The 144,179-nt window shown below is 34.3% G+C and overlaps 7 protein-coding genes, 2 long non-coding RNA genes, 1 other non-coding gene and 1 pseudogene across 11 annotated transcripts; 9 read left to right on the forward strand and 2 right to left on the reverse strand.

Annotated features, from left to right (window-relative positions):
* Positions 1 to 1,618: 1,618 nt before the first annotated feature.
* Positions 1,619 to 50,936, forward strand: LOC146954600 (glycerol-3-phosphate acyltransferase RAM2). Of its 2 annotated transcripts, none has more exons than XM_085717234.1 (2): positions 1,619 to 2,359; positions 49,921 to 50,936. In XM_085717234.1, exons 1-2 carry the CDS (start codon positions 1,748 to 1,750, stop codon positions 50,815 to 50,817), a joined length of 1,509 nt encoding a protein of 502 aa, XP_085573360.1. In that variant the 5' UTR covers positions 1,619 to 1,747; the 3' UTR covers positions 50,818 to 50,936. The 2 variants fall into 2 exon arrangements, with proteins under 2 accessions (XP_085573360.1, XP_085573355.1); XM_085717229.1 differs by lacking the exon at positions 49,921 to 50,936 and adding an exon at positions 3,127 to 4,204 and having other exon boundaries at positions 1,652 to 2,359.
* An 826-nt stretch (positions 50,937 to 51,762) lies between these two features.
* LOC146954601 (uncharacterized) lies at positions 51,763 to 55,338 on the forward strand. The gene is made up of 2 exons (XR_015014147.1): positions 51,763 to 53,167; positions 55,037 to 55,338. It is a non-coding gene; the product is annotated as an uncharacterized LOC146954601 (long non-coding RNA).
* A 4,432-nt stretch (positions 55,339 to 59,770) lies between these two features.
* Positions 59,771 to 60,578, forward strand: LOC146954602 (uncharacterized). The gene is made up of 3 exons (XM_085745237.1): positions 59,771 to 60,042; positions 60,125 to 60,411; positions 60,568 to 60,578. Exons 1-3 carry the CDS (start codon positions 59,771 to 59,773, stop codon positions 60,576 to 60,578), a joined length of 570 nt encoding a protein of 189 aa, XP_085601363.1.
* A 235-nt stretch (positions 60,579 to 60,813) lies between these two features.
* Positions 60,814 to 67,109, forward strand: LOC146954603 (alpha/beta-Hydrolases superfamily protein). Its single transcript, XM_085717243.1, has 11 exons — positions 60,814 to 61,207; positions 61,356 to 61,423; positions 62,018 to 62,088; positions 62,658 to 62,900; positions 64,549 to 64,712; positions 64,795 to 64,850; positions 64,950 to 65,002; positions 65,088 to 65,202; positions 66,409 to 66,506; positions 66,628 to 66,756; positions 66,839 to 67,109. Exons 1-10 carry the CDS (start codon positions 61,083 to 61,085, stop codon positions 66,697 to 66,699), a joined length of 1,065 nt encoding a protein of 354 aa, XP_085573369.1. The 5' UTR covers positions 60,814 to 61,082; the 3' UTR covers positions 66,700 to 66,756; positions 66,839 to 67,109.
* Positions 67,110 to 68,570: 1,461 nt separating this feature from the next.
* LOC146954604 (uncharacterized) lies at positions 68,571 to 68,897 on the forward strand. The gene has a single exon (XM_085745248.1). It carries the CDS (start codon positions 68,571 to 68,573, stop codon positions 68,895 to 68,897), a length of 327 nt encoding a protein of 108 aa, XP_085601374.1.
* Positions 68,898 to 83,309: 14,412 nt separating this feature from the next.
* LOC146954605 (ethylene-responsive transcription factor ERF107-like) lies at positions 83,310 to 84,214 on the forward strand. The gene has a single exon (XM_085717270.1). It carries the CDS (start codon positions 83,359 to 83,361, stop codon positions 83,956 to 83,958), a length of 600 nt encoding a protein of 199 aa, XP_085573396.1. The 5' UTR covers positions 83,310 to 83,358; the 3' UTR covers positions 83,959 to 84,214.
* Positions 84,215 to 107,046: 22,832 nt separating this feature from the next.
* LOC146954606 (uncharacterized) lies at positions 107,047 to 107,476 on the forward strand. The gene is made up of 2 exons (XR_015014183.1): positions 107,047 to 107,178; positions 107,281 to 107,476. It is a non-coding gene; the product is annotated as an uncharacterized LOC146954606 (long non-coding RNA).
* Positions 107,477 to 112,667: 5,191 nt separating this feature from the next.
* LOC146954607 (small nucleolar RNA R71) lies at positions 112,668 to 112,774 on the reverse strand. The gene has a single exon (XR_015025222.1). It is a non-coding gene; the product is annotated as a small nucleolar RNA R71 (small nucleolar RNA).
* A 662-nt stretch (positions 112,775 to 113,436) lies between these two features.
* On the forward strand, positions 113,437 to 114,429 carry LOC146954608 (uncharacterized; annotated as a pseudogene).
* Positions 114,430 to 119,106: 4,677 nt separating this feature from the next.
* LOC146954609 (ethylene-responsive transcription factor 5-like) lies at positions 119,107 to 120,356 on the reverse strand. Its single transcript, XM_085717254.1, has one exon. It carries the CDS (start codon positions 120,098 to 120,100, stop codon positions 119,405 to 119,407), a length of 696 nt encoding a protein of 231 aa, XP_085573380.1. The 5' UTR covers positions 120,101 to 120,356; the 3' UTR covers positions 119,107 to 119,404.
* Positions 120,357 to 128,725: 8,369 nt separating this feature from the next.
* Positions 128,726 to 143,321, forward strand: FU (kinase family with ARM repeat domain-containing protein). The gene is made up of 22 exons (XM_085717263.1): positions 128,726 to 128,910; positions 129,022 to 129,096; positions 130,234 to 130,326; positions 130,511 to 130,585; positions 130,673 to 130,765; positions 131,333 to 131,396; positions 131,510 to 131,594; positions 132,026 to 132,098; positions 132,172 to 132,240; positions 132,339 to 132,419; positions 132,537 to 132,618; positions 132,746 to 132,898; positions 134,730 to 134,868; positions 135,711 to 135,882; positions 137,290 to 137,388; positions 137,614 to 138,141; positions 138,362 to 139,519; positions 139,892 to 140,125; positions 140,776 to 140,919; positions 141,262 to 141,342; positions 141,620 to 141,808; positions 142,889 to 143,321. Exons 1-22 carry the CDS (start codon positions 128,818 to 128,820, stop codon positions 143,132 to 143,134), a joined length of 4,026 nt encoding a protein of 1,341 aa, XP_085573389.1. The 5' UTR covers positions 128,726 to 128,817; the 3' UTR covers positions 143,135 to 143,321.
* Positions 143,322 to 144,179: the final 858 nt, after the last annotated feature.

Raw genomic sequence — 144,179 nt, forward strand, 5'->3', positions numbered from 1 at the left:
GAAAAATAGCATAGCACAAGAAATAAATAGTACAATAACAATAATAACCAAGATCTTAGAAGTACATACATACATGGGAAGACAAATTTTGACGGATAATACTAATGCTTAGCACATTTTCTAAAAACACAACAAACAGCATCGGTTACATCGTAGGGTATGTATATGTCAATTCCTTTTGGAAATCACCGAGCCACCATGCATTAATGTCATCGTACACTTATACCAAACCCAAATTTGTCTTGTACATGAACCGTGTTTTCCCAAGTCAAAATAAGAGGCTTAAAATAAATAATGAGACAATAATTAGTAAAGTGGCCATTTTAGGAGAGGCAGCCCTAAAAACTGTGTTAATCAAAGCGATCTAACATGAGAAAACGTGTTCTGATAATCAACATGTGTTTTATACTATTTGCTTTTGATATTTTCGACTTCTTAGCGTCAGAGGTTGTTGACCTCCTATATATAGTTCAAAGGGTCACACATATCAATATTATGTCACATAGGTCCATTAATGTTGTGTTTACGAAAATTGATTTTACCATCTAAAGAGGCCTAACGACACAACTTGTTACTCACTTTTCTTCTATTCATGTGTAAGTAATCCTTGATATATATATATATATATATATATATATATATATATATATATATATATATATATATATATATATATATATATATATATAAGACTAATCCCTATCTTGCTTTTATGTAAAGAAGGAGACATATAAAATAAAAGAATGATATAATTACATCAATTTTATGTGACAAGTTTTAAATACATATAAATATATTTTAATGATTATAGGTTGTACCTAAAATTTAAATTTAGATTTTCTCCATTACACAATTTGCAATTCGACGTCGCCCGATAAGTAATCGGACGACTCAATTATAAGCGAGTAATTAAAATTTTAAAGCATGTTTTTTTTTTTTTAAAGTTCGGTTTGATCTGTGCCACTGTGCCATAATGATCGTACGAGTGTACAATGTGAATGCAAGAGACACCTAACTACAAAAAATTGCAGTCACGATCTCTCATTGGGTCAATGTCAAATACACCTAATGTACTCCTGAAATACTAGGATGATATAGCAAGAGTTGCAATTTAATGAAATTTTTGGTTTTGAATTCAATTTTGAAATTAAATCTCTTTGAATAAGAATTTTGATATGTATTGTGGTCCTCCCTAGTTCGAGTGATTAGTCTATATCATTGGCTCAACTGTTAGGGTATGTTTCGTTTGTAGGGGTGTAGTTTGGTGTTGATGTTGATTTAGTTTCGGAGGTTTGTTTTTTATTGGTGTTTAAGATGTACGTTATATACATTTCTTTTGGAATATTCCGTCTATATACAACACATTTTGCTTTGTAGTTTCTGTCTTATTGTTCCGTGTTCGTCATATGCAAGGCTTTAGTTATTAATAAATTTTGCCGTTAAAACAAAACATAGGACGTTCAATCGAAAACAAAACATAGTTGCTTAGGTAACTGTCGCGGAGATATCTCAAACTTGGATGTATCAAAATAATTCTTTTTTGTTTTTTTTTTTTAAATTACGTCTTATTTATACCTATTTAATTTCAATGAAAAAGAAATAAACAAAAATATATTCCACCTACACAATTCTTCTTGCATGTGTATGTATATATAAACACAACAACTTCACACAAAAACATGCACCCATGTTCTTGTAAAAAGAGAGAGTGTATCTTTGTTACAAAGAAGAAATCACCATCATCACCATGGCATCTTCAACCTTTCCAACAGTGAACAAATGCACCTCAATTGGTAGAGAAAAACACACAGTAGTAGCAGACATGGATGGAACCTTACTAATAGGTCGTAGTTCCTTTCCATATTTTGCTCTTATAGCCTTTGAAGTTGGTGGTGTTCTTAGACTTCTCATCTATCTCCTAGCTTCCCCAATCGCCGCGATTCTCTACTATTTCATCTCGGAATCAGCCGGAATTCAAGTCCTTGTCTTCGCGTCGATGGCAGGAATGAAACTTTCAAGCATAGAATCAGTTGCAAGAGCTGTTCTTCCAAAATTCTATTCATCTGACCTTCACCCTGAGACATGGCGCGTGTTTTCGTCGTGTGGGAAACGTTGTGTTCTCACTGCGAATCCGAGGATCATGGTGGAGCCGTTTTTGAAAGAATTTTTGGGAGCTGATATGGTTTTGGGAACTGAGATTGCTAGTTATAAGGGAAGGGCTACTGGGTTGATTTGTAAACCTGGAATACTTGTTGGAGATAAGAAAGCTCAAGTTCTTAAGAAAACTTTTGGTGATGAAAAGCCTGATATTGGACTTGGTGATAGAGTCACTGATGCTCCTTTCATGGCTTTGTGCAAGGTAATATTAATAAAACTATTATTTTTTTTTGAACAATATTAATAAAACTATATTTCCATCCTTAAAAAAAAATAAATAATCAAACTATATTCTTTTTGTTAATCAATAAAACAAGGTTTTTTCTAAATCAACAAAATCATCCTTTTGGTTTTACGATTGAATTCTTCTTTATTAATATCTGTAAATAAGAAAATTTATCAAGAGAATTCTTTAGTATGTGAACTTTGATTGGGGTTCGGTATAGGCAAAGCTAATTCAAAATTAAAATTTCTTTTAAAATGATTAAATATAAAAAAAATATCGATTAAAGATGAAATTTGTTTTTAATTTTGTCACTATTTTTAATCGTTATAAGACATATAATTTATGCTTTTTCTATCTAATTTTTGTCTCCAATTAAATATTTTGCTCTAGTGTATATAATTTATATTTTCTCACAGTTTTCTTTTTCAAATTTAATGCAATATTTGCTATTGATTTGTCAAAACTACCCTTACATATTTATCATAGAGAAAAAAAATAGATTGAATAAGAAAATAAATAGTCAACTGTATTGTAGGGGAAAAAAACAAATAGTCTCATCAAATATAACAATATTTTTGGTGTTCTTTGTAGACGCCAAAAAAAAGGAACTAAGGGAGAAAGTATATTCCAAAGATACAATTAAAAACTAAGCACATCAAATCAAAAATATACATCTCTCAAAAAAAAAAATTCAAAAATATACATAGTTGTGGCTAATTAGTTTAATTTGTTTACTCATGCAGGAGGGTTACATAGTACCAGCAAAGCCAAAAGTAACAACAGTGACAAGTGACAAACTTCCAAAACCCATAATCTTCCATGATGGAAGGCTAGTTCAAAAACCAACACCTTTAATGGCTTTACTCATAATTCTATGGATCCCTATTGGTTTCCCTTTAGCATGTTTAAGAATAGCTGCAGGTTCACTCCTACCAATGAAAATGGTCTATTGTGCCTTCAAAGCACTTGGTGTTCGTGTCATTGTTAAGGGTACACCACCACCTCCAGTTGAAACATCCAAAACGAATCACCAATCTGGAGTTCTCTTCATTTGCTCCCACAGAACCCTACTTGACCCTATCTTCCTATCCACCGCCCTCGGCCGCGCTATTCCAGCCGTTACCTACTCGGTTTCCCGTCTCTCGGAGATCATTTCACCGATTAAAACTGTTAGGCTTAGCCGTGACCGCGCCACAGATGCTGCCATGATCAAGAAACTCTTGCAAGAAGGTGACTTGGCTATATGCCCTGAAGGAACAACTTGTAGAGAACCTTTTCTTCTTAGGTTTTCAGCTTTGTTTGCCGAGTTAACCGATGAGCTTGTACCGGTGGCTATGGTTAATAGAATGAGTATGTTTCATGGAACCACAGCTAGAGGGTGGAAAGGAATGGATCCTTTTTACTTTTTTATGAACCCTAGTCCTGTTTATGAAGTTACATTCTTGAATAAGTTGCCTAAAGAGTTGACTTGTGGTTCGGGAAAGACAAGTCATGAAGTGGCAAATTATATACAAAGGGTGGTAGCTTCAACTTTGTCTTATGAATGTACTAGCTTTACTAGGAGGGATAAGTATAGAGCACTTGCTGGTAATGATGGAACTGTGGTGGAGAAAACTAATAAAGCCAACAAAGTAATGGGTTGCTAATTAAGTTTCATTTCTTGCAAATTTTAATTTCATATTTCAAAATATAAAAGTAGGGATCAAGTTCAATTTATATACGCACGCATTGAATGAATATGAAGTTACATGGATGTTTTGAATAATGGAATGGGTTTGGTGTATCTCTTTATATTAATGAGAAATTTTATTATTATTATTATATTATTATTATTATTATTATTATTATTATTATTATTATTATTATTATTATTATTATTATTATTATTATTATTATTATTATTATTATTATTATTATTATTATTATCATCAGCAAGCAAAAAGACGGACAGTCACGTGTCTGTCTTTCCGTTCTTTTTATTGCGCTAATGTTTGAAAATTATGAACGATGTTTTTTATGAAATTTGATTTCGATGAAAAGTATAAATATAAATGCTTGTTACTTTCAAATTATAACAAACCAAACTAATTATGTTTATCTATTTGATTGACATCGACAATATAACAAAAAATATAGTATAAATTTTTATCTTCTTAATTGCACCAACAATAATAATAATAATAATAATAATAATTATTATTATAGGAAAGATGTTAAAGGGTATAATCGTGATAATGAAAAAGTCAGTCCAAAATCTCCTATTTTCTTTATATGTAGTATATATATACTTGATCTAGTTTGTTACACTATTTTTTAAGGATAAAGGAAAAAAATTGACATATACTCATATCGTGTTTGTTAGGCGATATATTTTGCGTGGTAACCAAAAAATAAATATTTTGTTTGTTACACTTTTTTAATATTTGAATTTACTCTTATCCATTATCTTTTTAAAATGATAAGAAAAAACATCGGACATATACATTTTGTTATATTTTGTTTTAATACTTGAGGAAACCGTCTTTGGCTTGGATTTGAATCTTCCCGCTTCAATTGCTTTTGCTTGACTTCTACGACATCGTGCCTCTGACCAGATCCTGTCGAACCCTGAACCCTTCACGCTAGGCTTGTGTCTCGTCGAAACCCTCGATTTGAAATGAGGCGACCTTCGATTCCTCCAAAGATAAAAGTCAACTAGATGTTGACCATATTAAATGAGCCTGTCGAAATTGCAGGCTAACAAAATGCCCCCAAAAAATGCCATTTTCGACTAAAAAACTCACAGAAAAGGAGAAGATCGGCATTTTTGAAAATACTCGAATACTTCAGAGCATAACAACACACTAACGGCAAACACACTCTCTGAGTCTTAGTGGGCCCCTTTTTCCAGGCATATGCTAACGCATCGACGAGCCTTCACTCAAAACTCCTAGGTGGCATTTTAACGCGCCATTAAGGTACCATTTTTCAAGTAGTCCATGGACATTGAGGTACTGTTTTAGAAACTACCTCTTCCCTCAATCTCATGACGGTTTGTTTCCTTCTATAAAACCCTTTTGCTCTGTTTATAGAGCGTCTTTCCATCTCTGCTTTACGACATTCACGCTCGTTTTTCATAAAGCTTTCTTTTCTCTAAAAAATGGAAAAACTCCCAAACGACCTCCTCATGGTTATTACCAAAAAAGTTGCTGCTTTTGGAGTCCATGATCTTTTAAGTTTCAGTGCAACATCTAAACTCCATCGCCAAATTGCCAATAAAAAAGCAGCATTTAGGGCGCTGAACAGAAACTGTTTGTGGTACATCGTTGATCCCATGTCCTGTGCAGGAAAACACTGGTTTGTGCGACGACTATCTAGCAGTGGACATGAGTTCTTTAGTGTGGCATTAGCTGCTTTCATGCTTCACCAAATTCGTCCTGATTTGGACAAAATGAAACAAATTTTGGCGAAGGCAATGAAACATGGTTCTGATGGGGCTACATATTTTAACCTCATGCTGGAAATCCTGGCCAGAGACAAACTTCCCGACTATCATATCTCTTCGACATTCTAGGACCTTTTCATCTGCTGAGTGCTGACAACTTGCGAACTGCAGAAATGTTATCTTGAATACGGCGGATCCGCATTTTGCTTGGAATTCTCTCTGTTTTCGGTTGATGCTCCCGGGTTTGGAAATACCAATTCTCTTGCCCTCCTCACCAGATTTGTGACGGGATCAGAAGGATTTGCAACACCGTTTCACCTCTTCCAGGTTTAGATGAGGACTATCCCACAACGGGTTTCTGTCTTACATGTCGCCTCGACCTCGAACTCGCTTGGTTTCTTCGACATTTCCGCTTTCTGGATCTTGACTTTCTATGGTAGTAGGTATATAGGGTTGTACATAGTTTGCTTTTCAAACATTGTACTTTGGCTCATTAGATGGCTTTTTCCCCGGGAAAACCTTTGTTTTCAGCGTTTTCATGTGGCCAAACTCTTGTTTATCTAAAACCATGCCAATTTTATTTATATTCCTCTCGTTTGGTGTTGTTATGCATTATCTTGTAACATAACAATGTCCAATTTTGTACCATTTCGGCAATGTTTGCATTGCTTTTCTATAACAAAGCCGTATGTTTCTTTCTGTCGAAATTGAATCTTTGTGCTAGTTTTGTTTTCACACGACATGCTTATATTTTCCAATATGTGCCTTTTATTTCGAACACATTATAAAAACAAAACTAGTTCTCTTGACAAATGGTAAATGCCAAAAAAAAATTAAGATAAACTTTTAAGATAGTAAAATGTGCAATAGAGATTGAAAACATACCAAAATTCGTAACAAAAATCTAAAAATATAGTTCCTTACCCCCACAGGTTTTGTCATTGACAATTTTGTCGAAAGGTCTTGAATAAGAAGTACATCAATATTGATTTCTATTACTCCTTTTGGTTCCTATCCCAAAACTTTGGATCTCACGACAACTAATGCCGAATTTCACCATTTGAATTACAATAAGGAACAATATAACCTCCTTAACAAAGATACATTCAAATTTATGGCCAATCAACCATTATTTTCTCAGGCTTTTCTCTAAGTGTTTCGATAGTATATTTCCTAAATGGTTTTTTTAACCATCTTTTGCTACAACCGAGCCTCTAGGGCTTTCTTGATTTCATTTTCAGCCAAGTAAGCCGTAATTTTATTCCAAGCACTTTGATTAGATGTTACCTTCATCATTCCCTAAGGTTAGAGAATTCAAATCCTCCACATTAGGTTCTGTGTCGGGGGTCTCCCTTTCCCATATGAAGCCATGAGTCGGGTGAAGCCTTACAGAACTTGCATCTGATTGGTCAGCGCGAACAGACTCTGCAGATGAACATGGAGCTATATTCACTAAACTCTTGTCGAAAGTGTTCCTTGTAATTTGATTGACTTCAGCAAGAAAATAGCTTTTGTCAGCATCAATGTTTTCGACTGTACCATCATGTCTCCATATCGAGATTCTTTGATGCATGGTTGAAGGAACAACACCTATCCCATGAATCCATTCTCTTCCCAATAGAAAGTTGAAGTTTGCCTTCGACGGGACTACCATGAACAAAGTTGATCTGACCACAGTTCCTACAGTTAGATTCACTTGGAGAGAGCCAAGGGAATGACCAGCTTTACCTTCATAATTCGATAGAATTATATTGTGAGGCTTAAGCTCTTTGTCGGATTTACCAATCCTCTTAAGTAAGGATAAGGCATCAAATTCACAGCAACACCACCATCAACAAATACTTTGTTGATATTAACCTCATCAACTTTGGCTTGAATGAACAAAGGTTTAAGATGGTTTTTCATAGAGCTATCAGGCTTCTCAGATGTGGCTTTTCGTTCACTTTCACAGCCATCATTAGTTACATAGTAACACATGGGTTGGTATTTCTGCATATCTTCGAGGTTGAAATCATCCTCCGAAGCTTCAACTTCCGATACCATATCATATTCTGCTGGCAAAATAGAAACCACATTGCATATGACATCGAAGTCCGGATCGGAATCCATGAACTCTGAATCAATTCATTATCTTCGTTAGGATTCTCTTTGATGGGAGGGAGAGACAACCTCCCTTTCACTGCTCTCCTAAATGGTTCAACCATTTCCTGCTTACCCTTTGGGTTGACAGTTTCACCTTCGAAGCTTGCAACAATACCTTTCTTGGATCTCCGGTACCTTCTCCATTGAGTCCTTGTCATAGGGTTCTTCCCTTTGCAATTATTGTTGTAAGCGTACTTTCCTGATCCTTTCGAATCAGAGTTAGCACCATTTTTGTTAACAACGGTACTGGTGCTTCCTTTCACTACATTGTTCTTTCCATGCTTCACATTTTTATGAGTCGAACGAACCCATTTTTGAGTAGGTGCATTAGCATGGGGACCAAAAAAATTTCCCTTACCATTTTTGTTGACATAATTTGTGGTTGAAGAGTTATTGCTGAAAGGAATATAACTCTTAGTAAAAGAGAACTTTGGTCTATGATCACCGGACCATTTTCCTCTTTTCTTAGGTTTTGGAATGACACTTTCAAGGCTTTTAGTAGCCTCTTTGTCGAATACAACACTACATCTGGGGCATAACATTACCTTAGAATTCTTCAGCTTGCATCGATTGAGGAAATTAATCAATTCTTCTTCAGCTGTAGGATAGGCTGTCTTCATTTACTTGTAGAATAGAGGCTCGATGATAGTCTCTTCAACGCTTTGTGGATCCTTGGTAATGTCCACCTTTTGACATTCTGCAACATCAACTTTTGCTTCTACCTCTGCTTCGACAGCTAACTTTTTGACAACATCAACAATAGATTCGACCATGTTGCAACCTTCAATTTCAGTGTACATCATATCCATGTCTTTCAAAGGATCAGAGTCTACTTGTATCTGAGGCTTTGGCTTGTCTCAAAACTTTAGCCTGCCTTCATTGAGACCTTTCTGAACCAAATCCCAGAAAAGGGAACAACGTGGGGTGTTATGTCCCAAATAATTATGGTATTTGCGAAAACCTCTTTTCTTACGTTGCTTTAATGTTGCGATTTTTAAATCCTTAAGAACTACCACTTGACCGTCATCGACTAAAACATCGAAGATCTCGTCACATTTGGTTACGTCTAACGTATAGGTTTTAGGAACATATTTTTCATTGCTCAATTCGACAGGATTTCTCCCATCTGAGGGCCTAAACGATTTGCACGTATAAGGAGGCCCTAGTTTTAATTCGGCAATGTTAACCTCGCCTCTTTCGACATCACCAAAGGCTATGTCGAATTCTTGGTCGCTTTCGTTTGACTCAACATAAGCAACATTTTCTTTTTTGTGACATTTCTGAGTTCTGGCTTTTTCAGCCCTGAGTCTTTCCACATGTCGAAGTCTATCGGCCAATTGAGCCATATCTCTCAAGTGTTGAGTGTCTAACTTTTTCCTGATGGAATAATCTAGGCAACCAGCGGCCATTTCGACTAACTCATGTTCAGGCACTTGAGTGAAACATCTTTCCTTTAACATTCTGAATCTCTTGAGATAATCATCAATTGATTCAGAAAGTTTTCTCATGACACTCGCCAATTCTTTTAGACTTATATTAGATTGGCCCATGTAAAATTGTTCATGGAATAGCCTTTCTAATTGAGTCCAATGTTGAATCGAATGTGGTGCAAGTGTGGTAAACCACGTAAAGGCATTCTTTGTTAGAGAATTTGGAAAGTATTTCAACCTTAAATTCTCATCATTTGCTAGATATCCTGTCTCTGTCAAATATCGCGCAATATGTTCGATAGTGGACTCACTGGTATCTCTTACAAACTTAGTGAACTTAGGAATCTTGTAACCCCTAGGAAGTTCAGATTGCAATACCAAATCCGACAAAGGAGAAACAAGATTTGGCATATGTAGGCCAATATTCAAACCATTTTGAGTCATTATGTTTTCGACCAAATTGGCTATATTGTTGTGTGCTCCTATGTTCTGTTGTTGGACATTTCTAACAACTTCATATGCATTATGATTCCTATTTACTAAGACCACTTCAAGTTGGACTTGAGCAACTGGTTCGACCGAATTAAGTTGAGGCAAAGGTTGTGGCCTATGAACCATTGGTTCGATCAACCGTAATGGTTGTAAGTTTTGCACTTGTGGAATCAGTTGACGAATAGGTTGTGGAGGAGCAAAAATATCTGTTATTCTCCTCATTTGTGTGGCTAGGGCTTGGTAACTACGGTTTGTGTCCTGTATCAAAGGATTAAACATTGTACCAATTTGTTGTGTTAATAAATTAACCATTTCGTGATTACTCTCATCAATTTGTTGCCTTAAAGATCTCATCGAATCAGTAGTTAAGGCTGGTAGAGAGTTTTGACCAAAAACGCTAGAATTTGAAGGTCTATGTGCGTTGTGAATTGTGAAAGGATTTGTTTGGCCTGCAAATGTGGGCGCACTATTTTGTATGTTCGCCATCATCGAAGTTGGCATACCATACGGTTGTTCCCTAGAAAGGTTCTGCATACTTACATTTCTATCATCAAGCCTGAGCCTGACTGAAGGAAGAGGAGAACTTGGGACACAGGTGGACAAAGGAATAACAGCAGTTAGTGGGGGCACAAAGGTTCCCATTTCTCTTCGTGTCATTGGTGTGGATGTGGAAACAGTTGAGGGAGCGGTTACTCCCGTTTCCCACGGCGGTTGACACGTTTAAATCTCCTGACGGAGAAATCGCTTGTAAAGATGGTGCTTGTGAAGATAATTGTGAAGAGGTAGAATTGGCACGAGCCATAGATTTACCATTTCTCAAATGCATACACAAACAACTTGGTGTTTTTAGCAATCAAGTTACCCGAAAATAGTAACAAAATCATAAAAACAGATCTCTCAAGGAGATGAGTTTTGAAAAAGATTTTTGAAAACAAGTTTTTTTTTTTTAGAAAAGTTTTGAAAATCAATTGCACAAAGAGGGTCCCACTGGGCGTGCCAATTTGTTTATCGATGTTTTTGGCAAACAACGGGCTAGTTCTGATTATTACAAGCGGGGACCGAACTAGAAATCACAGGACATGTTGTGCAAAGGTTTTGAGAAAAGCAGTTTGAAAAAGGCCACGAAATGCACTCAAGTTACTTAGAGAGCAAGATGGGTTTTAGAGTTTAAAAAAGAGCACTGTCTCTCGACATATTTGTAAAGACATGCATAAAGGTAAAAGTTTAAACGCATAAACTTAAAGGAGAGGTAAAATGAATGGCATAAAAGTAAAATGGTCCGACAAATCAATTTACATACATTCTGTAGAACTCGTTTCCCTATGCGCTGGTAGTTTGAGTGTTGTAGAATTTCTATAAATGATTTGCAACCTGTTTTCCGATTTGGAAACTCCTATTTATACATAAAAAAAATATCTGGTAAAAGCCTAGTCCCATGATCAGCACTTTTTCCATCTTGGACAACCGCTTGTCTCCATGTTCCCACTTGAGGAAACCATCTTTGGCTTGGATTTGAATCATCCCGCTTCGATTGCTTTTGCTTGACTTCGAGGGCATCGCGCCCCTGACCTAGTCTTGTCGAACCCTGAACCCTTCACGCAAGGCTTGTTTCTCGTTGAAACCCTCAATTTGAAATGAGGCGGACTTCAATTCCTGCAAAGATAAAAGTCAACTAGATGTTGACCATATTAAATGAACATGTCGAAATTGCAGGCTAACACTCTTATCTATTTGTTATATGTGTTATTTGTATTGAAAGTTGACGATAATTTTGGAAGGAGAAAAAGTCCGTCCAAAAGAGTCGAAAGAGGCTATTTTCTTTATATATAGTATAGATTATTATTATTATTATTATTATTATTACTACTACTACTACTACTACTACTACTACTACTACTACTAGCGAAAAGAATAATACTCACGTGTCCGTCTTTCCGCTCTTTTTATTGCGCTAACATGTGTAGATTATCTACGATATTTTATAGAACTTTGCGTGTAAATTACAAACGATATTATATATATATATATATATATATATATATATATATATATATATATATATATATTAAAGTTATAAGTATAAATATAGATAATTGTGACTTTCAAATGTAACAAACTCAACAAACCATATTTATCTCTTTCAATGACAACAATAATATAATAAATGTTATTATCTTTTTTAATAACACCAACAATATAACATTGTTATAAGAAAATTTGTTTAAGCGTAAAATTGGAATAACAAAAAAGCCAGCCCAAAATCCTCCCGAAAGGGACTATTTTTATTGCACTAATATGCGTAAATTATGAACAGTAATTTTTGAAAAAATTTTGGTTAAAATTATTTTGATTTTGATTTATTTAAAAAAAAACTGGAATTTTATTAATTCAAATATCTTTAAATTTAAGTGGGCTTGGAACCTCTTCAATCCAAATAAAATTGCTTTTCTCACTTGCTTAAAAGCACAATGAAATGACGCAATTACCCCAACGGTCGTTAATTACCATTCGATCTTTCCAACGGTAGTTAACCAACGCTGGTACAACGGTAGTTAACTGCAGTTGGATCAACTGAAGCTAACTACTGTTATTCTTTGGCTTCTTAAAACCACCTTAACTCTCAAACTTATACAAATCAACCAATCTAACCATACATGATAAAGATTTTCGAAGATAGTGTTTTTGAGCTAGATCATGTTGGCCTCTCAACTAACATATTTTTATATTAGTAATGGTAGACTAGCAAAATCTAGCTCATAAGAACCTCTTCGTGTTTAGATCTAGCGCATAACTTTTTCACGGTTGTTTGTTAAGTTTTTAAGATAAGTGGTGATAAAAAGGATGGTGTTCATAACAATGATGTTGGGATATCTTCCCTCCATTACCACAAATCTTATAACCAACATCGTGGTTAGATCCGCCCAAGAAATTTTTGTAGTTGTATGTTGAGTTCACGGAAAATGAAATGAGAAACAACAACCACTGCCTATTTATAGATATTTTTGTGGATTGTGGACAACATAAACTATTGGTGGACCAAAATCCACACAAATTAGCCCCCAACTGCAGTTAACTACTACTGGCACAACTGCAGTTGCGCCCTGAAGGTAGAGGCATGAGCTGAATCAATTTCACAAACATGCATTTTTCTTATATAGATTCAAATATACATTCTTTCAATCATTTTCTCATCAAACATACATTCATTCAATTAAATTATAAAACCAAGACATTAAAGTTAACATAATAAATCAGATAAATACCAAATGTCATTAAATTAGATCTAAGTCAAAATGCATAAGTACCAAAATGTTATAAGGTTACATCCAAGTCAATAAGTCCTAAAAAGAAATAAAAATAATCAACGGCCACCCCTCAGCATCTGCCTCCGTGTCTTGCTGATATAATATGTCAAGGCTGGCTGCCTCGTACCACTAATTTGTATCAAGGCCTCCATTATCTCTTCCCTTGTCAAATCCTGGGCCAATGCCTCATCTGCAATGTGAACGCAGTACCTAATAATCTCTAATGAGTTTGGCATATATATGGTATGCTACTGTATAATAATCTGCTCTTGATTCGCTGGCCTAGGAGGAGATCCATCAATAGGTGGCATAATATTGGGGTGAGACACTCGATCATACCATACCACATATCCAGGTGTGTACTACCATATATCATCTGCCACCTCGCCCACTGATCCTAAGAAATGGCATGCACACGGAAGTCTAGGAATGCATGTACAACCTGGTCTGGAGGAATAACCTGCACATATGCTGGATCTCTAACGATGTTCTACACAAACTCGTACTTCCTTTTAACCCACCCAGGCAAGTGATTCTATACCCTCCGCTTTCCGCAGAGCACCCATCCATAATAATAATAGATCTCCTCAAGTGGATGGACCTCACTATAGTCTTCGTACGACATCATCAACCTCTAGACGATCAAGTGCCAACCGGTATATTTGCACACTAGAATGCCCCCTGGTACGAAGTCTTCTGTCGCCGCATGACATATGTGGGGCCCACAATGCATTAGGCTTGCTTGGTAAATGTAACAGCCCGATTTTTCACTAGATTTATTTTACTATTTATTTATGTGTGTTATATGTGCTCTTATGTGACTATTTGCCACTGTGTGTATTTTTGTTTGGGATTTGTAGAATTCGGTGTTAGAAGGGTATTTTGGTCATTTTGAGAATAGGAATAATTTTGTAATTTTGCTGAGAATTATATTGTGAGGCTTAAGCTCTTTGTCGGATTTACCAATCCTCTTAAGTAAGGATAAGGCATCAAATTCACAACAACACCACCATCAACCAATACTTTGTTGATATTAACCTCATCAACTTTGGCTTGAATGAACAAAGGTTTAAGATGGTTTTTCATAGAGCTATCAGGCTTCTAAGATGTGGCTTTTCGTTCACTTTCACAGCCATCATTCGTTACATAGTAACACATGGGTTGGTATTTCTGCATGTCTTCGGGGTTGAAATCATCCTCCGAATCTTTGACTTTCGATACCATATTCATATTCTGCTGGCAAATTAGAAACCACGTTGCATATGACATCGAAGTCCGGATCGGAATCCATGAACTCTGAATCCATTCATTATCTTCGTTAGGATTCTCTTTGATGGGAGGGAGAGACAACCTCTCTTTCACTGCTCTCCTAAATGGTTCAACCATTTCCTGCTTACCCTTTGGGTCGACAGTTTCACCTTCGAAGCTTGCAACAATTGTTGGAGTAAGCCCTAATAGCCAATCTATATTGATTGGGTTTGGCTTTGTATCATGATATTGATATAAATATATATATATATATATATATATATATATATATATATTGTGAAAATATAAATTATAAGGCGTTTCTTTATTGATTTTGTTTTGTTTCAAAATAATAAAGTCCCTAGAATAGTTAGTCCGTTTAATGGAACATTAAGTATAACTTAATTGTGAGACCCCGTTAAACATAAGGAAACTATTCTAAAAGAATCTGTAGTCAAGCTTTATTGAGAAGTGGGATATCATTAAAGCATAGAGACTATTATGTGGGTAGACTGATGATCACATCTCACAGATCATGGATAAAGAGTTATCAAGTCTTCACATAGATATAAATATTAGGAGTAATATTTATATTGGATTGACCCGCCGTGAGAATACTACATAGTAAGTTATGCAATTGTCATAAGATATTCTCACAATGATAATAGTGTATATCGCTCTTAGACCTGAAACCACTATGATCCCTAGATGTGGACTCAAGTGCTTTGTTGCCATTCTAACGTTGTTTGTAAAAGGATAACCATAACGTTGGTTGATGGGTACTTGATGAAGCATGCTGAGGGACATGAGTGTCCTAGATGGGATTTGTCCCTCCTCATAAACGGGAGATATATCTTTAGGCCTCTTGATGAAATATGACTGTAAAATTGCATGGCCATGCCGAACTAAGTCAATATAAGATATTGGACTTATTCGTTATTCAGTATATTTTGGAATCAAGAAATATAAATATTGATCTATACAAGGGTGACAATAACTATGCCTTGGGATCAATGAAGATATCGAGACAAAGGAGTAAATATACACATGAGTGTTATCATGGAAAGGTTTCGTCAGATCACTTGACATTCTTGTCACTTGGGTAGCAATGATGTGTTGCTAGATACCGCTCATTGTTTATAATATTAAATATTAGATTTAATATTATTGCCAACGTGACTAGAACCTATTGGGTCACATACAAAGAACAGTCAAAAGAGAAATATATAAGTATGACTTATATAAGGGGTGCGTTTAGTAAATAACGCTAATTAGTTAGCAAAATTACTAAACTCGTTGTTGGGCTTACTGAAGCCCAATAGTGACTTATGACTTGCAGAGCACACTAGAAGTTCTATAAATAGAACTCTGGTGCTGAAGTTTTAGGTTACACGTTTTGAAGCAACCCCTTTCTTCTCTGCACCCAATTCATTGGCTAGCACCGAGTTTTGGAGGAGCACTGTTCGTGTGGACTTGCTAGAGGCTTTGCTGCTTGCTGCTTGCTTGGCTGTGATCGAGATTCCAGTTTCCAGTTCCAGCTTTCAGATTCCACAGTTCAAGGTAACAATCAAATCACTGATTCATGTTTGAATTTCGTAATGATCCAAGGAATGAAAATCGAAATTCTTCTTCTTCTTCTTCTTCTTCCGCTGTGTATGATATCTTTCGATTTTCCTTCAGTGGTATCAGAGCCAATTACGAAACCATGAATCGGATTGCTTTGTTACTGCTTTATGTTTTAATATGATTAAACATTTTGAATCGGAATTAAATAATAAAGAGAATTAAAATTGGCATCGTATCATGTTTTCTGTGCATGGCTTTTCGATTTGTTTGATGTTTTAGAAACCGTTTCTGGTGAAGTATCGACATATCGATTATACATATCGACGGGAACATGATTGGAAACAAATCAAATTAGATTATCTTTTAAAATTGTTTTAAGAGATAATAATATTTTCGCAAATATTTGATTTGCTAATATTTTGATATTCTATAAGGAATTAATTTGGAATGCAAATCCGTTAATAAAATAGAATATTAAGTGTTAATATTTTATTATTTAAATTTAAATATTAATTAAAATTGATTGATCAATATCATATATGTGATATATGATTTTAATACAACATCATTATATGTGATATATTGATGATATCATTCGTTCAATAGGTTTTATATAATTGATTGTGAATTTGTAGTCAACTCGTGAGATTGAGCTTCGAATACCGATTCTGGTGAAGCATCAAAGATCCGGTTGTCCATACTGAACAAACAATTGTTAAAACTATTGATGTTTGATTGTTGTATTAGGATACCTAACTATACAAGCGTTGTATTATTATGGTTGTATCATTCGATCAATTGTTTTCAAAGAGATTGTTGTGAATTTGAACAATTCGTGAGAGTGAGCTTCAATATCCGAATCTGGTGAAGCATCATAGATCCGGTTGTTCATGCTAAACAAACAATCCTTGAAAATATTTATGTTTAATTAATTTATTCAATTTGAGTAAGGTAGTAAATTTAAAATATATGATTTTGAAAGAGTTTCAATATCAAATATGATTCTTTGAATTTGGTAATAAAATATTTGCTTAACTTTAGCACCATAATTTGTTTTGGAAACAAAGTGGTCACCCAAATAAAGCAGATTTAATTATAATAATTATTGAGTGTCAATATTACTATAATTAAGTAAATAAAAATTCTACCTTTTGGATTGTCTTTCAAAAGTAGTTTGAAAAGGTAATAAACGATCCTAATTTGTTTCTAATTTAAAAGAATCATGATTTTGAAAAGGTTTCAATATGAGATATGATCTTTTAGATTTGGTCCTGAAATTTGCATAATTTAATTTTATTTATGACCCGATTGATTTTGAAAATAGTTTCAAAAAGAATATATACTTATATATGAATCAATTTTATTTGACATATATCTCGGTCAAAATATTATTTCCAAATCTTGATTGATTCTAAAATTGTTTAAAATAATAATAAATAGTTATTATTATTTATTATATGGTAATCAATCATAAAACGCAGTTAATAATAATATCAATCATGTTTATGTCCATGGCTTTTCGATTTGCTTTGATGGTTCAGAAACCGTTTCTGGTGAAACGTCAAACCTTTCGATTATACATATCGACAGAAGCATGATTGGTAAATTTTGTATAACAACGATATATGTGATATACTGGATTTGATTGTATTTTAAATAAGTCAGATGATATTTGTTCATATTAATTGGTCTGACGTATGGAGCTTCGTAACCGATTCTGTGTACTCTGGTGAAGCATCCTAGACTCGATCATGATATGTGAATAAACAATCAGAGTACTTGTTTAATAAGATCAGATTGTTATGACAGAATTAGGGTTTGCCGAAACGGTTAGGGTAACCAGAAACGCGTCAAGTGTTGATGCAAAATACAGTGCTAATTCAAAGTGAATCGTTCATATGTGGAATTTTAATTTAATTTATTTAATTATAAGGTATAATTAATAATAATAAAAGTGTGTTTGTTATTATTATCATGTGAATGATTATGGCCTTAGTCCTTTTATTTTATTTCTTTTGGATATTAAAATACGGCCTGCGTGTCGTGCCTCTCTCTTATATCTCTATTGTACATTCTCTTCTCATCCACTCCCTCGTATGTAAAACGAGTTTCTTTCATATGTAATGTAAATAGAATGCAAAGAAGTAATAGGGCTCATTACGTTAGGATAGTCCTGGAGGTCAAGCTTGGAGAAGCAAGGTCGTTTCTAGGATTAGTTTAGATTCTCTCATTGGCTTGAGAGAGTCATAGCGTTAGGATGGCCATAATCATGTCACTTTTATTATTGTATAATCGTTATGCATGTTATGATTGGAGTGCGAATATATATGATATATAAGCCGTGGTGAGGTGAGATCAAACTTAATAAAAATCCTTCAATTCAAAATATTAAGTTTAATGCTTTCCAAAAGTTTAACACCCTTCAAGACTAATATCGAAATGTGTAGGTTTCGCCTCCGCGAGGTGCACTTTCTATACTAGTAAGTTGCGGTGCGGTAATCCAATTTACCCAAGTGTTATTCTTTTGGGTTTAACTTAACTAAATTAATTTTAATAAGATTAAAATAAATTTAGAAGCAATGTTTGGGAACATCTATATGATAGATTAGAGTAAGGAGTTATTCACTCAAATGATTTGAAAGTTGTATGAGATACAATTGGAAGGAGTTCCTACCTAAATAACTGAGTTTTGAGTACAGCCCCCGTTGACTAAAAGCAAGGTGAAATATGGATTTCAACCCACTAGAAAATCTTCCAACGGGATTTTCCGAATCAAGTGTTTTGAATGTCATTTGATTTGAGTAAAATAGTGGGAGCGTATTTAATTAAAGACCTATTTAAATATGTTTTAAATCATGATACATTTATTTTATTTATTTTCTGTATTTAGAATTTCTTTAGCATATATAATTTTATTATACTGTTAAATGTTCTTATGAAGAACAAAATCTTCAGAAAGGAGTTTCTGAATTGGTACAAAATTAAGAATTGTTCTTAAGAATGAGAAAAACCGTTAATGTTTTGAAAGAGTCAAAATAGAAGTAAGACTTCTTATCTACCCATATAGTTATAGAAAGTTAAATTTCTGCTTCTACATCATAAGTATATGATATTTGATGATGAGTCTCATATTTGTTGAAATATAGAGAGTTCTAAATTAGCGGGAGATTAACTATAAGTGAAGTCCACTTACGTCTAGAATGAAACAAATTGTTTCATTGACTATATGAGCTTATGCTTGGACTTAAACTTAACTTGATATGGAACCAAATAATTGTTATTAAATTCCATATAAAATAGAAACATTAAATCATAAATCTTGTATTGACAAGAGAAGGATTATGTAGTTGAATGATAGACAAATATTGTCCTATTTTCCTAATAATGTTTTCTATACAATGCGCTGATCAAATAATGGATTTGAGTTCCATGATCTTGATAAGCTGGTCTATAACTTATGCGAAAAGAGGATCAAATGAGATTTGAAACTTTTGTAGATTATTGGCATCAACGTTTAGTACAAACAAGTGTGATTCACATTTCCAAAATCCATGGATATGGACTATTGGACTCATTTGATTTTATATCATTTGAAGGATGTGAGCCCCACTTTTCAAAATAGATTAGTACACCGGTCACCAACAAAGGTGAAAGGGCACGTAATTTATTTGAGTTTATATACATATGAGATGTATATGGAGAACTAAACATAATTTGCTAGATATTGTTTCTATTATTTCATCTAACATTACTAAATCATTTAGTAGAGAAGAAAAGTGTATTTGACACGATTCAAGAAGACTTTGAAATTGTTCAAAGATTTTAACAACGAAGTAAAAGGAATAAGTTTGAAAAGTATAAAGACTATACGAGTAAGTCGTGATGGTAAATGCTTGATTAATGAGTATAATTATTTATATCGTTTCATGTTTGACATGACTTGATCTAAAATAGTTTGATTATAACTCAATGACTCTTGAAATTAATTAAATTACAGTTATTCTTCACCCACAACAAAGTTCCAATTAAGTAATCATAAAGACACCATATTAGATATGGAGGTAAGAGTACCTAGTTTTGACTTTATGATAATTTCAGGTTATATGGTTTATTTGATAAACTGAACTTCGAATTTAATGAATGTATAATTGTGTAACTATTCTTAGGAAACTAAAGGATATTATTTTTACATCTTCTTCTTTGACAAAATTTGTTTGTCGCTTGAACTGGAGTATTCCTTTTCAAGGAGTATGTCTCTACAGGAGCCAGTGGGAGTGATGTAGAACTTGAATTAAGTCAAGTAACACAAAATACACATCTCTCTAAGAATGGAACACGAGTTGATTCAACAAAGGGTTGTTGTTAAATCACCAGTTTGAGTAGCACAAGATCTAAATGGCTTGAACTTTGAGAAATGGTTATATGCCATGGGATCTTATAAAGAATCTATGTACACAGACCATATATGCATATTGGAATGTGAGTTTTTTTTTTAGAAAACTGACATGGATGGTATTATGAATACCTTTAAGATGTGATTGATTGTAGAAGGTTTCTTGCAACTCGTGATGCAAATCATGACGAAACTATTACATCATTGTAATGCTTAAATCTATCGATCCCAAATTCCCGTTGTTGTATAATACATGTTCTAGAAGATGGATAACGAGGTTGTATTCCTTAATTGGAATAACCTTATATATGTATTTGACATATGTAGGATTTCGTTAATCCAAAGGATACTAGAAAGGTAGATGTATTATCAAATTCATTTATGAATTAGAGAAAACTTCTCGAAGTTGAATTGTTTATTTTATTAATGAAGTTTTATGAAAACTATGATTAATAAAGAAATCTTGTGCACACAAGTAAATTAGTGGGAGCATTTATATTAGTTTGGTGGAGTATGTAGATGACATACTAGTCACCAAAACAATTCATCTACACATGTAAGACATGGTTAGAAAATTATTTCTAATATGTACCAAAATTGATTATAGTGTTCGACACTAGAATACCTTCAAGAATATCCTTGGATGTCTTAAAGGATATTGGATTGTTTCTTGAACACGGATGAAAGAAACGTTGTAAATGAGTTACAATGCTGTTGACTTTCATATCAGTGTACAGTATATGCTAGGATATAACCTATGAAATTTGTAAAAGTACAAGCTTCAGATAGTTGTTGTTTCTATTACAGATGTCAAATATATATGATTTGGATTGTTTAGCTCATAATTGAGTGAAAGCATGTGTTTCATGCATTGCGGATTCCATTGATCTCGTCTGAGGTAAAATTGGTTTAAATCTTGCGAGCAATGAAAACTTGATCTCACCAATGATCCAAATGTATACTTTGACACTTCAATTTCTTTTCGATAGAAGATCGAAAGTGGAAATTGAAAGAAGTATGACCTACCAACATAGGAAAGAGTTCCTTATCTGCTAGTAGAGTATCTTGTCCATAGTGTGCTTGATGCTAACACTTGACCAATAGATATTGAGTTAATATTTGATTGGCTTTTAGTGCTAGTGGGAGATTGTTGGAGTAAGCCCTAATAGCCAATCTATATTGATTGGGTTTGGCTTTGTATCATGATATTGATATAAATATATATATATATATATATATATATATATATATTGTGAAAATATAAATTATAAGGCGTTTCTTTATTGATTTTGTTTTGTTTCAAAATAATAAAGTCCCTAGAATAGTTAGTCCGTTTAATGGAACATTAAGTATAACTTAATTGTGAGACCCCGTTAAACATAAGGAAACTATTCTAAAAGAATCCGTAGTCAAGCTTTATTGAGAAGTGGGATATCATTAAAGCATAGAGACTATTATGTGGGTAGACTGATGATCACATCTCACAGATCATGGATAAAGAGTTATCAAGTCTTCACATAGATATAAATATTAGGAGTAATATTTATATTGGATTGACCCGCCGTGAGAATACTACATAGTAAGTTATGCAATTGTCATAAGATATTCTCACAATGATAATAGTGTATATCGCTCTTAGACCTGAAACCACTATGATCCCTAGATGTGGACTCAAGTGCTTTGTTGCCATTCTAACGTTGTCTGTAAAAGGATAACCATAACGTTGGTTGATGGGTACTTGATGAAGCATGCTGAGGGACATGAGTGTCCTAGATGGGATTTGTCCCTCCTCATAAACGGGAGATATATCTTTAGGCCTCTTGATGAAATATGACTGTAAAATTGCATGGCCATGCCGAACTAAGTCAATATAAGATATTGGACTTATTCGTTATTCAGTATATTTTGGAATCAAGAAATATAAATATTGATCTATACAAGGGTGACAATAACTATGCCTTGGGATCAATGAAGATATCGAGACAAAGGAGTAAATATACACATGAGTGTTATCATGGAAAGGTTTCGTCAGATCACTTGACATTCTTGTCACTTGGGTAGCAATGATGTGTTGCTAGATACCGCTCATTGTTTATAATATTAAATATTAGATTTAATATTATTGCCAACGTGACTAGAACCTATTGGGTCACACACAAAGAACAGTCAAAAGAGAAATATATAAGTATGACTTATATAAGGGGTGCGTTTAGTAAATAACGCTAATTAGTTAGCAAAATTACTAAACTCGTTGTTGGGCTTACTGAAGCCCAATAGTGACTTATGACTTGCAGAGCACACTAGAAGTTCTATAAATAGAACTCTGGTGCTGAAGTTTTAGGTTACACGTTTTGAAGCAACCCCTTTCTTCTCTGCACCCAATTCATTGGCTAGCACCGAGTTTTGGAGGAGCACTGTTCGTGTGGACTTGCTAGAGGCTTTGCTGCTTGCTGCTTGCTTGGCTGTGATCGAGATTCCAGTTTCCAGTTCCAGCTTTCAGATTCCACAGTTCAAGGTAACAATCAAATCACTGATTCATGTTTGAATTTCGTAATGATCCAAGGAATGAAAATCGAAATTTTTCGCTGCTTCTACTCCATTCTTCTATTCGATTTTCCTTCAACAATACCTTTCTTGGATTTCCGGTACCTTCTCCATTGAGTCCTTGTCATAGGGTTCTTCCCTTTGCAATTATTGTTGTAAGCGTACTTTCCTGATCCTTTCGAATCAGAGTTAGCACCATTTTTGTTAACAACGGTACTGGTGCTTCCTTTAACTACATTGTTCTTTCCATGCTTCACATTTTTATGAGGTGAACGAACCCATTTTTGAGCAGGTGCATTAGCATGGGGACCGAAAGATTTTCCCTTACCATTTTTGTTGACATAATTTGTGGTTGAAGAGTTATTGATGAAAGGAATATAACTCTTAGTAAAAGAGAACTTTGGTATATGATCACCGGACCATTTTCCTATTTTCTTAGGTTTTGGAATGACACTTTCAAGGCTTTCAGTAGCCACTTTGTCGAATACAACATTACATCTGAGGCATAACATTGCCTTAGAATTCTTCAGCTTGCATCGATTGAGGAAATTAATCAATTCTTCCTCAGCTGTAGGATAGGCTGTCTTCATTTACTCGTCGAATGGAGGCTCGATGATAGTCTATTCAACGCTTTGTGGATCCTTGGTAATGTCCACCATTTGACATTCTGCAACATCTGCTTTTGCTTCTACCTCTGCTTCGACAGCTAACTTTTTGACAGCATCAACAATAGATTCGACCATGTTGCAACCTTCAATTTCAGTGTACATCATATCCATGTCTTTCAAAGGATCAGAGTCTACTTGTATCTGAGGCTTTGGCTTGTCTCAAAACTTTAGCCTGCCTTCATTGAGATCTTTCTGAACCAAATCCCAGAAAAGGAAACAACGTGGGGTGTTATGTTCCAAATAATTATGGTATTTGCGAAAACCTCTTTTCTTACGTTGCTCTAGTGTTGCGTTTTTTAAATCCTTAAGAACTACCACTTGACCGTCAGCGACTAAAACATCGAAGATCTCATCACATTTGGTTACGTCTAACGTATAGGTTTTAGGAACATATTTTTCATTGCTCAATCGACAGGATTTCTCCCATCTGAGGTCTTAACGATTTGCACGTATAAGGAGGCCCTAGTTTTAATTTGGCAATGTTAACCTCGCCTCTTTCGACATCACCAAAGGCTATATCGAATTCTTGGTCGCTTTCGTTTGACTCAACATAAGCAACATTTTCTTTTTTGTGGTATTTCTGAGTTCTGGCTTTTTCAGCCCTGAGTCTTTCCACATGTCGAACTCTATCGGCCAATTGAGCCATATCTCTCAAGTGTTGAGTGTCTAATTTTTTCCTGATGGAATAGTCTAGGCCACCAGCGGCCATTTCGACTAACTCATGTTCAGGCACTTGAGTGAAACATCTTTCCTTTAACAGTCTGAATCTCTTGAGATAATCATCAATTGATTCAGAAAGTTTTCTCTTGACACTCACCAATTCTTTTAGACTTATTTTAGATTGGCCCATGTAAAATTATTCATGTAATAGCCTTTCTAATTGAGTCCAATGTTGAATCGAATGTGGTGCAAGTGTGGTAAACCACGTAAAGGCATTCATTGTTAGAGAATTTGGAAAGTATTTCAACCTTAAATTCTCATCATTTGCTAGATATCCTGCCTCTGTCAAATATCGTGCAATATGTTCGTTAGTGGACTCACTAGTGAACTTAGGAATCTTGTAACCCCTAGGAAGTTCAGATTGCAATACCAAATCCGACAAAGGAGAAACAAGATTTGGCTTATGTAGGCCAATATTCAAACCATTTTGAGTCATTATGTTTTCGACCAAATTGGCTATATTGTTGTGTGCTCCTATGTTCTGTTGTTGGACATTTCTAACAACTTCATATGCATTATGATTCCTATTTACTAAGACCACTTCAAGTTGGACCCGAGCAATTGTTTCGACCAGATTAAGTTGAGGCAAAGGTTGTGGCCTATGAACCATTGGTTCGATCAACCGTAACGGTCGTAGGTTTTGCACTTGTGGAATCGGTTGACGAATAGGTTGTGGAGGAGCAAAAATATCTGTTATTCTCCCCATTTGTGTGGCTAGGGCTTGGTAACTACGGTTTGTGTCCTGTATCAAAGGATTAAACATTGTACCAATTTGTTGTGTTAATAAATTAACCATTTCGTGATTACTCTCATCCATTTGTTGCCTTAAAGGTCTCATCGAATCAGTAGTTAAGGCTGGTAGAGAGTTTTGACCAAAAACACTAGAATTTGTAGGTCTTTGTGCGTTGTGAATTGTGAAAGGATTTGTTTGGCCTGCAAATGTGGGCGCACTATTTTGTATGTTCGCCATCATCGAAGTTGGCATACCATACGGTTGTTCCCTAGAAAGGTTCTGCACACTTACATTTCTATCATCAAGCCTGAGCCTGACTGAAGGAAGAGGAGAACCTGGGACACTGGTGGACAAAGGAATAACAACAGTTAATGGGGGCACAAAGGTTCCCATTTCTCTTCATGTCATTGGTGCGGATGTCGAAACGGTTGAGGGAGCGGTTACTCCCGTTTCCCACGGCGGTTGACACATTTAAATCTCCTGACGGAGAAATCGCTTGTAAAGATGGTGCTTGTGAAGATGATTGTGAAGAGGTAGAATTGGCACGAGCAATAGATTTACCATTTCTCAAATGCATACACAAACAACTTGGTGTTTTTAGCAATCAAGTTACCCGGAAATAGTAACAAAATCATAAAAACATATCTCTCAAGGAGATGAGTTTTGAAAAAGATTTTTGAAAACAAGTGTTTTTTTTAGAAAAGTTTTGAAAATCAATTGCACCAAGAGGGTCCCACTGGACGTGCAAATTTGTTTATCGATGTTTTCGGCAAACTACAGGCTAGTTCTGATTATTACAAGCGGGGACCGAACTAGAAATCACAGGACATGTTGTGCAAAGGTTTTGAGAAAATCAGTTTGAAAAAGGCCACGAAATGCACTCAAGTTACTTAGAGAGCAAGATGGGTTTTAGAGTTTAAAAAAGGGCAGTGTCTCTCGACAGATTTGTAAAGACATGCATAAAGGTAAAAGTTTAAACGCATAAACTTAAAGGAGAGGTAAAATGAATGGCATAAAAGTAAAATGGTCCCACAAATCAATTTACATACATTCTATAGAACTCGTTTCCCTATGCGCCGGTAGTTTGAGTGTTGTAGAATTTCTATAAATGATTTGCGACCTGTTTTCCGACTGGGAAACTCCTATTTATACATAAAAAAAAATATCTGGTAAAAGCCTAGTCTCATGATCAGCACTTTCTCCATCTTGGACAACCGCTTGTCTCCATGTTCCCACTTGAGGAAACCATCTTTGGCTTGGATTTGAATCTTCCCGCTTCGATTGCTTTTGCTTGACTTCGACGGCATCGCGCCTCTGACCTAGTCTTGTCAAACCCTTCACGCTAGGCTTGTTTCTCGTCGAAACCCTCAATTTGAAATGAGGCGGCCTTCGATTCCTGCAAAGATAAAAGTCAACTAGATGTTGACCATATTAAATGAACATGTCGAAATTGCGGGCTAACACTCTTATCTATTTGTTATATGTGTTATTTGTATTGAAAGTTGACGGTAATTTTGGAAGGAGAAAAAGTTAGTCCAAAAGAGCCGAAAGAGGCTATTTTCTTTATATATAGTATAGATTATTATTATTATTATTATTATTATTATTATTATTACTACTACTACTATACTACTACTACTACTACTACTAGCGAAAAGAAGAATAATCACATGTCCGTCTTTCCGCTCTTTTTATTGCGCTAACATGTGTAGATTATCAACGATATTTTATAGAAATTTGCATGTAAATTACAAACGATATTATATATATATATATATATATATATATATATATATATATATATATTAAAGTTATAAGTATAAATATAGATAATTGTGACTTTCAAATGTAACAAACTCAACAAACCATATTTATTTCTTTCAATGACAACAATAATATAATAAATGTTCTTATCTTTTTTAATAACACCAACAATATAACATTATTATAAGAAAATTTGTTTAAGGGTAAAATTGGAATAACAAAAAAGCCAGCCCAATATCCTCCCGAAAGGGACTATTTTCTTTATATATAGTATAGATTACTACTAACGTTTAGACAGACGCTCCGTGTCTGTCTGTCCATTCTTTTTATTGCACTAATATGCGTAAATTATGAACAGTAATTTTTGAAAAAATTTTGGTTAAAATTATTTTGATTTTGATTTATTTAAAAAAAACTGGAATTTTATTAATTCAAATATCTTTAAAATACACAGATTTAAGTGGGCTTGGAACCTCTTCAATCCAAAGAAAATTGCTTTTCTCACGATTGATTTTGCTTAAAAGCACAATGAAATGATGTAATTACCCCAATGGTCGTTAGTTACCATTCGATCTTTCCAGCGGTAGTTAACCAACGTTGGTACAACTGTAGTTAACTGCAGTTGGTCATGTGATTTCTAAAGGTGGTATTGTCGTGGATCCGTCTAAGGTTGATGCAGTATTGCGGTGGGAATCACCTAAGTCTGTTTTTGAAGTTAGAAGCTTTCTTGGGTTGGCAGGTTATTATCGGAGGTTCATTGAAGGATTCTCTAAGTTGGCGTTGCCATTGACGCAGTTGACTCGGAAAGGGCAAGCTTATGTTTGGGATGCTAAGTGTGAGAAGAGTTTCCAAGAGTTGAAGAAGAGATTGACTTCAGCCCCAGTGTTGATTTTGCCGAATCCGAAGGAATCGTTTGTTGTGTATTGTGATGCTTCTAAGATGGGTCTTGGTGGTGTGCTTATGCAGAATCGTCAGGTTGTGGCTTATGCTTCGAGGCAGTTGAAAGTGCATGAGAAGAATTATCCAACTCATGATTTGGAATTGGCAGCTGTTGTGTATGTGTTGAAGATTTGGAGGCATTATTTGTATGGTTCTAAGTTTGAAGTGTTTAGTGATCACAAGAGTTTGAAGTACTTGTTTGACCAAAAGGAGTTGAATATGAGGCAAAGAAGATGGTTGGAGTATCTTAAGGATTGCGATTTTCAGTTGAGTTATCACCCTGGGAAGGCGAATGTTGTTGCTGATGCTTTGAGTAGGAAGTCGTTGCATATGTCTGCTTTGATGGTTAAAGAGTTAGAGTTAATTGAGCAGTTCCGAGATTTGAGTTTGGTTAGTGAGTTGACACCGGAGGGTGTGAGACTTGGAATGCTGAAGCTGACGAGTAATATTTTGGAAGAGATCAAGAATGGTCAGAAGGAAGATTTGGAACTTGTAGATCGTGTGGTGTTGGTTAATCAAGGTAAGGGTGGAGACTTCAGGTTGGGTGAGAACGGTGTTTTGATGTTTCGCGATCATGTTGTGTACCAGATGCTCTTGAGCTTAAGAGAAGGATTTTGGAAGAAGGTCATAGAAGTAGTTTGAGTATTCATCCAGGAGCGACTAAGATGTATCAGGATTTGAAGAGATTGTTCTGGTGGCCTGGAATGAAGAAAGAGATTGCGGAATTTGTGTATGCTTGTTTGGTTTGTCAGAAGTCTAAGATTGAACATCAGAAGCCGTCAGGTTTGATGCAACCGTTGTTTGTGCTAGAGTGGAAGTGGGATAGTATCTCTATGGATTTTGTTGGAGCTTTGCCGAAGACTGTTAAGGGTTTTGATTCGATTTGGGTAATTGTTGATCGGTTGACGAAGTCGGCACATTTTGTTCCTATTAAGACCGGTATGTCTGTGGCGAAGTTGGCTGAGATCTACATTGAGCAGATTGTTAGATTGCATGGTGTTCCTTCTAGTATTGTGTCGGATCGGGATCCGAGGTTTACTTCTAAGTTTTGGGAAAGTTTGCAAGCTGCTCTGGGGACTAAGTTGAGGTTGAGTTCTCCTTATCATCCCCAGACTGATGGTCAGACGGATAGGACTATTCAGAGTTTGGAAGATTTGTTGAGAGCTTGTGTGTTGGAGCAAGGTGTCAGTTGGATTGAATGTTTACCGTTGATTGAGTTCACTTACAACAACAGTTTTCATTCTATTATCGGGATGGCACCATTTGAAGCTTTGTATGGTCGGAGGTGTAGAACTCCTTTGTGTTGGTATGAGTTAGGTGAAAGTGCTTTGTTAGGACCGGATGTTGTGCAAGAGACTACGGAAAAGGTTAAGGTGATCCAAGAGAAGATGAGAGCGTCTCAGAGTAGGCAGAAGATTTATCATGATAAGAGGAGGAAGGACATTGAGTTTCAGGTTGGTGATCATGTGCTTTTGAGAGTGAATCTAGAAACCGGTGTTGGTCGTGCTTTGAAGTGTCGGAAGTTGACTCCTCGTTTTGTTGGACCGTTTGAGATTGTTGAGAAGGTTGGAGTTGTAGCGTATCGGATTACGTTACCACCATCTTTGTCGAATCTTCATGATGTGTTTCATGTGTCCCAGTTGCGGAAGTATGTGTATGATGCGTCTCATGTGATCCAAGTGGATGAGTTGGAAGTAAGGGATAATTTGACCGTTGATACTTGGCCAGTTAGGATTGAGGACCGTGAAGTGAAGCGTTTGTGTGGCAAGGAGATCGTTTTGGTTAAAGTGATTTGGGTTGGACCGACTGGTGAGAGTACCACTTGGGAATCAGAGAGTAGGATGAGGGTTGCGTACCCGGAGTTGTTTCCTTCAGGTAATTTTCGAGGGCGAAAATTCTTTTTAGTGAGGGAGAGTTGTAACAGCCCGATTTTTCGCTAGATTTATTTTATTTATTTATTTATGTGTGTTATATGTGTTCTTATGTGATTATTGCCTCTGTGTGTATTTTTTGGTCGGGGATTGTAGAATTCGGTGTTAGAAGGGTATTTCAGTCATTTTGGACTTAGGGGCATTTTGGTCATTTTGAGAGTAGGGGTAATTTTGTAATTTTTGCTGGAGGTTATTTTTAGTGCTTAGTGAGAGTTATTATTTTACCAAGTTACTAGAGAGTGTAGTAATTATTTTATTTACTGTTAAGTGACCGTTAGTGTTATATTTTACCGTTAAGTGAGTAGTAACATTTTTTGAAGTTGAAATAGAAATGGGTTAGGCCCATTAAGGTTTGTGAGATAAGCCCAATTAAGTGAGCCTATATATAAACTAATGTTAGTAGAGGAATAGGGTTCTTTCACAAACATTTTTCATTTGAGAAGAGAAGAGTTAGAGGCTAGAGGGAAGAACAAGAACAATGGTTAGAGGCAAGAGGGATTCATCATCTAGGAGCTAAATTGAAGCTTGGGTTAGAGATTCTTGGTGCTAGAGGTAAGAGGGTTAGGTTTCAACCATAATTCCTAACTTTTTCTTTTTACCCATTTTGTGAAATTGATGAATTGAACTTAATTGATTGCAAATTCGTGTTCATGTTTTGATGCAATGTTTGAGTATGTAATTTGAATGTTAATTGAGTTGTTGATGATGAAATTACATGCTTAAATTGTGGTTATATGTATGCTTTGCATTTTTGTCCAAAAATGGTGATATGAGATGTTGTTGTGATGAATTGTTGATGAATTCATAATAGTTAGTTGCTGATGTTGTTGAGAGATGTTGTTGTGATGGTTAAAACCTTGGGTAATCGTAATTGTGGAGTTTGCTATGAACTTGTGTTGTTTTTGAAGTTTTGATGAAAAATGGGTCAAATGATTATTTTTGTTAAGAGAATGTTTTGGGACAAATTTTATATGGATTTGTGTGTCTTTTCATGTTTAGAAATGTTTGGATAAACCTTGGAATCAAATTTGGGCATTGGGGATTCAAAATTGGGGTTTTGGGGTGAAAATGGCTCTTTTTCCCGAAACTACTGTCATAACTCGCAACCGTACTCGTAGCTGCGAGTTGGATGTGAGCAACAGGGGCTCTCTGAAGCCAACTCGCAATGGCGAGTGAATTTACTCGCAGTTGCGAGTTGCACAGGGCAGAACCCCCTGTTTCTCATTCTTGCACCTTTTTCCCTCGTTTCAGTCGTGAACTGGTTTTTGGTACAAACATGAAAATTGTAGATGATATTTTTAGCTTTCTAAAGGCGTTGGTTTGACTTGAATATGATTTTTAGTTTTTAAGTTATGGGGAAAATACTCTTGAAAAGTTTTGTCGAAAAATCCCTCATAACTAGTTCTAAGTCGACTCAATCCTTGTGGAATGATTTTAATCTTTGAAACTTGATTTTTATGAGTTCAACTAAGGTAGTTAAACTGTGATGTAGTGAACCTACTTGTTTGTCTTTGAAAATGGGAGTTTTTGTGAAAAGTGGTCAAGTGAGACGAACTTCAGAATTTTTGGTAATTCTCCATATGTGGCCGATGAAATGTTTATGTAATCTCTACTGCACGTATAAGTGACTTGTGGGGGTACATAGCATAGGCAATTGAGCTTGTAGAATTGGTTTTGGTTCATAACCTCTAATTAATTTATGTTGTGACTTTGAGAGACGAACTTTGTTGAATATGACTTTATGAGCTAATTGTCTTGTGAATCCTTTATGGGTAGTTGTTATATCTTATGTGAAGATGATTGGTGGTGTATATATGTGACAACTATATGTTGCTTGAATTATGGATGTTGTCGGTGATTGTATATATGTTAAGTGGTGGTGAATTGTTGTTGTTTGCATATATACAAGTATTGGTGGTGTTGAGGTGATTTGTTTGTGTGAACATATGCATTGTTGTTGAGTCATATGTTCATGCATTCATGACTGATGGTTGTGGATTTTATATCCAATTGCCGTGATTACGATGTTTTTGTCGCATCGGAGGTGACGACCTTGAGGTGATTTGGTACCACATGCATCTAGATGAGTCTAGAGCTATTGCATACTTTGTTGGTGAATTGAAATGCATTTGAGTTGTGAATGATAATTGAATTGGTTATTTGTTGATTAACATGGTTGATGTTGTGATGTGTGTATGATACACTTGTGGATATAAACTTGAGATGATGATATTGAATGATGTGAATGTTGAGAATACTTGTGAGTATGTGTATAGTTTGTTATTCATCGTTCTTAAATGTATCTTTCATTCTCAAAGTTTCTTGTTAATTTTAATTGGATTATGATGATGTAATGCTAACCCTCAGTGGTTTACCACCTACCTTTCCGTATGGACGGGTAGATGGAGTGCAGGATGCTTAGACTTGTGTTGATGTTGCCGAGGAGCGGAGTTCCTCTTTTTATGTGCAGTGTCTAGATTAGGGCTCTGATCTAGGATAGTTCTTGCACGTTGGATTTCTATTTGGTTATGTAGTTGGTGTTGAGAAATTATTATGTGGAGATTTGAGATATTATTGTATCTGAGATTGGAGGATGTTATCTTTATATCTTTATTCTGAGATTTGTTGTTGTTATGGATTATATATGTATTCCGCTGCTATGTGATGTAACATGATCTTTATGCATGTATGTTTTAATTTGGAAGACGTAGCATCTATTTCTAGAATATATTTGTATATTCGCGCGTTTTACCGCTTAATAGAAGTAGGGTGTTACAAAAAGCACTTGATGAAGGAAGGCTAAAGTTTGGAGACAAATCAAATAAGCCTATGCAAATAGATGTAGATCCTCTCAAACAAGCGGATTCCATGTATGTTGAGATAGATGATGTCAACGTCATCGAAACTGTTGAAAGTGTTGCTGAAAGTTTTGGAAAACCCAAAAATGCCAACAACTATCAAAAGAAGGATGTGGAGTTGGTTACTGAGGACCATATTTGCAACAACGAAATGGTTAGTGAAGACGAATATGCTGAAAAGATGAAAGTTGCATATCCAACATCAGAGGAGGATTTGGTTCATTTCCTAAAGACATGTAAAATCTCGAACTCAACAACTATGTTATGCCCTAGGTGTAGTGTCGTCTTCGACAAAGAAGCTGCAAAAAACATTGAAGGCTTCAGACCTTTGTCGAAGAGGAAAGAAAAATTGGTTGATAGAAAACCTAAGTTTGATTTTAATAGAAGTGATTTAACTTACAAGGCTTCAACTCAGAGGACGTTTTCAAAGAAAAGTCAAATGAAGACTTTACTCCACCTTAAAAGTCCCCCACTGAAAAATGGGTCTTCTTTGGTGGGAGAAAGTCTAGTTACAATGCTCCACCTACAAAATGGGTGAAGAGAGTTACTAGTACTAACGCTCTGTTGAGATTAACAAAGTGTTTATTGATGGTGGTGCTGCTGAAAATTTGTTGTCACAGTTTCTCTTAAAAAAGATTGGTTTGTCAGAGTCTGACCTGAAACAACACAATGTCATACTTTCTAACTATGAAGGAAAGTCCAGAAATTCCTTTGGAGCTGTTGAAGTCGACTTGGTGGTAGGGACTGTGAAAAGATCAACACTTTTCCTGGTGGTTGCTTCTAAAGCCAACTACAATTTACTGCTGGGAAGAGAATGGATACATGGTGTCAGTGTTTTCCCTTCAATTATGCATCAAAGGCTCACTCTTTGGAAAGAAGATGGTGTGCTAGAAAACATAGAAGCTGACCAGAGTTACTTTCTTGCTAAGGTCGACACTATTTCCAAAACGACCTTTGACAAACATTTGGCAAAAATTGCGCCATTTGCTGCTTCCAAACTTGGCTATGAAGACCAAGATAATTTTCTTTGGTCCATGAAACTTCACCCAGAAGATGGTTTTACTTGGAAAAAAGAAATCACGAATGAAAGAAGCGTACTTAGAACCAGGGCCTTTGCTTACTCAAAAGCTTCAATTTGGGGACGCCCTGGAATTGCACCAACTGGGTGGGAGGACAATGATAGTTAATCATGTCTGAGCCCAATGTTTGGGACAAGAGTACGGCTTATGTAGTCAAAATCAAAGAAAACCCAGATTTGGAAGCCGAGATCGAACAAGAGGAATATATCAAAAAAGTTAATGATGATTTTCAATATTGTTTGATGGAAAACTTAAGGTTAGATTGCATTTATGATGATGAGCCTTTAGGTTTCAAGAAAGATTCAATGGGGCCAGCCAAGAAAATGCATGCAGAAGACCCTTTGGAGGAAGTTGATCTAGGTGATGGTACAGTCAAAAGACCCACATACGTTAGCACTAAGATTGACAAAGAATTGAAGGCTCAAATTGTCAAACTCTTAAAGAAGTACAAAGATTGTTTCGCTTGGGATTATCACGAGATGGCAGGTCTGAGTCAAGATGTTGTAGAACTCAAGTTACCTATTAAACCTGACAAAAAACCATTGAAACAAACTCCAAGAAGATTTGCACCACAAATTCAGTCGAAGATAAAGGAAGAAATCGAAAGACTATTGAAATGCGGCTTCATTAGAACTGTAAGGTACATAGATTGGTTAGCTAATATAGTTCCCGTTGTTAAGAAAAATGGGACTCTTAGAGTCTGTATTGATTTTAGGAATTTAAACCAAGCCACACCTAAGGATGAGTATCCTATGCCAGTGGCAGAAATGCTTGTCGATTTGGCAGCATGTTTTGAATATCTAAGTATGCTAAATGGTTATTTTGGCTATAATCAAATCTATATTGCTGAAGAAGACATATCAAATACTGCTTTTAGATGTCCAGGGGATAAAGGTTGTTATGAATGGATAATGATGCCTTTTGGATTAAAAAATTATGGTGCTTGTTATCAAAGAGCTATGAATTCTATGTTTCACGACTTCATAGGAAAGTTTATGCTGGTTTACATAGATGACATTGTTGTTAAATCTTCTGCTGAAAAGGATCATTTAGATCACCTTCAGCGGTCATTCGAAAGGATGAGAAAATATGGATTGAAAATGAATCCATTGAAATGTGTCTTTGGTGTTCGTGCAGGTGATTTCTTAGGTTTCGTTGTGCACAAAAAAGGCATTGAAATAAATCAAAACAAAACGAAAGCGATTTTGGAGACAAAGCCGCCTTCGACAAAGAAATAACTCCAATCTTTGTTGGGGAAAATCAACTTTCTTAGAAGATTTAATTCAAATCTAAGTGGTAGAACCGAAGCATTTTCGCCATTACTTCGATTGAAGAATGAAGATGCGTTCAAATGGGAACCACAACATCAAAAAGCTTTTGAAGAGATTAAGGCTTATTTAATGAACCCACATGTTTTGTTACCACCTCTTACGGATAATGTAATGAAATTGTACATAGCTGCTTCGGATAATACCATAGGAAGTATGCTAGCTCAGGAATATGAAAATGGCGTAGAAAAAACCATTTATTATCTTAGTATGGTTTTAAATGATGTTGAAACAAGGTACTATCCAAGTGAGAAATTGTGCCTTTGTTTGTATTTCTCTTGTATCAAACTTAAGCAATATATAAAGCCTATTGATGTTTATGTTTATTCTCATTTTGACATCATCAAGCATATGCTGTCGAAACCAATATTACACAGTAGAGTTGGTAAATGGGCTTTCGCACTTACAGAGTATTCATTGACTTTATAGTTGTTAAAATCTGTTAAGGGTCAAATTGTTGCCGAATTTATTGTTGATCATTCTATGGTTGAAGAACCATTGAACTTTGTGGATGTCCAACCATGGAAGCTTTATTTCGACGATTCCAGCCATAAAAATGGCACTGGAGTGGGAATTTTAATTATTTCACCTGAAAATATTCCCACTAACATTAAGTTTCGACTTGATAAGTTTTGTTCTAACAATGAGGCTAAATACGAAGCTTTAATTGCCGGTCTTGAGATCCTACTTGAAGTGGGGCAAAACATGTCGAAATCAAAGGAGATTTCGAGTTGGTTGTCAAGCAGTTTACAAAAGAATACAAAGGCGTTAAAGAAAATTTAATCATTTATTTTGTTACTGCTAAGGCATTGTTAAAACGTTTTGATTTGGCAAACATTCAACACGTGCCACGAATTGAGAACCAAGAAGCAAATGATTTAGCTCAAATTGCTTTAGGTTATAGAATCTCTGAAATAAAATTTGAGGAGCTCATTAAAATAAGAGAAAAACTTGCCTCAAAAGATTCTGCTCCGGATAAATTACCAAAGCCAAAACTAGGGGGCAAGAAAGTCAAATCGAAATGGTAATAATTATATGCCGACGATGAAATTTATGCCGAAATTTTTGCCATTGACAACTTATCAAACAACGATTGGTGTAAACCAATTGTTGAATATTTACAAAATCCCACAGGGAGTAGAAGTCGAAAAACTAAGTATAGAGCCTTAAGTTATGTGATTGTTGGAAATGAATTGTTCAAAAAGACTCCATAAGGAGTTTTACTTAAGTGTCTCAAGGAAACCGAGGCATATTTAGCAGTATCCAGCACTCATGGAGGAGCATTTTGCTCTCATCAAGCAGGCCACAAAATGAAATGGCTTTTGTTTCGACAAGGCGTGTATTGGCCTTCCATGTTAAAAGACTGCATAGACTTTGCAAAAGGATGTCAAGAGTGTCAAATGCATGCAGGAGTTCAACACGTCCCTGCTTGTGAATTGCATTCGATTGTGAAACCTTGGCCATTTAGAGGATGGACTCTCGATGTAATTGGCAAGATAAAACCTTGTTCGTCAAAACAACATATACACATTTTGGTCGGAATAGACTATTTCATTAAATGGGTAGAAGCCATCCTTTTTCGAGAAGTTAATCGAGATACAATAATTAGTTTCATTCAAAATCATATTAATATAGATTTGGACTTCTGGAGACTATTACTACCGATCAAGGATCGGTTTTTACCAGCCAAAAGATGATGCAGTTTGCAAATCAAACAGGATTCAAACTGTTGACTTCGACACCATATTATGCTCAGGCAAATGGTCAAGTCGAAGCGGCTAACAAAGGGATTATTACCTTAATCAAAAAGAAGGTAAAGGAAAACCCAAAGAGTTGGCATAAGATTCTCGATCAAGCCTTGTGAGCATTTCGAAATTCTCCTAGAGAATCTACCAATACCACTCCTTTTAGGCTTACATTTAGGCACGATGATGTGTTGCCTGCAGAAATTTGTCTTCAATCGAGTAGAATCCAAAGACAATACGAAATCCCCGGCAATCATTATTGGGATATGGTTTTGGACGAACTGGTTGATTTAGATGAAGAGAGGTTAAGAGCTTTGGATGTCCTTACAAGCCAAAAGGAGAGAATAGTGAAATCTTACAACAAAAGAGTGAAACCTAAGACTTTCACTGTAAATGATTTGGTTTGGAAAGTGATCTTACCTATGGATAGGAGAGATCAAATTTTTGGTAAATGGTCACCTAGTTGGGAAGGACCATGGAAAGTCCTGAAAGTGTTTTCAAATAATGCGTACCAGGTCGAAGAGCTAGCGGATGACAATCGAATTATGCACATAAATGGAAAGTATTTGAAAAAATATAAGCCATTACTACAAGAAATCAAAATAATGCAAGATTGATTCGAAAATATAAAAGATGGCATTAATAGATTAAAGCCACTAATGGGCAAAGTACAAAAGTGTCGAATGTCGAAACACCAAACACAGGAGTCATTACATGACATTCGGCAACATATTGCAAGAGGAAAAATGCCGTAAAAATAGTCTATGGACCATAAGATAAAGGACCATAATCGAACATCCTTCTGTATCCATGAAGCTCCGAATCGAACCTGCAGAAAATGCAAACTTCTGTTTGGGAGTATTCATTATCTTCCCCTAAGGGAGGCAAGTTAAAACCAGGGAGCCTCCCATCTCCTTTACAAGTATCTTCTGAGGAGCAGAGCAGCCTAAGGACTAAACCTTTTGGCATTGGTCAATTCCACTAAAAAGGGCAGGAGCGCATCCAAAAAGGGACCCTCCACAGGAAGATTGCTTCCCCGACATTCTCACCTCCCTCAGCAGAGGCATCTAGCAACATCAAGAAGTAATCCGCAACTTCGGCTTTTACGACAGATGCAATCTTTAGAATGCGTCAGACTTCTGCTATGTCGGGGTCATGTTTATACAACAAACTAACCCCATACATCACACAGTAATGTGCATGCCCACTCTCTATCATCATGTTGAGAAAGGCTTGTTGTTTATGAGTGATATTGGTTTTGTTGAACAAATTGACATAGTCTGGAGGTAAAACCCTGAGCACGACATGCATCTTTGGGATTCTAGCATGAGTTTTCGAAGTCCGCATAAAACTCATAAGATATTGTGTGCCATATTTGGCAATTTCTTGTGCAATGATGATGAGTTCATCTTCGCTCAGTCTTTCCATTTTTGAGAAGTTTGTTTTTAAAGGGAAGAAAAGCACAGATATGGAAATAGAGTGAGGGGAAAGAAGAAGCTGTTTATATAGCCCTGTGAGGATTAATGTGATGATGGTTAACTTTTGCTCTAACCCACCAAGAGAAGCCACGTTACCATGTCTGGAAATGTGAGTCTCGAGGAGATGAGAAGTTAAAAGCATTAAATCAATTCCAAGATATTTTTGCATCATAAAACTTCTCATTTTCCGAATTCCCATATAGTAATGATAATTTTAAAAATATATCAGGACATAGGGTAAGAGACGATGGACGTTCATGATAAAAAGGAGGTAGGGATGGGAATAGGCTAGGCCGAGCTAGGCTTTGCAAGGCCTAAGCCTGGCCTGCCATATTTTTTTAAGGCCTAAGCCTGGCCTGCGGCCGGTCATAGGCCTACTTTTTCGGCCTGAGCTTGACCTTCTGAAAGCCTGATACGGCCTGCTAGCCTGTTTAAAAGCCTATATATTATGAACATCTTTAAATAAGCAATGTGATCTAAGTTTAAATGGACTAGCGAACTAATAGTTCAATTAGATTAAACTCTCTTTTGATAATCAACACGAGGTTTTAGGCAATTTGACTATATATATTGTATCATATTTCTATTCTAGTTTATAATAATACATTTATATATGCAAAAAAATTAATGTATACTAATAAAGCTTAAATTATTGAAAAAGTTTACAAATTTATATTTTAATTCAAAGTACAAATATAATATAATAATAAATAATATTATTCATATTACTTAAATCGGCCGGCCTAATAGGCTTAAGAGGCTTTTTGAGAGGCCTGTGGCCTGGCCTTTTAAGCTAAATAGGCTTAAAAAAAGCCTAGGCCTTCTCTATTTAAGAAAAAAGCCTGGCCTGGCCTGGCCTGTCGTACGCTAGGTCGTAGGCCCCTGTAGGCCGGCCTGGCCTATTCCCATCCCTAAAAGGAGGAAAGTTTGAAGTTCAAATGAACTAGAGAAAAGAAAAAAAAAGGGACATACCTTTGAAACTTCAAATTTTCAATAAACGTCATTGATGGTTAATAGAAGCAGAACAAAGTGGTAGTTCCCAAGAAGTGGAATGTGGCCCACTAAGAGGGATTTAATGACGTCACAAAAAGGTTTCTCCAACTTCCTTTGGATGCTGACAACAATGATGTTACCTATCTCGACGAGAAGACACGTTCGACAAGATTCAAAAATGTCTCTTTCATGTTCTATCTGAAGATACAAACGAAAAAGACATTTTTGGGGGGCAATTTGTTAGCATGTATTTTCGACAGGCTACAATAAAAGCAGTCAACTAAGTTTGACTCAGGTTTTGAAGAAATCTAATCGAGTTCGACTCACAAGCTGAATCAGGTTTCTAGACTTAGAGAGATTTCGTCGCTTGATGGAGAAGCTCCGACGAGCAAGTAAGACATCGAAGAGAAGTCAGTACCAGATAGACGAGCCAAAAATAGTTATTGTCAAAGAAATATCATTTGAAATTCAAAAGATGTCTGGGGTAGTTTTTAGCGGTTATGTCTGGCGGTTTCTGTATAGACAGTTACTTAGTATAAATAAGAGTTTTTCATAGGGAAAACGGGTCACAATTCGCATACACACAAAACTTACACACTCAAACTATCCGCACTATAGGAGAAACGAGTAAACAAGTTGCAAATGTATGAATCTGTATACCACTTTACATTCATTTATGCAATTTAGCTTTTTCCATTAAATTCCTTGCAATTTACCCTTTTTTCTTAGCAATCTGCTTCTAGGATTCGACGCGTGTTAGGTCCCAACTTTTATAATTTTTTGGTTTACTTCAAGAACGTTCATACTTTCTGTCAGACATAAGCACAATATGCCCAGAGTTTTACTGGTTGATCTCTCAAGTTAACCGTTTTCGAAAACCAGCATTTGTTTACCAAGAACCAGGGTAAACACCTACATAGGCCAAACTTTGTTTCTCCTTTGTCGGAATTGGTATTACGTCTGAACTTCCTAGGGGTTACAAAAGTCCTAAGTTCACCAAATTTGCAGGTGATACTAGTGAGTCCATTGTTTTACATATCGCACGATATTTGACAGAGGCAGGAGATCTAGCAAATGATGAGAATTTGAGGATGAAATACTTTCCAAATTCTATAACAAATAATGATTTCACATGGTTTACTACTTTTACACCACATTCGATCCAAAATTGGACTCAATTGGAGAGGTTATTCCATGAACAATTCTATATGGGCCAATCTAAGATAAGTCTAAAAGAATTGGCGAGTGTCAAGAGGAGTTCCTCTGAATCCATTGATGATTACCTCAATAGGTTCAGATTGTTAAAGGCAAGATGTTTCACTCAAATTCCTGAACATGAGGTAGTCGAAATGGCCGCTGGTGGCCTGGATTATTCCATCAGGAAGAAACTAGACACTCAACACTTGAGAGATATGGCCCAGTTGGCCGATAGAGTTTGACATGTCGAAAGACTGGAGGCTGTGAAAGCCAGAACTCGAAAATATCACAAAAGAGAAAAGGTTGCTTACATCGGATCAGATGAAAGCAATCAAGAATTCGACATAGCTTTTGGCGATGTCGAAACAAAAGAGTTTAACATTGCTGAACTAAAACCAGGGCCTCCTTATACATGTAAATCGTTAAGGCCCTCCGATGGAAATAATCCTATCGAACCAAGCCTTGAAAGATATGTTCCCAAAACATATACGTTCGACGTAACCAAATGCGACGAGATTTATGATCTCTTAGTTGCTGATGGTCAAGTGGTAGTACCTAAGGATTTAAAAATCCCACCACTAGAGCAACGTCAGAAAAGAGGTTTTTGTAAATATCATAACTATTTGGGACATAAAACCTCACGATGTTCCCTTTTCAGGGATTTGGTTCATAAAGGTCTCAATGAAGGCAGATTGAAGTTTGGAGACAAGCCAAAGCCTCAAATGCAAGTAGAAGCTGACCCTTTGAAAGATGCAAGTGTGATGTACACTGACATTGCAGGCTGCAATATAGTTGAAGCAATTGTTAATGTTGTCGAAGATCCGTCTGTCGAAGCAGAAGTGGAAGCAGAGGCTGATGTTGCAGAATGTCAAATGGTGGACGTCACTAAAGATGCAGAATACCGATGACGATCTTAGGTTCCCCTAATCGTCCGGTTTAGAATCGTGCCATGACCATGATATGTATAGGCCTCGATATGTAGAGCGTATTCTTGGCAATGCGGTTCTAGATCCCCCTCGGCCGCTATGACACGTATAGGAAGTGAAGCCTATAACAAGTGAGATAAGCCTATGACGGGTCTAGCATGCACTACCGTCTAGGAAAGCATGACCACACACGTATAATCAACCGTCAGGTTGTAATGTAGACACGTGGTGACCGTAGGTTTCCCCTGAGGTTACCTATATCCTAAGATTTAGGGGAACTCACTGAGACATTATGTCTCATCCCAATCCTTATTTGTTTCAGATATCAGGATGGACGTAAAGGTAATAGCCGGATGGATTTTCAGCAAGAGCTCGTTCGTACACGAAGCATGAAGAATATGGATCTCAAAGATGTATTTATTGTAAATTAAATAAGATATGACGTATTGATAATGTACGACCGCGTTTTGTTGTATATAAATTCATTCGAAGTTTTTATGTTGTATATTTTAATGTATCTAGTACTAAATTCAACGCACGTTCTTGACTTTCTAGATACGTCTAGTATGGGTGTTACATTTGGTATCAGAGCAGGTCGATTCAGACTGTGCCTTGGGTCATTAAATTACAACTAAGGTAGTGGGACCATTGGGTTCCAGGTAAATGTTCTATTTGTTGATGTTAGTTGAGCCTGATCAACTCAATTTAGCATTCAACAATTAGAATGGGTGCCTGAGAGCTGAATAGGACCCATGAGGAACGAAGTATGTGATGAAGAAGTTTGATCGTGCCAAAAGGTGGCCGGTGAACTAATCAGATACAAGAGTGAATCCTTCGGGAATGTATGACATGATAAGAAGGAACGTTCCAACAATGTCGGGTAAGATGGTAGAAATACTTCATGTACCCGTAAGTGAAGAAGTTGAATATATATATATATATATGTCTAAGCATGACCGAAAGTTTCGGTAAGAGATGTTGGAACGGATTTACGATATTCTGGAATGCCAGAACAAGGCTACAAGGTAGTAAGGGGTCGACATATGTTGAAAGAGTCAGCAGGCTCTCAGGAATAGTATTATATGAATGAAGTTAAGGACAGGTATGTTTGGAAAGTTGCGTAAGTGGCAACGTAATGAGCAACGCTATTCGTAGTGGAGGAAGTTAAGGATTCAAGAGAAAGTTTTATGTTATCAGGATTAAGACATTGATTTTCGATGTGCCAAGAATTGTATCGAAAAAGGTTGATGTTGCCATGCATATGTTATAGAATCTTTCACGATGATAGGAATGAATGATGTGCATTGTATGCTTGAGAATAAGAATTTCATGTAAAGAATGTTTTCTGAAAAATAGAAATTGGAGAAGTTCACCAATAGCGAACCTAAGACGAAACTTTCTGTGTTTGCGAAAACTATCAGTTCGTCTCAATGGTTTGCAATGACTATTGGAGAGGTGTCTTCACAATAAACTTTTATGTGACGAAAATCTTTTATGACATCAAGTAATGAATGCATATCATACCCTAAGATTTCCAAAGAAAAAGGCATGGGCAACCATCAATGAAATCGATACGGTTTAAGGTAGCTTTGGAAGTTAATGTGTTAAGGGTCAAGAATAAGCCAAGATCAAGAGTATAGAAGTTCCGGCATTTAGAAGGAAAGTCACAGATGTTTATGCATGAGGTATGAAGTAAGAAGATAAAGCGGAGCAAAGCTATGAGAAATCGCAAGGTTCTCGGATTTTGTGGAATTATGACGTATCTCTCGAACCTATGTTTTGCTTAATAGACTTGCTAAGGCTCGATATGATGTTGAGTTACAAAGTTTAAAGAATTTTAGAAAGATTTACGCATATGGGTGATTGAAGTTGATATTTTGAAATTCACAAGAGATTTTTCTAGGAACCGGTTAGCTACGACACGCGTAGAGCGGGCTAGACTCATTAGAATCTAGATTTGATGACATGTATGTGTTGTCAACTCGTTCTATGATTGTAGAGTAACGATCGGAGCCGAAAACTCAGTATTCATATATAATAGAAAATTATCAACGTCAATGACCCGTGCGCTAGTTTACGAAATTTTTCTTAAAAGAAAAATTAACGAGCAAGCATTGGTATGATTAAGCAAAATATAGTATACGAGAATGCGAAGGTACAAGGCTATATGTTCAAGTGCTAGATGAGATTGTCATAGGAATTCGAGCTGCTTGGAAACAAGTTCAAGTATGTTATGTATACTCAGCAGGTAAATCCAACCAGCAAGAACGTAAGGTTTACCCCCAAGTCAAGTATTAGGAGCATAAGATAAGTTATCATGAGTTTTGAATTTACAAGACAAGTGTAAGGTTGTGATGTTGGTTACAACATGGAAGATTTTGAGAACATTTCAAGAAGTAAGTATTCAAGTGTTAAGCATGAATTGAAGTCGCAATTGCTCTAACAGATTAGAGTATTAGTTTAAGCCAACCAGTGGGAATCAGAGTAGCGCCGTGGAATCTAATCGTTAATCATGAAACATGGAATTTTAGTATGAAAGAATTTTCGGTTGGTAACACAAGTTTAACAAGGATGCATCATAAGACAAGCGAGGAGTTCTCGATGTGATAGGTAAGGATGGATGTTTATTCAATCAGTGTTGGCTAAAGTAAAAGTTTTAAGTATGTGTCTTCACCTAAGTAAGATGAAAAAGACAAGAGTTGCCAGATTTGAATTGGTCAGGATGCATGAATGATGATAATGGAAAACATGTAAGATTCAGAAGGTAGTAATAATATTCAAGTAATACTTGAAAGGATTATGTGACGATTCAAGTTTAATGTCCCTAGATAAGAGGAATAAGTTAATGTCAAGTGAGTCAAGGATCTTCTCGGTTTATGTCATGTATTAACATGTGTATGAGGTATGTATATCAGTTAAGAAGGTAAGAATCCACCTTCGAAGTTTAAGCATGTTATCATGTAGGGAGATGCGACTCTTGAGTTTTGTGCAATGAGAATCATACTTTCGTATGCAATACTTGTTGAGTGAAAACGATACTTGTTAAGACAAGTCAAGCCATGATTTTATAACTTTTAAAACTAAGATTGGTATTATGGAACTTGGGAACGATGCTTATTATTTATTTTTTTTAAACTCATGGAATTATATATTTTCAAAACTGATAAGATACGTCGTAAGTAAACTCACTTAAGACGTACAAACTTCAAGACCAACTTGTCATGGACAAGTTTTGAACGAGTTGTAAAATCTTTTTCAGAATATAGAAACTCGTCCAGTGGTTCTGTAGTACCATTACAAATTCAGTTATGGAAATGATAAAATATTTTAGTCATGTATATATTCGTTCCAAGAACCCGAATACCAAAGTTTAAGAAAAAAATTCTTCAAGAAAAGATGCTAGACACATATCGTTATCATTTAACAAGAGGCGGCACTCGAAAGTATGCATACGTTAAGGAAACAACAATGTCTGTATGATATTAATATCATACGGGATACACGGATTCGTGGTTAAGAGTGCTCAATGCAAGTGTAAATGGACTTACTAGAAAGTTTCAAAAGCATGTGAACCACAACGTTAGTTATTAGTTTGTCAGATGAAGTGGCAATTTCATTTCACTCCTCTGTGTCAAGCTATATGAGTTACCCATTAATTCGGGTGTGATAAGATGTATGCATGAAAAGATGTTTTAAAGTTACAAGTAAGCACTGCAGGACAAACCTGGTTTCCAGTGGGACTCCAGTTAAAAGGCAAATCCTGAGTGTTCATGTTTATGATAAGATAACTCTAAGTTTGAGTGATATTAAGATCAAGAAGGCTATGTTCAGTTACATATGTGTGAAGAAACAAGATGAGGACATAATACGACGAACCCTTTGAATATGTATGAATAGAAAGTGTTTGGCTCAGACCATAGATGGTAAGTTTTTGTCATGATGAATGGTAGTCGATGTCTAAATTTCGAGGATGAAATTTTTTAAGCGGGGTAGGATGTAATATCCCGCCTGCCAGCATCGATATATTATCCGTTGATCGTGCCAGAGGAATTAAATTTATGGAAAGTAAGTCAATGGAAATAATTTATGACATGTCAGCATAATAAGGATAAAGTATCAGAGACGAATTAAATACGCTTAAGGCAAGGACATTTTGGTAATTGCACGTTTAAAGGATATTTATTTGTGTTGGGCACAAAATATCTCATTTCTCCTTGTGTTTCTCTCTAGGTTTTGGCAAGAGCTTTCTCTTCCTTCTCTCTTCTACCATCGATCTCTCTCTACTCTCCCCACCTCAATAATTCATCAAATCTTCTCCTAATCATGGCAAGCTTCTAGTTTATGTTCCAATATACTTAGAGACACTTGGTTTGAGGTTTTTGGGTCAAAAATACCATTTTTACATGTTCTGGACTGTCATAACTCGCCACAGCGAGCTATTACTCGCCACAGCGAGTTAGAAGGCCGAACAGGGGGTCCTGCTCGCCTCCAACTCACAGTTGCGAGCAGTTACTCACCATGACGAGCAAGCTCACTCGCGTGGCGAGTAGACAGTGCATTTGCACTGTTTGCTTGTTTCGCGTAATGTTGACAAGTTCCGGCTCAAGTTTTCTTCAAGCAGTCTTTCATAAAAGTAAACCCCTCAAACTAAGGTCCTAAATGATGATCAATGAAAGCAAGATTATGATGAAATGAAGCAAGTATTAAGCATGTTAGTAAGGCATGGCTTATGAGAGAAACATGTTATGAATCGGGTAGCAAGTTATCCATAAGCAAGGGAAAACTAAAGCCTCGACATAGTTGTCGAGAACTAGCTAGTTAGCAAGATCCCTAGAATGATAAGACGTGAAGTTATTCTCTTCGCACATGATTAAGAATATGATAGCAAGCATGTTAAGTTGTGGTTTGATTAGTTAATCTCTCCACCATGATTAAGATTGTACAAGCATGAACAAGTAAGACTTTACCATTAATCAGATTGATCAAGGTTCCGTGGTAAACATGTAAGCATGAATAGGTTAATCCTACATGAACGATAAGACCATGATTATGCAATGTAGGTGGCATGTCTCTTGCTATCCACATTAGGGGGATACAAGGGGTTCTCATTATGAGAATGATTCAAGCCGTAAGGGACCCGCATGTCACCTAGCACGCAAGACTAAGTTTATAACCGCATGTCGGTGTTCGTGTCTCTTGTTATCCACGCCAGGGGGATACGAAAGGTTCTTGACTCAAGGGGAACGGTTCAAGCCGCAAGGGACCCGCACGACACCGAGGGAGTCCGATGTACGTACATCGGTCATGATGGGATTGTTCTCGGGGTTACTCCACCCGGGGCTCTCCGTAAAATGAACCAAGATGATAATTGTTTGTTCAACGCTAACATAACAATGAATGAAATTATGTACGACCATGCATGTTATGTTTATAATTATGTTATGATATGCAAGAATGTTTTCGTGCATGAATAAGTTCAAGAACAAGAGCATTAGATGCTATAAGACAAGTACAAGGCATGGAATAGAGCAAGTTAAGACTATGATACCGATGACGATCTTAGGTTCCCCTAATCGTCCGGTTTAGAATCGTGTCATGACCATGATATGTATAGGCCTCGATACGTAGAGCGTATTCTTGGCAATGCGGTTCTAGATCCCCCTCGGCCGCTATGACACGTATAGGAAGTGAAGCCTATAACAAGTGAGATAAGCCTATGACGGGTCTAGCATGCACTACCGTCTAGGAAAACATGACCACACACGTATAATCAACCGTCAGGTTATAATGTAGACACATGGTGACCGTAGGTTTCCCCTGAGGTTACCTATAGCCTAAGATTTAGGGGAACTCACTGAGACATTATGTCTCATCCCAATCCTTATTTGTTTCAGATATCAGGATGGACGTAAAGGTAATAGCCGGATGGATTTTCAGCAAGAGCTCGTTCGTACCCGAAGCATGAAGAATATGGATCTCAAGGATGTATTTATTGTAAATTAAATAAGATATGACGTATTGATAAAAGTGAAGTGAAATAAAAAATAAAAAATGTCATGGGTGGTATGGAGAAGGAAAAAAAAATGTCAACCCATAATTATATCCATAGGGAATGTTCGCCTTTTTTTGTTGACAAAGTATGTCGCCTATTTCTTATTAATTGAAAAAGTATGGATTAAAAATGAAAATAAATATGTTTATAATTTTGTTACTATTTTTAATAACTATGTCAGAGGACATAGATTTTATGATTTTTCATTTCTTTTTTTTTGTCACTAACTAAATATTTTTCTCTAGTGCTTGTCAAAAAAAAAAATATATATGTAGTGTATATTATCCTTCCCTTTTCAATTTTCAGTTTTTAGAAAAATTGTTTCAATTCAATTTTCTTTCTTCAAACTTAATGCAATATTAACTATTGATTTATCAAAAGCATTCTTAGAATCAGGGACGGATCTAGACATTTGATTCATGTGGGACTAAAAAAATTTCATCCTATAAAACATAACAATGACTTTGTGAGCATAACAAACAAACAATTCAATGGCCAATTAAGAGTTACTCCTTCCATCAAAATTGTGGCATAACAAACAAAAACCATGAAAATAGTTTAACGATGATGCATTCAAAATATAATGATCTTTGTTGCTTCAACTTAAAGACTATAATGGTCTTTTGTGTTTTATTTATTATAAAAAATAAAAAATGAAAAGTGCATGTGGGGCTATAGCCACACATAGCAGTGGCGTATCCAGGACCCTGGGTCAGGGGGTGCAAAGAATTTTAACTCGTTGATTGTTATTATAATTTTGCCATCTAAAACGGATTAACAATGCAACTTGTTGTCAGTTCGTCCTTCATTTCTATGTAATTTTCTGTATATATTATTTGAGAAAAATCAAGATCTTCAAAGATTTCTATAAATAAAAATGTTCATGATAAAATTATAAACACATAAATTCACACTTTTGTTACTTTTACCCAAATAATCACATTAATTTTTATAGCTTATTATTTTTGACAAATTATAAATTCAAGTATTTATCATTAGGAATTTGAAAGAATAATGTCATTTAATTTAAATTATACACAGTTAATCATAATCATAGTCTTTATAGACAAAGGAAAAAGAATTGTCCAAAAGAAAAGGACAAGAAGTTAGAGAAGGAACTTTTTTTATTGTAGTATACAATATATAATTTACTTGCAAAATGCTTAGGCATTTATGTTTTTGGCATTTAAGATCCTACCAAATTAAATAACAGCACCTAATAATCAAAAGTCAATTGAACGCGGTGCAAATAGCAATAGAGAATATGTTTGTATGTATGTACAACAGTATGCGCTTCAGTCTTTTAAAGTCTTGAGCTAGGTGCAAAAGGAAAAACTGAGGGTGTGCAAATAGCAACATCAGTATGATAATAGGCATAAATAGGAAAATTCCAGGGTGTGCAGGTGCACACCCTCAAACCCACCTGGCTCCTCCCCTGACACATAGCCCCAACATGGATCCGCTAGAAAATAAATAGTCTACCTCAAAAGAAAAATAGTCAATGGTATTGTAGGGAGAAAAAACAAATAGTCTCATCTATACTATATATAAAGATAATAGAGGGACACCGGAAAGATTTTGTGTTGTCTTCTTTGTTATTCTAATTTTTTTTAAATATTTTTTTATTTATACGCTTAAACAATTTTTTTATAATAATGTTATATTTTTTAAAGGACATAATAATATTATATTGTTGGTGTTATTTGAAGGGTAAGAGTTTTTGTTATATTTGTTATATTATTGTTGCTATTGAAAAAGATAAATATGGTTTGTTGAGTTTGTTATAGTTGAAACTTGAAAGTCACACATTTATTTATATCTATATATTTATATCTATACTATATAAAGAAAATAACTTCTTTCAGCTCTTTTGGGTTGTTTTTTCTTTTTCAAAAAATGTCCTGAATTTTCAATAAAAATAACACATGCAACTCATTGATAAGAATAAATTTTTTCTTGAGGGAAGATAAGAATAAATTTAAATATTAAAAAATGTAACAAACATGATATGAATATAAATATATATATATGTGTGTGTGTGTGTGATTTTTTTTTACTTTATCATTTAAAAGGTGTAACAAACTAGATGATATATTTATACTTACTTTTTCACTATCCCAATTATACCCTTAAACAACATTTTCTATAATAAAGATTGTTTTTTTTTGAGGAACTATAATAAAGATTGTTGTTGTTGTCATTAAAAAAAGAATTTATATTATATTTATTTGTTATATTATTGATGTCATTGAAATATATAATCATGGTTAATTTGGTTTGTTATAACTTGAAAGCAACAAACATTTATATTTTAGTTTTAATAAAAATCAAAATTTCATAAAAAAAAATTACCGTTCATAATTTTCAAAAGTTCGTGCAATTTTTTTTTTTAAAGATCAAAAGTTCGTGCAATAAAATGTTGCTAGTCAAATATAACAATATTTTTGGTGTTCTTTGTAGACGCCAACAAATAAGGAACGAAGGGAGAAAGTATATTCCAAAGATATAATTAAAAACTAAGCACATCAAATAAAATATATACATATATGTGGCTAATAAGTAAATCTTTTTTACTCATGCAGGAGGGTTACATAGTACCTGCAAAGCCAAAGGTAACAACAGTGACTAGTGAAAAACTTCCAAAACCCATAATTTTCCGTGATGGAAGGCTAGTACAAAAACCAACACCTTTAATGGCTTTACTCATAATTCTATGGATCCCTATTGGTTTCCCTTTAGCATGTTTAAGAATAGCTGCAGCATCACTCCTACCAATGAAAATGGTCTATTGTGCCATCAAAGCACTTGGTGTTCGTGTCATTGTTAAGGGTACACCACCACCTCCAGTTGAAACATCCAAAACTAATCACCAATCTGGAGTTCTCTTCATTTGCTCTCATAGAACCCTACTTGACCCTATCTTCCTCTCCATCGCCCTCGGCCGCGCTATCCCAGCCGTTACCTATTCCGTTTCCCGCTTCTCGGAGATCATCTCGCCGATTAAAACTGTTAGGCTTAGCCGTGACCGCGCCACGGATGCTGCCATGATCAAGAAACTCTTGCAAGAAGGTGACTTAGCTATATGCCCTGAAGGAACAACGTGTAGAGAACCTTTTCTTCTTAGGTTTTCAGCTTTGTTTGCCGAGTTAACCGATGAGCTTGTACCGGTGGCTATGGTTAATAGAATGAATATGTTTCATGGAACGACAGCTAGAGGGTGGAAAGGAATGGATCCTTTTTACTTTTTTATGAACCCTAGTCCTGTTTATGAAGTTACATTCTTGAATAAGTTACCTAAAGAGTTGACTTGTGGTTCGGGAAAGACAAGTCATGAAGTGGCAAATTATATACAAAGGGTGGTAACTTTGTCCTATGAGTGTACTAGCTCTACTAGGAGGGATAAGTATAGAGCACTTGCTGGTAATGATGGAACTGTGGTGGAGAAAACTAATAAAGCCAACAAAGTAATGGGTTGCTAATTAAGTTTCATTTCTTGCAAATTTTAATTTCATATTTCAAAATATAAAAGTAGGGATTAAGTTCAATTTATATACGCACACAGTGAAAGAATATGAAGTTACATGGATGTTTTAAATAATGGGATGGGTTTGGTGTATCTCTTTATATTAATGAGAACTTTTATTATTATTATTATTATTATTATTATTATTATTATTATTATTATTATTATTATTATTATTATTATTATTATTATTATTATTATTATTATTATTATTATTACTACTACTACTACTACTACTACTACTATTACTACTACTATGTACTAATGTTTAGACGGACGCTCGGTGTCTGTCTGTCCATTTTTTTTATTGCACTAATATATATAAATTATGAACAATATTTTTTTTAAAAAAAAATTTGATTGAAATTATTTTGATTTTGATTTATTTAAAAAAAACTAGAATTTTATTAATTCAGAATAACTTTAAAATACACAGATTTAATTGGGCTTGGAACCTCTTTAATCCAAAGAAAAATGCTTTTCTCACAATTGATTTTGCTAAAAAGACACATTGAAATGACGCAATTACCCTTAACGGTAGTTAATTGCCGTTCTGTCTTTTCAGCGGTAGTTAACTAACGTTGGTTGGCTCAACTAAAGCTAACTACTGTTACGCTTTGGCTTCTCAAAAACACCTTAACTCTCAAACTTATACAAATCAAACAATCTAACTATGCATGATAAATATTTTCGAAGATAGTGTTTTTGAGCTAAATCTTGTTGGCCTCCCAACTGACATATTTCTATATTAGAAATGGCAGACCAGCAAAATCTAGCTCATACCAACCTCATCGTGTTCAGATATAGCACATAACTTTTTCACAGTTCTTTGTTGAGTTTTTAAGATGAGTGGTGATGAAAAGGAAGGTGTTTATAACAATGATGTTGGGACACCTTCCCTTCACCACCATCGTTCTTAGATCCACCCGAGAATTTTTTGTAGTAATGTGTTTAGTTTACGGAAAATGAAATGAGAAACAACAGCCATTGCCTATTTATAGAAATTTGTGTGGATTGTAGACAACAGAAACTATCGGTGGACCAAAATCCACACAATTAGCCCCTAATTGCAGTTAACTCTCGTTGGCACAACTGTGGTTAACTGCAGCTGGCCCAACGGTAATTAACTACTGCATGCACAACTGCAGTTAATTGCAACTGCGCCCCTGAAGGAAGAGGTATGAACTGAATCAATTTCACAAACATATGTTTTTCTTGTGTACATTCAAACATACATTCTTTCAATCATTTTCTCATCAAACATACATTCATTCAATTAAATTATAAAACTAACACATTAAAGTTAACACAATAAATTCGATAAATACCAAATGTGATTAAATTAGATCTAAGTCAAAATGCTTAAGTACAAAAATGTTATAAGGTTACATCCAAGTCAAAAAGTCCTAAAAAGAAATAAAACTAATCAACGGCCACCCCTCAGCATCTGCCTCCATCACTTGCTGATAGAATATGTCAAGGTTGGCTTACTCGTACTACTAGGCCTCCAGCAGCTCTTCTCTGGTCAAATCTTGCGCCAATGCCCCATCTGCAATGTGAACGCATTACCTAATAATCTCCAATGAGTCTGACATATCTATGGCATGCTCCTGTGCAATAATCTGCTCTTGATTTGCTGGCCTAGGTGGAGATCCATCAACAGGTGGCAGAATCTTCGGGTGAGACACTCGGTCATACCATACCACATATCCAAGTGTGTACTGTAACAGCCCGTTTCGCAATGATTATTTTATTTATTTATTGTTTGTATTTATATGTGTTTATTTGCTTGTTTGTGTATTTGATTTGGGGTTAGTGGATTTCTAGCCTAGAAGAGTATTTTAGTCATTTTTAAGACTAAGGGTATTTTAGTCATTTGGCAAGTAAGAGTAAATTAGTAATTTTGGTGGGAAGGTTATTTTTAGTGTTTTATTGAGAATAGTTATTTTTACGAAGTTACTAGTGAATTGAGGTAATTATTTTGAGATGGTAAAATAATGAGATGTTTTAATGAGTTAAGTGTGAAGTAACTTTTTAGAATTAAGTGGTAAGAGTAGTTAAGCCCAATAAGAATATAGTTACCCTACCCCATTGATGTGGTATAAATAGATAACTCATGAGAGGAAACTAGGGTTTTTCATTCATTTTCACCATTTCATAAGAATAGAGAGTGGCTAGAGAGAAAGGAGAGAGATAGAGAGAAGAATAGAAAGAAGAATAGGAAGAGCTTAGAAGAGAAGAAATCAAGAGCTAGGAAGCTAGAATGGGAGAGTGAAGCCATAGCTAGAGATTTTTGAAGATTTGAGGTAAGGAGGATAGTTTTATTCCACCTAATAAGCTATAATTTTCTTTTTCACTTATGAGTCATAATTGTTTTGTTTGATTTGTGAAAATTATGATTATGTGTGATGAAATTTATGCTTATAATTGATGTGTAATTATGGGTATGTTGAAATTTGTGGTATTGAAATGTTTATTTATATGTTCAAGTTCATAGTTGCGGTTTGAAATAAGTTGTTTTTATCAATTTTTGCTTAATTGTGTGAAAACCATGAATTTTGTGGATGATTATTGTTCAAACATGTTTCAAATCACTCATTAAATGTTTGGGTATGTTTCTATGTTGTTGGGTTTTGAATTGTTGGTATTGTTTGTGAAATTTGGATTGAATTAAGTAAAAATAAGTTTTTGGTGAAAAATGTTCAAGATTTTGATTTTATAGTGAAAATGATGTTATGAACTCATAATTATAAGTGTTTTGATTGTTCTTTGATGTATGTTAACTGTTAACAAAGTTTTGGTAACATTTTTGGGTCAATTTGGATCAAAATGGTGATTTTTGTGAGATTTTTCGATGAGTTTTCGAGAATTGGCAGCTCGCCATCGCGAGTTGTGCATAGTTGGACGCACAATTCCGTGCAACTTGGGGCGTATGGGGTCGTTTCCGGACACCCCTAAGTGGTTCTTTTGATGTGTTTGACTGCTGTTTTAACTTGAAAACCAACTGGAACATCATTTAGATTGGAATAAAATGATTTTATGAATTTGAAATGAAACTTGGTTGAAAATGGCCATGAACTTGGAATTTTCCGAAACTTGTTTTTCTCAAATAAAATGATGGAGTTATGATTTGATTTATGTAGTAATGAGTTTTGAAAAATGAGCAAAACGAGATGAACTTGTGGATTTTTGAGAAATAAGCGAAATTGTAAAATGATAATGCTATATATGCACTACTGAGATATTATGTGATATATGCAAATGATTTGTTGATGATTTTGAGCATGAATACTTTATTTTGGTGAATTACTTGAAAAATCGGTGACTTTCCAAAATGGGACGAACTTTGGTAAAATGATAACTTGTAAATGGATTTGTAAACATGATAACATGTTTAATAAGAATAGATCAATGTTTGATTGGTGTATTAAATGTTTGTCATCATGATGTGGTGAAATATCCGTCTTTATGCGATTTGGTGATCTTGTGAAACAACTTGTCTCTTTATGGTGATAATTGTTTACTGATGAATATGATGATGACTCTTTGTTGATTATGACTTGTTGAACTATATGGATGTAAATGCTTGATAATACAATGGTGAATTTTGGTGAAGATATTATATGATGGTGTAAATTGTATAATATAGAATGGTGATTTATGCATTGTCGAGTCTTTACTTGAAAGTTCATGCATTCATAGTCATGTCGAGTCTTTGGTGAAGAACGTAGTCGGAGAGAAACTACGTTATTGGTGAAGAACGTAATCGGAGAGAAATTACGTTAGTGAATTTGTTATGGTAAAATTATCTCCGGAATCCATTTGGTACCACATGCATATGGAAGTGTCTAGAACATTGCATGCACTTGGAGTTTGGTGAAATAATGTGTCATACTTGAATACGTGACTTGGTGAATATGTGCATTGGTGAAAATTGGTGAATGTTGTGATTATGTGAAATTGTGGACTTGTATATTTATATATATAACTTGTTGTGCTATGATGGTGGTGTGATAATATTCATGTGGAGTTAGTATTCTAGGAATGTTGAATATGTACATGTGTATTTATTTGAAATCCTTGAATGCTTATTTGATTATACTAATTATGTGGAATATTATCTAACCCGCCATGGTCGTTTGATTGACCTCCTTCTTATTTGTATGAATGGGTAGACGGCTTGCAGGATTGAGTTGCTTTGCTAGTGAGTTGCTTGAGGATAGCGCGGAGCTACCTCCTTTCTCTTTTGCTCACATCTAGTTAGGCTCTGATTAGGGTGTCGGGCATTTATGTTTATTGAATTTTTCGTTATTGAAGTTTAATTGTGGAGATTATCGTTATGCATTTGAAACATGTATTGTGATATTGAGATTTTATTACTCATGTATTGAGGATTGTTTCATGTTGTAGTGATGATTATGTTAATTGTCTTCCGTTGCGAGTTTTTGAAATTGAAATTATGCATGTTTTGAGAAAACGAAGTTGTATCATCTTGAGCTCTCTTTTGATTTATTTGAATTTATTACATTCCGAATTTAGGGTGTTACATGTACTCACATGGATCATCTGCCACCTCGCCCACTGATCTTGGGGAATGACATGCACACGGAAGTCTAGGAAAGCATGTACAACCTGGTATGGAGGAATAGCCTGCACAAATATTGGATCTCTAGGAATGTTCTGCACAAACTCGTACTTCCTTTTAACCCGCTCAGGCAACTGGTAGTACACCCTCCGCTTTTAGCAGAGCACCCATCCAGAATAATAGTAGATCTCCTCAAATGGAATGACCTCACTACGGTTTTCGTACGGCCTCAAGATGCCATCAGCAACCTCCAAACGATCAAGCGTCAACCGGTATATTTTCTCACTAGAATGCCCCCTGGTAGGAAGTCATCTGTCGACGCATGACATTCATGGGGTCCACAATACATTAGGGTTCCTTGGAAAGGATCTGGTAAATGCTCCAAAATCCATTCTTGCAAAAAACAAACACAGTTATAATTTATTACAATCATAAATTTAATAAATAAACAAACAATTATAATTTATTACCATCAGAAATTTAATAAATAAACACAAGTAAATTAGTACTGTTAGGAGGGTCACATTGCCACCCATCGTCCTCATTCCCGTTAGGGTGGACTCATGCAGATAATGATACAGGTGAGCCAAGACCATCTGTCCCCACGACCACCTATTCACCATAGTCAAGTCCACCATCGCCTCAGGGAATACCAACTCAATTTGTATGTTGCTTTTATCAACGAACAACATACATCCGAGGATATATAGCAAAAACCATTGCTCAGAAATGAAAAGGGATGAAAATGGAAGAATCACATACTAGCTACCACAATCTTCACTAAATCATGATTGGTGAGATCATTGAGCCAAATATACAAATGCACTTCTTACTTTCATTGTATATTTCCTTTCTGGAGGAATGATTGCATCCATGTGTTCATTTCCTGAATTTGCGCTTATTCTTTACATGCTTATTGGTTGTACATACGCACATTGAGTCAATTGTATACAATTAGTAGAGCCTTTTCAAGCCACCATGTAAATTATAATTTCTTTGCTAAACCAAGTTTAAGCTTTCATGCAATAATCTCTTTTCTTTCAGTGATAAACCACAATATAAGCTGATTTAGACCTTCAGAATTATTTTGATACTGTTTTCCTTAGGTTTGAAATTAAGTTGGGATTGTTTTTGAAATTAGCAATATTTTAAGTCAGGGTGGGGTACAAGAGAACCAAGAGACATCGTCAAACTAAGTCTCTCAAAAACAAAAAACAAAAAATAAAGGAAAAAGACTACAAAATTTAAAATAAATAAAAAAGGTCCCTTCATAAAAATTTATGTTCTCTTTGTACCCATTCTAAATTGATTAAGGTATATTCTTGGTAACTATGGAAATGCTGAATAGATAAAAAAAAGAGTTGTAGAAACCTAACTCCAATTTAACATTATTTTTCCAAATTATCCACCATTAACCTAAGTCAAGTTATAACCCATGAAAGCTCTCTAGCATTGTGTGTATTGTATGTATACTTTGTTCGCATTTAGAATACTCTCAAATTTTATGGTCAAATGTCATGTTCATGTCGAATGGAGAGAATACCTTGATTAAATGTTTAGGAAGTAGGTTTCGGGAGAAAAGGATTGTGGTTTAATGTCATCACGGTGATACTTCCTTTGGACCAATTTACTTGAAGTATGAAGAACCAGACAGCACCGGTAGCTACATCGTTGGAAGAAGTAAAATTCTTTTAAGGTATTTTTATCCTTCAAGGATGAGTGTTATTTTTCTGTGAATTTTAGTTTACAAGTAAGTTTTCCTGAGGATAAGCAAAATTTCCAATGTGGGGGTGTGATGACAGTAAATCATATAGGGTTTGTAGTCCACTTTTAGAGTCATTTTAGAATTAAAGTATGTAGTTTTTGTGTGTTTTAGTCGAGTTTTGTAAAGAAATCATTCAAAAGTCACAAAAGAACAAAATGAGGGAAATAACCTTGAAACCATGAAAGTCCACCCGAACTAGACAACTTTGTACGCTTGCTATGCTTTTTACAAGTTAATCACTTATGTTTCTTATGGCATAGTCGTTACAGACGTTCTGGTGAGAGGAAATGAAGCAAAGAGTGGAGAAATAAGACGAAATCAATCACTGCATATCCCGCGTCGCTAGCTAGGAGCCTTGCATCGCGACATACAACCATCATACAAGGTGTTTGCCACTGTCTCCCTCGCATCACGGGTTATGAGCCTTGCATCGCTAGTGTTGAGTGACAGACCAAAAGGGTGCTATGTGGCCCTCACATCGCAGGCATCATGCTTTCTACTTAAAAGTTCGTCTTGGATCCATTTACGTTAATAATGTATATAAATTAAACTCAACATGACTCATATCCATAAAAAATAAATCATTTAATTTATTTATTTTAATTTCTTTAGTTTTCGATATTTTCAATCCTTGAATTTTTAAATTTGATTTTTGAGATTTACATTTACACTGGGATGAATTCATCATGAACACTCCATCCAAATCAGAGAGAGTAGCGTTCACATCTTTTTCTTTTTGCTTAACGAAATCGCAAGGCTTTCCACACTCGTCATGTCCCCACGTGTTCTTTTGTTTTCCACATCATTAAACATTCTAAACGGTGCAGTTTTGTTGGTACTCCTTTTGGCACCAATCTTAAAAAATACTTTTAAGATTAGTTAAATACATCATGATTTTTATGGGTGAACAACACTCTGAATGGTGCAGATTTGTTGGTACTTACAAAGAATCCATTGTCATACTTTTTTTTTTTTTTTAGAAAATGCATTGTCATAACTATTCTTTTATAAATTTATTTATTTTAAGGTAGATTTAAATTTTGAATTAATTTTACATTGGTTGTAGTATCCAATCATAGAATTTTCCTATATGATTGGAAGCCCTTCTTTCATATGAGAATAAATCTACGAAAAAAACCTTCTTTCTCTGTTTTGTTGAATGGAAGCCCTTCTCAGAAGTTTTTTCCTCAAAGAGGCCTCCGTCTAAGGATCCTTTATCTCCTTACCTAAATAAGGCACAAGCAGAAAAGGGCCTTCATGGAAATCAAATTGCCAGAGGAGCTCCATAAATTAATCATTTAATTTTTGCAGATCATAGCCTTATTTTTTGAAGGGATTCTTTTCAAGATTCTCAGACTATTCAAGAAATTTTTAATACTTACCAATCTGCTTCTGGTCAACTTATTAATTTGGATAAATATGAAATCTCTATTAGCCGAAATGTTCCTGATGATCGTAAAATCTTGTTTCAAGGTTGGATGCAAATTAAGGTTGTTGAGCGTCATTCAAAAAATATGGGGCTGCCTGTTTTTTTTGGTAGATCTAAGAAACATGTTTTCAATTTTGTCCAAGATAGGGTGTGAAAGAAGCTGAAAGGTTGGAAAGAAAAATTTCTATCAAATGTTGGGAGAGAAGTATTGATCAAATCAGTGGTCCAAGAAATTCCTACATATGTGATGAGTTGTTTTCTACTCCCGATAGGTTTATGTGAGCATATTCAAAGTATGATTAGTAAGTTCTAGTGGGGTAGCAAACAAGGGGAGCTAAAAATTCATTGGACCAAATGGGAGACATTATGTAAGGAAAAAAGAAAGGTGGGGTAGGCTTACGAACATTTCATGAGTTTAACCTTGCAATGTTGTCTAAACAAGGTTGACGTATTACGCACAACGACAACTTATTGATCTCGCAATGTTTGAAAGCAATGTATTTTCCTAGAAGCAATTTCTTGAAAGCTTCAGTTGGTTACTGCCCAAGTTATACATGGAGAATTATTTTGCAAGCACGAGTGAATGTTATTGAGAAAGCTGGTATTTGAAGAGCAGGAGATGGTCGTCTAATTAATGTATGGGAGGATAATTGGCTTCCTTATCAAAATGGGCACAAGATTTGGTCCCCTAAACACCTAATTGTGATATTATGTTTGTCTTAGATCTCATTCACCATAATATTCGATGTTGGAATGCTCCTTTAATTAATGAAATTTTTCTCCCTTTTGAGACTCAACAAATTCTTCAATTGTCAATTTCTTTCTCTCAATCACAAGATGAATTTCTGTGAGGTGCTTCACGGTCAACTACTTTTTCTGTGAAGAGTTCATACCATTTCTTAAAGGTAAGGCGTGAAGCAGATGACTCACATATCTCAATGCAGGACAATAATCACCAAGTGTGGAAAAAATTATGGAAAATAAAAAGTATCCCAAGACACATCCACTTTTCTTGGAAGATTGTACATGAAGAACTATCAGTTAAAAATGAACTTTTTAAAAAAGGAATAAGTAGCAATCCATTGTATGTTCTTTGTGGGCAACATAATGAGACAATTTCACACCACTTTATGGAGTGTCATTGGTCAAAGCAGATATGGTTTGCTTCCTCTTTAGATGTGGTATTTAACTTGCGTGATTCCAAGTATGTACCTTTTCGTAAGTCGTTGGAGGAAAATATTATTGATGTCAATGAGGATATTATATTCCATGTTTTAACCTTGTGTTATGCGATATGGTGTGCTAGAAATAAGAAATGTTTTGAGGGGACTGATGTTGATGTGGCTGCCACTGTTCAAAAGGCACAAAGATCTATTATGAATTTTAAGAGTGCTAGTACGATGTTGATGGTGACCTTAAATGGAGGTCCAATTTTTCCAATATTTGATGTTCATTGAACACCTCCTTTTAGTGGTTTTCTATAGGCTTAATGTTGATGCAACATGTCCGATAGAAGGTGATAAGCGGGGTATTGGTGTTGCGGTGAGAGATAATGAAGGTGTTGTAATTGGTGCTAGTTCTTGGCAAGTCTCTTCATTACCACAATCAGAGGTTGCAGAAGCTTTAACTATGCGGAAGGGTTTGAAATTTGCGAAAGACATGTCTTTTCTGAATCTTATAACAGAATCAGATTCTTCTAATGTGGTTTCAGCGTTGAATGCTCACCAACAATCTCTGAACTATGTTGCTCGAGATTGTATTAGTTTTATGGGTAGTTTTCGTAGTTTAAATTTTTTGCAAGTTAGACGTGAAGCCAACCAAACAGTTCATTATTTAGCTAAATATGCTCTTAATAATTTAGATTGCATATGAATCGAAGAAACTCCGCCTTGTATTTCTGCAATCTTGGCTTTTGATTTATTGTCAGACTTTCGTTAATGAAATTGTCTTCAACGTAAAAAAAAAATCTTTTTTTTTGAGAGAAAAAAAATCTTTATATCTTAAAATATTTTTTACCCAATCTTATAACAAACACGATATAATCATTTCTTAATTTCTTAACATGTATTTCGGGAAATATTATTCTTAAACTTATTGTTTAGATATTTTTCCAAAAGTAACTTTCACATTCCTGATTCTCATTTCAAAAGTAACTAGTTTATGTCGACAGTTCAATCACCGCCCCTTTACTCTTACAACAGTCTTTCTTCCTTCTCAGGTAACAACAACTACCCCACATAACTACCCCATCGTTTCATCATTCAAATCAAAATAAAAAAATCTTCAAAATTTTCCATTCAAACTCTTCGCATTTTCTCACACTTTCTCGGGAAAAAATTTCTCTTCCCGGAAAGAAAACTCCAATTCCTTTTTCCTTCCCGATCTCTTCCAAACACCGACTTCATTTCCCAATCTACTGAATTTTCATTCCTCGTTGATCCTATGGAGAAGAACGATGTGTGCACATCGGAATCCATCGATGGAAGCCGCGATGTTTGGAGTTCCAAATCCTCTGATTCTTCTTCCGCCGACCATCTTGTTGTCATGGTCAATGGAATTCTCGGAAGGTATTGATTTTGGTGAAATGTTGTGTTTTTGATTGATTTTGCTTTGGTGTTGATGTATTTGTTATTGTAATTGGATTGAAATTTTGAGATTTTGTGGAATTTAGTGTAATTAATTGAAGAGATTCTCTCTGTTTGTTTGTTCTTGCAGTTCAAAGGATTGGAAATTTGCGTCGGAACAATTTGTTAAAGAGCTTCCAGATAAGGTTTTTGTTCACTGTAAGAATCATTTTTCTCTTTGATTTCTTTTCTGGAATGATTTCTTGATCATAGTCAAATCAATAGTTTGTTGTTGTTGTTTGAAATTATTTGATTTATGTCATTACTTTTTTCATTTGAAGCAGTTGAATTTTGCCAATTGTATGTCCGTTTTTTATCTCATTCGGAATTTCACACTTAAAACTACCTTAGTGTCTTAGCACTTTGCATATCATTATTCGGTATGGTGAATTTTCAATGATTCAGTAATCTAGTTCATACTTGGTGCAATTGTAGTTTAAGGTGATGAGAAATTTGAAATCTTATCATTGACATTAATAACATGTTTGTCGTTTACTCGAGAAAAAAAATCTTTTGTTTACTCGGAATTCGACGGCCTTTGCAATAGAACCTTGTATTTATGTGCTAGAAAGAGTACAAACAACAATTTCTTGTGGTTTAAGTGGCAACCGAGTTGACAAGCTTTGGACATCCTTCTTTCTTGGGGAGGCTTGATTTCTTTGCTTATTTTTTACAATATCTGAGTTATATTGTCCAGTGTGGGCTTTAAATTCTGTGTGTAATTTTAAACTTTTCTCATCTTCTTTCACTCAGGCAGCGAACGAAATGTGTCTAAGCATACACTAGATGGTGTGGACGTAATGGGCGAGAGATTGGCAGAGGAGGTTTGTTTGATGAATCTCGTGTCTTGTGTAAATGAATTTACTATATCTTCACTAGGCTCACTATCCATAGATTATATTGCCTTATTAGTCACATATATTATATAAATGTTTCCGTGTTCTATAGATGATGATGAATATCTTGAAATATTTTTTTACATATTTTCCCTGTGACTAGTAAAGCATAACCTGTTGACACTTTTCTTTGTAGAGCCTTGATAAGATATTCATAAGTGATGTATAGGAAAACAGAGTCCTTTGTATTGGTTGATAATAACATTAAAAAAAATGAAGTTTACTCTTTTATCCACACCCTTTAGCAAATTTGAAGTATCTGGGCTTCATTGGCAAAGAGAAATTCGTCATTTCAAATAAGGAAGTTATTGAATTACTTTCTGACATATGTTGGAGATGGATAATTGTCATGTCTTCTTTTACCTTCAAATAAAACAGTATATTAATTAGAGAAATGTAATATACTAATGTTTGATATCTTTATACAATTGTGTATCATTTCATTACATACATCATCTTTATTTCTATCAAGTATTAACAGGAAATTGAACTCTTAGGTCATTGAGGTGATTCGAAGAAAGCCAAATATGCGTAAAGTCTCATTTATTTCACATTCAGTTGGAGGATTAGTGGCACGATATGCTATTGGGAAGCTGTATAGGCCACCTGGAAACGAACCTATTCAGGATTCAGGCAATAAAGAAAGTAAGGTGGACTCAATAGGTACAATATGTGGCCTGGAGGCAATGAATTTCGTAACTGTTGCTACACCTCATCTGGGGTCAAGGGGCAATAAGCAGGTACCAACATTGCATCTTAAGAATTACCTTATGTTTCATTAGTCTAGTGATGGGGATTAAAGAGACTATTGGTGATGTAATAAATCTAGCATAGCTTAGTGTCCTCTGTAGTCTGGTGTGTAATGAATGACACATTACCCTCTTTCATCTCTCTCTCTCTCGATTTCTCTCTAAAAAGCTATACAGGCCTTTGAACTAGTCAAGTCCTTTCTTTCATACAGTAAATAAAGGCTTTGTAAATTTCCCAAATTATTTACTGGTTTTGTCAATTTCTCAAATTATTTTCTGGAGCTCTATATTTTCTACCATTTTATTTTAATTGTTTTTCTTCTGGAACGGTTTCTCGTTATTAGGCTCTTTATCTTCAAATGTTACCATGATCCTAATATTATCTTCATAATGATGATCTAGAGCTCAGAAATTTAAGATATAGACCAGTGCATATCTAGTGTCATTAGTGAATCAAAATAGTAGGAGGTACATCAGTATTACGTTGCAATCTTTGGTATTGTAGAAAATTATAGATAAATGTGGCTAATGCGGCTGTTATTGCAGTATAAAAAAGCCTTAAAACCTAATGTTGTGGCCGCAGTCGTGGTTGCGGACCTTTATTTTAAGTCTTGCTCTTAACTCATGAATAGTACCCAAAGTCAATCATAAAGGGTTGGTTCATTTATATCCTATATCTTTTATTCTTCGGTTTCATTTCTTCGGTTTCATGTAAATTAATATGCAAGGGTCCAAAAAGAACCATATCCTATATATACATTATTATTAATTTTTCTTTTTTAATTTTTGAATGGCAAATGTTAGTTATAATTTTTGAATGGCAAATGTTAGTAATTTATATTAATATGTAAGGGTCCAAAAAGAACCATATCCTATATATACATTATTATTAATTTTTCTTTTTTAATTTTTGAATGGCAAATGTTAGTTATAATTTTTGAATGGCAAATGTTAGTAGTAAATTAATATGTAAGGGTCCAAAAAGAACCATATCCTATATATACATTATTATTAATTTTTCTTTTTTAATTTTTGAATGGCAAATGTTAGTTATAATTTTTGAATGGCAAATGTTAGTAATTTATATTAATATGTAAGGGTCCAAAAAGAACCATATCCTATATATACATTATTATTAATTTTTCTTTTTTAATTTTTGAATGGCAAATGTTAGTTATAATTTTTGAATGGCAAATGTTAGTAATTAGTTGTTAGATCAGTTTTTCTCATTTGTCCGGATTTGAACCCAGGACCTCAAACTCCTTATCCCTTAGCTCAGACCAGTTGAACTACCCAAACCCTCACTATACGTTGTTTTTTTCTTTGACTCTTATAATCTCTTTCTTGGTGTGTTTATCTTTTAGAGCGAATGACAGTTTATGGGTTTGGTTTGATAGATTGGTATTTTTTTTTTTATTTTTTTTAATATAGCATGTTGTGATACAAATATTTGTTTTACATCAAAAGCATTAGATGGTTATATTATATTCAACTAGCGGCACATTCATCTCTGTGGTCATGTCTTGCCATCAAATGAACATGAAATCTTGCATTTGTTTGTGATATTTGCATAAAAGAAAGTTGCATCAGATTTTGATATTTGAGTATTTAAACTTGTTGATTGGGTTTTGAATTTCAGGTTCCATTTCTTTTTGGGGTAACTGCATTTGAGAAACTTGCAAGTGTTGTTATTCATTGGATTTTTAGAAGAACGGGCCGGCATCTTTTCCTTACCGATGACGATGAAGGAAAACCTCCATTGCTCAAACGCATGATTGAAGACTATGATGGATATTATTTCATGTATGTTTGTTTTGTCCCATGTTAAATTCTTTTTATATTTGGAATTTGTTTCCTTCAAATGATTATGTCATGTTTTGTGCAGGTCTGCATTGCGCTCTTTCAAACGTCGGGTTATATATTCAAATGTGGGCTATGATCGTATCCTTCATATCTATTACATGTTTCTACTTATTATATATGCATTCAACTTTCCTATTGCATATATTTTTATTTGGTTCTCCTTCATAAAAACTTAAGATATCGTTGGCTGGAGAACATCATCCATTAGACGTAATAATGAACTTCCAAAGGTATATTTAGTGATATTTTTCAATGCTATCTGATTTATTATATCATTCATTTACATTTAGTGATGTACATCTATTTGGTTGGTAGTGGGAGGATACCCTCAATGAAAAATATCCACATGTTGTATATGAAGAGCATTGCAAGGCTTGTGATGCTGAACAGTGTGACTTACTGAAAGATAATGGCTCTGACAAGATAGAAGGTATCACCATATTTTTCTTAAAACAAATGCAACTTGATGTTCACTTTATCTGCAGTTTCTGTGATGTACATTTTAAATGATATATGGTCTCTTTGATGTTTAATCATTGATATATTAGTGCTCTTTCACATTGTGTTCTTTCACACTGCTCTTACATGGTTGGCCTTCCATTGTTTTCCTCTTTCATATAATCGTTGACAATTGGTTCTTTCTACATTATTATGGAAAAATTATTGATATAATAAAGTTGTTCAATAAATGTTGACATTCTCTTTGTCCTTCCTTTGCAATACTGTTTTTCTAGTTATATGGACACTATCAAGAAGTTATTTCTAACAATGAAAAGCATGAAATTTATGTAACGCGTTAGTGTTCCGTAACCTAAAGCAAGATTCTACCATCGTTACATGATAAGTGTTATCATAACTTTACCCATTTGGGGTTGGCCTAGTGGTTGGCTTGGGATCTTGGAGTTTGCTCCTCTCAAGGTCTCAGGTTCGATTCCCGCTGGTGCCAATTTCGGTGGGCAAGTCCATACAGAGCTTGCTCTGGCTTTAAATGGGGTCCCCGCAAGTGGGCGGTGGGATTGATCCCCTCGGATTAGTCGGTCCTTGGATCGGATACTGAGTTTTCAAAAAAAAAATGTTATTATAACTTTTTCTCTGATGCATTTGCTTCTATTTCTTTACCGAACATATGATTCGGAACCCATTCCTAATAGATCTTATAAGAGCGTAGGTGTTCTGAATAAACTCTTTAGGATAAAATCAAGATATTGTGTGATTTTTTTTGGACATTCTAACAATTTCAGTTTTCTGTTGTAATAAAACTTAACTATCTTGTTCATTAGATAACTTTTCTCTAAATGCAAAATTCAAATCTATATAAATTACAATCTCAGTAGAAAGATGATCATGTTTCATAGTGTGCAATCAAACCACGAGTAATGTAAAATAATTATAACATTTTTTATAATGACAACTTTCTGGTTAGGAGATACCATCAAAATGGTTTATTAGAACCCATTAGTGTTCATTGATCGATTCATAGGTGGCCTTAATATGACACGATTTTATTGTTATTTATTTTTTTAGAGGAGATTTGATTGTTATTGTCATTGAATGTTGGACAATATAGTCATGCATGGCATATTTCTTTATGTTGTCTTCGAAATGTAAGATTTCTAACTGGAATGAAAACTTGCAGAGGAGCTGGTAACAGGTTTGTCTTCTGTGTCATGGGAAAAAGTAGATGTTAGCTTCCATAGTAGCAGACAGAGATTTGCTGCTCATAGTGTAATTCAGGTTTGTGTCTTGCCCTGCCCTTTCTAATGTGTCAAATATGGAATCACACATGATACTATTTCTTTGAATACATCGCTTTAACTGCCTCTATTCTTTCTCGATCTTTTCTTGCTATTTACAGGTCAAAGACCAAATCTCACATATGGAAGGTGCAGATGTTATACTTCATATCATTGACCATTTTCTGACATAGATGATGTTTGTCTCAAGAGTTGTATAGATATCGCTTAGCAATATAAGCTTTGCAAAGGTAAATCTGAAATGGTTACGCCATATATTATAAACCTGATTGATAACGTTCAATTTTATCTGAAATTGTGAATTTGTTGCAGGATGGAAACAACCGGTTTCCTGAGTAACAAAATTCTCCATTAGTTGAGGTGAAGAATTGTAATTTTGTTTGTCGATGATCCTTAACAATGTATTATGTATGTATGTGTATGATATGTAGATCAGGTGTATTTTCCCCTTCCATGAAAGTAATTGAGTCAGCACATTTTATTATTGATGGTGAAATCTCTTATTTTGATGTAATCTAATTGGCAACAATATTATCATAATGTGGCTCAAAGAATTAATAAAAACTATCAAGGAATTGAATCACTTCCTCAGAATTTCAAGTTTGATAGATATACAGTGCATTGTCGCGTCTTTAAGAATCGATAAGATGAGAACGAAGAAGAATGAGGATGAAGTTTTTTTCCTGAAGAGATTTGTTGTAATTCATTCAAGATCGAAGGCACGATATAAGAATGGATTACATCATAAAATTGGGTGCTAGATTTGATGCCTCAGAATGAACAACCATATTTGCTTGTTGAGAGACTACCCACTTTGATACATCATTAGAGTTTTTGTTTTGACAGATGGTACATAAATAATGAGAGTTTCTTTTCTCACACTTCTTACAAGTTCCGATTATGAAATCTAAATTTTGAAGGGTGTTGGAGGGTACATTTAAGTAAGTGTTTTTACACTATTTGGATTATATAATATAAAATGTTGTAAGGTTGACGAGATCCCCGGAGCGTGGGTAAAGAAAATCTCGGGAGTTATTGACTAAAGAATCCACAATCACCTTATAATCTGATTAAAAATGCCGATTGCTTCTTTTTCCATCCTATGAGTTTCTCGTGCGCCCCATTCAGTTTGGATTATAGAATCTGAACGGCATAAACACCCCATAAAAACCTACAAAAACACGTTGAAATATTTTGGAATTTAAAATCCGAATAGAGTGGAAAAAGTAAGGGCCAAAAATATTAGATGGGTTAGATCCTAATGTTGGGCCAATTCAAAAGCCGAAAAACAACTATTTCTTTATCCACCCTCACACTTCTCGGAGATCCCTAGTTTCTTCACCTCATCTAGATGAGGCATCCTATGATCTGATTGTGCCATTGCTTAGATTCTAGGAATGGTTAGTACCTTAGCATGGGATTTGAAAGAGGAAGATTTTTCGGTAGGTGGAATGATTGCAATAGAAAGGGGAATGAGAAAGACTATTGAAGCAATTTCCCCAGTCATTACCAAACGTGAGCGTACACTAACAAAATTTTCATCTAAAGTGCTGCCCAACGGGAACTCGCACAAAGAAATTGAAAGATAAATCTACTTTTAAACCCATAAATTTATAGGGTTCTTCAACACTAATTAATTTGATTTGGAGTTTCTATATTTTGATAAAAAAATTATTTTGAAAAATTATTTTTTAAGAGTGAATCCTCAATCCAAACCTCCTCTGTTCAAGTGAGACACTAGTCCACCGAAATAAAATTGAAGAATTATGTTATGTGCTTGTTTTGGAATCTTCTTTTTCTGTTGACAGAACCGTAGAAGCGGCGGTCTTTGCTTTCTTCTGGCATACTTCTCTTAATTGTCAGCTTATTGATTATTCTAATAATCATAAAACAATTGAGATTGTTGATTCTAATCTTGGTCCTTGGAAACATACCGGCTACTACGGGTACGCTAATGAGGGACGTAGGCGAGCTGCGTGGGAGTTTCTTCATAACTTGTTGATATACAAGTCTGTGGTGTATATTTGGATATATTAACGACATTATGGATGCAAGTGAAAAGCGAGGTAGGACTTCTAGACCCCATTGGCTCATAAATGGCTTTAGACAATCCGTTCTTGATTCATGTTTGTTGGATGTTCCGGTGGAGGGTTATCCTTTTACGTGGTTTAAGATTCCGGGCACCCCCCAAGCGGTGGAGGAGAGAGTAGACAGAGCACTTGCTACTGCTGCGTGGTTTGCTTTGTTTCCCAATGATGTGTTAGAGAATCTTGTAGCTCCTTCTTCTGACCATTACCCCATTGTGCTGAACCGTAACCTAGTGGCTCGGCCACACCTCCACAAGCGTAGATTTCGCTATGAAAACGCTTGACAATTAGAACCTAGTTTTAATGATTTTGTTATGGACTCTTGGCAACAACGGAGTGATGTTGCTCTCCTTTTGACACTGAGTTCTTGCGTAGAAGAAATGAATGTATTGAGTATAGGTCATTGCAATAAGGTGAAAAAGGATATTGAGGAATGTCGGCGTCACCTAAATAATATTCGCCTTAATTCTTCAGGAGATGGCTAGGCTGAGTTGGTGGAGCTTCGTAGGAAAATAAGTAGGCTCCTTGTGCAAGACAATGCATATTGGCGACAAAGAGCAAAGACCCATTGGTATAGGGATGGCATAACACGAAGTTTTTCCACGCCTCCGCTACAACTAGGAAGAAGGTAAACCGTATCTTATCTTTAGAGGACGGTGTAACACCCTTGAACCCCACATGCAATATTTAAAATAATAATTCAACAATTATAAGAACATATAAAGGTGTTACTCTTCATCTTTCAACACATATCAAGTCTCCATCATAAAATATCAAATCATGACGGAAATAAGTCTCAGCAACATAAATGTCATACATCATATCTTAGAATAAGGACATCATCAAAATGAACTCGAGGTTCCTCAAACATAATCCGACAACATAAATAAAATCCCAACAGTCCTTGTAACGCCCTCCTTGTTATTTAATTATTTTTCTTGAGATAGAGTCGAATTATATGATTTATTTAATTATGTGATATGTTGATATTTTATTGAGTGTCTTTATTTTATTATTTATTAGAATATATTTAGTAGAAAAATATATTTAGTGGAAGAATATATTTAGTGGAAGAATATATTTAGTGGAGAAATATAATTATTTAGAATAATGAGGCTTTGGGGCAGAATTGGAATTAAGAGAAAATAAATAGGTTAAGGTTTATATAAAGAGGAGAGTCAGAGTTAGAAAATAAGGATTACGTGCAAACTGTTTTTGGGAGAAAGAGGAGAAACCTAGAGAAAGAGGAGAAACCTAGAGAAGAGAAGAACCAGAGAAGAGAAGTCTGTAGAATCCTTGCAATCAATCAATCTAAGGTAAGGGTGGGATTATCATTAAATAATCTTGAGTCTATGATTCTGAAAATTTCATTTAACATGTTGTAGGTTTAGTTTTTGAGAATTGGAGAATTAGGGTTAAGAGTGATATTGATGATTTATGTTATGTTGTTGTTGATTTGTGGTTATTGATGATTGTTGTTGTTAATGTCATATTATGAATTGGGTATGAATTATGTTGAGTTGATTGTGATGATTTTGAATGAATGTGAATTTTGAATAATATAAGTTGCTTTTCCTGATTTTTCTTATCTCTGCCCTGAATTTTGAAATAGAAACTGTTATTGATCGGTACAGAATTGGTCTTAGGTGTAAACACAAAAAGTTGTAGGTATGAATATTAGTTTTCTAATGTCGTTGGTCTGACGTCAAAACGATTTATAGAACTTGGGTTATGGTCAAATTACTGCACGTAGGTCACAGTGAATTTTTATGGACTTTCTGCACAACTTTTTCGAAATTGAAATGAAAACTGGTATTGATCGGTACAGAATTGGCTTGGGTGTAAACATGAAAGTTTTAGATAATTTTGTTAGCTTTCCAGTGGCTTTGGTTTGACGTGAATATGATTTTTAGTTTTTGACTTATGATGAAAATACTCCAAGGAGGTCTTAGTGAAATTGTACGGTGACAACATTCTTTGTTTCATGCTTTTGCGTCTGTTTCACACGTTTTCTGTTTTGAATTGGTTTTTGGTATAAACATGAAAGTTGTTGATAATTGTGATATCTTTCCAGTAGCCTTGGTTTGACATGGAAATATGCTATGTATAATTTATTATGTTTTTACAAAATTGCATGATGAATTGTTGATGTTTGAATACGATGGTATGTGATGAATTGTTGATGTTTGAATATAATATTAACGATGATCTGTGAAGTTGTTATAAGATGATTTAATGTTGTTACTGATGATATATATATAATCGTATATGCATTATGTGAATTATAAGTGATGTTTTGAGACGATGATTACATCTTGATATTGTTATATCTTGAGGTTATTGATGTGCTGCCATGTTGCTGTTTACTATTGATTAAAGCTGCATGTGTCGGTCTAAGATGTGAGATGTTGATCCAAATTATTGGAGTCATATAAGACGTTCATGTTGTCTAAGGTGTAAGATGTTGAGTCCATGCATACTCATTTAAAGACGAGGGCTCATGCCCTAGGAGCTTTTGCTCAATAAAGACGAGGGCTCATGCCTTAGGAGCTTTTGCTCAATAGCGATGAGGGCTCATGCCCTAGGAGTATATTTATGCTCAAAAGCGACGAGGGCTTATGCCCTAGAATGTCGAGTTAAGTTGCATTGTCGAGTTAAGTTGTTAAGTTGATTTATGAAGTTGATTATGATGATGATAATGATGCTACATGACCATTGTTATGATATGTTGATGATGTTTATGTTGTTAAATATAATTGTTGAATTATATGCTTATTATTATTGAATGTGAAATCTCACCCCTTCTGCTTGGAAATGTTGCTCTTCGTATGAGTAACTTGCAAGTGATCGAGAATAAGTAGCTGTTGATTGCTGTCGTGAGTGGCTATCTCTCACTGTGTCTTTAGGTGCTCTGATACGAAACGGGATGGGAACTTTTGTGGCTATTTTCTATTCCTTACGTACTGCTTATGATTTTACATGACTATGATTTAGTTTTTGGATTATTACGAGATGTTTTGATGAGGCCTTCGGCCCAAGACTAATTATGTTGTTGAATTAAAATCCGCTGCGAAGTTTTTGAATATTTATGTTGACCAATTTATGAAGGATGAATTGTTATTTATTCCATTTATGATTTTTAAGAAGTGTAGCATTCCGTTTATGTTGAATGACTCTGATTTATATGTGAAATTTTTATGTTGGGAAAACGGGGTGTTACAATCCTGATCAGAGCACTAGTAGACAAGAATCCAGAATCAAAGCAGTAAAAGACGAGTAGGCTCTAAGCCGTCCTCGGGAAACTCACGGCAACTATGTGTCCTCAACATGCAAGTCTAAACCACAAGGGTGTAGGCGCCCATTCGCCACACGTAGGGTAAGATATAAATTCAACATAGAGGAAATATGAACGCATGTATAGTATTAGGATCACAACATCATATATATATATATATATATATATATATATATATTTATTCTCATTCAATTAAATTAAATAGATACAACGAATCTATAATCATCATCACAAGGATATAAGCAAATATTCACATCATCAAATAATCACCAATTGAATACGTAGCATTCATAGCTCGTCACCATAATTAAATCAAACATCTTCGACATAAATGCACATAATCAATTCAAACATCTTCACATAGATTCACATAGTTAAGTATGCATATTTCACATAGAGTCATATGTATACAATGTTCTAGTTCGACTCTATATGTGATGATATGTCATCTTACGTTATTCTTAGCATGTTTTTCAGTCAATTTCAATAGGTTTTAGAAGAAAAAAGGAGGAGTATTAGAACGATTGCCTGTAATTACGGGACTTTTGTAATGTTTTCTATATTTGAGTATGTAATTCTAGTTTTCCCGAAACAGCAATTTTAGGGGTTTTTTGAAGTAATTCACGAAGAAATCATGCAAATCGGCAAATCAAGAACATCCGAAGATTTGTGAAGAATTGGGAAGACCAAGAATGAAGATTCAAGAGGCCTCAGGAGACATTCTAGTGGGAGGAATTTTGTTCCCAAGTTCCGAGGCAAGTTATTTGAAGACGAAAACCTAAAACGACGGAAAATCGGAGAAACTGGGCCCAAGAAGCAATACCATGTGCCTAGAGCACATTACCATGCGCATAGAGCATGGCTTTTGGTGAACACTCATGCGCCTAGAGCTTTGCTCATGCGCCCTGAGCATCTGAAATGTGAGGGGCGCAGGCGTAATATTATGCTTTCTTGTGGGTAAAGTCTGCGTTTTTAGCCCAAACCCAGTTAGAAACTCTCACTATAAATAGTAGTCTTCCTCATTATGAATTTCTCGTTCAGAACTGTGGCAGTTCAAGAGGAATGCAACTCTAGAGCTTCGGAGGAGTTTCTATCTTCTCCTTGATTTTCTAGGGTATGTTTTTATCTTTAGTAATTTTTTTTAGTTACCATGTGTAACTAATTCTTTTTAGGTTAGACTTCTAAGATGAAACCCTATTTATTTTCGTTGGATATTTGTTTAATATAATGTCGTTTTATTTTATTTATATTATGTTCGCTATTTAGTTTTATTAGGAATTATTTATTTCTAAGGATCGTAACCCTAAATTAGGTACTTAGGTTGTGATAGAGCCTAATAATGATATTACTATCTTGCTGCTTATATCTTGATATTTATAGCTCGTATATTAATATCTATCTGTCTAGGAAGTAATTAGTTAGTAACTAGAGAAAGATACCAAAAGACAGTTGACCCTAGTAGTAAGTACTTAGGAGGTGACATTACTACTACTAAGTAAAGTCTGTTGAACCTAGGAGGTAACTAGTTAGTGATTAAGGAAACAAGCGACTCCGAGGAGTAAACCTAATGGAACCATTCTCTTCGACCCATGGTAAGGTAGACACTGATAGGGCTGCCTGTTTGCAGAACTACCGAGAGAGAGAGAGAGAGAGAGAGAGAGAGAGTGAGAGTGATATGAGTGTCCTAAGATGCATAGACGAGTATACCTAAGGAACCTTGGCCTTCATTTCCTTGGGAATTGGTGGAAAGCCAACATAAAGTCCATGTTTTCAATTACCTTTGAGGTGGTAAGACCCCACACGTAAGGATCACCGTGTGACCAGCAGGTGGAACCAAACATTGGAGGGATAAACCTAGTTAACCGAGAAGTATAGACCCCACACGTAAGGATCACCGTGTGATCAGCATGTGAAGCTTCCAACCTATTAGGTTAGTCGCGTTTTAACGGCCTCATCACTTGTATAGTCTACTTAAGATAAATAAATGACGACATTACTATTATTTAATATCCAACAATATAAAGAGGGGGATTCGAAGAATCCTAACCGCTGCTTACTTTTCTGCAACCAAAACAGGTAAACTTGCTCTGTTGCAAATAGATAAAAGTTGCAAGCTTCTAACCCTTAACTCTTTTATTATATCGTCAACTTAAAAATAAGTAACGCAAATTGTTTGGACGAAACGACAATCACTTTATTACTTGGTAAACGATTTGGTACACCTCCCTAATCCGACCATCAATATGCACGTGGTACTGAGTTTTAGATGTCGAAGTTATGTTACCGAGTGATTCCCCTTCTTTAAATATTTGGATAATTGATGGCATATCATCTTACGTTATTCTTGGCATATTTTTCAGTCATTTTCACTAGGTTTTACCAGCAAAACAGAAAAGTATTAAAACAATTGCCTATGATTTTGGTACATTTGTAATGTTTTCTATATTTGAGTCTGTAATTATGTTCTTCCCAAAACATAGCAATTTTAGGGTGTTTTTGATGTAATTCACGAAGAAATCGTGCAAATAGGCAAAACAAAGAAATCCGAAGATTTATGTGGCCCTTGAAAAGATGAAGAATGAAGATTCAAGAGGACTCAGAATAATTTACAAAGGGAGGAATTATGGTCCCAAGTTCCAAGATAACTTACATAGAAGCAAACACCTAAAAAGGCAAAGAAATAGACATTTCAGCACCCAGAACACACTCAAAAGCGCCCATGCGCACAGGATGGGGTGCTAGGCACCCAGAGGCGGCGCAAAAAGCGGCCAAGTGCATGGTTTGAGGCGCCATACGCCTACCTGCAAGGTATATGCACTTGGCACGTGGCAGTAACCGCCCAACGCTCAGTTCCTTGCGAAAAAAGTCACAATTTTGTGATTTTTGTGAAAGAAAGCCCACGTTTTAGTCCAAATCCAGGTGAAAACTTTCCCTATAAATACCGCCTTCCACGTTCATAATTTCTTATTCAGAACTGGAGCAGTTCAAGAGAAAGGCGGATTATAGAAGCTTTCAGGAGGAGTTTCTCTTTCCTCTCTCCAAGTGTTTAGGATAAGTTTTATTTCTTCTGTAATTAATTATTTAGCTACCATGAGTAACTAAATCTTTTTAGGTTAGGGTTATAAGATGAACCTCTATTTATTTTGTTGTATAATTATTTAATTTAATGTCTTTTATTTAGTCATTTTCTGTTCGCTATTTAGTTTTACTGTGTGCGTAAGATTTGTCTCCTCTCGAGCGCAACCATAGTTTAGGCGCTTAGGTAGTGACAAGGCCTAATATTGATATTTATATCTTGATATTTATATATATCTATCTAGGAAGTAATTAGTTAGTAACTAGACGAAAGATACCGAAAGCGAGTTGACCCTAGTAGTAAGTACTTAGGAGGTGACATTACTAATATTGAGTAAAATATGTTGAACCTAGATGTAACTAGTTATTAATTAAGGAAACAAGTGACTTCATGACTTAAATCAGTCCAGTAACTTCATTCTTCTCAAACCTTGCTAGTAGTAAGTACTTAGGAGGTGACATTACTAATATTGAGTAAAATATGTTGAACCTAGATGTAACTAGTTATTAATTAAGGAAACAAGTGACTTCATGACTTAAATCAGTCCAGTAACTTCATTCTTCTCAAACCTTGGTAAGGTAGACACTGATAGGGCTGCCCATTTGTAAAACTACTAAGAGAGAGAGTGTGCTATGTACTTCTAAGATCCGTAGATGGGAAAACGTTCAGCAACACTGGCCACCATACCTTTGGAAATATTGGAACGTCAATTTAAGTCTATGTTTCAATTACCCCTGAAGGAGTAAAGCCCCACACTAATAATCCTTACGAAGGTGGAGGATCCTACAGGATTGATAAACCTATACTGTAGCACGCGTATGAACTTAGTGTGATCACCAGGTGCAACTAAACAGACGGAGGGATGGACCAAATCTATGAGAGTAAGACCCCGCACGTAAGGATCATGATGCTACCAACAGATGCAACTTGACAGCTGATTATGTTATCACGTCTCAACAAACTTATCACTTAAATAGTCTGCTTAGAATAACTGAACGCGGTTGACTGTACATTAATTCCAACAAATGAATAGGGGATTCGAAGAATCCTAACTGCAACTATCATTTCTGCAACCAAAATAGGTAACTTCCTCTATTACAAATAGATAAAAATTACAATCTCTTAACCCTCAACTCTTTTATATTTTATTGTTCAAAATTAAGTAACGTGAATTGTTTGGACGAAACGACAATCCGTGTGGATACGATACTCTACTTATCCCTTTATTACTTGGTAAATGATTTGGGACACTTGCCTAATCCGACCATCAATAATCGGAGGTATATTACTTATTAATCCACCTATCATTAAATACACGTCATTAAATAGGACTGACCATGATGCATGGATACCAGTATAGAATCGACAATGCACGACTCCATATAGTTCATGTTACATGATCCTTTCATCATATAACATAACAACACACGAACACACCAAGAATCATCAAATCAATACATCCATACACCAACAAATCATTTCATTACCACATCAATAATTCAACATCATCATATCAACGTCAACATATCACCATCATCATATCACATCGTTATATCATCATAACCACATCATCATGTTTATCACATCAACATCGTCATATCATCATATCAATAAAATAACACCTCATCATGTAATCAGTTCTCATCTTTAAACAATTCACCATTTACACATAGTTAGACAATACTGCATTCACATATCATCAACTAACTCAATCATTACTCATCACTTTCTCATTATTAGATACTCATCATCATATAGCCATTTATAAATCAACATTCCATAATTCATTAACTCACCACTTTCGTCTATTTCCAATATTAACATAAATCAAGTTTCATGCTTACATACATATTCATAATTCCTACATGTTATTCTATGTCCAACATCACATCAGTTCAAGCATCACAACATTTATTCAATTGGGAAAACTCTATTCTAACTCATTTCAAGTTTTGAATTTGATTCCATTTCATCAGAAAATCACTTAAACAATTCAATCCAAAGCAAGCATTGATCATACATCGATTAAGCATCAAAACATTAACAAATCATCACCAAAGAGATGCCCATAAACACCCCCAAAGGACTGAAATGCGTAGAACATCGGATGTTGCCTGAAATTGAAGCTTAGAAGTATTGTGTTTTGGCTCTCCGTAACCCAGCCAAAACACCCCAAAAATCCCATTTTTATCACATTCATCCCAAAATCGTTGTATAAACATTACTCATATTTAGTATACTTTAAATAAGCACTTAACACACGCCAAAACATCAATTATGTATCCAAATTCATGTTTTCTACTCACTTTTCCAAAAATTCAAGAACACCATATATTCACAATTAAACCATGAACTGATCATTTAAAATCATGAGAGCATAAACATTCGTACACCCAAAACCATAACAAGAAGATAGAACACGAAATCAACATCGTTTCATCATCTAATTTCATGAATTTCATTCATTTTAGCTTAAAACTCAAAAACACCAACTCAACATAACCAAACATTGATTTTCACACAACAACATGTCTTCACAACTTTTCACATACCCAAAATAACCACAACAACTAGAGCACAAAATTGACACTAGTTCATCATAAAATTCATGAAAGTAATAGAAATCATACAACCCACAACTACTCAATTGCTCATAAATCCTATATGATGAAAATAATATAACCCTCGTACCTCTTAACTTCCAAATCTAGATTCCTACAAGCTTGAATCTGCCTCTTTCCTTTGGTTCTTGAGCTTTCTTCCTTTCTCTCTCTAGACCCCATTGTGTTTCTCTCTTGCCTCTTGCTTGCCTCTCTCTCTCAAAACTTAGCAAATGATTTTCTAACCCTAAATCATGAAGACTACCACCTATTTATATCCACTTGTGTTGGGTTTGGTTCACTTAATTCTTATTGGGCTTAGTTTCTATTCCTCTTCATAAAGAAAACACTACACATTTACTTCACTTAAACCTCCCTTTTACTCAATTAACTCTATTCTCTTAATTCATCAAAGTTTCTACTAACTTCACAAAAATACCCTTCACTCCTAAATTAATAAAATACCCTTTACTACTAACTTCACAAAAATACCGTTCACTCCTAAATTAATAAAATACCCTTTACTCCTCAATCTCAAATAAAAATCAATTAACCCAACAATTCAAACACAGCAAATAAACAATTAAATTCTAAATAATTAAAATAATAACAAACTAAAAAATCGGGATGTTACAAATGACGCAGGCAACAAAGTGACGGATAACCATGGTATGTGCACTATAGCCTAAAATTATTTTCATGAGTTATTTCAGCAGCAAAATAGTGATACAACTCCAGTTGATGGCTTATCCGACAACCAGTCTCTAACGATGATAACACTGACCTCACGGCTCCTTTTACCAAAGATGAATTTCGCACGGCTATGTTTTTTATGCATTCGGACCAAAGTTACAGAATTCGTAGGATTCACTAGAGAACCGCAAATTGGTTCGCGCGAACCGATTCGCGGTACTTCCGCGTACTGATTCGCTCAAATTCGTGGTGAAATTCGCGTAAGCAAGCGTACCAAGAGTACCCATTGAAAAATCCACAAAAAAAGCATACAAGTATATCCAGACTTTATTTTATGAAGAGGAATAGAAGTAATAGATGTAGATCTTGAGTGATGTTACGAGGTTAGAGGTTTCTGGAAGAGTGATTAAAATGGGTTAAAGAGATGGAGGAGGCGGTTGTTCTGTTTCAAGGAGGAGGAAGAAGATGATGAATTAAGGTTTCTCTCTTGCTAGATATATTTTTCTATTGGGCTTGGGTCAATTTGGCCCACAATAAATTGCAAGCTACTATCCAGTAATTTGGCCCAGATTTTCACTAGGTTTTTTAGAAGAAAAAATAACTTAAAAATTTTACTTTATACCCCCGCACGTATTGAGGCGTACCGAAGCTCTATACCCCCACACGTACCGAATTCTTCTGATGTCGCGTACCGCGTACCCGAACCCGTACCACGTACCGAAGCGAATTACGAATTATGTGACTATGATTCAGACAAATGCCTGGGTCCTGACGGGTGTAGTCCGGGATTCTACCACCATTTTTGGCATATTTGTAGTGATGACATTTTCAAAGAATGTTGCAATTGGCTTGACACAGGTCACTTTCCTCCTGACTTGAATATGACAAATATTGCCCTTATATATATGAATCGGTTTGGAGTGAAACTAATTCGGTTTGAAAGTTATATAAGTGAATGTGTGATTGATTAGTAGTTATAATTCTAGTTTAGCCCAATTACAAGTTCCTCACAAGAAGTTCTCCAAGTCTAAAATGACTGAGTAATTAAAAGGTGGATCATGTGATCTACTCAAGTTTAGTGATATTATATATGGTAATTAACCGTAATCAATATGAACAATGCAATGTAATGTAATGGAAAATTTTATGGTTCAAATTATGATCCCTGCATATTGCAACATCTTTGCAAAGTGAACTATACTTACGAAGACACTTTTAAACATTTAATTTATAGTAGAAAAATATGATGTAAGCCGGGCCATAGAGAATGATGTCACTTTTTTTTTTTTGGTAGTGGCCGGGGTTTGAACCCCAGACCTTGTATATTTTATGTATTGTCCCAACCAACTGAGTTAAGCTGACGAGGACAAAGAATGATGTCACTTATTGTCATTTAGAGTTTTTTTTTTTGACAAATTATTGTCATTTAGATTATTTATGAGTAGGTATGTGCGATCTATTTGCAAAAATTTGGGAATGGATTATAATTTTCTCTTAATGAAACTAAGCGAGAAATAATGTTCTATTGATGATATCAAAACATTCATCAAAAATGTAAGTATCAACAACAAAATATAGAGATTCGGCTCAAGTGGTTATTAAAAGTCGTTCGACAGAATTCAAATTAAATTTTTAAGTGCGATAATTCTTGATTGATCCGATTAAATTTTCCTGCAGCCGAATTTTGGATTCTCGGATTCTCTTTCCCAAGAATCAATGTGTAAGCAAAACAAAGCACTTGATGTCTTTGTCTATGCTTGATGTCTTTGTAGCATAGACAGTCGGCAACATTTTTCATGAAATTGTGAATTAAATAGGATAGTGATACCACTCAAAACACTTGCACAAAACCAACTACATATTTTCTTTCATCATTCACACTTTTGGATTTGGCCTGACTGTATTATTATTATCCATTAATGAGGGTACTTTGATGTGACATGTAGGGTACATCAAAATCCATGGCTTTAAATGTTATGATGCAAGTTGAGGATGAATGTCTTCATCGACTAGTAAAAAACAGTTGTAACTATGCATGTATTTACCTTAATTATAGTCTGTCTAGTTGATTCATGGAAGCTGGATAGCAACAAACATATATATCAAAAGCAACACTTTAAGGGCCAACTTTGACATACAAGTTGCACAATCTTTTTTGTCCCATGCAGCTTAAGTGACTATATACATTGCTTCCTACTGAAAAAACAGGATGCTTGAAGGTATATGCCAAAGGACCAACTTGAAGAGAGTAATTAATAAAAATTGTTTGTTTTTATTGCTTGTGGGTACACACACACAAGAATGTGACAGTTCCACTTGTTGGATAAGATCATACAACCGTGTAACGGAGGCTCCGGTTTCATCTACAATTCATCTATATATATCTATATAATATCTATATATAGATATATAGATATGGATGAAGTAATGTATATTTTTATTACAATTTTATCATTCGTTTAATTTTTTATCTACAATTTTATCATTCGTTTAAATTTTTATTTACAATTTTATATTTTGTTCTATTTATTAAAAATTGTTCTTTATCTTATTTTCAAATTTGAATCATATCAAATTGATTAATTCTAAATTAAATAGATCTCATTTAGCTCTTAAGCAATTCTAAAGAAAATTAAAAATATAGTAATTAAAATAAAAATAATGGATACAAAATAGAAAATTAAAATATAGTAATTAAAATAAAAATAATGGATACAAAATGATAGAAATAGATAGACATATACCTCAATGCTTAAGCTTAGCATCAACATTATTAGGTTTATACAAACAAAAACAAAAAACCTATATTAGTATGAGTTAAACATATTATTTTAAAGAAGGTAAGGGAGATGGATAATTGTGATGCTGAGTATGTGTGTGTATAATATTTCTATTTATAAAAAATATCATCTTTATTTTTTAAAGGATATAGACAGCTTTATTAGGACAAGAGATAAGTACAAGTTGTTTAAATAATTTTTAAAATGGTTTCATCAATCAATAACTCCTTCCAGCTTTGTATTTAGTTCTGCTCTAAATAATTTTTAAAATGCACTCTATTTTTATTTTTTAAAAACCAAAACGAATCTCAACTTAAAAAGTTCACCATCAATTATGACGTATCTCACAGCTAATTGTGCGACCCGTTCTTTGTTTTCTCATACTATACTCCACCAAGTGGCCAGACAAAAATACCGTACATCTTTTTTTGTTATTTATTAATAAATAATATAAGAGGCCCTAAACCCTAAACTAAATCACCAATAAACTAGTCATTTTTGTTTTTGAAGAACCAATAAACTAGTAAATTAAAAAGACATGACAAGAAGACCACTAATAGTAATAACATTACGTTTCTACCGGTAGTATTGTGTGCATACCAAAGGCATATACAAGATGTGTGAAAATATAATCATGGAAAATTAGAATTTGATTATGCCACTTTCAAACAAAAAAAAAAAAGGAAGAGAAAGGAATAAATTAGAGGATCTAGTTGATGAAACCCTTCACCATATTAAGACTTCATGCTCTACCCCACTGGGGGCGACCTTAGTGATGAAATGACATCTTAACAAAGCATCACAACAAAATGAAGGAATTATAACTCGTTAGTTACGAATTATAAAAAAATAATATTGATGTTCAATAATTTAAGTGTTTCTTTCGAAAATCATCTGTTTGAATAAAAAAATAAATTTGTAGGGATAAAAAATAATATTAATGTTCAATAATTTAAGTGTTTGTTTCGAAAATCATCTGTTTGAATAAAAAGATAAATGTGTAGGTAGTCTGAAATTTAGTTGGTATATATATATATATATATATATATATATATATATATATATATATATATATATAGAAAACTGATTTGAAATTTGATTTGATTTATTAATAAATTAATACATAAAATATGAAATGACATTGGATAATTGGGTAATGAATACATATCCAATCAAAAATAAAAAATAAAAATAAAACCCAACAAATTATTTAAGAATACCATTGTGTTCACCTTAAAATTATGCTATATGGGATTATCTACTCAAAATAATTTTTCATTTGAAACAATATATAAATTTCTATTTTTAGATTTCTATTTTTATTGAAAATTTGTAACAAATAGAGAAATTCATTTTTATATATCAATAATTGATTACACATGAATAGATGGAGAGCTGACAACAAGATGCTCAACCTTTTTGAGTGGCAAAATCAATCATTGTAAACACAACATTTATGGACATAGAAAATATGACATTGTTGTGCATGACCCTTTGAACTCTATGTAAAACGTCAACGACCTCCGGTGCTAGGAAGTCAAAAGTGTCAAAAACAAATTATATAAAAATATGTTGATTGTCAGAACACGTTTTCTCATGTTTTGTCATTTTGTTTGATGCAACTTTTAGGTTGTCTGTCATACTATAAATGCCCAGACCCATAACCCCACGAGTGGTGAAACCCGGTCAAGTCTACACATTTTCTCCTACCCATCCATACATCATAACATCTGCAAGCCTAAGTGTTGATCTTCTAAGTTCATAGGTGTCTCCTTCTCCCGCCCGCCTTAATATATCAAAAAAGACATCTTTAACAAAGTCACGACCATACTTAAGCCATAAACTTTCTTACGATAAACTACATGCTCCCCAAAAGTATCGAAACAGACACTTTATAACAAACATGACACGCCTCATCAATAGACAAATTGATTATTTTATTATAAAAAGTGATTTTATTTTCCAAAAAAAAAAACTATAATAAACATGCTTTAATTTTTTATTTTTTTATGAAACCAAATTAGTTAATCAAAATTGATATCGAAGAAATTCTAATTTAAAAATTTTAGAGGGACACACTTTACAATGTCAAACCAATAAAAAAACAAAAAGTAAAAGGTAAATTAAGCAAAAAACTTATTGCCATGATTAAAGAAGAAAAAAAACCCAAAGACTTCTAGTATATGTGGGGACCCTTAAACAAGGAGCACTAGAGGCATATAAAAATATCCCTTTGGCTGCTAAAAAATTTCAACACAAAATTCAATCACATGTTGTTACTTTTCTTCAGTTTCTAAAGACATGACAACAACAAAAGAAACTTCAAACTTAGATCTCATACGCCATCATCTCTTAGGTGACAACATCTCTGACCCGTTTCTCCATCCTGTTAAGCTTGAAAACCCTTCACCAGAATTTGATTTCTCTTCATATATTTCAGAAAACAGTACCTTCTTCACTTTCCTTGAAAACTATGATTTAATAGCTGACATGGAATTCTTCACTCACACTTCATCTTCAAAGGAAACAACCCCTTCAAAGGAAATCAAAGATGAAGTAGCAACTACTATGGTGTCATCAAAGAAGCTTAAGAAAGAAGAAGAATGTGTTGATGAGACAAGGAGATATAGAGGTGTAAGGAGAAGGCCATGGGGGAAATTTGCAGCTGAGATACGTGATCCATCAAGGAAAGGAAGTAGGGTTTGGTTAGGTACATTTGACTGTGAAATTGATGCTGCAAAAGCTTATGATTCTGCTGCTTTCAGAATGAGGGGTCAGAAAGCTATATTGAATTTTCCTTTGGAAGCTGGTGTTTGTGATCCTAAGCCAAATAGTTGTGGTAGGAAAAGGAGAAGAGAAAGTGAAATTGAAGGTACAAGATGTTCAAGTTCAAGTTCATGAATACACCAATTAGTTGCTGGTGATGTTGTACAAGTTTGTTTAGTAATTTAGTAATTCTTTTTTCTTTGTTGGATGAGCACTCATAATCAATTAAAATGTTAAAATAATATTAGCAAGAACTGTTTTAGAATTATTAGTTAATTTTTAATTGGTTATGTCTACTAGGAGTGAGCTCAACAATTGTCACATAGTTTGTACATAGAAGCAAGCAATGTTAATGTCAGTATGAAATCAGTGCAATATCTCTTGCATGTTACATTCTCTTTCTCTCAAAAAAAAATTTGTTCCATAATGATTGACCCTCTTTGTTGGGAGACAGCCCTGGAAGAATTGCAAGAGAAATCATCCTCCTCCTAAGATGAAGTGTATGCTTGATTATGGATCGAGAAAAATTGATTTTGAAAAAATTGATTATGTAAAATTGATTAGTTGAATGTGAGTTGTAAATAAATTGGTGCCTCCTAATATGTTAGGAGGTTCATCCCCTCCTTGTAGGACCAATAAACTTGTAAAAAAGAAAAATATCTTAGGAATGAAATAAGATTTTTTATGATTTGTTCATTGGTATTAAATATAATCGAACTTAAGATTTAAGAGGAGTATGCTCTAAGATCACAAAACACCATCATCAAAAGCAAATTAAGTGGTTTTGTTCAAGTTAAATGGTTTTGTTCAAGTTAAAATACTCTCTATTTAGATACAAAAAATATTTATTGAGAAATATTTATTGTATCTAATTCTCAATAAATGTCACTTTCCATTTATTTTTGTACCACCGCGGATAAACTTGCCGTAAACACGAGCACTTCGCCCTCATCAAGGACTCGTACTTGGAGGACTGTGTATCGCCAGAAAATTAGAGTTGGGTCCCGCCAAGCCCCACATATTGTAGTCGCCCACGTGTCTGCCATGTGGCGGGAAATGCAAGAATCCATTGAGCCCGCAGAGACTTCGGGCAACATACGCAAGCATATTAGGCAGCTTGATCATGTGTGAGCCCGAGGTCTAAGGGTCCAAGTCATCCCCGACTTAGTCTTTCCACCTGGTCATTATGTGCCTAAAATCAAGGAGGGAAAGGTGGGAAGAAGGGGCATCGTGGAGAGACGTGGAGGGTAGTCGTTCTGATTTTTTCTACTGTTATCCCCCTTATAAATATATGATAAGTCAATAATTAGGTGATTTTTAAGTGTTTATTTTAGTAGAATTTTATGTGTTTTAATTTCTTTTTAGAACTTGGTCCTTCAAATTTGTTTGTTTTTATTTCAGGATCAAATATGAAGAAAGATCGAGTCTTTGAGCAAAAGGGATTTAGAAGTAGGGTTGGGAATAGGCCATGCCGGCCTACAGGGGCCTATGGCTTGGCCTGTTTAAGCCTGGCCTGGCCTGACCTGGCTTGTTTATTAAAAAGGACAGGCTTAGGCTTTTGAAAAAAGCCTATTTAAGTAAATAGGCCAGGCTTAGGCTATCAAAAAAAGCCTATGAAGCCTAATAGGCCGGCCTATTTTTCAAATTTATAAAACTTATTTTTTATTTATATTAAAATTAATTTATATTAAACATAAAAATAGAGAAACAACTTCAATAATAAACTTTTTAATTAGGCTTTAAGGTCTTATAGTGAAATAGGCTTTTAAAGCCTTATAATGATAGACAAGCCTTATAGTTAAATAGGCTTTGAGCCGATTTAGCATATTTAAAAATAAATAAAATTGAGTATTTAATGACTTTAATATAAAATAGGTCTGTAAATAGGCTTTCAAGCCAGTCCAAGCTTTTAAACAAGCCAGGCCAGACCAAAAAAATAGGTCTATGAAAGGCCATAGGCCAGACTTAGGCTTGCTAAAATTTTCGTCGGCCAGGCTCAGGCCTATCAAAGTCTGGCCTGGCCTAACCTATTCCCAACCCTATTTAGAAGCATGGTTAAGGAAAGAAAGGATTCAAGCATGATTCAAGGCTGATTTGGTGCATATTTATGTGCTGATTTGATGCATATTTATGTTTCGATTTAGGCTGTTTTTATGACCGATTTTAATGTCTTATAATGTGGAACTATTTCCTTTTCTAGAGGCTGGCTTTTGCTATATATAGAGAACAATCAGACTTGTAAATCATTTTTGAATCTTGGAATATTTGTGACAGTTGTTTTCCATTGAATCAAATTGATCAAAGCTTTATTTTCTTGTTCTTTAATTTCTTGTTCTTTACAATTCCGCACTTTTACATTCAGCAATCTACTTCCATGTCTTTCTATTCTGTCAATTTAATTTCTTCATCTACCATGACCATGAGTGAGTAGATCTCTAGGTCTTGGGTTTGCTGGATGAGTCTAATGACTTAATTCATATCAAACCAAACCTAGAACCATAATCTTATTTAAATATATTTTCTAATCCAATTTCACTGTTTTCAAACTCAGTAACAAGTATTAAACGAAGGACCGAAAGATGAAGTTTAATAGTTGTTATTTCATCATCTCAAATATCAAACGAAGGATCGAAAGATGAAGCTTGATATTGGAACCAATGAAATTAGACAAGACGACACAAAACTTGATGGGAACACCCCAAATGAACAGTTTTGTGAAGTACACTCATGGATTCTGAAAGGAAACATGAAATACATTAGAGAAACTTGTCTTTAGAAACGGATTTAATTTAAGAGGAAAATATAGGTTTGGATTGTAAGTAATTTGTCGTTACGATGAACCAATAATCCCGAGACGCTTTTTATTATCTGAATTTTATATCAATCAATCTGTTTAATTTCTAAACTTTAAACCTTTCAGCTAATCATAATTAGAAATAAAATCGGTAATTACAACAACTCCCTGTGGAACGATATTTTACTACTTCGATAGTACCGTGCGCTTGCGGATTTCACAACAAGTTTTTGGCGCCATTGCCGGGGAGTTAGTAATATTTATTAACTTTTTAGTACCGGTTAGATTGAAATTTTTCTTTTTCTTTTTCACTTTCAATTTTTGGAGTTTCTAATACTTGAATGCAAATAACCAAAAGTCTTGGAGAATTCGTTTCTGAGATTGAGAGGTTCTTTCACGAAAAAAGAAGAAACGTATGCAATAATAGAAACGATATGGCTGAGAAACGCACTCTTAGAGAGTATGCAACCCCATCTACGGATGAGCCACATGTTGTTATTGTAACGCCCTACTTCTATTAAAGCAATTAAACACGCGAATAATGCATTTATTCAAGAAATAAACATTACATTCTCCAAAAATCTTCAAACATGCATATTAAAATTTCTCAAAAACTTTGCAGCGGATAAATAACATAAATCACCAAGTAGCCATAGTATAAATATCAAATACAACATCAAATAAACTCCAAACATCCACATATGGATAAAGTTTGAACAACATAATCAATCCAAATAAATACGGACCTACAACCTACATCAGAGCCTATACTAAGACTCTAAAACAAATAAACAGAGGAAGCTCCTGCTATCCTCAAGCGACTCACCAAGCAAGATAAAAGATCAATCCTGCACGCCGTCTACCCATTCATACAAATAGGTAGGCGGTCCACCATAGATCACTGGGGGTTATCTTCACATCAATCATAATCAAACATAAACAATCATAAACATTCAAGGATTTCATGCATGATACATATACATAATCATCCCTCTTAGAATATTAACATCACATGAATATTGTCCCCCATTCCATACACGTCATGCTATCACAATTCTAACATGGCATAGCAAACATATTCAATCTCTAATCAAGTCATTGTCATAAGCTCATCATTTATCAACATCAATCAATGAAAGGATTACTCACCTTATATTCATTTAGCCTAATCAACTCAACAAATACAATTCATCATTTCAAAGCATAAGCAAGAAAGTCATCATCACCAAAAGATCATAAAATCACATTCATATAAATTACACTTCAATATTTTCACCGAAATAAACATCATCCATTAAAATCATCAAATGTACAAGTATCACCATTAACAACAAACATCAACAAGTACACATCTTCACTAAATATCACCAAGTGTATAATTCACCAAACTCACCAATGCACATAAATCACCCAAGTTCACCAAACACATAATCAATTATGACCCATTTAACAATTTCATCAAATGTATGTAATACGCCTAGACACGACTCTTACATGGACACGGTAGCATCAACTACGACAATGTCGTCAACTCATGATGCAACAAAAACATCATCAACACGGATATAAAATCCATCAACTATGAAAATCCATCAACTACGACAAAGTCGTCAACTCATGATGCAACAAAAAATTATCAACACGGATATAAAATCCACCAACATCAACCATGTATGCATGAATATATGACTCAACACCAATACATATATTCACACAAATCGTCACCAAAACTTGTCTCCAATATTATACATGCAATCACCATATTTCAACTTCAACATTTGCATGCATAAATTCAACACGTCAACAACCAACAACATACATGTCATGTTATAATTCATCGACATAAACAACATTATCAAACAATATCAACATCAAAACATAAACATGTTTATCACCAATCATTCATCAAATAATCTTCCCCAAAAACAAACACCTTTTATATATGCAATCACCACAATTATTATCATCAAATTGCATATAAGAAGTCAACAACATATTTCAATACATGTAATTACCACATTCAAATATCAACATTAAGCATGTATAAATTCATCATCAATAATCGACATTTAGTATATTCACATCAATATCAACAACATCACCACAAATCAACAACTTCATACAATTTCCCACAATCAAAACAAAGGAGAAAAGTACATCACATCATGATAAACATCATGTTCAACACCTATTAATCATTCATACATCTTCATACAATCATATCAAATTATTCACAATAGATTTTCAAGGTATCCGGTCTTAAAGACCATTTTCGATAAGGTTCGTATATCGTTTTACCATTTTCCAAGTTATCCAACAAAATAAATCAAACACGTTTGAAAACCTCAAATAAGTATATACACAAATCACATATGAGTGCAGTGGTGTATACATCAACATCTCATAGGCCAATTCACTTTAATTTCAAATTTTGCAAAGTTCGTATCGTTCCTCTCATATTGCAAAATCAATTCGTTTTCAAAATAAAACCAAGTTAGATCCAACATATCATAGGTTAAATATTCTTAAACACCTTAAATGAACTCCTAATACTCAAGTTTTGAAGTTTGGAAACAAACCATAAGTTTTGGGTTGACTTAGAAATTGTTATGCTGAATTTTCATAAAGTTTTACCTAGACCTACTTGGAGTATTATCATCATAACTCAAAATCTAAAAATAATTTTTAAGTCCAACCAAAACCATTGGAAAGCTAACACAATTATCTAAAACTTTGATGTTTACACTAAAGGCCAATTCAAAACAGAAATGTGTGAAAAAGATGCAAGAACGTGAAACAATGAATGATGTCACTGTGCAACTCGCCACCAACTCACCACGGGCACGCCTCGTGAGTTGCACTAGACAACAACTCAAAATTCTGGTTTTCCTCTCGGGAAAACCATCCTTTCTCACACCAAAACCCCATTTTTGATCCCCAAATTCGTCCCCAAAGTTGTCTAAACGTTTATGAAGTTAAAAAGGTAATCAAAACCATATAAAACTTGAAATCAAAACATTATTCCATCTGCCTAGTGGTTGGCTTGGGATCTTGGAGTTTGCTCCTCCAGAGGTCTCAGGTTCGATTCCCTCTGGTGCCAATTTCAGTGTGCTAAGTCCATACAGAGCTTGCTCTGGCTTAAAACAGGGCCCCTGCAAGTGGGCGGTGGGATTGGTCCCCTCGGATTAGTCGATTCTTGGATCAGATATCGAGTTTTTTAAAATAAAAAAAAAAAAAACATCATTCCATCACAAATCATCAATTCACCCATTTTTCATAAAACTCTCAAGAACAACTCAAATTCACATCAAACTCCATAATTATGAATACCCATGGCATGAATCATCAATAGCACAATCTCATAACAACCCCAACATCAATTAATCATGAATTCATCTACAATCTAACAACAACAATACCATATTTCACTAATTTTCAGCAAAACACAAGGTATACATGTATATGTATCACTAGCAAGTAAATTCTAAATCAACAACTTAATTATCATCAAATTCACATACCCAAACATTGTATCAAAATAAGAGCACGAATTTCATCAATTAAATTCACAATTAATCACTTTTCACAAATAAACACTTTTGAATATAAGTAGAAAAGAGATTATAACTACAAGATTATGATAGAACATTATCCCCCTTACCTAAATTGAGCACAAACCTAGACTTATCTTTAATTTAGCTCCTTGAATCTCTACCCCCTTCGTCATCTTCAAGTTCTTCTCTTCTAACCCTTTTTCTCTTCCTCTAGCTCTTTCTCTCTCTACCTCTCTCAAAAGTTATGTGAAATGAATGTGAAACCATATTTTCTCTAAAGACTAGAGTTTATATAGGCACCACACTAATGGGCTTAACCCTCAAAAAGTCTTAACGGGCTCAAAGCTCTCATTTACCAACTTACAAAGTTTCTACTCACATACGGTTAAAAGTAATCGAATAATTACCGGCTCTTAACTAATCACCACAACCCACTAGTAACTTAGTAAAAATAATGGTACTAAAAATAATCCTCACAGTGAAATTACTAATTTACCCTTGCTCACACAATGACCAAAATACCCCTAAGTCCAAAATACCCTTCTAACACTGAATTCTAATAATCCCAACCAGAAATACACACAAAGGAAATTAATCACATACAAGTACATATAAACACGTATAAATAAATAATAAAATAAATCTAACGAAAAACGGGTTGTTACAACTCTCCCCCCTAAAAGAATTTTTGCCCTCGAAAATTACTTAAAGGAAACAACTCCGGATACGAAACCTTCATCCTATTCTCTGATTCCCATGTAGCACTCTCACCAGTTGGTCCAACCCAAATCACCTTCACCAAAACGATCTTCTTGCCTCGCAAACGCTTCACCTCACGATCCTCAATCCTAACTGGCCAAGTCTCAACAGTCAAATGATCCCTTACTTTCAAATCATCCACTTGAATCACATGAGACGCATCATACACATACTTCCTCAACTGAAACACCTGAAACACATCATGAAGATTCGACAAAGACGGTGGTAACGCAATCCGATACGTTACAACCCCAACCGTCTCAACAATCTCAAACGGTCCAACAAAACGAGGAGTCAGCTTCTGACACTTCAAATCATGTCCAACAACAGTTACAGGATTCACCCTCAAAAACACATGATCATCAACCTGAAACTCAATGTCCTTTATCCTCTTATCATGATAACTTTTCTGCCTACTCTGAGACACTTTCACCTTCTCTTGAATCATCTTAACCTTTTATGTAGTTTCTTGCACAACCTCCGGTCCTAACAAAGCACTTTCATCTGATTCATACCAACACAACGGCGTTCTACACATCCGACCATACAAAGCCTCAAATGTTGCCATACTGATACTAGACTGAAAACTGTTGTTTGTAAGTTAACTCAAGCAACGGTAAACATTCGACCCAACTGACACCTTGCTCCAAAACACAAGCTTTCAACAAATCTTCCAAACTTTGAATAGTCCTCTCTGTCTGCCCATCAAATTAGGGATGATAAACAGAACTCAACCTCAAGTTAGTTTCCAAAGCAGCTTGCAAACTCTCCCAAAACTTAGAAGTAAACCTCGGATCCCGATCTGACATAATACTAGAAGGAATACCATGCAATCTGACAATCTATTCAATGTAGATCTCAGCCAACTTCGCCACAGACATACCGGTCTTGATAGGAACAAAATGTGCCGACTTCGTCAACCGATCAACAATTACCCGAATTGAATCAAAACCCTTCACGGTCTTTGACAACACTCTAACAAAGTCCATAGAGATACTATCTCATTTCCATTCTGGCACAAACAACAGTTGCATCAAACCCGACAAATTCTGATGTTCAATCTTTGACTTCTGACAAACCAAACAAGGATAAACAAACTCTGCGATATCCTTCTTCATTCTAGGCCACCAAAACAATCTCTTCAAATCCTGACACATATTCGTCGCTCCTAGATGAATACTCATACTATTCTTGTGACCTTACTACAAAATTTGCTTAATTAAGCTCAAGCACATTCGGTACACAAACTCGATCACAAAGCATCGAAACACCATTCTCATATAATCTCAAGTCCACACATTTACCTTGATTAACCAACACCACTCGATCCACAAGTTTCGACAATCTACACACAATCTCATGTTGTCATCCTCCTTCTTGACTAACAACATTGGGGCCACGTAACACATGCCATCTCGCGTTGATCAAAATAAATTGGAAGATCAATGGAACGGTTGTGATTATGGAAAGTTGATAAAAACCGTTACTAAGTTGAAAATCTATAGGGGTCTCTAGTTAAAAGTTTTTGACAAAGATAAAAATTGGTGATAGAAGTCGCCAAGGAAGATTTGATGTGAATCGTATCGAATAACAATGGAATTTTATAAAACAGAAATGGTATCTTCTTTTTCAGAATTCCGAAAGCCAACTAACGAGCAGAGTTACAAAATATGTGTTGAAATCAATTTCTAACCTATTACGAAGTTCGACACATCTAAAAGGCTTTGTGGCCTTGAACAAAATCAAAATGTGCTGGAAAACGGAAGAGAGTTAGAAACCATAAAATCTCGGCATCGAGACGGCAGAAAAGACAAATGTCAGTCATGAAGTAGTCATCATCGGAGCCTGGGGGGTGGCGAAAGAACGTTTGATTTCCTACCAGAACCTTTGCAGGTTTTATAAGAACGACACGTAAATTGTAACTCCCCGAATTTTGATCCAAGACATTACTTGAAATATTCATTTTCTTTATAAAATAGGAGATATTGTTTTTTTAATAAACTATTGGAATGAAACTAATAGAAATACAAACTATTAAAATAAATTAATAGAAAATTACTCTTTGTAATTTGTTATTTCTAACAGAAGAAAATAATACACTTCAAAAATAGTTTAAATTACATATACAATTTAATAAACTCATTGTTGTTGCCGCGTACGCATAAACCACACATCACTTCACATATTGCATTCTTTTGTACCTACAACATTTATTTAATGTAAGGGTCAATTTCCTTATCCAAATTGGAACATGCCAAACGGAAGGTAAATGTCATAAAACAAATAATAGAAAACTTTACCATAAAAAGAAATTAAATAAAATTTCATATAATAAATTCATTTAACACAAATGGATGTTTTTATGCATGAAAATGCAGACTCATATGATCCAGATAAATTCAGCAACAGAGGCAAAGTTCACAATTCAGCCATAGAGACAAAGTTCAGCCACAAAGGCACAATTCAGCCACAGAGGCAAAGTTCAGACAATTCAGCCACAGAGGCACCTACCATGCACGTGTCAAAATATGATGCATACCTTCAAAACCAACTAACAATGTTTTATTGTGCTAGAATACTTGAATCAAAAACTAACACAACACTCAATTTCACAATCCATCACACACACACACACACACAGATATATATATATATATATATATATATATATATATATATATATATATATATATATATATATATATATATCAAACACGGTGCAAAAGCTTAGAAACATTTTATGTTTTTATGATAAGCCTTAGATGACATTTTAATTTGTTAAAGGTGATTCCTTTTTAATGGTTAAATATTTTATTATTTCTTCGTAACATAAACTTATTCCTAGCACGAACGTATGGGGAAAAAACCCTTACCTCTATAGGATGAAAGGGGACTCAAAACCCCACGAGAAGAGTTGTCGAGATTAAGAATTCAAGGCTCCACTTTGATCTTGCAAGAGTTCAAGAGTAGGGAGGACCCAAAAAGTTAATTGTCTATGAATAAGGAAAGTAGGAAGGTGAGTCGAGGCGTAAGACATTTTTTTTTTTTTGGAAACGCCAAGAGGGGTTTAAGAAAAATGTTAAGAAGGCTTCATAGACCATGTCACAAGAATTTTTTTTTCTATCGAAAAAAAAGATTTTTTTTTTTTGAACAAGGTATTTAAGAAGAAATTACATTAAATTTGATAGAAAAACGCATGGAACTTGAAAGCGGTTTTACACTTAGTCAAATGCTATTATGAGAGACAATTATGAGATTTATTGAGACTTAATTTGTATTATTATAATACAAAAACGCTTGAGAGAAATTTGTTTCCAATTTAACGTCAGACATTTGATAAGAAAATCAACATTCTATCATAGTGTATAATATTAAGGCAAATAAAATGAAATAAAAGCTGAGAGAAAGATATATTAGCGTGAATCAAGGAAGAGAGTGAATCCATTTTAAGGTGCAGTCAAATATAATAATAACAACAACAACAAAAACAACAACAACAATCTCTTATTATTTTAAATATTTTGCCCTAGATTTACCCTAATTTCTCTGCCTAATTTTATTATATTAACCCTAGATTTAATTTAATCAAAATGTTAATTGTTATGGAAATCTCCTATTGTTATCCAAAGCAAAATAAATATATCGCTTCTATTTTTATGCATCTCTTATCTCAAGCGTAAAAGTAAAAAAATGCATCGCACCAATTTTATTCCTATCCTCTTGCCTTTTATTATGAAGCAAATATTTTCTACCTTAACTTACTAAAGCTTAACCCCTCAAGCTATTGTTGCCCTAATATTTTCCCCACATTTTTCCCTCAATTTTTCTGAGTCATTGGATCTTGCACATTTAGCCGCCATTCAATTTTAGCCATTGATCATCTTACTTAATGTCAGCCGAATTTTGTTATCAAGTTTGCTATAAGTATGGCCAGTCGAATCCTTATTTTTTAACCTAAAAATTTTCATTCCTATCCTCCTTTTTTTTAATCAAATATTTTCTATACTTTTAGGTTTGCAATTATTTAACATAACAAATTCCATCTAAAAAAATGCATCGCACCAATTTTATTCCTATCCTCTTGCCTTTTTTTTTATGAAGCAAATATTTTCTACCCTAACTTACTAAAGCTTAACCCCTCAAGCTATTGGTTCCCTAATATTTTCCCCCCATTTTTCCCTCCACTTTTCTGAGCCATTGGATCTTGCACATTTAGGCGCCATTCAATTTTAGCCATTGATCATCTTACTTAATGTCAGCCGAATTTTTTTATCAAGTTTGCTATAATTTTGGTCAGCCGAATCCTTATTTTTTAACCTAACAAATTTCATTTCTATCCTCCTTTTTTTTTGAATCAAATATTTTCTACTCTTTTAGGTTTGCAATTATTTAACATAACAAATTCCATCTAAAAAATTGCATCGCACCAATTTCATGCCTTTTTTATCCTTATTTATCCTTATTTATTAATTTTATTAGGTCTGCAGCAACTTAACCTAATAATTTCCCTCTAAAATTCTGCATTAGATTAGCAACAATTTAACCTAACAAATTCCATCTAAAATGCAGCACACCAATTTAAACTAACAAATTCCTTCTAAAATGCAGCAATCCATAATATTTCTCCTTGCTGATAAGCTTTTTATTCATATCATGTTGTGTCATCGTTAGTATATATCTATTGTTTCTGTAGACTTTTTTTTGACAAGTTGTTGTACACTTATTAATGATATTTTTTTTTGTTACAATTATTAATGATATATTTGTACTATATTTATAAACAATAGAGGATTTTAGGCTGACTTTTGTTATTCAAACTATACCTTAAACAATTTTGTTTGTTATATTTGAAATTCATAAATATTTATGCTTATAATTTTAATCTATATAAACTTTTTTATATAAAATATCGTTCATAATCTATATGTGTTAGCGTAATGAAAAAAAACGAAAAGACGGCTATGTGAATGCCCGTCTTTCCACACGTTGACATAATGTAAATCAATATTTTTCTAAATTAAAAATAAATCAAATTATTACGTGGTATATTCCGTGAAAATAAAACTATCACATACCTCCCTAAAAACAAAAGAACAAAAAACTATCACATTCCTTAAAAAAAACAAAAAAAAAACTATCACATGCTTGAAAAATTCTATAAAAATCCTAACGAATCTTTTTCATTTTTATAAAGGAACGAATATCTTAATATATATATATATATATATATATATATATATATATATAAATGTAGATATTCTCCAATCAACCTTAATTAACCATAATCCCGTCCTTTTTGGCGGGTCTAAATATATTTTTTTTTAAATTGTTTTGCAAGGAATGGAATTGAACCAACTACCCATAACAACACTTTAGAGCTTTTACCACTAGACCACTAACATTTTTATTGAAATATAGTTGCTTCTAAAATGGATATGTAATCTTAAAGGCCTTTTTTAAGCCACTAACACTCATTTTTATTGTGTTTATTTTCATGTTTGATTAATTTCACATAATTTAATTTATGACTTTTATTCCATGTTCATTTTTGTTGATGCAAACTAATGTTATAATTTTCTTTTTTGAGATTTTGCATGTCGATCACTCTCAAACATCACTTAGTTTCATTGTTTCTATTATTTTGAATGTAACTCTAAAATTAATAATATAGTCACTTTGATGCTTATATAAGAAGCTCTACAAAACCCGTACATCGTACGGGTTAGAGTCTAGTATTACTTAAAGTTAACCCGTAAGCAAAGCAAAATAAACAGATGCTTCTATTTTTATGCATCTCTTATTACTTAAAGTTAACCCGTAAGCAATATTTTGCCCTAAATTTATCCTAATTTCCCTGCCTAATTTTACTATATTAACCCTAGATTTAATTTAATCAAAATGTTAATTGTTATGGAAATCTCCTATTGTTATGCAAAGCAAAATAAACAGATCGCTTCTATTTTTATGCATCTCTTATCTCTTATTACTTAAAGTTAACCCGTAAGCAATATTTTGCCCTAGATTTACCCTAATTTCTCTGCCTAATTTTACTATATTAACCCTAGATTTAATTTAATCAATATGTTAATTGTTATGGAAATCTCCTATTGTTATGCAAAGCAAAATAAACAGATTGCTTCGATTTTTATGCATCTCTTATTACTTAAAGTTAACCCATAAGCAATATTTTGCCCTAGCTTTACCCTAATTTCTCTGCCTAATTTTACTATATTAACCCTAGATTTAATTCAATCAAAATGTTAATTGTTATGGAAATCTCCTATTGTTATGCAAAGCAAAATAAACAGATCGCTTCTATTTTTATGCATCGCTTATTACTTAAATTAACCTGTAAGCAATATTTTGCCCTAGCTTTACCCTAATTTCTCTGCCTAATTTTACTATATTAACCCTAGATTTAATTTAATCAAAATGTTAATTGTTATGGAAATCTCCTATTGTTATGCAAAGCAAAATAAACAGATCTGCTTCTATTTTTATGCATCTCTTATTACTTAAAGTTAACCCGTAAGCAATATTTTGCCCTAGATATACCCTAATTTCTCTGCCTAATTTTACTATATTAACCCTATATTTAATTTAATCAAAACTAGAACATCGACCCGTGCGACAAACGGGTCCAACCAACGAAGAAAAGCGTCGAATAAGTTATATCGTCTAATTGGGTTGTAATTTAATAGTTCCATAAGGAATATGATGTATTACGTAATTAATATTAAGTTGACATCGTTAGAGTATGACATCATTAAAATACAAATAAGAGACATGAACAATTTATGCAAACATGTTCTTGGATTTACATGGACAATTTACAAAGCAAATTTTTACTACATTAGAATATATAACTATATTTGATTTTTATAAACTCTAAATGGGAATGAAGATAGTGGAGGTCAGATGTTTGAGACATGTTAACCTCTAAGGCTTAAGAGAGGTTACACGTTCACTCAACATTATGTTACTTAAAATAAATGGTTTCAAACATATACATTCAATCATAGTCAGGTGTGTTTTACCATATGACCAACTAACTTACATTAAAAAAGGATAATGATAGAAAAGTATCTTGGCCTTTTTCAGATTGAAATTCCATATGGATGCATGTTAAAATCATAAAATAAGTTGAACTTTTTAAAACTTGATCATACTATTAATGTATCCAAACTGAGTTGAACTTGTTCAAATTTGAGTATTTTAGATCCTCTAAATTTATATGTAGGTGACCTGCTTAAACTATATATTATGTGATGTCCGATAATTGTAAACTTGTAGCTTTGCTTCTATCTCAGCCTGTTTGATGTCTTATAACTTTGCTTCTATCTCTTAAAATCATAAAATAAGTTAAACTTATTTAAATTTGAGTATTAACGATGTATCCAAACTTTGTTTAACTTATTTAAATTTTGTTTACATTATGTCAGCGCATAAATTTTTTTGTCTTTTATATTTTCTTCTAACACTATATCAGATGGAATAATTTGCAAATACATTATATTATACTAAATCAAAATAAAGGTGGACATATAACTTAATACAAAAAAAAAAGACATATTCATTAAATTTTATGGGGATAAGGAAACATCTTACACGTTGTTACTAAAAACATAAAACAAAAATACATCTCTAAACCATCATTGGTAAGTCTGAGATTAAAAACAGAAACAACTTAAAAACATATAAGAAAAATACATATAACTAACCACATCTGAATCTCGTTTAATACAATTAAAATTCGATTTTATCTACAACTTGAAAAACCCCAATTAGAAATTTCTAAAACATGGATTGACTCAAAGAAAATATGATGTATCTAAAATACCTCAAAAAAAAACATTTCCTTGACTATGCTGACCCGTGAGAGGGTGAAGACGATTTCTGCTGAGGGGGTTAAGCTTTAATAATAAGAGATAAACTTGAACATATGAATGACATTCATTGCGTGACAAAGGGTTAGAATGTCAAATGTTAGAACTTATTTTGTGGTAAAAGAGTATTTAAAAGATTGATCTTAAAGAAGAAGGTCAAACAATTGCATTGAAATGAGGAGAAAGTTTTTGGATTTGATATGAATGAAATTCATTGCGTGACAAAGGGGTGAGAATGTCAAATGTTAGAATTTATTGTGTGGTAAAGGAGCATTTAAAAGATTGATCTTAAAGAAGAAGGTCAAACAATTGCATTTAAATGATGAGAGAATTTTCAGATTTGATATGAATGGTAAAAGTGCATTTAATGAATGACAAAGGAGTGAGAAGGTCAAATGTGAGGATTCGAAATGCTTTAAGGACATTTAAATGAGAAATTTAAACAATTGAATTTGAAATGAATGACATTTATTGCATGACAAAGGGGTGAGGAGGTCAAATCTGCGAATTTATTGCGTTGAAATGGGAGGGAAAAAGCTAGGTAAAAATTAGGGTTAGGGATTGCTTGACCAGACAAGCTTTAGAAACAAAGATAATTTGACTTGAACCATATTATTTTAATTTGCAATATCGTTTATTTTTTTAAAAAATTATTTAATGCATTTCTGTTATTTGAACCGTGTTTATTTTTTTTTTTTTTGATAAGGCCAAGAGAAAGGTTGGGCATCTGGGAGAATCTGCAGCGGCCCAACTAGGTTGGCATCCCACAGAAACCCCCATCCTCTACCGCCTTTCCAATACGTAATATTATTAAAAAAAGGGAAAAATATTTACAAAAGAGGGGGAACTAGGCCAAAACCCTCAAAAAGAAGAAAAAAGACAGAAATAAAAGGAACAAAAAAAGCTATGGAAATCAATAGTTTGGTAGCCCATTCCTGTCCCATGCAAAGTCTGCCAACAACGTAGAAGGCAAAATGGTGAACCAAGTAGAGTCATCTATGTCATGTCCCTTTGCATACATATTCCATAACCACGAGAAGAGACAAAACATTTCTCCAGAGAGAGCAAGCCGGGAATCATTATTTCCAATTCCCCGGATGTTCCAAAAAATGATATTCATTTAAACGGTGGACGAGGACGCTGAGAGCGGGTTTTATATGGAACTTTTTCCATATTCTTTTTTTCTAAGACTTGGAAACAACCTCTATGAATGGTACCTCGGTTGCTGCTGCCTTTGATAGCCAAGCGTGCATAAAATCTAAGTCTTTTTGTAGCACCAGATCTATCTTAGAACCCTCTGGAGCCACAATACTACCGATATCAGTTTTATTTTTTTATGGGAGATAAAACAGATATAATATTTCCCTCAAGATTATGTGCAACAATATCATCAGAAACATTCTCAATTTGCATACTAAAATTATGATTATGAATAACAGGACTATGAGAAGTATGAGTTGCCACAAGTGACGGAATTCCTCCCGGAGTGTTTGTGTGGTCTGCTCCTTGGTTTGCTGCCAGAGTTGCATCTATATGATCAAGTGTTTCTTCCACATGATTAAATGTAATAACAGGACTTTGAGAGGTAGTTACCATCGGTGTCGGAATTGATGTCGATAAGTCCTCTGTATGAATGCGGGAAGCGTCCCCATGACCAGAAGATGTTGCTGCACTTGCTGCCCCCTCTACGGCCTCAAGAGTAATTTGGAGCTGAATGCATGTATTCAAAGAATCATGTTGCACTGTTTTTTGTTTCCATCTGTAATGTTGTTGTTTCTGTGTCTTTCACCAATGGTGTAGTTTCTATTTCCTTCTCCAATGTAATGTTGTCAATGATCTGAGCAGGAGCAGGAATATCCGAATTTGGTTGTGGAACTGCCTCTGTTTCATCTTCTACAATGGTTGGTATTGACTGATTTTTCGTAGAGCCAAATGCAGCTGATGAACCAATCCCTGATGGGTTATCTTTGGTTGGTATCCAAATAGCCTTCTTGACCGGTATTTGTTTATTCCCTTGAGCAATCTGTTCTTTAGATGTAATAGTTTCCTTCCTAGGGTACAGCCGACGGCAAGCGGTAACATCATGCCCTATACTTTGACAATGGGTGCAGAAATCCGGTAGCCTTTCATATGCCACTTCCAACGTAAAAGCAAACCCTTCCCTTTCAACAACAATTTCGTGGAAGAGTTTGCGAGATAAATCCAAATCCACCAATATGCATGCATAGTGACCGAACAAGCACTTGGTCGTCGCATTGTCGATCAAAAGAGGAGTGTCCACCGCACTTGATATCTCACGGAGCGTCCGCTCCATCCAATACTCCTGAGGCAGCTCAAGAAGACGAATCCACACCTGCGCGTGTGTATTGCGTTGTGTATGCATGTTGAAGTCCTTTGACCAGTCAAAGAGTCAAAGGAGACCCGGCTTCAAATTCATCGTGCCAGTAGCCCAGACCGTGCCCATATCTGTTTCATTGGCAAAGAAAAATTCATAGAATCCCCTTCCTAGAGAGAGCATGCGCCATGCCCCTCCTGTCTTCCAAAGCTTCTGTAATTTTGTTTCAATTTCTTTTGTAGTATATGGTTTGTCTCCCTTGCGTAGAACAAGTCTTCCCCGCAAATTACACTTGCAGAATTCTGTTCCGCCTTCATAAAAGTCCTGATTGATCTTGACACCTACTGTTTCTCCTCGAATCATAGGTATTGGCAGATTGTCGTTCAATGCCGCCATAGTGGAGCCTGTCAGTGCCTGCGCAAAAGAGATCGCAGAAGAAACCACCGGTGCATTAGGAATGCCAACCCTCGCGGTAGAGGGAATTGGTGTTGGAACCGTCAACTCATCCTGCCAGTCGAACATGGCAGCTGAAATCAATTGCACTCAGAATATCGCAGTAAAGAAGAAAGCAGCAACTAAAATCAATTGATCTAAGCTTGTACCGAACAACAACCAATCAGTGGCTAGTGATCCAAAGACACGTGAATTGAGAAATGTTGAAGAAACCAAGTGGATTCAATGGAAAAAGCCACACGTAATTGCATACGATCCACAAAAGTGCTTTCTCTCACAAAAAGTAAATTGCAACACGTAATTATTGGTGACTCTAAGTATGCAATCACAATTCAATTGATTCAAGAAGTGATTGCTTTGAATTGAATAAACAATCACCAAGAAGAATGGCGGCTAGGGGAGGAACCCTAGCAGAGACATTCTGTCATCCCTCAAACTTAATAATTGGGATTCTGCATTTCCTTTTTATCTCATAATTTTATCCCTCAAACCGTGTTTATTTTTTTTGAAACCATATTATTGAAAATTTGCAACCATATTATTTTATTTTCCAACCGTGTTTGCAACCATATTATTTTATTTTCCAAACAACCGTGTCCTTAAATGAAATGAATTGCCAAACAACCTGAATTTAAATGAATTTATGGCGTGTATTAAGGGTTTAAATGAAATGAATTGCCAAACAACCTGAATTTAAATGAATTTATGGCGTGTATTAAGGGTGAGGAGGTCAAACCTGGAATTAATGCGTTAGAAATGGGAGGGAAAATGCTAGATTAATTTTAGGGTTACGGTTAGCTTGACCTAACAAGCTTTAGTGAGTAAGATGAATTGCCAAACAACCTGAATTTAAATGAATTTATGGCGTGTATTAAGGGTGAGGAGGTCAAACTTGGAATTAATGCGTTAGAAATGGGAGGGAAAATGCTAGGTTAATTTTAGGGTTAGGGTTAGCTTGACCTGACAAGCTTTAGTAAGTAAGATGTTAATTGTTATGGAAATCTCCTATTGTTATGCAAAGCAAAATAAACAAATCGCTTCTATTTTTATGCATCTCTTATTACTTAAAGTTAACCCGTAAGCAAAATTTTGCCCTAAATTTATCCTAATTTCTCTGCCTAATTTGACTATATTAACCCTAGATTTAATTTAATCAAAATGTTAATTGTTATGGAAATCTCATATTGTTATGCAAAGCAAAATAAACAGATCGCTTCTGTTTTTATGCATCTCTTATCTCTTATTACTTAAAGTTAACCCGTAAGCAATATTTTGCCCTAGATTTACCCTAATTTCTCTACCTAATTTTACTATATTAACCCTAGATTTAATTTAATCAAAATGTTAATTGTTATGGAAATCTCCTATTGTTATGCAAAGCAAAATAAACAGATCGCTTCTATTTTTATGCATCTCTTATATTACTTAAAGTTAACCCATAAGCAATATTTTGCCCTAGCTTTACCCTAATTTCTCTGCCTAATTTTACTATATTAACCCTAGATTTAATTCAATCAAAATGTTAATTGTTATGGAAATCTCCTATTGTTATGCAAAGCAAAATAAACAGATCGCTTCTATTTTTATGCATCTCTTATTACTTAAAGTTAACCCGTAAGCAATATTTTACCCTAGATTTACCCTAATTTCTCTGCCTAATTTTACTATATTAACCCTAGATTTAATTTAATCAAAATGTTAATTGTTATGAAAATCTCATATTGTTATGCAAAGCAAAATAAACATATCGCTTCTATTTTACTAAAATCCAAGTTGATGTTTAGTTACTGTATTTGAATGCTATGTAATTTAAATTTCTAATTTGATTTTAAATTGTTATATTTGCGTGACAACTATGTTTGATTTCTGTGTCAAAAAAACGATGTTTGATTTCATCACACTTATGTAGCACCAATAAAAAAAAATTAAAAGCTAACAAGCATTTAAGTTGAATTCCATTTTGTTTCATTAACAATGTTAGTTATTTTATTTGTTTGTTGAAATGGATTTTCCTAAAAGCTATAATGGTATGAATGCTTAGTTGTTTCATTTGTAATGAGTAATGACTCTCAATGAGAGTCAAGGTCAATCAGTATAGGCGTTTTTGTCCCTCTTTTTTTAACTCAAACGCGGAATTGATCCCCCATTTCAAAAACACTCAGTTTTTGTCGTTCTTTTAGATTTTTAATCCGAAAAAAATGGTACGACTTATATGTGAACTATCTTTTATTTTGGAATAATACGTTTTTCTTGGCAAGTATTATAGACAGACGAATTGTTGTCTTTTTAGTCAATAAGACCCGTACGGAGCATGGGTCAATGGTCTAGTGACAATAATTATAAATAGGTGTATATTAGGATGAATAAGGCTATCAAATATAGGTTTCATAATTATAGAAACACATAGTATTTTAATATTCATCAGGTGACTATAGAGTGGGCCGATGAGAAGAAGAAATACAAGCATTTGTTTTTAAAAATAATATCGGCTTAATATCATGATGATTTTCAAGTGCCAATGGAAATAATAATAATAACTAATATCATTGTAATAATTGTTATAGAAAACAATTACATGATAAATCATATAAATTAATAAAATAGCATGTATCGGTAATCCAATTCGCGAGGAAGAAGCCTTGATGAGTAGTAACTTGGAACCCACATAAGGGCCCTCTTGCAATTGGAAAGTTGTTTACGCTCGAAGAGGGTCTCGAAAACAGGAAAAACATTTTCTGGAGAAAATTCGTCACTAGCTAAAGCGTCGAGGATCATCAAAAAGTATGTTGCTTCGATGGAACCGTATGATTTCGCTCGAAGAAGAATTTGATTAACTTCTGCAAGGACGAAGTATGTCTCATGAAACAGTTGAGCTGCTCTCGCTACACAAAATGTTGGATGCCCACTATCAGAGATACGTTGGATAAGGATTCGCTTCCTGACACAAGGCTTGGGATCTGTAAGGAATGATAGACAATTCCTTGGTAAAGCTCGAAGAACTTCGTGAGTCTTAGCAAGCCTCCAATGGCGAGACGATGTCGCTCTGAAACAAAGGAAATGTGTAACACCAGAAGCTGTTACTCTCTTGAGAATATTGAGCAGGTCATCATCTGAAATGTGTTCCATTTTTGTACTCTTTTTTCTTTCTTTTATGATAAAAGTATGCAAAGGAACGGAAGAGGGCAGTGGAGAGAAAAATGAGCAAGATTGGTAAAGGATTTATAGACATCAGAAAGGGAACCTAACAGGATCGAACTCTTCTTGTCACACTTTGAAATCACCATGTGTCTCGAAAAAGGGGCATGTACCTACAAACACTGGAAATCGAAAGGCTCGAGGCGGAAGGTGGCGCATTAATGACACATAAATGCAAAGAGTCAAAATGGAAGAGACTTGATAGGTGATGAAGGAATGCCTAGAGTTGTGAGAACCCTATCGGTTGTCTGAACGAAAGACATGTTCTACAAGATTTCAAAGAAAAAGTGGACTTTTCCAGGGGGACATGAAAAGACTAGGTTCAAACACAATGATGGCTATGACGTCATAAGTGTGAAGAGACAGAAAGTGTTTCTCAAAAATGTCAATGTTCTCCTCTTTTGAGTTGTGTCGTCGAAAATGGCATTTTTGGGGGGCATTTTGTTAGCCTGTAAATTCGACAAGCTCATTTAATATGGTCAACATTTGTTTGACCTTTAACTTTGCAGGAATCGAAGACCTTTCTCATTTCAATTGGAGAGTTTCGACGAAACATCAACCCTAGAGCACATAGTCAGAGTTTCGACAAAGCAAGGCTTAAAGAGTATACGCGTCGAATTCAAGCATTCAAGGCGGGAAAGCATGATTTCAAGCATGAAGACGGTTTTCTTTAGTGGAAACGTGGGGCAAGCAGTTGTCCAAAATGGAGGAAGTGCTGATCATGGGGTTAGTGGTTCACCAGTTAGGTTATTAGTATAAATAAGTGTTTCCAAGCCAGAAAGTGGGTCGCAAATCATATACAGAATTCTACAACACTCAAACTACCGGCATCTAGGGAAACGAGTTATACAGAATGTATGTAAACTGATTTGTAGACCACCTTTATTTTTAATGCAATGCATTTTACATTTCATTTTCCATTTCATTTGAGTTTACGTGCGTTAACATTTTATCTTATTTTTTACTTGTTTTATTTTAGCATTATGCTACTTTTGCTTGCAATCTCAAACCTGTCGAGTGACAGTGCCTTTTAATTCTAAACTCGTCCTGCTCTCTAAGCAACTCGAGTGCATTTGGTGGCCTTTTTTCAAACTCTTTTTCGATAATAACCTTTCCACAACGGTCTTGAAATTTCTAGTTCGATCTCGCTTGTAATAATCAGAACTAGCCCCTGTTTGCCAAAATCACAGGAAAACAAATGGTTGACTAATACTCTTTAAGGTATGAAGCTTCACTAATACCTTTAAAGTATAATGGTTGACTATGTGGTAGATAAAGACTAAAGAGGCTGTCAAAAACTTGTAAGGTTAAGTAGACTAGCGAAAAAAATAAGAAGTGCATAATTTGAGAGGGTATATTCTAGAAGAAAACACAATCATGCAATATCTTTCTTTTTGGAACATACTTTAGATAATTAAATCTGAACATCTTTTCAAGGTTGAGAAGCAGTCAAAAATTTCGAAGGGTAACAATTCGAATCATCTTTCTTCTGACCATTATTTTTACTTTCGTAGAACGACAAAAAAGGATAATTATTGCCATAATTGGCTTATGTTTAGTTTTATTTCTTTGTTAAATAAAAAAAGGTTAACTTTGCCACTGATCTAGCCTGGTCAGTAGAACGACATCCGGTGTAATGAGCTTGCTTTGTGGTAGATGGTTGGAAAAGCAGGTCGTGGTGTACTTGCAAGAACTCCGACGCTCAAGTCAGAGTTTGAGAAACGAATGAGGTTAATGGTTAAATATATTGTACACTTTTATATAGTGGAGGTGGTGGTTTGCAAGTTTTTATGGCTGAGAGTTGTTGGTTGACAGTTATAGATGGCAAACAAATCTCCTCGTGATAGAAGACTTTGAATAGTGTGATTGGTCCAAAATGAATTAGGCCATGTTTTTTGACCCTGGGTTGTGAGAGTATGCTTTTGAGAAGTCCAAAAGACACTCCATTAATACATATATCTATTTTACAACAATATTAGTCATCGAATGTGATTTTTCCCTTTCCTATAAAAAAAAAGTTATAAAATTTAGTAAAAAAAAAAAATAAACGATTTCTTATGGTTGGTCAGTTTTTATCTGACCCTTTTACTAAGTGTGATAACTTACAAAAAATAAAACAATAATATACTTAAGAGACATTTTTTAAATATTATAATATTAGGATGACTTTTAAATCTCCATAAGGTCTAAAATATACTTTTTTTTAGGGAGTCTAAAATATACTTAATTAAGGTATGAAGAGCATGTGTTTTATAAATCATTTAGTGATAAATCTATTTCTTATATGAATAAAGGGGGTGAATATGGCTGACATTGTCAATTATGTTTATGTTATGATTATCTTTGTTTCTCTATTTCTTGTTGCAACCAATATTGAAGGTAAGCAGTTTTATCATTTTCAAATTTCATTTTTTTACTTCATACACGATATTTTATCGTATTTTTGTTACATTATCTTATTCGTTTTCTTCATTACAACAGCATTTATCACATGCTTTGACGATGAAGATTGTGTACAAAAAAGGTGTCATGATCCTCAAACACCAAAGTGTGTGGGCAAAATATGTAAATGCAGACTAGTGTACACCCAAGAAGATTATGTGCTGACATGATTATGTATTTTTACCATACCTAAAAGAGTACACAAACACCTTCAAAAATATTCTACAAGTTTACATTTTGTTATTGGGTTAGCACCCCCAATAGTTTAAATTTTTTGTTTTTTTTTTCAAATTTGAAGAATTTGTAGTTATGACTTTGTACTCTAAGATGATGGTAAAAAAAAGGCAGAAAATAAAAATATTTGATTGTCTTATTCTCTCTTGGTTTTTGAAATTTTTTCACCACATTCAATCTAGGCATCTTTTTTTTCAGTGGTGGTCGGACCTTGCATATTTTATGCATTGTCCCTACCAACTGAGCTAAGCTCACAAGGACATTCAATCTAAGCATTTAATTTTTATATTTAAATATTATATAGGCTAAAGTGCAACTTTGGCCCCCTATCTTTCAAAAAGTTGCGATTTTAGCCCCCTAAGTATGAAAACTACAATTTTGGCCCCCCATGTTTAGGGAAATATGCTCTTTTAACCCCCTAACTTAAGGGAAATATGTCTATTGACCCCTTATCTTTTCAAAATGTTGCGATTATGGCCCCTTATCTTTTCAAAATGGCCCCTTTTTTTGGACACGTGTCGCCTTCTCAGCAGTTTTCAAAGTTAGGGGGCCAAAATTGTAGTTTTCAAAGTTAGGGGGCCAAAATCGCAACTTTTTGAAAGATAAGGGGCCAAAGTTGCACTTTAGCCTATTATATATTTACATAATAATATTATAATATTTCCTCTAAAATTAACTTTAACATTTAAGTTGAAAATTTAATTTTTAATACTTTATCTAAGCCTTTTATTTTATACATTATATCATAATTTTCATACTTTTGTAATTTTTCTCACACTTAACTTAATATTTTTATTACATTTAAATTTCTAAATATAAATATATGGTTTGTTCTCTTTTAAAAGATATGATAAATAAAACGTCTATACAATTAATTGTTTATTTTTCTGTGTCGTCTTCAACATAACAATTCAATTTATGTTACACCTTGGTTTTTAATAGAGACCATGTATTTTTTTTTAATCAACTTCTGAAAACAATGCCCTTTCCACGACCGCTGCCTCCATCAGTTCCTCACCGGACTAATGATTTGGCGCTAGAAGGATAGGATCGTTTGCTAACCGCCACAGTCTAACGATCCTCTATCGTAATCGTTTTCCTGCCACGCGCTCCTCCGTCGTAACCGTTTTCAGTAACACGTTCCTCCACTGCAACGGTTGACAGTCACTACTCCATCCTCGGAAGAAATGGCCAGAACTCGTAGGAGAACCTCCGCTGTACAGGAATCACGTCCTGGGATCCAAATCCTCCAAGATCAAGCGATACCAGTTCTTGAACCGGTGAATCAAGAACGAAACGAGAACGTCGTTGTCCTCGATGCAACGATCAACACTTATACTTACACAGCGATAGAAGAAACAATACTTCCTCCTCCACCTCCTCCATGCACGAATCCTCTTCCTCTAGAGGCGAGCAAACTCCTGAGGAATTTGGCGAGTTTACTCCAATAACAGAACAATAGGCTCAAGTGTAACACCTTAAACCCCGAATGCAGTAAATCATGTGAATAAATCAATTATTCGAAAGATTTTAGAGGCTACATCTTCACTTTCTCAAATCATGCATAAATATGTTTTCAAAAGCTCGCAGTGGAAAAATCATCATACATAAATAATTTCAACAACATATAATAATCCTCAAGTACATGAATAATTAAACCTCAACACCATGTCATAGGTCTCATAATACATCACCAAAATATTTCAAATTTCGACATAAACAGACAAGGTACATAAATGTAAAAGTCCTGACACCCTAATCAGAGCCCTATCTAAGACTCCAAGCGGAAGGTAAGAGGTAGCTCCAAATCTAAACCTCAAGTAACACACAAGCACTAAGAAAATCAATCATGCACACCGTCTACCCATTCATACAAATAGGTAGGTGGTCAACCAAACGACCACTGGGGGTTATATTATATTATACAAAATAACATATAATCAAATAATAGTATAACAACAAATTCATTTTCCAAGTCAAGTATATAAACTCTTAATCAAATCATCCAAAAATGAATCTTTACATCAACATTATTCATCGAGTATACTGGTATAATCAAGCAACATATACAAGTAATCGAAGAGTATAACATTCTCTAAGCAGTGGATGAGGTAGGTGGGAAGTTCTTGACCGCGGAGCAAGTGAAGAAGTCTGTGGATGGTGAAAATAGTGTGTTTATGATGTTTGCTTCATTGAAGGAAAGTAGTGACAAAGGAGTTGGCGATTTGTCGGTAGTGCAAGAGTTTCTAGAAGTTTTCCAGAAGACGTTACCGATTTACCGTCGGAGAGAGAAGTGGAGTTTGCAATTGATTTGGTGCAAGGAACGAGTCATATTTTGATTGCGTCGTATCGGATGTCTACATCAGAGTTGGGTGAATTAAAGAAGCAGTTGGAAGAGTTGCTTGAGAAGCAGTTTATCATGCCGAGTGTTTCGTCGTGGGGTGCTCCAGTGTTGCTAGTTAAGAAGAATGATGCCAACATGAGGCTGTGTGTGGATTATCGGCAGTTGAACAAGGTGACCATTAAGAATCGGTATCCGCTCCCGAGGATTGATGATTTAATGGATCAGTTGGTTGGTGTGGAAGTTTTTTAGTAAAATTGATTTAAGATCGGTACCCCACGGAGAAACTTCTCAAGCAACTCTTTCAACTGCGTCTTCAGCTCATCCAACTCTGATGCATACATCCGATACAGCGCAAGTTATCCGACATAAACATCGATATCAAACACCATCAACATCAAAATATAAACATGTTTATCACCAATCATTCATCAAATAATCTTCCCCAAAAAACAAACACCTTTCATATATGCAATCACCACAATTATTATTATCAAATTGCAAATAAGAAGTCAACAACATATTTCAATACATGCAATCACCACATTCAAATATCAACATGAAGCATGTATAAATTCATAATCAATAATCGGCATTTAGTATATTCACATCAATATCAACAACATCACCACAAATCAACAACTTCATACAATTTCCCACAATCAAAACAAAGGAGAAAAGTACATCACATCATGATAAAAAGCATGTTCAACACCTATTAATCATTCATACATCTCCATACAATCATATCAAACTATTCACAAAAGATTTTAAAGGTATCCGGTCTTAAAGACCATTTTCGATAAAGTTCGTATATCGTTTTACCATTTTCCAAGTTATCCGACAAAACAAATCAAACACGTTTGAAAACCTCAAATAAGTATATACACAAATCACATATGAGTGCAGTGGTGTATACATCAACATCTCATAGGCCAATTCACTTTAATTTCAAAGTTCGCGAAGTTCGTATCGTTGCTCTCATATTGCAAAATCAATTCGTTTTCAAAACAAAACAAAGTTAGATCCATCATATCATAGGTTAAATATTCTTAAACACCTTAAATGAACTCCTAATACTCAAGTTTTGAAGTTTGGAAACAAACCATAATTTTTGGGTTGACTTAGAAATAGTTATGTTGACTTTTCATAAAATTTTACCGAGACCTGCGTGGAGTATTTTCATCATAACTCAAAATCTAAAAATCATTTTTAAATCAAACGAAACCATTGGAAAGCTAACACAATTATCTAAAACTTTCATGTATACAACAAAGACCGATTCAAAACAAAAATGTGTGAAAAAGATGCAAGAAGACGAAACAAGGAATGATGTCACTGTGCAACTCGCCACCAAATCGCCACGGGCTCGCCTCACGAGTTGCACCAGACAGCAACTCAAAATTCTGGTTTTCCTCTCGGGAAAACCATCCTTTTTTACACCAAAACCCCATTTTTTATCCCCAAATCAGTCCCCAAAGTTGTCTAAACGTTTATGAACTTAAAAAGGCAATCAAAAACCATATAAAACTTGAAATCAAAACATCATTACATCACAAATCATCAATTCACCCATTTTTCATAAACCTCTCAAGAACAACTCAAATTCATATCAAACTCCATAGTTATGAATACCCATGGCATGAACCATCAACAACAACATCTCATAACAACCCCAACATCAACTAACCATGAATTCATCAACAATCTAACAACAACAATACAATACTTCACTAATTTTCAGCAAAACACAAGGTATACATGTATATGTATCACTAGCATGTAAATTCTACATCAACAACTAATTATCATCAAATTCACATACCCAAACATTGTATCAAAATAAGAGCAAGAATTTCATCAATTAAATTCACAATTAATCACTTTTCACAAATAAGCACTTTTTAATATAAGTAGAATAGAGATTATAACTACAAGATTATGATAGAACATTATCCCCCTTACCTCAATTGAGCACAAACCTAGCCTTAACTTCAATTTAGCTCCTTGAATATCTACCCCCTTCTTCATCTTCAAGTTCTTCTCTTCTTACCCTTTTTCTCTTCCTCTAGCTGTTTCTCTCTCTACCTCTCTCAAAAGTTATGTGAAATGAATGTGAAACCCTATTTTCTCTAAATACTAGAGTTTATATACGCTCCACACTAATGGTCTTAACCCTCAAAAGTGTTAAAGGGGTCAAAGCTCTCATTAACTAACTCACAAAGTTTCTACTCACCTACGGTTAAAAGTAATCGAATAATTACCGGCTCTTAACTAATTACCACAACCCATTGTAACTTAGTAAAAATAATGGTTCTCACTTGAAACACTAAAAATAATCCTCACAGTGAAATTACTGATTTACCCTTGCTCACACAATGACCAAAATACCCCCTAAGTTCAAAATGACCAAAATACCCTTCTAACACTGAATTCTAATAATCCCAACCAGAAATACACATAAAGGCAATTAATCACATACAAGCACATATAAACACGTATAAATAAATAATAAAATAAATCTAACGAAAAACGGGTTGTTACAGTTATTGTGTACCCAACGGTTGAAGCAAATAATTATGAAATCAAACCTGCACTTTTTAACTTAGTGCAGCAAAATCAATTTTCCGGATCACCGACTAAGGATCCGAATCTTCATATTTCTAACTTTTTAAGACTTAGTGGAACTTTGAAAGCAAACAAAGAAGCTGTAAGGCTGCACCTCTTTCCTTTCTCTTTAAGGGATAGAGCTAGTGCATGGTTTCACTCCTTGCAAAATGGTTCTACTACCTCATGGGACCAAATGAGGCAAGCATTTCTTGCCCGATTCTTTACCCCTAGTAAAACTGCTCAACTGAGGGATCAAATAACACGATTCACTCAAAGAGATAGGGAATCTCATTACGATGCGTGGGAGCGTTTCAAGGAAATGCTTAGGCTTTGCCCCCACCATGTTTTAGAGAAGTGGTTGATTGTCCATACTTTCTATAATGGTCTTTTGTATGCCACAAAAATGATTGTTGATGCAGCTGCAGATGGAGCTTTGATAAATAAAAATTACACAGCAGCATATGGTTTGCTCGAGGACATGGCTCAAAACCACTATCAGTGGACAAGTGAAAGAGTCATCACTGTTGTTGCTCCTTCACCCTCTAAAAAAGAGGCAGATATGTATGAAGTTTCTACCCTTGGTCATTTGAATGCTAAGGTGGACACACTTTTTCAAAAATTTGATAAATTAAGTGTAAGTGCTGTCACACCTGTTCCTGTTTTACCACCATGTGAAGTTTGTGGAATAGTCGGTCATACCGACGTTGAATGCCAACTAGGTAGTGTTGTTGAAAGTCTTGAGCAAGCGAAATATGCTCAATATAATCAAGGATTTAAGAACAATCAAAAAATTTATAAAAATCCTGAAAATCCCTTTGCAACAAACAACACCACCCGGTTTTGAAAACAACCAAAGAGGTCCTCAAAAATCCAACTTGGAACTTTTGCTAGAAAATTCTGTATTGCGTCTAACTAAGCAAAACCAAGAATTTAAAAACCAAACTGGATTTTTGAATGACTCTCTCATTAAGCTTACATCAAAAGTGGATTCCATTGCTACTTATAACAAAATGCTTGAGACTCAAATCTCTCAAGTGGCCTCTTCCTCAAAAACTCCCGGAATCTTTCTGGGTCAGCCTGAAACCAATCTCAAAGCCCATTTAAATGTTGTTACCCTTAGGAATGGTAGGCAACTAGAAGAGCCTCAAGTGAAAGATAAGGCTAAAGAGAGTGAGAAAGTGAGCAATAAACCACAAAGTGAGGAAGATGAGGTAAAAAGTGAAAAGCCAAAAACTTCATCACCTTATAAGCCAAAAATTTCATTTCCACAAAAACTTGTTAAACCTAACCTGGATGCGCAATTTAAAAAATTTGTGGACATGCTGAAAAAAAATATACATTAATGTTCCTTTTACTGAAGTTTTGTCTCAAATGTCTCTCTATGCAAATTTTTGAAAGATGTTTTATCAAAGAAAATAAAAATAGAGGATGATGAGACAATAACTTTAACAAGAGAATGTAGTGATGTCATACAAAAGAAATTGCCTCCAAAGCTCAAAGATCCTGGTAGTTTTTCCATCTCTTGTGTGATTGGAAATGAAAACATTGAGAAAACCATGTGTGATCTAGGAGCTAGTGTTAGCTTGTTGCCCTTATCCCTCTTTAAGATGTTTAGTATAGGTGAGTTGAAACCTACTAGGATGACCTTGCAGTTGATCGATCGTTCCAATATATATCCTGCCGGAATTCTTGAGGATATCTCCATTAAGGTGGGAAAAATTTATATCCCAGCGGATTTTATGGTAGTGGATATCGAGGAGGATTCCCAAATTCCAATCCTTCTAGGAAGGTCATTCCTTGCTACTGCGGGTGCTGTTATTGATGTTAAGAATGGTAAGATATCTTTTCATGTAGGTGATGAGAATGTAGAGTTTGAAATTGCCAATTTCATGAAGGGTCCCTCTATTTTTGATTCATGATGTATGATTGATGTTGTTGATCATTGTGTGAAAGAATGCTTCCTAGCGTCATCTGCACATAATGATCCCTTTGATCCTTTTTGAAGGTATTTTTGATTATCAAGCTAATGACGTTAAAATAGCGCTGTGTGGGAGGCAACCCTCGGGTTAATGTCATTTATTTTGTTGTGTTTTGAAGAATAATTAAAGAAAGGCCGCATAAAGGAATCAACAAATTCCACATAAAATAGGTGCACTCATCTAAGCAACATTAAATCATGTGAGCTTTTCCTTTTTCCTTTTTCCTTTATTGCAATTTTATCTTTTGTGTCATTGAGGACAATGCTTAGTCCAAGCATGGGGGAGTCAAGAAAGTGTCTAGTTTAAGTGTCTGTTTTTTAATTCCCTTTTATTTGAGTTTTTGCTTGTTTTGTAAGTGAAGGGCGAAGTGTAAGCAACGTGTCTGTTTTATGTTTTGTAATGTGATATAATATATATATATATATATATATATATATATATATATATATATATATATATATATATATGAGTTTCTTCCAAAAGGCCGTTTAAGGATGAATATGTACTTGAAAACAAAATCTTGTGTTTTGATTGTTCTTGCTATACCCACGTCATATTTCAATGTGAAATTCTCTCTTTGAGAAAAGCACAAAGTTGCAGTCTTTGAGTAAGTGTGTAGGTAGGTATTTTAAGGAGCACGTTCTAACTTCAGTGGTAAATTGACCCTCAAAAATTTTACGAGTAAAAGTAGTATAAGTTAGTGTGAGGAATAAAAAGATCAAAAGAAGGTGACCAAGTGCCCAAAACTGGTTGATCAACAAAACATTAAATAAATGATCAAGTGCCTAAAATTGGTTGATCATTAAGAGGGTCGAAAGCAAATATATATATATATATATATAAGGGGACATCATTGACTTGGGTTGGTAGGAGCTGCCCTCACTAGCCTCCCAAGGAAGATTTGGTTAACCTGAAAACTAATGTAGCTTCTGTAATTTCTTCTTCCTAATAAATGTCAAATGATCAAAGAATTCCCACCTCTCTTATATGAAATGAAAAAAGAACTTTTCTCTTTTGGTTTAGTATTAAAGTTAGAACTTGTTTCCTCATAATACCTCTTACGCAGGTGCAAGAAAAAGCTGGACTACACACACACACTCACTTGAAATTTGTTGTTGGGTTGAATAGGTCCATGAGAATCACTTGAGGTTATGATAAATGTACGCTGAAAACAAAGCCTTGGAGGAAACAAAAGTTTTTAATTTATGTTGTTCATGTTGTTATTGTTGTCATGTTGCTAAAGTTCTTTGCCTTTTGCTTGAGGACAAGCAAAGATTCAAGCATGTGGGAGTTTGATAAGTCAATAATTAGGTGGTTTTTAAGTGTTTATTTTAGTAGAATTTTATGTGTTTTAATTTCTTTTTAGAATTTTTGGTACTTCAAATTTGTTTGTTTTTATTTCAGGATCAAATATGATGAAGGATCAAGTCTTTGAGCAAAAGACTGGATTTAGAAGCATGGTTAAAGAAAGAAAGGATTCAAGCATGATTCAAGACTGATTTGGTGCATATTTATGTGCTGATTTAGTGCAAATTTATGTTCCGATTTGAGCTGTTTTTATGAACGATTTTAGTGCCTTATAATGTGGAACTATTTCCTTTTCTAGAGGCTGACTTTTGCTATATATAGAGAGAACAATCAGATTTGTAAATCTTCTTTGAATCTTGGAATATTTGTGACAGTTGTTTTCCATTGAATCAAATTGATCAAAGCTTTATTTTCTTGTTCTTTATTTCCTTGTTCTTTACAATTCCTCAACTTTACATTCAACAATCTACTTCCATGTCTTTCTATTCTGTCAATTTAATTTCTTCATCTACCATGACCATGAGTGAGTAGATCTCTAGGTCTTGGGATTGTTGGATGAGTCTAATGACTTAATTCCTATCAAACCAAGCCTAGAACCCTAATCTTATTTAAATCTATTTTCTAATCTAATTTCGTTGTTTTCAAACTCAGTAACAAGTATTAAACGAAGGACCGAAAGGTGAAGTTTAATAGTTGTTATTTCATCATTTCAAATATCAAACGAAGTATCGAAAGATGAAGTTTGATATTGGAACAAATGAAATAGACGAGACGACACAAAACTTGATGGGAACACCCCAAATGAATAGTTTTGTGAAGTACTGAGGCAATAAATTTCGCTCTTAAATGGTTTCAATAACAATCAACCATGAGAATAGGCGTGATTGTTATTGAAACACACTCATGGATTCTGAAAGGAACCATGAAATACATTAGAGAAACTTGTCTTTAGAAACGGATTTAATTTAAGAGGAAAATATAGGTTTGGATTGTGAGTAATTTGTCATTACGATGAACTAATAATTCCGAGACACTTTTTATTATCTAAATTTTATATCAATCAATCTGTTTAATTTCTAAACTTTAAACCTTTCAGCTAATCATAATTAGAAAAAAATCGGTAATTACAACAACTCCCTGTGGAACGATATTTTACAACTTCGATAGAACCGTGCGCTTGCGGATTTCACAACAATATACAACCCACACACTCCAAGGAATGACATGACCTATATTAACAACATACCATTCTAATTCTAAAAAAGCATACTATTGTTAGGGTTGGAACTATTCTACTAAGTTCAAGTACAATTTTGAACAAATAGAGATGCTCCTTATTTGTTTTGTTCTATTAATATTGATTTATGTAAGCTTTGAGGTTCAAACTCCGACAAAAAAAGTATTAATATTAATTTTTAATCGATAATTATTGGTTGTAATGTGCTCATAACTTAGGAGTGTGCATGATTTGCGGTCCAAGAATTACAACCTTTTCTTTCTTTTTTTCTTTTAATTAATTTTATTTTATTTTTATCAAAAACCCCATGTTGCGGTAGGAAAATGGAGCAGGGCAGAGGCTTAGCTGTTCCTCAAATAATTAATGATCAAGGTGATTGATGTAGAGATATTGGGGAACATCAACGACGGCCAAAGTGATGTATATATGCAAGTTGGTTTCGCATATTTTCTCAATATTGGAAAAATTAGTTGATTTGTTGGTGCTTTTGGAGTTGACACGGATGTTTAGATTATTAAAAAGTCAAAAAACAATTGTGCAACTTGGACTTTGTTTGTACTCTTAACTTGCTTCTAGGTCTCTCATTCAATTCATAAATTCATAATTTGACAAACAGACAAAGGGAGTAACATGGAGTATCGATGCAAAAATAAAACATTAATTTTTTATAACCTGAAATATATCACAATTTGAGTAGTAGAGATCAATGGCGAGTTAAATGTTTCGATAATCTACACTTGTGTAGAGTGTTTAATCAATTGACTATAACTTTTTTTTACTTCATAAGTTTCTCGGTCGTTTTATTCTTTTTCCGAAAATATTTTTATTCCCTCCGTTTTATAATACTTGTCCATTTTAAAGAAATTATACATTCAAAGCAATCAAATAAATGTTGTCATTTTTTATGAAATTATTTGTGTTTTATCTATAATACTCTTACTCATTTATTATTTCATTTTATTATTTCTCTCTCTACAACAATAAATAGGTAAGAGTATTATTGATAACCAATAATTAATGTTGCATTGAAACTTGAAAGTGACAAGTAAAGTGAAACAAAATTATTCTCCAAAATGGACAAGTATTGTGAAACGGATGGAGTATTTGTTTTTATTATATAATAGGAAAGATTTTTTGAATTTTATAATTCGAAATGTGCTAAATTTCATCAAACAGTTTACAATAATTTCATGTTTATGTGGATTCAACATATTTTTATTATATAAAATAATGATATGCATTTCAACTAATCCGCTCCAAGGGCTATGTTACAATTATCAAGTTCAAGACTTTCATTCTTTTTCAATCTTGACTCCATGTCCAACCTTTTCTTCAGAGTCGAAGTTTACAACAAGGTACAAATCATCATCTCTTATTATCCCATAACATGTCGTCAGACTCAGTTCATTATAGACAATCATCCAACCGACATATATTTCATCCCTTGACTTTGGATCTTCTTGATGGTGTTGTCTTCATATTCTACCTTGTAATTTAAGATTCTTCCTATTTTTGACCTTTTAATTTTCTCTATAGACATAAAGTGCAGGAAAGTGGCCTTGAGGTTGAATTTTATGGACATGAGGCTTATTTATTATATTAATGTGCTATTTTAAATTATAGGTGTAATAAATTATAATTGGTAAACATGGATTTTACAAAAACTAAAAAAAAAATATAAGGGTAAAAATGGAAGAAAAAATGATAAGCTATAAGCTCAAACGCTACAAAAAAATATAAGGGTAAAAATAACTTATAAGCTCGTGAAATAAGTTAAAAATTTGTGGTGAAAAACCATTACCAAACAGAGCATTTTTAGTCAAACGAGCTTATAAATTATCCGCTATAAGCTAACTTATTGGCCTTTACAAACAGAGCCTAGTAGATGCTTGTAATCTGACGTTGTATAGCTATTTTAATTTGGTGGATCTTTTGCTTAAGTTTAAAATCTTATGAGTCAAAAATAATGTTTAGCATCTTATTTTAATGAATCGAAGCTAATTAAAAATTTACAAGAATAAAAATTCTATAAAGCATGGATTAGAAATGCATCACAGGATGTTTGTCTACCACAATGATTGCATAGTGTGCCAAATTTTTTGGTTCAAAGATGCAGAATTATAACATGTTACATAAATAGTTTCATGGACAACATGTTTTCTCCAATAAACGAATAAACAAATTTCAATATTCTTTCACCAAATGAACATACAAAAAAATTAAATAATTAAACACTAGCTTCAAACTTCCTATATTTACACTAAAATTAAAACCAACCAATATATATCTAATCTTCACCTACAAAAATATACTATCAACACTCCCCCTATTTCAACAACTAGTATATATGTGATGCAAATCCCATGAGTGGAGATAAGGGCTTTAAGGACTTTAATTAACACCTCAACATGATTATAAGGGCATAATTATAAGGGCTTAAATAATTAATTAATCTCAAAATCCCATAAGTGGAGATAAGGGTGACAAAGGAGGAACACTGAAGATAGTTCCCATAACATCAGTATCCCAAAACCCTTTCCAACATGAAGGAGTCAAAGGAGCTGCTGAAATCCCTTCTTCTTTCTTAACTTGCTTAGTATTATTATTAATCTCAACACAGTTTCCTTCATCTCTTTGTCTTTTCTTACCAACTTTGATGCAGTTAGAAAGTGAAGATTCTACAGAATCAGTAGCAACATCTAGAGGGAAGTTCAATATGGCCTTACTTCCTCTCATCTGAAAAGCAGCTTTATCATAAGCTTTTGCAGCTTCTATGGCTGTGTCAAAAGTTCCAAGCCATACTCTTGATCCTTTTCTATTAGGGTCACGGATTTCTGCAGCAAATTTTCCCCATGTTCTTCTTCTAACACCTCTATAGTGCTTATTATCCTCTTTGGTGTTGGTGGTTTCACTTTTTACTATGTTTTGTTGTGGGAGAAGTTTGGTTGTGGAAGGGATTGTGATGTTCAAGGAGGGTTTGCGGTTGCTTAGGTTTGAGGATGATCTTGGAGGTTTGGAGAAAGAGTTTTGAGGGATTTGAAAATGGGTTTGTGTTTGTGTCATGGTATTGCTTTGAGAAATTGAATTTTGAATATCTAGATTGTTTGAGGACCAAAAAGTGAAGGTAGACTCAAAGGTTTGCGGTTGCATACTTCTAATTTGAGGTTGTTCTGTTTTTTTGGAGTAATTAAGAGAGGAGTGTGCTATATTTGGAATGGGAAGAGAGGAATTGGTTGAGTGGAAAATAAGGAGTGAAGAGTATATAAATGTGAGGGGGTTATAATGGAAGAAAAGTAGAAATAAAATAAAAGAAAACAATAAAGTAAATAAAAGGGTGGCTTCTATGGAGATTCCAAGATGGAGAGAGGAAGCATCGTTTTGTAGGTATCACTAATTAATGGTTTTGGTGACAATATTGTCGTTTTGGTGGTTTTCAAATCTTAACTTGACTTTGTGATGATAAAGGGGACCACAACTTCACCAAATGACTCTTCCCGGCGACTTCCTACCTAATGCTTGCTCTGCCTGTGGTTTTGGTTTTGGTTGATTGATTTGGAATGCATAAGTATAATACTTTAAAATATTTTGATAAAATTGGTTATGTGTGTGTGATAGCAATTCGAATCCTCCTCTTTACCCAAACGGTTTTGCTCACTCCCAAAGTAAAAGTCCAAAATGCCCATACGTGACTTAACAAACACTAGTGTATTCTGTACTTATGTTAAGTCACGTTGCGTGACTTAACATACGCTAGTGTTAGCTCAGCGTGACTTAAGTCACAGTCACGCACCACTGAGCCTTCGCGCGAGTTAACTCACGCTAGTTGGCCAGTGGCCAGAACTGAAGAACAAACGTTTTTTGGTCTGTGGTCAGTTTTTCAACATTCAATCCACACGTTTTTTTTACCAAATTTTACACGTTTTTTGACCACATTAATGGTGTTTACAACCTATACTATCATTCTCACCTATAAATACCCCCCATACTTCCCTAATTCCTCACACCATATCACTTTCTCCCTCGCCTCACTCTCTCCCTCTATTTCTCTTCTTTCTTTTTTTTTTCAATATTCTCTTTGGGGGGCAAAAGTGATCAAACTTCTTCGGGGTAAAATAGTGAGTAGCCGACTTGGGGAAGTGATCGACCGTTGAGATAAGTTTAAATCTGCTTTTTTTAACCCCAGAAACTTTTTACCGTGGGTAAAAAGAATTTCTTGGGGTAAAAAAAAACAGATTTAAATTTAACCCAAAGGTTGATGATATAGTTTCCCCAAGAAGGCTGCTCACTATTTTACCCCAAGAAGGTTGCTCACTTTTTACCCCAAGAAGGAGAAAATAATTAGTGAATTTGAATAAATTATTGTATGAATTATTGTATTTTGTGAATTATTAATAAAATGAGACGTTGTTATATGCCTCAATTTTGTTCATTCCTTTTTATTTTATATTTGATTTTATTTTCTAATGTTGTAAATAAAATATCGAATCAATATTGTATTGTATGAATAATATCGAATCAATATTTATTTTAAGTGCATAAATAAATTTGAATATAGTAAATAAAATAATTTAGATTAATGTAAATAAAATAATTTAGATTAATGTAAACAAAATAATATATAATAAAGTAAATGAAATAATTTAGAATAAAGTTAATAAAATAATCCTGGGCTCAAGAACACACATTTTTTTGACTTTGTTCAATGTATTTTAATTGATTTTACACGTTTTTATTAAGTTTTTACACGTTTTTTGACCTTATTTATGGTAGATATAACCTATGTTACAATCCCCCCTATAAATACACCTCTAAACTTCCTCATTTCCTCACACCATCTCCCATTCTCACTCTCCTCATCACTCTCTCCCCCTATGAATCTTCTTCCTTTCCTTCTTTTTTTTCCTTCTTTATTTTGGTGTAAAAAGAGAAAGAATGATAAGTAGTGGGAATGTTAGGGAAAAGATAAGTAGTGAGCAGCTTTCTTGGGGAAAGAACCAGATTGGGTAAAACTAAATGTGCAAATTTAGTTTTACCACAGGAAGGTCGGTTTTCTGGTGGTTTACTTTTAGTTTTACGCAGAGAGGTCGGTTTTCTGGTGGATTTTATTTTTTCGCAGATTTAGTTTTATCCCATTGTAAATGTAATAAGAATTATATTAATAAAATGATATTTTATATCTATTATTTTTGTTTCTTTATTTATGTTAATTGTTGCATTTATTTTACGATTGCGTATTGAATTAATAAATTCGAATAAAGTAAATAAATGATTTTGAATAAATTCAGCGTGAATTTGAATAAAAATTGTGTATTGAATAAATTCGAATAAAGGTTACGTTACATTACATAAACAACATGTATGTCAACTATATATGTTCATAAATATGTCCTATAATTACATTACATTACATTCGGGAATGCACCTTCCAACTACAACAATTGTCTTGCCCCTGAATGGGGCAAATTCAAATTGGTAAAGCAGCAAGACTCCAGCATGCGATCATCATTTTAAATGATGGTATTCAAGTGTCAAAAGAATGAGGTCCATTCCTTGACACTTGAATATCATCATTCTAAATGCTCATCGAATGCTGGAGTCCTGCCGATTAACAAGTTTGAATTGCCCCATCCAGAGTAAGACAATTGTTGTGGTTGGAATGTGCATTCCAACTACAACAATTGGCTTCCCTTTGAATGGGGTAAATTTAAACTCGCCAAACAACATGTCCTCAGAATTCGCCCGAAATTCATGTTTTTCCTTTGAAAAGAATAAATTTTTGTTAGGCTTGCTTCAGATGATGGTATTCAAGTGCCAACGAAATGAGGTTCATTCCTTGACACTTCAATACCTTCATCTAAACCAGCTAACAAGAATTTAATCCTTTCAAAGGAAAAACATGAATGTTGAGCGAATGTTGAGGACCTGACGTTTGGCGAGTTTGAATTACCCCATTTAAAGGTAAGATAGTTGTTGTAGTTGGAAGGTGCATTCCCTACCTAATCACGATCTTCTGGCAGAATCAGACTCTTGATAATATCTTCAGTTGATCTCAGCAACGTCACCCGCATATCGATCCGCTAGAACATGCTGTGCTCCCAAAACATGCTTGTCACGTTTTCGTCGTTCTTTAACTCCACCCAAGTGAATGATACCCTCCCCTCGTCGAGCGTTGGACGTTTATACCAGACGTATTCCACCCTCCATGAGTCTCTGGGGCTGAGTGCTTGGCTGAATTCATTCAGTTGATCCTTGAGACCTCTTATCGTTACATCAAGGCACCGAACCTTCAACCTCTGAGGTTCTCCGCCGTTGAATTCTGCATGAACGTCGATCCACCCGACCATTGCTTCAAATCTACACAATTAGAAATTAAACACAATCAATGAAAAACTCATTCAAACATTTCATCAAACACTTGGAGTGCAAATTATACATAAACCCTAAAAATGATAACTACAACATAAACATACAAACATCTCAATAATTAAGCAATATTACTCATTTGCATGTAACATTGTATCATATCTTCCAAAAATAAAAAAATTAGACAAACCCTAAATCTAAAAAATTCTAATCCAAGTGTAAAAAATCTAACATAATCATGCAAACATCTAAACATCATAACAATTAAACACTATAAGCAGGGGCGGAGCCACGTATAGTGTTCTGTGGGCTTGTGCCCCCACTATTTTTGAAGGTGTGTTTAGCTTCATCCATATTACATTATATGCATATACATACACACACTAATATATACACATGTATCATTTATTTATTTGTTATATTTACTCAAAAAATGTTTTATCGACCTTCCATATGGAACCTATTAAACTATTAAACAAAAACGTGCTCTGCACATCTTCTTCTTTTATATGTTAGTTTCATTTTTCTTATTAATTGATATTAATATACGATAATAATGTTATTATATATTAAGGAAAAACTTAAGAGGTTTGAGTCAAAAGGGGTTATCAATCTTTCTATTAAAATTACAAAAACAAACTTTGTTTTTTATTAGTCATTTTGAATTTTAAATGTGTCTTTAGTAAATTAATTTAATCTTTAAATATATTTTTCACTAATCAATTTGGCCTATACAATGAATAACAAAAGAAGCATTTGAAGATGTGTTCATAGTTTTGATAAATTTCAAATATTTTAGTGAAAACACATCACACATTTAGAAACCAAAATGACTACTCTAAATTTGTATTATACATCGGCGTCTAAATTGTTTAAGATGACTCTGCTATAAAATTAGAATAGGGTTTCCAAATTCTTTAAGAAGACTCTGCTACAAATTTATATACATATATATATATATATATATATATATATATATATATTGCCCCCACTATTCAAAATTTCTGGCTCCGCCACTGACTATAAGTCATTTGCATGTAACATTCTATCATTTCTTGCAAAAAAAAATTAAAATTTTAACAAAACACTAACCTAAAAAAATTCTAGATTAAGTGAAAAAAATCTATCATACCAACATAATTTAAGTGAAAGCTTACTTGTTCTTGTTGTTGGAGTGTTGTTTGATTTGAAGTTGAAGGAATTTTGGAGTTGGGTAATTTGAGAGAGAATTGAGATTTGAGTGTGTGTTGTTTGAAAATGAGGCAGAATGAGGTTCTGCATGGGCTAATAACAGCACGCAATGTGAGTTAACTCACGTAACGTGACTTAACTCACGTTGCGTGACTTAAGTCACGCTACTATTATAACTGGCGTGAGTTAACTGACGCTACGTGAGTTAACATGCGTAAGGGCATTTTGGACTTTTACTTTGGGAATGAGTGAAACCATATGGGTAAAGAGCAGCACTCTAGCAATTCTACACCATCAGCTGAAGAGTTTATCGATCCAATTGATGAAGAGTCCATTGGGCCTAGTAACCCAACATATGTGAAGCTTAAGAGGAGAGAGTTGCTCTTTAGGCACCCGCTAATTGCTCAAAAAATGCAACTACCGTTGGATGAGTAGTAGTTAACCGTCGTTTGCCATAAAACGGTAGTTAAATGTCATTTCACGACTTTTAGATTGGTCCAATCATTTTTTAAATTGGTTTAACCGATTTAAGAAGTCTCACGAGCAGTTGTAGGAGAAAGAGACCAAATGATTATAATAAGCTATGGGCTTATGATTGTAGCCTAATCCCCCTTTTGTATACTATATAATCATGCTAGCAAAATTAGTGAACCAAATTGGACCCGTGAGTACATGCTTACTTATAGTAAAATTGCAATTTTGCACATTTTGATTGAAAAATCAAAATAAATCAGGACATATTCAGAATACTATAAAACTCTGTAGATCCTCTCTATGCAGTTTTATAGAGGCGTCTGCAAAAATCAACTCAAAATTTGATTTATAGGTTGAAATTTCCATGATTGTTTTTTAGTTTATGATGTAACACCCTATTTTCCCAACATAAAAATTTTGTAAAATAAATCAGAGTTTCTCAACACAAACGGAATGTCGCATTTATTTTCATCAAATCATAAACGGAATAAATAAATATTAATCCTTCAAAATCCAACAACGTAATATTTAAAACTTCGCAGCGGAATAATTCAACATCTTAAATAATCTTTGGCACAAGGGCATCAACATAAAATCTCATAAAATCTTAGTTCAACAATAATTCTTGAAAACTTCAAAAATAATACGTAAGGAACAGAAAGCAACAACAAAATTCCCATCCCGTTACGTATCAGAGCACCTAAGACACACACTTGTGAGAGAGTCCACTCCGCAACTAATCTTGGTTACCTGCAAGTTACCCATACGAAGAGCAACATTTTCAAGCAGAAGTGGTGAGATTTCACAAACAACAATATTAAGCATATAATGCATCAATTACATTTAACAACATAAACATCATCAACATATCATAATAATAATCATGTAAAATCTTAGCATCATCATAAACAACTTCGTAATCAATCATCAACATCAACTTCATGATCAACTTAATCAACTTGACGACTTTGACTCGACTATGCAACTTCAACTTCTGAAATCTTCTTGACAATGCAAATGCATGTGGTACCAGTCCAGGGCATCAAGCCCCCAACATATATGAGCGTAAAAAGGCTCTCAGGGCATCAAGCCCCCAACATAATTGAGCAAAAGCTCCAGGGCATCAAGCCCCCAACGTATTTGAGCAATGGCTCCAGGGCATCAAGCCCCCAACTTGAATGAGTATGCATGGACTCAACTTCTTACAACTTAAAATATCATGAACATCTTATATGACTCCAATAATTTGGACAACATCTTACAACTTTACAACTTAGACCGACATTTACAACTCTATGATATTAATAGTCGACAACAGCAGAATAGCAACATAGGCAACATATAACAATTCTTATATATCATATCATCATTAAAGAATGAACCACATCAACATAAACATCGTAAATAATACATATAGTACATATTTAACAACATCACATTACTAATAATATTAATCATCTTAATTCAGGCTTTCTAGATAGCTTCTAACATCATAAATAACTTTCATTCCTACCCCAAGGTCGTCTCATGACTACACGTGCGAATTCAAGGCAGCCTACTACTAGTTAGACTCATCATAGCATAGGTTAGATACTCTTAAACACCTTAATTGAACTCATAGTACACAAGCTTTGAAGTTTTGAGACAATCCATAAGTTTTGGTTTAACTTAGAAATAGTTATGCCGAATTTTCATAAAGTTTTACTAAGACCCACTTGGAGTATCTTCATCATAACTCAAAATATAAAAATCATTTTTGAGCCAAACCAAGACCAATAGAAAGCTAACACAATTATCTAAAACTTTCATGTTTACAACGAAGACAAATTCAAAACGGAAAAGGGTGAAAAATGTGAATGTTTTCTAGATTGGCCCGACAGAAAATCGGTGGCCGATTTTGACAAACCGGGGGCCGATTTTTGCAGAACTAAAACTGGAAATTCAGATCAGAAATTGGTGGCCAATTTTGACAATTCGGTGGCCGATTTTGGGCTTCTCAGCAGTTCAAAAATCAGTTTAACAATGCGTTTTTCACTTAAGAATCACTCTTAAATCCCAATTTTTATCAACCCAAATTCCAAAATTGATAGAAACCTCTACCTATGATTATTCTATGAACTGAACACCAACTGGACATGAATTTGATAGACTCCTATTCAACTAACAACCTATAACGACTTCAAACCATAATTCTCAAATTCTCACAAACTCAACCTACACCATGTTAAATCTAATTATCAGAATTACAGGCTTAATAATACTGAATGTTAGTCTCACCTTTACCTTAGAAAGATGAAATCGCAGCTCTCCCTTGTCTTCTCCTCTTCTCTAGTCTTTTCTTCCTTTTTCACCAAAAACTGATCGTACGTTCTCCAACTTCTAAACCTAACTTCTCCTATTTAAATCACCTCATCTATTTTATCCTATTTCTTCTTTCTACCACCAACTTTCTAAATTCACAAAATAATCCCTCAACTTAATATTTATTTTATTTTCAAATCTTATTTTATTAAATAATAAATAAGTCACAACATCTCATAAAATTCTCTAAAATCACATAAATCACACCAATCATATACATATAATCTAAAACTCATTAAAATAATCAATTAATTAAAACGGGCGTTACATATGACGCTTTAAAAATTCGTAATTATTGCATCATTTGTCAGAAAATTCTAATTTTACGTGGATAGTCATGTTTTTGTGTCCTAAACATGCATGCACAAAATCATAAAAAAAAACAAACCTCTAGATCACTTTTCTGAACTTTTTGTCTACACGGAAATGTAGCAGGACCGAAATAAGAAGAATATCAAATCATATGGGTATAATATGTGTTATTTACAAGGTCACTTTAAAGACTTCATGTATATTACAAGATCAATTTGAACAATTAATATTTTTTTTAAGGGAAGATATTATATCCTTGAAATGAACAATTGTATGCATTTTTTGAAACAATGAAAATATCTAAATATTGTTTTCATTATTTCCAAAAATCATCCTCGTCGTTTCTTTGAGCCGCAGACTTTGCAAGGGACGTGATAGGCCGTTCTTGGTTGTTCGATTCAGATCCGGTTTTGATCCGAAGGATTTCGAGCGAATCCGACACAAGTGGTTGGGTTTGTTGCTTTTTCTATTTCGTGTGGCTCTTGCTCGTTGGTTTGATCTGGGTTTTGCTTAGATCCGCAGCTGCTTGGGTATCTTTTGAATATGCTAAACACTTTTTGGTGCTCTGGCGCGTTGGGTGTTTGTTCACGTATTCCTCGTTTGATTATTCCTAGGTCAGGTCTAATGTCCTTCCATATGATAGATTATAATTGATCCATTTGACTGATTTTTCACGTATTCCTCGTTTGATTATTCCTGGGTCAGGTCTAATGTCCATCCTGTTTGTGTATCTCTTTCATTTTATTTAATACATTTTCTATTTGGCCTAAAAAAAACTAACATTCATCTTCTTTCAATCAGAATGATTTATTTCAGAGAATACCAAGTTTTTTTAACAAATTTTAAAACAATTCTTCAATTTTTTTTTTATTAAAATGAACAAATTTTTAAAATGAATAAATTTTAAAAAATGAAAACATGAAAAACGGGTCTTTGCAACCAAAAAAAAATAAACGGCTCTTTTTTTGTCTGAAAATGCTACAAAAATAAAAGTAAATAAAAAGTGGTAATAATAAAATGAAAAGGGTTGAGTGGAGCGGGAATAGAAATTCGAAATTACTCATCTCTGGTTCTACTCTCACATTCAATTCAACTCGCCATTTTCAAATCTCTCTCTCTCTCTCTCTCTCTGAACTTCACACATTCTCTCTCCCCGAGATTCAACAATGGGGTCGGTGGAGAAATACCACGTAATCGAGCTCGTCGGCGAAGGTTCCTTCGGTAAAGTCTACAAAGGCCGACGCAAACACACCGGACAGGTTCCGTTACTCTCTCTCTCTCTCTCTCTCTCTCTCTCTCTCTCTCTCTCTCTCTCTCTCTTCCATTTCCATTTTCTAACTAACTTTCCATTTTCAATTTTCTTCTTTCAGACTGTTGCGATGAAGTTCATCATGAAACACGGTAAAACGGAAAAGGATATTCACAATTTGAGACAAGAAATTGAGGTAATTCGTTTAATTTGCTCGTCAATTTCGACGTTGTTTTAATTCATGCGACTTGATTCTGTGTTTTCTATTTGTTATGAATTCATTTTTGTGCGATTTGATGCTGGTTGAGTTGCTGCTATAGTTAGGGTTTCTGTTCATGTACTTAGATTGAAATCCAAAAACGAGTTTTCTTTGTCACTGATGTTAAAAGTATTGAGTTATAGTGTGAGAATGCTGCGTTAGTGTTATGATCTCGGCACCTGAGTGTGGTGTTAAGAAGCCACTGCTAACTGTTTTAAAATTGGTATTGGTATTGCTATCCATGTAGCACCGATACCAAAACGGTGTCCAGTGACGTGTGTCTGTGTCCTACACCGACACATGTAGCTGACCCAAGTTAGTGGTATAAGGCTTGGTTGCTGTTATTGATTGATCGGTGTTGATGTGTTTGTGTTAGTGTCGTGTCTGCTGTCCGTGTAAGTGCTTCATAGATTGCGATTGCTATGTTTGTACTGAATTAATTAAGAAATAAATAAAATCATTATTAATGTTTCCTTAAAAAGTCATTATTATTGAGTTTATAGATTTGGTTTGCTATTGTTGATTTTTCCAAATTAGTGATTTCCATATACTTCAATAGTTGGAAATAGTATTACACATTGGACTAGCATTGATAATGTTAAATGTGATTCTGTTGGAAACTTTCGATTTTAAAACAAAATGGATTATTCAACTTTATTTAGAAGACTAGAACTCATAACTCTAAAAATACTGCAAAATTCATGGACTGGACGAACAGGATGGCATGATTAACATCAATTTTTGCCTTTTTGGAGAGTGCGTGCATATATAGAATATGTTGACTAAAATATACAATATGCATTGATTTTTAAATTCTGTTATGTTCTACATGATTGCAAAAATCAAAGTCTAAACTTGAACGAAAATTTGGAGAAACCAGAAACAAACAATTGCCGAAGAGAAGAATTTTTTTCTAAATGATTTTATCGAAGATCCTACTAATTGATGGATCTAGTTTTTCATAGATCCTACTCACTCAATTGATGGATCTAGTTTTTTGAACAATATAAGTTTTTCTACTAATTCCTTATTAATGGCTGTGCTAACTGTTGACATTTGATATTCACGTTGCAGATATTGAGGAAGTTGAAGCATGAAAATATTATACAAATGCTTGATTCATTTGAAAGCCCGCAAGAGTTTTGCGTTGTCACCGAATTCGCACAGGTAAACTATCTGTATTGTTGATTGTTTGATTGATTTTGGATTTGTAGTACTTTAAAGTCTTTGAAAGTTACCACCACTTATTCGTTAATGGTTAATTTAAGCATGCACGTCCAGCTGATAGTGGAACAAGGAAGTTTGAATCATGAGACATGCTGTCATGCTGATGGTAATTTTCATATTTCAGGGTGAGCTATTTGAGATTCTCGAGGATGATAAATGCCTTCCTGAAGAACAAGTTCAAGCAATTGCAAAGCAATTGGTATTCTATCCTATACGATTTTTCCTAACAATACTTGGAGGAAGAATTACAAGGATAAATGTCTTATTTTTTTGGTGGGTTATGCAGGTAAGAGCCTTACATTATTTGCATTCCAACCGGATCATCCACCGTGATATGAAGCCTCAAAATATTCTCATTGGTTCCGGATCGATTGTCAAGGTTTGCTTAACTCTTTGTTCACGTGAATAAACATGCACCACACATTTCTTATTGCTAGTTGCAGTAGAAATTTGTCACTATCTGTTGTAATTCTTATGATTCACATTCTACACGAGTAAAGCCTTCTTTTCATTGAATAATCTAATACAATTTTCCTCACTGCATATGTGCTTTGTTCAATTTTTCTGTGATAATATATAGGCTAGATTGGCTAACCCATCTGCAACCTAATTTTCTTCTCTATAAACATAACATGATGGATACAAACCCTCTACTCCAATAACAAAATGCACCGAATCCTCGACCAAATTAAGCCGCAAGCACTTCCAGAGGACTTGCCATTTAACCAGTTATTTCAAGGAACGAATAAAATATTCATCCCTTGAAACAAACTTCTCCTAAAAGACAAGTTTATTTTGTTTTTATTTTTATCGCACAGTTAATTCAAACACTCATCACATTATGTTTTAATCCCACTAACTGATTGTATGGCTTTCATTTCTAGTTTTCCTTAGTTAAGAACAGTTGATCATGGTCTAATTTATGTTGTTTTTGAATATCTGATAGCTTTGCGATTTTGGGTTTGCACGTGCGATGTCCACAAACACAGTTGTTTTGCGATCTATAAAAGGTTTGGCTCATCAGAACACAATTTGTTGCCTTTTAATCTTCATTGTAGCAATGCAGTTTGTGTGTAGCTGCTGGTGTTTTTTGAGACTGAATTTGTTTCATTTTTTTTTTCAGGCACCCCATTATACATGGCTCCAGAACTTGTCAGGGAACAACCTTACAACCACACTGTAGATTTATGGTCTCTTGGTGTTATATTGTATGTTGAATATCTTTATCTCTTCTTATCCGCATCTAATAACACATTTACTGGTATTCAATTATGCATTCTTCGTTGATAGTTGTCCATTTAAATATGGCCTAATGTCTTGATATCAGATGTCTTTACAATATTTAAGTTGGTAATTCATTTCCTCAAACCAAATAGATCCTACTTTTTATTTCTTTGATTTTCTATTTGCATTATCCTTATTCTCTGTAGAATCAAATTCTTTACCCAACTTCATGCTTGTGGTACTCAACAACTGCTTTACGTTTCTCATTTTTAATGATGAACCGGACCTGTTGCATTAGCAAAAGGGTTCTGAAGGATGACGTTATCTAACTAATAGTTAGTTAGCAATTTGCAATGTTCTTTGTTATTGACATTTAGTTGAGTTGAAGCCTGTTTTTTTTTTATGCCTATAACAGGTATGAGTTATTTGTAGGACAACCACCATTTTACACAAATTCTGTTTATGCTCTCATCAGACACATTGTTAAGGTATATTTTTTAATCAGATGAGATTTGTTATGCAATCGCTATTTATGTTCTGATCACTAATTAAATAATCCAGGATCCGGTTAAATATCCTGATAGCATGACTACAAATTTCAAAAGCTTTTTAAAGGGTTTGCTTAACAAGGTTAGTTCTCTAGCGAATGTTTCCCCTTTTTTCATTTCTGCCTTGTGAGATTTTATAATGAATTAATACACTTCAGTTTCCAAATTTATTCTAACCAGGCACCAGAAAGTCGACTAACTTGGCCTGCTCTTCTTGAACACCCATTTGTTAAAGAAACTAACGACGAAATCGAGGCCAGGGTAGGTACATTAAATTTTTTGCCAAAGAATTCTGCATCGGGCAAGATGTTCATTGGAGTCTATATTAGTTGAGTATTTTCAGTTAATTAATTTAGTAATTTATGGACTGAACTTCAGGAATTGCATGAGATAAGTGGTTCACCAAGGGACAACAACACACCGCAGAGGGTTGAAGGGAAAACCATGCAAACTTCATCAGGTTCAGCAACTTCCAGTACTGCAGGATGATAGTACTTACTGTATTATTGTGTATCAATAAAGTATCTACCAAATGTCTCTACACTTTTTTCCTCCCCCTCTATTATAATGACTTACTTTTGTCACAGGCAAAAACACTCACACAACATGTTTGGAGGAGCATATTGCTTCACCACTTAAGAATGAAGCTCAGTTAAATGGCCCTAACATGAACAAAACCAATTCTAAAGTGCTTGATGAGTCTTCCGGATTTTCAAATCAAAATGATGTAGGAGAGTCAGGTATTGTCGTCTCTCTTTTTACTCCATGCTTATGCTTATTTGTATGCTAATAATTCTTTGGTTATTGGAAGACATATGATATTACCCTGTTTACATATTTCTGACTATTGGCTGTCTTGTACAAATTCAAATTAAATTTAAAATTAGAAATATTTCACTCCAAATATATGAGGTTCAGTTATTGTCTCTTCACATTTTAATTTTAAGGTGAAATATTTTAAAGTATAAAGTTGTTCTTCATTCTTCATGTTCTTGTAATTGATTAAAATTTAAAAGGTTATTATTGGTTTTCGTTTGTAATTATGGTTTGGTCTATCTTCCATGTTTACTCATGTGAAGGGAGGCAGCATGTAATGTATACTGCATCCCAAATGAATGGATTGAAAACCACTGTTGGCTCAGTGCTACCTACGTTTACATTATAAACAGCATTGAACTCAAAATGAATCAGTGACAACATATTGGAAATTTCCCCGTAATTGAATGAGCAATAGCTCATGTGTGATGGAAATCAAGAGCTGTCCACTGTCGTCTCATAATCATAGCATGACACCAGTTCTGGATTGAACATTGTTTGGACAGTTTTACGAATAAAAACAAATAGAATAGATAGAAAAAACAAAGGTATACTGATATGGTCTGGATTTTCAATCAAATAGAATATAATAGATGACATTGTTTGGATTTTCAAATCAAAAGGGGGGCATGGGTAACTCACTTGGTTGAGCTAAGGGATTAAAGAGTTAAAGGTTCAGGGTTTGAATCCTGGCAAGGGATAAAATGCTAACATAACAATTAACTTACAAACATCTGCCATTAAAAAAAAAAGGTATACTGATAATGGATTCGAGATAAACAGTGACAGCTTAGGAAGTTATAAATTAAATGAGGATTATGTGCAGACCGCCTTTATGAAAGGCTTTAGGCAGTCATTATAAGGTTTAGGAGTGACTTTGATACCATATCATGAATCACATATCACAAAATTTAGTTGTTGAGTGAAGATATATGACTGGTTTTCTTATTAACAGATATTTTGCATATACTCATGCATGCCTCCAGCTTTTACTGACTGTGACAAGAATAGACAAACTCTCGTATTTTTAATTTCTAAGACTCTTTTCAAGCCAGAGTATAGGGGTTCATCATTCTTAACTTGCAAAGATAGCCACCTTGATTATGACTGAAATTTTAAAGAAATTTAGCAACTGCTTTCCATTCTTAACAGACAGGTAGAATGAGTCCGTGCTGCATCTTTTTCTAATGAAATGACTATATCTCATCTGCAGACCAGATGTTGCATCAAAATGAGCACACAAGCTAAACCCACAAATTGATACAGTATAACACTTGCAAGTGCTTTTTATACAGAAGATTGCACTTCGTTCCACATCCTTTCATTTGAATGAATGTTTTGCTGTTTAAAATTAGAAATGACATTTTTTACCAACCACACATACTGTCTAACAGTCAATTAATCAGCAATTCAAAAACTTCTTGCGTCTTGCAAGTGGTTCCTTTGTACTGGTCCTTGTGAAAATCGGGAAAAGAAGGGCAGGATACACCTTTACAAGATTGAATCAGATAATAATTCTTCATGATTAAGCTAAAGCCTCCTGGAAATTATCCCTTGTTTTATCCAGAACTGAAATCAACGAGTACGAGATGTATGCGTCAGTTTTTTGTGCATTTAGGGATTTATTGACTTGTTATTTTTTAGTACGAAGTCAAACTGCAGTTTTTTTCTATTTTTGCTTTGCAAAACCTTAGTCATAGATTCTTTATCTTACATGAAACCTGGATTTATGTGAATGTGAATGCTTCCGTGCAGGCTGCCAAAAATTTGACAGACTTGAAAGTAACTCTCGCACTGTCAAAGGTGCAAAAGTAATTGGTCAAGACAATGAAGCATTGGGACATATTCTGCAACCACTGAAAAAATGGTCAAAGGGAACTCAAAATATTTGCCGGTAAGTTTGTGTTGTATACTTAAAAACTTCAATATGCATTTGGAGTCCTCATGAGTTCCACTTAAAATTGAATTAGTTTTAATGTCTTGAGTTTACTGAACATTATTTAATTTTATTTCTTGTTGATCATATGTTCATTATCCTCCTTTTGGCTTGTATTGTTGAAAATCTGTTGACATAAAATCCTCCTAAAACTTGGTTTACTTCCATTTCAGGTTCACACATATTGTTTAGCATAACATTTTATTTTGAAGAAGATTGTTTATCATAACATAATTGTACTCAATGCTGTCAATGTCATGCTATAGCACCGCGTTAGTAGCATAGTAGACCTGAAAGGCCGTATATATAATTATAATGTTCGTTCTCATGCTTTCATTTTTTAAAATATCTCGTCTGCACCTAGACTACATGAACTGTAATTTCTATACCCAATACCCGAACCTGATCCCAATACCTGCATTAGGGTTAACTACAGGATGGTGTTTGGAATATAATTTATTGGCAAACTTTTAAAGCAAAAATGGTAATATAGTACTAATATTAACAGGTAATGATTATTAATTCATGAAAAATGACGTTGATCGAAAAGACAACACAAATTTAAATTCAAAGATCATCCACATTCCAATTATAAAAAATTACTTTAGTACTATTGAATTAAATTCAAAAGCCACGTGATAGGTAATTAAATATGAGACATAATTTGATTGTTTTGGAACTTTTACTATTTAGTTTTTCAATAAAAATCAAGCAACTGTGTTTCAAGACCCTGTTAATTTTTTCTTTTCTTTTGGTTTTAAAATTATTTATTTCTGAAGTCTTTCTTTTATGATCTACAGTGATCAAGATCTTCCTGCTTCAAACCAGTCATTGAGAATTCTATCAAATCTAGTTGCTGCTGGTGTCTTCAGTTCTACTGGACACATAGATGAATTAATAAGCGAGCTTCTTTTGTTTACAAAATCTGTTGTAGCAATGAAATCTGATGAAGTTTTTGACTTGTTAACAAAGGTATCTTACTTGCACCTTTAATCTATTAGTTTCTTTCTTCAAGAATTCTATAATTTCCATTTATATATCTAAAAAAAAAGGGGCAGCCCGGTGCACAAAGCTCCACATATGTAGGGTCCGGGAAGGGGTCCCACGATTTGGTGTATTGTACACAGCCTTACCCTATTACACAAGGGGCTGTTTCCAGGACTTGAACCTGTGACCTTTCAGTCACATGACAACAACTTTACTGTTGCGCCAAGTCTCCTTCTCAATAGAATGAATTTAAAATGCTTGGATCTTGATTTGATGTGTTAGAATATCATAGTCTTTCACAATATCTTGGAAAATATTTGATAGATGATGTAAAATTATATGACATGAGCAAGCAGCCTTGGAAATGTTGAGGAAGCAATCTAAAGTTTTTTTTCTCTCTCTAAACTATGCTGAGCAAGGAATCTCAACTATGAAGGTTGCACCCTAGTCACTAACAGTTATTTGCAGCACACTAAAAATTTATTGAAAATGGGAAAAAATAGTACAAAAATCACTGGGGACATGGACCAAATCCATGAAAAAACATAATTATTTGAATAAAACTAGGAAGACCAACTCTATTTTGGTAAATGTCTTCCTTAATGAATGTAGAGATTAAGTCCCACCAGTATTAAGTCTGTATATCTCAACTACACAATGAGCTGAATATATAGACTGAAAATAATAATTGTATCACTGTTAACTTTAGTTACTGAAATCACATGATACTATGTAACCTATACAGTTTGTCTTGACAATATTTACGTACTTTCCAACAATCCTTCAAGATAGAGCATGTAGGTTATTTTTACCAAGCTTTTAAAAGATTGAGGATTTGATGCAAGTGAAAACATATGCTTAATGATCATTTGAATCAACAAAGTGAGTGACAATGCCTCCTTAAAAAATAATCTCTTTTATAAATGATGATTGTCCCTTCATGGAACACTTGATTAATGGAGAAATGTGGTCCAATATGATTACCCCAATTCACAAATGAATGTCAGTTGTGTAACCTCTCAAACCTAGGGAGCCTGACTGCTCAATATGAGTATCTAATTATTACAAATATTGTAGACGTAAGTGCGAAAACAGGGGAGAGAGAGGGAGAGAGAGAGAACCAGTATAGATTGATTATTGATGATCATACAACTGTAAACAACACCTCGGATATAGAGATAGGTGAGAACACAAACAAACTTGTTGTAGAGCACGGATTATTTTAGGATTGTTTTCTTTTAATACTTTTCTTGACACAGTTCAGAAACTTAGTATGTGCAAATAATTTTATCTTCTTTGATTAATCATTTTTGGCCTATTTTATGTGAAATTAACTGGCATCCTTTTCTCCCAAGATAGCTAGTTAAACTTCAGGCATTTTATTTTGTGCAGGGTTTCTCTATCACTAAAATTTTGCTAGATAATGGCGGAAGTTTCTTTTCAAGCTCATATATAAATCACTGGGTTGAATTGGTTCATATCTATTCCCAGGTAATACTCTTTCTATCATGTAAATTTGCATCTTGTTGGTAATTTATATTGAAAGTGACATGTACATCTAAAACTACATAGTTCAGTTTTTTCAGTATTCATATCATTATAACCAATACCTAGAATATCTTAAATATTAGCCTGTACATCAGAGATTGAAAAACTCTTGTTAATTGTGCATTCCTTACATGTTTGCAGCACTCATTTGTTAATATATAATTGCAGGTTGTAACTTCGATAAATGATGCATCTGGAAGAGTTTTGTATGAGTCTAGTGCCTGTGTTACAGTCATGTTGTCTAAAGTTACTCAAGTGCTTAGATCATCTCAAATTTCAGGCTCAGAGACACTGAATGAAACAGCTAACAGAATTATAGATCATGCGAAAACATCTGGTTTAGTGGACCATTTGTGCCAATGCTTAGCTACTTCAGGCTCAAGTCTTATTGCCGGTTCTTCAAATATGCTACGGGCTGCTTCTGAAGCATGCAGAGCTGCCTGGTCCTTGATTAATGCTCTGGATGTTCTTTTTATGAAAAAAAGTGCCATTTTGTTTCCCATCAGTGCATTGCAGAGTCATTTTTTGCAGAGGACAGAAATTATGGATCACAGACAAGATCCCTTGTTTGACGAAGAATCAACAAAAATGGTTGATGCAATGACACGAGCATTCCTGAGAACCAAAGCTGTTCAGGTTGCTGTATACTATTGTTTTCACCAACGTATTGAGTCTGCAACGATTTGTGGTCTTCAGGTACTTTTGGTCGCTTGCCCTTGTTTTAGGTAGTCCTGTTATGACAGAAAGTTGCATTTTTTAAATTGGCTGCATAAAGCAGATCTTTCAATTTTTTTTTATTGTTTCTCTAATAAAGTTATAGTACTTATTGTTATTGATGCAATGGTTAAAGTTTCAGATATGGAATAGTTGAATGTAATTCAAATTTTTATATGCCGTCATTCTTTTGCCTTTTCAGCTTTTGTCAAGGTGCTGCCTCCACAGTGGAATTGTTCCAGCCGTCCTTTGTGGGCTTCCCAGTTCCCTTCCTGTGACTACTGTTGTTAGTGGTGGCGGTGATGGCACTATTGTTTCAGAGATTTTTTCAGTTTTGTCAATATGCAGTTCCTCTCTCAACAAAGATGCACACAGTGTCGAACCAAGTAACACTAAATGTAAATTAGCAAATCCTTCTGCTCTGATTCGTCATTCATGTCTCATTCTTACAATAATTGCACAACATTTGAAGTCAACTGGAAGAAATTCTGCAATTTTTATGCTCACCAACTCACCAAAGAAGCAGCTTGCTCGACTCTCAGTTCTTGCTCATCATGTTTCTTATGATGATAAAACAAAAGCCTCTTTCCAACTTCAAAGTGCATCAGCCATGTTGGCTTTGTCATCCGTTCTTTCCCTCGAACATGGGACTTTGGTTGAGTCTCCGATATCTGAAATTGCTATGCCCTTAATTCCTCGAACTTCTACACTAAGTGACCACCTTAAATTTTCATCAGGAAAAGAAAATGAACTGGACCCTGGTAATTTTAATGGGAAGCTTCCATATTGGCTAGGGATAAGAGATGGGTGTGTTGGTCTTTTAGATTCCAAACTCAAGTGGGGAGGACCATTAGCTGTTCAGCAGTTGTGTGCTAGTGGTATACCTCTTCTTCTTATCGGCTTGTTAAGCAATGGGTTTTCGAATGCTTCTCAAGAAAACGAGTGCCTAAACAATAGAATTGGATTATCTCCTATAGGTGTTGTGTGGACAATTTCATCATTATGTCACTGTCTCTCTGGTGGTGCTATGATTTTTCGTCAGATTTTGATTAGGAATGAACATGTTAAGCTCATATCCAACTTAATATGTGATGCTCATCTTAAGTTGATAAAAAACTGGACCGGACCTGGTGGAGGGAGAGCCGGAGTTAGAGATCTAATAAATGCAGTCATAGATCTCTTAGCATTTCCTTTTGTTGCTCTTCAAAATGCACCTGGCTTGCCATCAGCCAATGCTTCTGTCAGCAGTGGGTTTCTTCTTAACGTCGGTTCCCCTGGTCAGAGAGTATGCATGGAAGACAAGGATACAGTTAAGGCAATAGAAGAAGACATGGGCAAATACATTAAGATCCTTGTGGAGGTAAAATCATCTTTCAATCCCCTTTGGTAATTTATTTGGAATATTGAAAGTGGCTTCAAACAAATATCGTTCTTTCATGGGACACTGATATTCCACTGCATGTCATTAATGTTTGTTATTAAGCAGTAGCTGATGGTAGGTTACTTTTTAAAAATTAAAATAAAAATCACAGCTTTAATGCACCAATTATTAGTTTATGACATGTGATGACAATTTTATTTTTGGTATTATTTTCTCTATTGTTTTCAGTTATTATATAAATTTTATATTTGATACAGCGGCCTGCTATAAATCTTTTACTTTCACTTGACTATTAGTTGAATTGCTATCTTATAACATCCATGTTTTTAATAATTGCTTTGATGTTTTCAGGTTGGTGCGCCTAGCATTATCCTTCGTTGCCTAGATCATATGGAGTTGAACGATTTGGGCAGGCCTGTGGCCTTTCTTGCTAAAATGGTGTGCCAACGACCTTTAGCAGTCCAACTTGTGAGTAAAGGTCTTTTGGATCCAAATAGGATGAGAAGGTTCTTTGACCTGTCAGGACTAAAAGAGGTTATGCTGGATGCGCTTATGATAATTTCTGATCTTGCTCGTATGGACAAGGTTAGTTTTGACGCTTCACCAAATGGTTTCGTTTTATGAATGCTATTGATCATCTATTGCCTTTATCATTTCTATTCAGTTTAGTGATAAAGGGTTGTGGATACACATTACAGAAATGAGATAGATATGTAAACATATTGCAGAACATATTACTCCCTTTAGTTAAGTTTCATTTTTTAGAAGTTTGTTATTCATACTTACTTTTCATTCTCGAAGTTGAAAAGTAGTATTCATTATTGTTTTGTCAACGTTACCTCAAACTATTTATTGTAGAGAGAGAAATAGGTTAGAATGTGATAATAAAAAGTTAAGAGTATTAAAATAAAAAACAAATAACTTTATCAAAAATAACTTTAAAGGAATGAAGTTCATTCAATGAACTTAGTACAATTTTGTTGAGATGTGTATTTTTGTGTTAAAAACATATTTAGAGAATCCTCATTTGGGTATAGTTACATCGTTTTGAATAACTAACTGGCATTTCACAATGGGGATGTACAGGTAAATATTTTCCTATTGTTTCTGGCACAATGCACTACCAGTTTGAGTTATTTTAGACCAGTATAATTGTTTCACGTGTATTTGCTTTCTGGATGTTCCATAGTCATTCCTTGAAAAATGATTATTACTTTCCGTTTCCTGTTGTTCAGGGATTCTATGAGTACATTAAAGGTGCTTCTATTTTGGAGTTCTTAAAAAGTTTTCTTTCGCATGAAGATCCAAACATGCGTGCAAAAGCTTGCAGTGCTCTTGGAAACATGTGTCGTCACAATGCCTATTTTTACAGTTCTCTTGTGAGTATAACAATTAAGAATATAGAAGTAATATATTTTGTTTGATCAAAGCAAATATGTGGACTTGTTTTTATAATATTTCTTACGTTGGCCTTCTCTCTTTTTTTCCCATCACAATGTGTTTAAATCCTAGACATATAAAAGTTTTCTAACTTGAATCTACAGTATATCCGTTACCTCAAAAGAAAAATAAGTTTAACTTTTTCAATGAGCGGACACACATTTTCATTATTTTAAAAAAATTACAGACACTCAATCAAATATGAAAATTCAAAATCTGACACTTTACCTTTTGCAGTTATCATATTTTCAATTCTCTTATAATACAATTGGAATTTGCAGGCAAGATATCAAATCGTTGGTATTCTTATTGATCGATGCTCTGATCCAGACAAACGAACAAGGAAGTTTGCTTGTTTTGCTGTAAGTTTTAAATCCCATGGCTAAAGCCAAAGATTTATGCTGTATTATAGAATATGTTTATGCTTGTTGGCATTCTTATTGTGTTGGATGAATTTTTGCGATGAAAATATGTTTTACTTGTCAAACATTTGAAGTTCTTATCAATTTACGTAGACATATGCATAAATTGTCCTTCCTGTTTTTAAAACTGATGCCATCATGCTTATCCATTTTCGTACTGTATATGTGCTGGAATTATACTTTTTCTTATCTCTTTTAACCTGCTATCTGAATTCAGATTGGAAATGCGGCGTACTACAATGACGTGTTGTATGAAGAACTGAGGAGGTCAATTCCTCATTTGGCAAATTTGTTGCAAATGGCAGAGGAGGACAAGACCAAGGCAAATGCAGCAGGTGCACTTAGCAATCTGGTTCGCAACTCTGACAGACTTTGTGAAGACATTGTGTCTAAAGGAGCCGTTCAGGTACGTGCTCGCTGCATTTTTTAAATATTTTTATATAATTTAGTTTATAACTTTATTTATATTGTCAATTGCAATTTCATCAACTTTTACTTCTAAAAGAAAACTTAACCTCTTTCCTCCCTAATCAATAAATTTAGTTAGATTCACTTTAGATTTTCACTTAAACATTTTTAGTTTCGTTTAGAATACAAGATGATTACGCAGACATTTTTTATTTTTTGAAATTAATGCAAATTCACATTAAATTTATAAATCATAGAATGTTTTAAAATTTTAAAAAGAAAAACATTTGTTTTGAAGATAAAATTGTGATTACACAGTTCAAATAATAAAATTGTTCAAATAATTTCCTCATTTTAAATTTTTGAATTCCATATCACATTTTAATTTTAAGATTGTAATTTCTAATAAGACCATTCTAACCTATAATAAAATAAGTTTTTTAAATTAACTACTTGCTAATGTGAACCCAAAGCCAGCAGCATAAAGTGTATGAAGAAATAGCAGCTGTTTGTTGGACATAATAACATGGCATTATCAATAGTCATAGTAGCTAGATTTTATTAGCTAGACAGTTAGTTAAAATATAATTGGCGCAGTAGTTATGTCTAAAGGTCCTCCTTGAGCATGAGGAACATGGACGTATGTAGGAATGTACAGAAAATGGAATTTGGAATCTGAAAATTAGTGAACTGTCATGAATCTCCTTTCTGTGGATTATGGTCCATGTTTATTATACCTTCAAACTTTTCAACCCAGTTGATAAACATTTAGTTAACAGAAAATAATTTTACCATGAAGCTTGTTTAAAGAGGGCAGGGAGGTGTAGGTTTACTATTTTATCTGAAAACAATTATAATTAGATAGACAGGACATGAGGTGGTCTTCAATGGTTGAAGAGGATTTAGATTTACAAATTCTATCTTGTTTCTCTTGAGGATTTAAGATGATTAGGAATTACTGATATTTATCTCCCTTCAAGCGCTGAACGTGTTACAACAATCAATTACAGTATAACTTTGTGGTCTATATTGTACTGCCAGCTATTTTTTCAAGCAATTTGTTCTTTTTCCTTTGCAGTCTCTCCTGAAGTTAATTTCCGATTATGCGGTATCAGCACTAAATCCAAGCAGAAATGATTCAACAAACGAGTCTCCTTTGAAGATCGCTCTCTTTTCCTTAGCAAAGATGTGTGCACATCCACTCTGCAGACAGTTCATCCGTTCATCACCTTTGTTCCCTGTAATTGGAAGGCTTCAGCAGTCTCCAGAATCATCCATTGCTAAATATGCATCCGTGATCATTAGCAAAGTTGCTGAAGTCTAGTTGTACCACTGTTTGATTGACTTCCACTGAAGTCATTCTGTTCATTCTTAGGTATTTGTAAATAGACTTGAAAACCGCACATAAGTGTATGTGAACTGAAATGTTCATATGTAATATGGGCCAATTTCAAGAAATATTCGTGTAAAATAGTAAAAAATGTTATGATAATTATGAGTATTTTAGACGATGTCTTTGTATGTGTTGAAATTAGTTTCTACATTTCAAATTTATTATTTTTTTGACTGGACGATTCAATTTTTAAAGAGTTCTCATTGAACTTTTAAATAAATACTTGGCTTTATCTATGTCGGTAATAACTAATTATATATAAAGGGGTATATGATTTTTCACTGTTATTTTATCTTCGAATTATACCCTTTATTTAAACTATTCTAATTACAATTTGTTCTTCGGTCTAAACTATTCTAATTACAATTTGTTCTTCGGTCGAATTATACCCTTTATTTATACCCTTTATTTGATTATAATATATTCCCTCCGGTCCTATTTACAAGAGAAAATTAATTTTTTAGATACATTGAATAATGTATGTATCTAGTCAAGAACCTAAACCAAATACATAAATTATTTAGGGTTAAATATGTTTTTGGTCCCTATAAATATGTCAACTTTTTGTTTTAGTCCCTCTAAAATTTTCCTTCAACTTTTGGTCCCTATAAAATTTTCAATCACTACTTTTGGTCCCTATTTTCAATTTAGTTTATGTATTTTTTTAATGAAATTGTGCAGAAATGTGTAAAATATTCTAAAACAATTTCCTAAAAAAAAATAGAATTTTTTAACAAAACACAAATTAAATATGAATTTTTAACCGTAAAAAATATAAAAATTCATATTAAATTCATGTTTTGTTAAAAAATTCTAAATTTTTTTGGAGTGATTCTTATAATATTTTGAATTTTTCTGGAAAATTTTATTAAAAAATATGAATTCTACATGAGTTTACTTTAAAAGAGGGACCAAAAGTAAAGATTGAAAATTTTATAGGGACCAAAAGTTGAAGGAAAATTTTAGAGGGACTAAA

Source organism: Medicago sativa, chromosome 1 (genome assembly GCF_051527215.1).
Source record: "Medicago sativa cultivar Bolivia chromosome 1, Bolivia_mono, whole genome shotgun sequence".
In the NCBI taxonomy this organism is placed as follows: Eukaryota; Viridiplantae; Streptophyta; class Magnoliopsida; order Fabales; family Fabaceae; genus Medicago; species Medicago sativa.

What these genes read in the sequence shown, in the direction of transcription:
- LOC146954600 (XM_085717229.1), top strand. Translation starts at nt 1,748, where the DNA reads ATGGCATCTTCAACCTTTCCAACAGTGAACAAATGCACCTCAATTGGT. An exon ending in CTTTCATGGCTTTGTGCAAG is followed by an intron (nt 2,360 to 3,126) that starts GTAATATTAATA and finishes TTACTCATGCAG; the next exon opens with GAGGGTTACATAGTACCAGC.
- LOC146954602 (XM_085745237.1), top strand. Translation starts at nt 59,771, where the DNA reads ATGGAGTGTCATTGGTCAAAGCAGATATGGTTTGCTTCCTCTTTAGAT. An exon ending in TTTAAGAGTGCTAGTACGAT is followed by an intron (nt 60,043 to 60,124) that starts GTTGATGGTGAC and finishes GGTTTTCTATAG; the next exon opens with GCTTAATGTTGATGCAACAT.
- LOC146954603 (XM_085717243.1), top strand. Translation starts at nt 61,083, where the DNA reads ATGGAGAAGAACGATGTGTGCACATCGGAATCCATCGATGGAAGCCGC. An exon ending in GTCAATGGAATTCTCGGAAG is followed by an intron (nt 61,208 to 61,355) that starts GTATTGATTTTG and finishes TTGTTCTTGCAG; the next exon opens with TTCAAAGGATTGGAAATTTG. An exon ending in TATGATGGATATTATTTCAT is followed by an intron (nt 64,713 to 64,794) that starts GTATGTTTGTTT and finishes TGTTTTGTGCAG; the next exon opens with GTCTGCATTGCGCTCTTTCA.
- LOC146954604 (XM_085745248.1), top strand. Translation starts at nt 68,571, where the DNA reads ATGGATGCAAGTGAAAAGCGAGGTAGGACTTCTAGACCCCATTGGCTC.
- LOC146954605 (XM_085717270.1), top strand. Translation starts at nt 83,359, where the DNA reads ATGACAACAACAAAAGAAACTTCAAACTTAGATCTCATACGCCATCAT.
- LOC146954609 (XM_085717254.1), bottom strand. Translation starts at nt 120,100, where the DNA reads ATGCAACCGCAAACCTTTGAGTCTACCTTCACTTTTTGGTCCTCAAAC.
- FU (XM_085717263.1), top strand. Translation starts at nt 128,818, where the DNA reads ATGGGGTCGGTGGAGAAATACCACGTAATCGAGCTCGTCGGCGAAGGT. An exon ending in GACGCAAACACACCGGACAG is followed by an intron (nt 128,911 to 129,021) that starts GTTCCGTTACTC and finishes TTCTTCTTTCAG; the next exon opens with ACTGTTGCGATGAAGTTCAT. An exon ending in GGAACTCAAAATATTTGCCG is followed by an intron (nt 134,869 to 135,710) that starts GTAAGTTTGTGT and finishes TATGATCTACAG; the next exon opens with TGATCAAGATCTTCCTGCTT.